Source organism: Schistocerca serialis, chromosome 3 (genome assembly GCF_023864345.2).
Source record: "Schistocerca serialis cubense isolate TAMUIC-IGC-003099 chromosome 3, iqSchSeri2.2, whole genome shotgun sequence".
Lineage (NCBI taxonomy): Eukaryota > Metazoa > Arthropoda > Insecta > Orthoptera > Acrididae > Schistocerca > Schistocerca serialis.
Window position 1 is genome coordinate 88,778,574 of NC_064640.1, and position 144,179 is coordinate 88,922,752.

General features: G+C 42.4%; 1 protein-coding gene, 1 long non-coding RNA gene and 1 pseudogene across 2 annotated transcripts in view; 1 reads left to right on the top strand and 2 right to left on the bottom strand.

Annotated features, from left to right (window-relative positions):
* Window positions 1–4,881: 4,881 nt before the first annotated feature.
* LOC126470695 (uncharacterized) lies at window positions 4,882–115,069 on the bottom strand. The gene is made up of 4 exons (XM_050098696.1): window positions 114,962–115,069; window positions 107,401–107,511; window positions 13,573–13,782; window positions 4,882–5,826 (listed from the first exon to the last, which is right to left on the bottom strand). The coding sequence occupies exons 1-4, from the start codon at window positions 115,067–115,069 to the stop codon at window positions 5,275–5,277; spliced, it is 981 nt and encodes a 326-aa protein (XP_049954653.1). The 3' UTR covers window positions 4,882–5,274.
* On the top strand, window positions 10,219–10,336 carry LOC126472006 (5S ribosomal RNA; annotated as a pseudogene).
* A 12,677-nt stretch (window positions 115,070–127,746) lies between the features above and the next one.
* The window catches only part of LOC126471532 (uncharacterized), a 44,524-nt gene continuing 28,091 nt past the window's right edge, over window positions 127,747–144,179 (bottom strand). Inside the window, exons 2-3 of the long non-coding RNA XR_007586331.1 lie at window positions 134,321–134,470; window positions 127,747–128,025 (exon numbers count right to left, since the gene is read on the bottom strand). This is a non-coding gene — a long non-coding RNA (uncharacterized LOC126471532). The remainder of the gene's footprint in view (window positions 128,026–134,320; window positions 134,471–144,179) is intronic.

Below are 144,179 nucleotides of genomic sequence, written 5' to 3' on the forward strand. Positions count from 1 at the left end.
TACGTTATATTTTGGCTTCTATAGTGTTTATTTGTGAGAGCAGCACTGATCGGAGTGCAGGAACTACCAAATTGTAACTACAACATGTGCATGTGATCAAGTGCTAGTTTCATGTTGTAGAGACCCATAACCAACGATGCTCATACACTTATAGTGTTTGCTGAGGGGTATTAAACAGTATAGCATACATCCAGAAATTTATCCATCCCACTGTGTTGTCCTCTCTATAACCTTCAGGCTATGCAGTATTCCAGCATGACAATATCTGTGTACCCAGTTCTCAAATTACCCAATATGCTGTTAAAGAAGTTCACCAACTCCCATAGCCATTATAATTGCTAGACCTGTCGCCCACAGAGAAACTGTGTTTCTGGTAACATCCAAGCCAGTTGTAACAACAGATGAAACTAGCATGGAACAGTATGTTGGAAAATGACCCCTAACACCTACTTAGTCATCTCTGTGTTCAGTAGTAGGACTGCATTGTACCTAGGCTGTGTGATAAAAAATACTGAATTTGTTGTCCTAGACAACCTGTTAATAGGTGTATAATGGAACACATTTACACTGTATAATATGGTTTTTAAAGAGGATGGGTTCATTAAGAAGCTATGCAAAGCCCTGTTTCTGTTCACCATGCATTGTTCATTGTGTCATCTGTTAGAAAGATTATGGAGTTTTATTATAAAAATAGAAATATAGTACAACATTTTTCTGTCATGATATAGCAAATGAGACAGTAGTCAGAAGTTTGAGCTCTTCTTGCCAAGCGTTATCTCAGTTATGATACTTATTAGTGCTCGTAGGGATGTATACACCACACATAACAATCAAAGAAAAATTTAGTGGTAGGTGTGTCTTATATGAAAAAATAAAACACAGTCTTTTTAAGCAATAATATTACTTATGTTGGTCTTTGGTATTTCACAAATCAGCTGAATTATAAATTATGAAATCATTGTTCACAATTAAGAAACATTACACATTTATGATAATGTCTATTAACAGAACATAGAGTGCAAATCACAGCAATAAAAAAATGTGACACTGGATGTAACTAATCTAAATGCAGACTTCTTTAATAATACCACAGTCACTGATCAATTGCACTGTGCCCAGACATTGCTCAGTTAACTTTGGTTATAATTTTCTATTCCACAAGGAATTTCAACAACATGAAAAATTAACTGTAAACCTGAAATACTATTGTAAAATTAGGTGATTTTTATGTACATAAAAGATACATAAATCATCTTGTCAACATGCATACATTTGGTAACAAACATAAATACTATTAACATTTTACATAAAAATAATTTGTATACTTCCAGGAAATGTTGATATGACTACAACAGTTTCAGGTTTTGCTAAGATTAGCCATTTTTGTAAACTACAATGGTCATTATAAACGTTTTTCAAACACAAGTTGAACCTGAAAGATTGTTATTCAGTTACTTAGTGAGCTTGCATAACAATCTTTTATTCTGCGAAAGTTTTGAGAGAAAGTATATATTTCCAGAAGAGAACAAATTTACATTTCTTTAATATTGCTGGAATTTGAGAGGTTGATGTTGGACATTTAATTCAGTTATTTTACTTAAAGAACTTTCAGTACATAATATCTCATGATTCCAGTACTTTGTCATTCATCTTATCATCCTTAATGAATTATGCACTACAATGGTCATATATTGGTTAATTCACAGATACATTTGAACTGTCTTATAAATTTTCAAAGCTGTTGCTGAATAAAGGATACCAAAAAGAGAATGAGAAATTTTCTGGAGAGAATTTAATACAATGATACCATGAAATGAAATAAATATTGCTTCCACCCACTAAAACATTTGCTCATGAGACTGTGCTGTTCAGAAGGTGTCATTCACAATTTCATTCATTGATACCTTCAGTATATCTGTGTCCTAGTGAGATGCAAAACAGAAAACAGTTTAATAAATTTAAATAGTTATCACATAAAAACCATGAGTGCTGCTGTTTAAAATATCAAAGGAGAGTATAACTCCCATAGCATTGTGGCACTAAATAATGAGGATCATCCATCCATTATCCAAATATGATAGTAGAAAACTGAAATCCATACACAATATACTTCAGAGTCACAACAAGAGTGAGATACCATCAGCATAATCCTTGGTAAACACTATTTCAATTTTGTTTTATAGTTGCACGTGATATGTAAGTGTGAGCTTACAATACTCAATAAAATTTTATTTTGCTTGAGTTGAAATATTTGGAAAGCTTTAAATTTCCACACATGGTAATATCAGAGGCATTGTATGAGAATACTATCTACTCTGAAACCAGACTATGTCTGTACAAAAGGCCACATCATATGTCTCTTAAAAATATATCTATTTCATCCAATATTTAACAAACAACCGATCAGCATTTTTAAATTTTCCACACAATAGCCACAATCAAAATGTAATTGCCTCTGCATCTTTTAAGCAACCACTGGCTGTAAAACAGTTCACTAAATAATTTTTTTGCATGATTCATTTTGATACATTTAGGAACAACAATTTATCTGTAATTTTTATGCTGCTACTATTGTCTCTTTGAATTATATTTACTGCAAATGCAAATTCATATCTCATACAGGTACCCTTTAACTATTACCAACAGGCCTAGGCTACTGAATGGTATGTCATTCACTAACTGCATGTAGCTGAAAAATAATGAATTTTGGATTACTGTGCATTTCATATTTTAAATAGACACTGAAGCAACATAAGTATATTACTATGTTGACTAATTTTATTCATGATATATGCCTGGCTAGTGTTTAATGCTTCTTACAAATATTTTTTGTAAGAAATCAGCAACAGAACTGCATAGATTCCATGGGTCATTTAAGTATAATGTTGATGGAGTACATAAAAATGTGTACTCTTTCAGCTGAAGTTTTTCTTGATGAGAAAATACTTTGTTCCTTCTGCAAACTTGAAAGAGTACTTTTAGTCATTGAGCAGTAAATTATCTTTTCTTTTGGGATCATAATTCAGCACACAGTGCTACACATGTGATGAGCTTGCTTTATGTTAAAAATAATTGACTCCTTATTTCAATCCATATTCTCCCACAAGACATGAAACTATAAAGAATGCTTTTTCTTTATACACAGATTGTTTGCATGAGAATACATTTATACTTAAAAGCAAGAAGTTCTTACTGGTACAATTATTTTAATACTTCAGCACTGTACATCAGTTCTTTGCCGTTGCATGGGATTATAATGATACACTGTTAAATGAATAACCTTAATGAGGACTACTGGTGGCAGAGGATCCCATTCAGACCAATTACACATAAACAGCCATGTAACTGACTTATTATGCAACTACTCACCATCAGGCTTCACAAGAAGAGTGTGGAAGTAAAACTTTAACACAAAATTTTTGTGTGCCGGAGTCATATGAAAACCACAGTATGGCAGTTAATCAGCATTCCCTGAGGTAAGATGATTTACAAAAACTGGAATTAGCTACCATAAGATACAGCTCCTGGTTTTCAGTCACTGTTGTTTTATGCTGAAAATATAACATTCACAAATATCTACCTCATGAGCACAGCATGATAATGAAAACTTGAGATATCTCCAAAATTAATCGTAGAATTGTGAGTGTCGCATGAATTATGACTGCTGTACCAGTAATTATGTGTTTTTGTGAAACTGATGGTTTCATTATAACAGTATGAAAATTAGATTCTGATAGCTGCAGAAATATTTGTTTGTGACACTGTTAATTCCAGAAAACTCTGCAACTGATGCCTCAACAAGAAAGAGAAGATTTATCTACATCTTCTGCAAGCAAAGTTCATCTCTATTATTCCTTAATCTTTGTGCTTCTCACCCTACTTATTTCTAAGCATACCTAATACAGTTACAAAAACAGTAACAATAAACGTTTAAAAAACAAACTGTTGAACACAAAAAAGAGAAAATCCAGGAATAAACATGATTCAGGCATTCAGGCATTTTACAAGATGATTAATACAAAACACATCATGGTCTTCATTGAGAAACCATTAGCCTCAACATACATGGAAAAAGTTCATAGTATCAGTTTCTGTTCATCATATGTTTGGCTATTTCTAATTCTGTAACAGGACATATAACCATACAACACTATATTGATATTAATATATTTCTCTTTGCAGTGATTTCTTATTACATTTATAAATTACCTTCCCTGCTGTCATAGTTGATTTTGGACAAGTAATAAGTCTCCATTGAGTAAATGCAAATAATTGGACTAATGATAGTGTGTGTGTTTTTTTTCTTTTCCAACAGGTGAATAAATCCAAAACTGCAAATGTAAATTCAAAGCTAACAGTCTCTCTACTTTATGACTGCTGAAGTGTGACAATCTTACAGTAACATAATTGTGTATGCCTTTCAATACCAGCAACAGCATGAGCCTAGTGATGTCTGTTTCATATCATGCAACACAGTTATTGTCTTATAAGACCTACAATAACTGGTCTCTAAGGCATACAGGTAAGTTAGACCATGCATACACATCACTTTATTGTTGAATCTGTATTAGCTCATGCAGGATCTCTCCTGATCATAACATTCAGCTAGTTTCACCAAAGGCTGCATTCATTTTTCAGTGAGCAATAGAGAATTTGTCATGAAATAGCGGAAATAAAGGAAATGGAAAAGTTTTATACATGGTGGTGTAGGATGAAAAAAAAAAAAAAAAAAAAAAAAAAAAAAAAAAAAAAAAAAAAAAAAAACAGTACATGGATCTGGTCACTATTGTCAAAATGTTGCAACACCTATATATTTAAACTTTCAGCAACATTTATATGAAAGTCAACATGTGTTTATCTATAGCTCTGAGGTAGAATATTATTAATCAGAACAGTGTCCAATATTTGAACATTTCCGTCAGTCAGTTAGTAAAAAAAAGAAATAAAGAAATAAAAACCTCATTGAATGTGGCTTGCAATTGAGAAATAGAATTAGGGGCAAATGCAAAGGAAATTATCCTTCAGATTTTATTTTCTCCAGCAGTTTCTCATTACTGGAAATTAACTGCAATATGGTGCTTACCAATGAAACATTTACATTTGTCTGATTTATTGACACTGGTTTTGTCCTTGAGATATGAATATAACAACAAGATGTATATTGTGGTTCATCTGTTTCCAAGAAAAATATTTGTAAAACAAGCAACTCTACTTACTGGGTCACTTTACCTAAAATAGGACACTTTGGTAACATCTCCATGAACAATACACTTATCATATAATCAGGGAATCACATTTACTTTCATCTTCTTCATCTTCATCTGCAAACTGAATATTGTCTAGTATATCTGCATGTGCAGAAGAAAGCTTTTTCAGTGTGCTTTCCTTACTGTTGACACTACATATTTGATGCACTTTGACTGGTGACTCAGATTTCTTAGAAAATTCCTTCAACATTACATCCTCTTTGGATCTGACATTCATGACATGACCAAGACTTCCAACTTTGCTATACTCCTGATGATGCAAGGGGCCTATTAACTTTGACATACTGTCTGAAAGTCTAATAGTATTAGCGGCATTATTTGTGTCTGTTTTTTGATCTTTAGTACTGATGTTGCCTGTAGATGCAGTCTTGTTGTCCATGAGTTTGTCTACATCTGTTGAACAAAATGTTGTCACTTCATCCTTAACCTGCTGATCCTTGCACACTGATGGAGGTACTTGTGTGTAGTACTCTCCTTTGAGTGGGAACACATGCAGCTCATGCTGTGATTGAAGCTCTGGCTGATTGCTGTATGAAAGTAAATTGTCACCTTCTTCCTCCTGAAAAAGGAAAATTATTTTAAAGTTAAATAATGCAGTTGTCTTTTATCATGTTAGGGAATGTATGTTTTTACTGTGAGGTGGTAGAAAAAATCAGACGTCTTCAGTTAATGGCAATATTAAAGTACTGGTATATGTACTTAAATGTATCAGTAAAAATATTTTTTTATTACATGAGTGTCTAATTAATTTTCATATTAGTTTCACAGCAACCAAAAACACAGTGATAAAGAAAAAGTGAAGAGAATAATTTAGGACCAGCTATATGTGCCATGTTTGTATAAAAGCAACTGATGAACAATAAAATTTCCAAAATGTAAGAGAATTCATATGCTACAATCTAAATGCTTTTTTCTCTCATTTAAATGCTTCTAATAAAATGCAGAACACAGTTGCTCTAATATGTACAGTAATTTCTAAAATAGAGATTTCATATCAGTACCATATTTCATAGTTAAGTTTGGCCATATCTTCTTCATATATAGCCTGTTTATTGATGTTTATCATATAGGACTGTGATATTATACTTAATTGTAGATCTAAATCTTCATGAAGCATTTAATTTAAGACGAAGTACTCTCTTCCAAACATATGAGACTAACTCTAGGTATTATCTCTTTTTCTGTATGGTGTATGTTGTATGCTTCAGACTAATGATAGATAGTCTTTTGTGCCATTAGTGTGAACTTAAAAGTTCCATTAGGAAATGTACAAATATTTTCTCTCATAAATTATAAACAAAAGAAAATAGGAATGTAATGAGATAGTTTTTATTTTGAAGGGGTACTGTTATCTAACTTGATTTATTAGTGACCATCTGAAGTCGCCAATTTACATAATGTTTGTCACTTAACTGTAGATCTCAGATCTGCTGAGGACAAAATGAATTCCATGAAAATATAAAAATAGCCTGATTCTTGTAGCAACTGATAGACTATACTTAGCAAGGTGATCCAATGGTTCAGTAATTCCAGTTGTATTTGAAGACTTCTCATACAGATCCCTGTAATATGTATATAATGTGTGTCAGTGTGCTCTTTGGCTGTATGAAAACTTTGTCTTAAAGGATGTTGAGTCGTTAGCTTCAAATCACAACATAAAAATGTAAAAAAGTCCCATTGTGACTAGTTGATGCCATAGTGTGCAATATCAGTGTTTGAGTCAGTTGAAATTCTGCCTAATGATTGACTGTCAAGAAATGGGCTTATAATAGATTCACATTTTCGCTGTTAAAGTGCATGCAGCTTTGACAGTGGAGTGAAGAAATGGAAGATTGTAGAGCACAAAAATGAGCTGGTATTGTACCAAACAATGTACCCAGAGCACAGGATTACCACTGTTTTATATGGATTCGTACAATAGACCGCACAAATTCTTCCATAACATTGACTCAATACTGAACCATTGCAAAGGTATGTCCCTGTGAATGGCTTGGCACAATTTAACATAAACTAAACTAGTGTCAACTTCCATTGACCTGAAACCACAAATGCCACAGACTGCAATGGACCCATGAATACTGTCATTGGCATGCTGAGTAGAAAAAGCAATCCCAGTGGAATCCATTAAATGATGGTGGTTTCATAAGTACTAGACACTAGACACTACTATATTGACTGCTGTCTGGCAGTTTGGTTGTTTAGCTGCACAACAGACAAATGGAACTGCAATATGTCTGAGGTACAATTTGGTAACAAATGCCATCTTGTATCCTCCATATTGGCATTGACAGTTACTGCCACATTAAGGATAATTTAGAAGCCTGAGATAGTGACCTTTCTAGTTATATTTTGTTATATTTCAGTAAGAAAATGCACAACCACCATATTTGCTGAGGTATTTGCTAGACATTTTTGATGAGTGCTTCGATAAAGCTATAGGCTACGTGCCTCCCTGGTCATTCTAAATGGCGAGCACTTCAAGGACCTCAACATTTGTTTGCTGAGTATGGTCTTGACCAACCTGGGTTTCCTGTGCTGAGGACTTGTGAGCACTGCCAGTCTTTGTAACCTTAAGCTCTGGGCATGCTTCAGCGACCACGGGACAGAGTGGTAGTGGAGCATTGTGTGTCACAGGGAACGAGGATCTTGGCTTAGCAGCTTGGATCACGAGTATTGCAGAAACCTCTATATATTAGAAAAATCAAGGTGTGCTGCACGCCGATGGGATTCACGACAGAACAGTCATTAGCATGTGACCTGTGAGAAACCTTCCACACCTAATTAGTATATGGTGAGTTCTAAAGACCACATCTGCGTACAGGTGTCACTGTAGCTGTAGAGCTGCGAAGTGAGTCGAAACATTAAGCATTTCTACATCTGAAATACTAGTGTCAACAGAACCAAAAACTTTATTTCCGTTAAAACGGCGTTATCTCCATCCCCAAAATCCAAGATGGGGACAAAAACGAACAGGCCAAAACGATCAGGTCCGAAGCTGGATCAGATGATGACCGTACTATAGTGTGGATGTCGACGTTTGAATGGAAAGTCCCTCATGTAGCCTCCTCCCGTCCCCACCATGCTATCTTCCCACTATGGCGGAATGACAGTGGGAAAGAAAGATGAAAACCTCTTCGTTGAGATGGCTTCCATACTTCAGTGGAACTTAAATAGGTGAACTATGTCTATCAGCTCGGGGAAGACCAATGTTTGCCGCGAGCGGTCTGAGGCGCTGCTGCAGTCATGGACTGTGCGGCTGGTCCTGGCGGAGGTTCGAGTCCTCCCTCGGGCGTGTGTGTGTGTGTTTGTCCTTAGGATAATTTCGGTTAAGTAGTGTGTAAGCTTAGGGACTGATGACCTTAGCAGTTAAGTCCCATAAGATTTTACACACACAAGACCAATGTTTATTTGCCTTCAAGAGACACAAATTAATTTCTCAGACGTGCCTGAACTAGGTGGCTACATTCTCCACAAGAAGGACGACCTTGGTGCAGATAGAGGTAAAGGAGGAGTGGCTATTTTCGTAAACAATGCTCACCACTCCTTGCTTCTCTCCCTCACGACCATCCTACATCCAGTCCCTATATCAGTGTATGTGTGTCATAAGTTGGCAATATGTTCACTCTGCACAGTCCACTCACATTAATGTTACCACCGTCTGCGTTCAATGTCAATGTGCAATAATCGCTCAGAGACGACAGGTGGCAGCACTAGCTGTGGGGGGTATATAAAACATGTTGGGGAGATACGGAAAAGAATGCAGTTAGTGTTGTCCAAAAAGAATGTTATCATTCGCTTTTGGGTCAATTGTGGAAGCATTTCCAAAACGGCTAAGTCTGTAAACTATTTGCGTGCCTCAATGGTTAAAGTATACCCTGCATGGCACAATGTCGCCATCCAAAACCGTCGCCGAGGCAATTGTGGTGCACCATGGGCCATAAATGACATCGTAAACTGCTGTGGAGATGTGTACAGGCGAAACTGTGAACAACTGAACTCCCAGATGAACCAAGGTGCTAACAACAGTGTCTCCTCAACGACTATTCAATGGAAGTTGCTGCATATGGGCACCCGCCGTAGATACCTGTTCCATGCATGGCCTTTTCAGATGACAAATATCCACTGGCGCACACATTGTGGAACATCTGAAAGCAAACACCGTGCAACAGTAATCGGAAGGCTCTAGGCCAGAGGAGGGAATGTTTTCGTGGCATTCCCTGGGTGACCACGTCATTCTGGAAGGCACAGTGGTTCAACACCAGTCTGTATCTATTTTTAGGAACCATGTCCACCACATACATGCACTATATTTTTCCTCAGCAGGATGGCATCTACCAGCAGGTTGCTGCATATAGGCACCTGCCGCAGATACCTGTTCCATGCATGGCCTTTTCAGATGACAAATATCCACTGGCGCACACATTGTGGAACATCTGAAAGCAAACACCAAACAATACAATATATCACAGGATTTGCAGTGTATGAGTGTGGTTCAAAAAGCACCAGGATGTTTGCTGTACCCCCCTGGACACCAAATTCCCCGAATTTAAACCCAATCGAGATTATGTGAGGCCGCCTCAATCGGGCTGTTTCACCAGGATCGTCAAATCAAGAAACCTAGCGCAGCTGACCACAGCACTTGAGTCGGAATGGCTTCGCATCCCTGTTAGTACCTTCCAGCACCTCATTGACTCTTTTCTTGCATGTCTCACAGCGGTCAACACTGCAAAAGTTGGTTATTTGGGCTTTTGACAGGTGGTCAAATTAATGTGACTGGATGGTGTATTTGCCCCCTCATGATGTACTAGACGAATACGCTCTCAGTGAACGCCTCACTTAGCTACCCAACCACTGATCCGCTGTGGTGATTATAACGCGCACAGCGTGCTTTGGAGCTCTGCAACCACCTGCTTCGGGGGCAAAACAATTAAGAGTCTTCTCATGTCCTCAAGGCAACGGCCTTGCCGCAGTGGATACACCGGTTCCCGTCAGTTCACCGAAGTTAAGCGCTGTCGGGCGTGGCCGGCACTTGGATGGGTGACCATCCGGCCCGCCATGTGCTGTTGCCATTTTTCGGGGTGCACTCAGCCTCGTGATGCCAATTGAGGAGCTATTCGACGGAATAGTAGCGGCTCCGGTCAAAGAAAACCATCATAACGACCGGGAGAGCGGTGGGCTGACCACACGCCCCCCCCTATCCGTATCCTCATCTGAGGATGACACGGCGGTCGGATGGTCCCGGTGGGCCACTTGTGGCCTGAAGACGGAGTGATTCATGTCCTCAGGTGTGTGCTTGTTGAACATGGGGCAGAGTATGTGATTTAGCACTACAACAGGGTGGTTCACTGCTGTGGATCACTCAGTATGCTCTCTAGTCCCTGCACTCACCACTCTGTGGGAAGTGTTCGATCACTTCCGATCCGGATTCACCTGCCAGACAGAGTGGTGATTCAAAGGAGTCCGACAAGCGCAGAATGGAGACTGGACACCTTACAGCCGACTTGTTGTGATTGAACATCGTTACAGTGTCCAGGAATGGGTGAATAATACTACCAAGATGACCTGCCACACAGCTGAAGCATCCATTCCACAGTCTTTGGCTATCTGAAAAGGCAGCCTGTCACTTGGTGGAGCGACGAATGCTGCCCTGCAATCAAAAATAGTCGGGCGGCACTGTGTAGTTTAGAGTGCCGGCCAACTGCAGAGAACCTCTAAACCTTGAAGCTTAAAGGGATGGCTCCACCAGGGATATAATCTTTTTGTCAAAATTAAAATTTATTCACATAAACATGGTGATACATAGGCGTGGAACCAACTTATCGCAGATATATTAAACGAGTGCCACCTAGACAGACCATCCGCAACACACAGTGCGGTGGTTAAACTCTCACGAAATTACTTGAAACTGGCTCTGTCGCAGACAAACTGAAGGATGGACTACTGAAAACTGCTACATGTGTAGAAACATCAACTGCTTTTCTGGCAGGATTCAGTACCAGCCCAGAGTGAAGTACTGGCACCATCTCGCAGGGAACTGGGATCTGCCGTACACCAATAAAGATAATTTTGACCTCACATGATACCCTAACATAATGCCAAATTTCCGGGATTTAGGTCCATCAAATTTCCATTTCTGGGGACATGTGAAGGTAGCTGTGAATGTTTTGAAGAGCAGAAACGTTCCACGCCTGAGGGAGCGGATTATTGATGCTTATGCTCGCATTGTAGTACATATGTTGGTTAAAGTGGAACAATTCGGTCACATCCTTCGATCACAGCCTTTTTGTGTTTTATTTGCCTTGTTCTGCACGAAATATGACAAACTGGAGAAAGAATAAAGCTGTGCTCAAGTGAAAGGTACCGTTGTTTTTCTCATGCAATTGTCCATCTGTTTGATGTGTCACTTGACATCCTTTCCATTTGAAAATTATGAGTTGCAGCCAAAATGGCAGCTTCCAAATTGGCTACCATGCCGGTAACAGTCTCACAGGTTTTTCTTCTCTCCCATCTCATACTGCTGGACGTTCAGTGTGTGTTCATCCACCTGTTTGTGTCTCAGAACGATTGTTTTACATCTACTACAGGCCTGTTCCTACTTTTAAACCATTGCCAAGATTTACATCAGAATCATTTATGCTCTGACCTCGTTTTGATTCATATTTACATGTACTTTACCCGACACTGTAGTTAAGTGTAGTCTGCCTGAGAATCATCAGTTAGGAAGCACAGGTGACATGAATATAATCTCTATAATCTCAACAGGTGGAGCTGTAAAATGTCGTAAATAAAACATTGAGAATTAGGTGGAATGACAAAGTAGAGAATGAGGAAACTCTCCGCAGAAATTACAGAAGAAAGGAACATATGGAAGACACTATAACAAGAAGGGACAGAATGATAGGGCATGTGTTTCGTCATCAACGAATAGCTTCAGTGCTACTAATGGAAGCTGTAGAGGGTAAAAACTGTAAGGGAAGACAAAGATTTGAATACATTCAACTTCGACAAATAACTGAGGAAGTAGGGTACAAGTGCTACTCTGAGACGACGAGATTAGCGCAGGATAGAAATTTATGGTGGACGGCAACCAAATTAATCAGAAGACTTATGACAAAAAATAAAGAAAATTAATCGTATTTTAAGACACGTGTCCACGTTATTCCCGCATTCACGTGTGGTCTGTTTCTTGGGAGCTTAATAATGACGGGAACTATGAAAGACACCTGAAGAAGTTTGTAATCTGCTGGCAGAGCCATTTGCTGGGATTTGTTGTAATTCGTGGACGTTTCGACAGGACATATGCTGGAGATCTCAACACTTGCTGAGTTCGCCGTTACCTTATATCACCTTCCATTTTAAGAACAGCTTTCTATTTTAAGTTGAAAATGCCGGGAAAATATAAGAATAACGATACTTGTGGACAGCGGAATCTAGAAGATAAGGCAACAGAAACAAAATATATTCAAGAAAATAAGATTTTTCTTGCTGCAGCTGCGAAATCAGTTACTATACCAACAAACACACTGCGATGTACACTGATCCAAGGGACGTCAGAAAACAGACCAACTGATACAGAGGTAACCCCAGACAAATATTCGGGGTACTAGTCAGTAGGCCATCTGTATATGGTGACTACAAAACACTTCAAACTAAACGAATCCTTAGGTTTTAAATGATTGGAAAGATCAGTGTCACTCAGGGAGGAACTGATATACATACATATGCAAATATGTATTATAACCAAACAAATGGACAGAATGTCATAATTACAATTTCGTTAACGAACAACTAAAATGCAATTTTTTGCTTAAAAATGTCAGAAATTACAAAAAAAAATCTTTTTTCTCTTAAAGTAACGGATACCCCTAAATGACTATATGCGGCTCATTCTTCTCTCACGCTACGCAGACAAGTATGACAGCGTAACGCATTCTTCCAATCAGTATAGGTAGTCTAAAAAGAAAAAGAAGAAATATTTATCGTATTCGGTCCTCGATTGACTTTGTCCTACTATTCATTACGTTGCTGATCACGTATTTGTTTCTCGCTCGTTACATTAAGATTCGGTAGTTTCTAACAAGAGATTAACACTGAACATCGTAATCGGATTCGAACTCGGATCTCTAAATTTGTTGGACATTGTGTGACCGATAAACTGAAAGTTTCGCTGTTCTGTAATAACATTCTGTTCCACATGTTACAATATTCCCTTCCAGCAATACCGTGTCGCACATATTTTGTAAGCACTGCTTGCCTGCAGTAAGCTACACTTCACAACTTGTTTTGTTTGTATGGTTGTACACACCCAACATCCTGGAGCGAAAGGTGGTATCCACAGTAGGTAGGCGGGGTCCATGCCCAGGAGGGAGCCTGGAATGCCTCCAGCGTTTGTGACGTTGTAGTCGTAGTAGTCCAGCTCCAGGTCGTGGTCTGGCCCGGACAGACTGAACTCTGATCCAGCGAGCTGACATTCACGGTTAGTCAGGTCTTTCCGTGCCTTGGGAGAGCTCACGATCTGAAACAGAATTTTCGGTACGAATTAGAAGCATTTTTGTCCTTTGTAAACTATTCCTACGATTAAAGAACGAGAAGGGAAACTGCAGTAAGTCTTGCGTTTACAGAACTCAAAACAATTAGGTAAATCTTTATTCATCGTCTGAAAAGAACATCTTAAAGCGAGCACAATGAGAAAAGAATCAATGTTATGATACCCTGTGTTATCAAACTGTGAAGCACTACTTACATCCTTCGCTCTCATGTAAATAATGAATACATTAGTTATAGGTACTGTCAACATAAAGTAATAACGTATAGTTTGAAATACTTGTTGCGCACGGACAATATACACTACTGGCAAAACTACTGCTTGAACACGGCAGCGAACAGTAGACGTTGGACGCATGTGTGTATTATCGTACAAATTGCTACATTTAATAAGAATTATGTCTACTGACCACTAGAGTAATAAGAAGCATGCGAGGTCACATTAAAGTCACAATAATTTTTTACACACACACACACACACATACACACAAACACACATACGCACATGTAAATACCAAACACAAACGAGCACAAATTGAGACCAAATTTGTGAAATCACTTTTTATACATCTATTCAAACACTTCTTTTTGGGTTTAGTGGTTAAACAAGATAAGTTAGCGTAAAAAAGTAATTCTCAGCTTCACCCAGCTGTTATGCCTTGGCTACCACAGTTTGCTGAGGATGTCCTAATAACATTGAGGTGCATCTGGAATGAGGGATGTCATGAAGATGCGTCACTTGATGGCTCAATTTTTTTCTTTATTTTTTGGGAGGGGTGAGGGGGTTTTCCTGGAGAAGGCTGAATTCTGGTTTTGACTTCTGAGACAGCGCACGGTTTTAGCATCCCACGTACATCATTACAACAACACTCCACTAAGCGTAATGCGTAACAGATACTGGAACAGATAGTGAGGGATTTTAACACCATTCTTTACCAATGTATTTCAAAGCTTAGTTTGAGACTGTACCCCAAAGTTGTGTAGTTAAACATGTACCGTCTCAGCTTCTTTATTTAGACCCTCCATGGCATTGTCTTGAAATATTTCCAGGCCCATCGGAATGGTTGGTTATAATAAGCGCCGTGGTCGTAGCCTTCCCCTATACATGATTATCATTAGGAATTTCAAATTAAACTCTCAGAGAACCTCACTCCTTTTTGTATTCTTATTATTGTTCTTAAATTTATTTGACTGACTTTCACTTAACTTGGTGTTCATTTCGTGGTTATGGCCTCAGTTATATTATACATTCTTTTACAAGTGTTTCAATAGATATTGATTAATTAATTTTTCAGCTTGTACCTAGACAGTTTAAGGCTGAAGAGAAAACGGGTGGGCAAAAATATGGAAAAACCAAAAATATAACACATTAACATGCCTAATAACGTGTAGAAACACCGTTAGCATTCAAAACAGCATCCAGTCGTCTCGGAATGGATGAATATATATCCTGTATGGTTTTAAAAGGAATATCATACCATTATATCAGCAAAATAGTGGCAAGTTCAGATAATGATGAAGGAGGTGGATAGCGTTCAAGCACCCTTCCCTCCTACGTAGACCACAAAGGCTCAGTACTGTAGAGATCTGGTGTCTATGGTGGACAGGGAAGATGGCAATTCATCCTCGTGCTCAAAAAAGCAGTTTTCGACGATGTGAGCTGTGTGGACAGAGGTCTTGTCGTCTTGGAACTCAGCATCGCCATTAGAAAACAAGTATTGCACCATCGGAGAGCCCTGATCAGCCAAAGTGGTCACTGAATCTCTGGCAGTAGTGGGATATTGCAGAGTAACCATACTCCCATGGGATACCACGATACCGCTGCCAGAATTATTACCGAAGCACTGCCGTGTTTCACATTTTGGACGTAAACTCGGCCAGACGTTGGAAACATTATGAAACGAGACTCATCCGACCAAATAACTTTCTTCCATTGCTGCATAGCCCAGGTTTTATAGCTTCGGCAACACGTTTTCCTGTAACATGCATTTCAGTCACCAATGAGTGGTTTTCCCTGCTTTTGGATCTCCCTTCGTGATGTTTTCATGCTGTCAGGGTTTGCAAGTGCGACACATTCTGTTCTGCAGTGACTTTTGCAGCTGTCGTTCTTTTATTTTTTGTCAAAATACTCCTCAATGACAGTATGTCACGATCACTCAACGCACATTTTCGTCAGCGTTATGATTTAGCGGACGAAGTTTTTCCGCTTTCCATGTACGCAGTATGAATCTTCCATACGGTGCCAGACCAAACACTTCGGCTTCTTTGTTTTCGGAAATACTCACCATACGAGCACGAACAATTTGCCAATGTTCTTCAGGGCGCACTCAGCCTCGTGATGCCAGCTGAGAAGCTACTCGACCAAATAGTAGCGGCTTCGGTCAAGAATACCATCTTACGACCGGGAGAGCGGTGTGCTGACCCCACGCCATTCCTATCCGCATCCTCCACCGAGGATGACACGGCGGTCGGATGGTCCCGGTAGGCCACTCGTGGCCTGAAGACGGAGTGCTTTGCCAATGTTCGGTCACATAGCTTAGACATAATGCACTCCCAGCTGTACAGAAAACTGTTCTGACCACGAATGAACCTTGCAAAGTGTTGAGGCCATTGCACAGGTTCCGTTTGAGATCAAGTACAACAGTGCAACCAGCAAGCTTGGTTAGCATCTGCATTTATGTTCAACCATGTATTTGTCTCGGTGTTTCCATATTTGTGACTTACCCTTGTACCATTGTTTCAGAGCCCACAATCACTCTGACGTCGTTGTTAGGTCTACTTAGATGACAGGTACCACGAGAATAAGTGCCACAAGCTACAGCATTGCAGTACATAACATATTAGAGAATATGACAGTATTAAAAATATCCACAGATGATGGTGCAAAGGTGCTGAAACATATTCAGGCATAAAGAAGACTAGCTGTCTGCCTGATAGTCGGACCTGAATTCTCATAATTTATCTACAAACACAGTTGCTGTTAGAATTTTAGTTTTAATAGATGTGCGATAATGACAGAAGCTAAAGAAATGATTGAAAATTTGTCCCACGATCAGGGCCTGAGCCCATTCTCCTGCTTACTAGGCGGATGTGCTACTCATTACACCACTGTAACAGTATAAATAACATACCTGCACGGACTAACCTAATCGGACTCCCTCGTTTATTCCTAACACAAACTTTAATTCACTCGTTCAGCCTATTTTCCACTTCTCAAATCGTCGGTATTACCTACGTTCTCCAGTAGTGGAATAGCACCCTTGCTTTTCCACGTAATGGAGGAATCCTGCCTTTACCTCAGACATAGGTGATCTATTGATATGGTGGAACTAAATTTTCCTTGAGACATATGAGTCTCAATTTTACTTACCATAGAGACAGAAGCTGAAGGAATGAATTAAAATTTGCGCCCGGCTGGGATTTGAACCAAGGTCTCCTGCTTACTTTTTTTTTTTTTTTTTTTTTTTTTTTTTTTTTTTTGCATCTGCTCGGGGCGGATGTCACAAGACATCCGTTTCAGTTCGTCGTTGATCCATTAACTCAGTTTTTTTATTACAGAGGCCAGCTAACCCTCTGACCGAACACGCTGAGTTACCGTGCCGGCGCTTACTAGGTAGATTTACTAGCCGTAGCGCCACTGTAGCAGTATGGTTAACAATGGACAACGGTAGTCCGTGCAGCTGTGCTACGTAGAGTGCAACTCTGCTGTAACGGCTAGCGCGTCTACCTCGTAATCAGGACACTCAGGTTTAAGTTCCGACCACGGCACAAATTTTAATTCATTTCTTCGGCCTCTATCATTATTGTAGATAAAGTTGAGACTCATATGTCTCAAGGAAAATTTAAGTCCATCAGATCAATAGATAGAGGACATTGGACTAGGGTATTCCGTGCAGCTGTGTTACCTCTACTGCTAGGGTGGTGCAGTGGTTAGCACATATGCCCACTAAACATGAGACCCGCATTGAAGTTCCAGCTGTGGCCCAAATTTTAACTTATTTATTGAGCTTCCATAATTATCGTAGATAAAGTTGAGGCTAATATGTCTCAAGGAAATTTTAATCCCATTTAATACATATATTGTACAACAACCCTCTTCCCGTATGCAATAATAAATTTTCGAAGCTATTGCTCGACACATACGTTAAACAGACCGAGGCCGACTCAGATCGCGTGTCACAGTTATAATATAGAGCTCGTGTGAAGTGTCAATACTACAAAAGCAGGGCAACGCTCCTAGCTCATTGCCACACAATGAGCAGAGCCGTAACAAGTGTAATGCTGGAAATGCATATCCTTCTATTTCCATCTATTGTACCATAGATTTTTCCTTATTTTGTTTCCCAAAGATATGACATTTCTGTGTCTTTATATATTGTAATTGTTTTACTATTTGTATATATTTATTTATGCATTTATGTCGATGTATAATTGGTTTGTTTTGTAAATATTATTTGTATTTATACGCTGGGTCTGGCCTAGGGAAAACTATGCTATCGAACGAATACATCGATAGGTCGTGTGGAGAACAAAAGTGTTTAGGATCTTTGGTAGTGTTAACTCTGCCGCGTGGAGCGCGAGCAGAGGGGGGGTCTGGCTGCGGTGGTGCAGTGGAGCAGGTGTGTTGTGTGAAGCTCCCGCGAGTTGCTGTGCTTTCGGCGTTTGGCAGCATGTAATTGCGCTCGACTTGCGATGATAATTTCTGACATGGTGTCGCGGACGGGAAGCATTAGCTGGTGCACATCAAGAGCCCGTTTCGTCTGGTGACCGTGTCGAGAAGAAGGCGCGCCAACATCCAGCTTCTGCAACAGCGACGGCCGACAATGAGTGACTGTCGCCACCTCCTCGATAGACGGCTTCAAACCTTCAATCAACCAACAAGGAAGACTGGAAGCACGTAAAGTTTTAGAACTGTATGGCAGACCTCAGCTTTTCAAACTTTAAAATTGTTGCATCACAAAATTACAGCAACTTAGCATGAACGTTTGTTGCTCATTGTCCCAATTGCATTACCAAGCAGGGTCCCTTCCTTTTCTGGAATGAAACCGAGTGACGTTGAAATTCAAACAACGGCATCATTCGATTTCACTGCTTTAATTTCAAAGTTCAGTTAAGGTATTCATAGCTGGCTACAATATTTAGATTACACAAGCACAAATTAAGAGTGCGAGGTTTGTTACCGTATTTTAGCTTGCCTGTGACTGCAGCTCAGCTTGGTATGTACTAAATTTTACTATTGTTAATTGTTCAGAATCATTTAATTCAAGTTCAAAGTTAATCTCTTATTTCTAAATTGCGTAGATTCAAGTAGCTTTTGAAATGATTGTTGAGGTAGTCCAAGACTAACCGTATTTTACTGAATTTCGATGTGCTTTAGAAAGAAAGCTCACTATTAACTTCAGTCACTAAATTAACTTTCGATTTTCCGGTTTTATTAATTCTTTTGCTAAATTAAGTCAGAGTGTAGCGAAATTTATTACTTCTGACAAACTTTCAGTTTTCACACTACACGTGTCAACCTTCAGTTGCCACACTTTTAGTGCTAATTATATGTGCAATAACCTTTCTTTTTCAGTTAATATAGTAATTGTCCATAGGACTGGCGACCATAATTTTCCCAAAATCTCAAATGTCTAATTAACGCCAATTAATTGGTAACGTAACGACCGCTCATTTACTTTCTTTATTAATTTTACTCTTTTCTCAAAATTAATTTCGACCAGTTTCATTTGCATTTTTCCTTTCATTTAGATGTAACCCTTTCCTCCCTCTTTACCGACAGATTAACTTCGATGATGATTGCTTTTCCCAAATTTCCATTAGGTACACGCGGTTTAATTTTTCACTGTCATTAAGGTCGATAAGTAAGGGGGAGGTTACACGTGGCGACCTGGTGACAGGACAATCTTCAGATTTGAGGTTGTTCTGGACACGAATTTTGTATGGTGCAAATGTCGTAACAAAGTATTGGTTACGAACAGGTAGTTACGTCAGCGAGATTAAGTAGTGGGAGGAATCCTAATTAGATTTGAGATTTGGCATTTATATTGAAAATTATTAAAATTGAGTGAAGGCAACAATTACCAAAATTTGGTAGACTTGGATACGGAACAATCTGTCGAACAGTGGGAAACGCGCACCGCGGTACCCATTGTTCAGGGGCAGGCGGCTAGCATGAAAGACGCGACCGCCGAAACGCAACAAAGAGCAGAAATGTAATTCCAAACTTTAGAAAATGTTTCGGAATCGGAAGTGAAAATCAAATCTGAACCCCTTGATGACGAATACGGGGGGACAATTAAAGAGGAAGCCACTACGGAAGTAAATCCGGTAGTTTTCGGGAATTTAACTGATTTATTGAATGTTTTGATTAATGAAATCAAGAGTCAATCAGCAGAAATTAAAGCTCAGGCTGCCAGGCAAGAAGCTCAGGCTGAAAAAATTGAACAGAATCTGGACAATCAGAACAAAGCTATTAATGTTGTTAACAACAATGTTGGAGTTGTTGACACAAAAGTTGATAAAATGAAAGAAGATATTGTTGTAATTAATACCGAAATCGGTAATCTTAAACAGGATATGGTAAGTGTTCAGGCGGAAATTGCGAGCATAAATACTCGTTTTAATTCCGAAATTAGCAGAATCGAGAAAAGTGTAGGAGAAGCAGTTGCTCCGATCATTGAGAATAAGGTGACGGAACAAATTCGATTAGTGAAAAAAGAGGATCAACAGAAGGTGGAAACTTTGAAGGCTTTAGTGTCCGAGGTTGATGCTAAAGTGACGAAGCAGGCTAATACCTGCGAAGAGAAAAAAAGGGAAGTAGAAACGCTTGCGACAACCACTTGCCAAGTAATTACGAGAGTTTCGGAATTAGAAAAGAAACTTGACGAAAAACAGAGCTATGTGCCAAGCTGTGCACATAGTTCGGAATTGTTGACGAAAGAGGAGCGGTTCGACCCCTTGAAAAAAGGCAGTATTCACCCGACGGATTTCATTAAAAATTGTGAAAGAGTTTTACCCAGATCATGGACTAATGAGAGAAAAATTAATGCGGTTATTGATGTGTTGGCTGGTGATGCCAAGCGTTGGGGCTTAAACCTCAACATTACGAACCTGACTTTAGACGAGTTTAAAAATTTGTTTCTGGCTGAATACTGGTCAGAGCAAAAACAGCAAAGTGTCTGGCGCGAATTTGTCGTATCGAGGCCTTTCGATGCGAATTCGCGCGGTTCGATGAAGGAGTTTTGTGAGGGCTGGATACGCAAGTTGGAATATTTGCGTGATCGCTGCACGGAATCCGAAATAGTCTGGGAACTCTACAAAAAGCTTCCAGATGATACAAAACGCTACGTAGGAAGCAATTACAGGACAATAAATGATTTCCTGGAAAGAGTGGAGGACGAGGACAATTGGCGCAATAATCGCGACAGTGGTAGAGGCCGTGGTAACAACAACGGGTACCACAGCAACCACAACAACGATAACCATGGGAATATTGCATACCGCAACCATTGCAGCAATAACAATAATGGTTCGGACCGTAATAACAATCGGTACAATGCAAATAATAACAGGAATGACGGAAACCAGTATCATACTAACGTGACACGGGCTTCACAGAATAGTAATAATGCCAGAGGGTGTGACCAGTCTCCTCAGCAGTATCCGGGGAGCGGATCTGCTGGGACGAGACAGGGAAACCATTAGCCGCGCCGGTGAGGGGCCGACCGGGCGTGGAGAAATTTTGGAGGCCCAATAACAGGAGAAAACCCAGGTGTCGTCGTTATGAAAATTCCGTGTGGAATAATCAACGGCGGGAGAGTGTGCCAGTGTTAGGGGAAAGGAGTGCGCCCACGAGTAGTAGATCAGCTGTAGACACGGCAGTAGAAAATACATTCACTGTCAGTGAGAACAATTTAAGTAGTGTTCCGGAAGACGATTATAAAGTGGCAGCTGTAACACCCACAGCGGAAATGGAGATTGAGTTTACGAATGATTCGCAATTGTTGTGAGAAGATCAGATGTCGGATAACACGTTCGTCATTGAGCGAGGGGATGCAGAGAGGGATGAGGTCTGGTTAAGGCAGTTCGGTCGCTTATACGACGAACTCAGAGATTATAGGGGCCTGTACGGGAGAAGAGTTTATGGGGAGCGCGGGCAGGATTTGCCGCGTCTCGTCTAACAGGAAGATAGTATTTGTGAAGTGAAAGAAAGTTCTCGCCCTAACCGGCAGACTTTACTAGAAATAGTTGATGTTAATTGGGAGCACGAGCAAGATTCGTCGTGTTTCGTCTCGCAGGAGTTGGATGTTGAAGTAGTAACAGAAAGTTCTGGCCCTAACCGGCAAACTTTACCGAAAGTTATAGTGGTAGAAGTAGCCGACCCATCCGACACAAACCTCCAGTTTAAACATTGCGAGAGTATTGAGGAGAAAGATTACGAAAATTTTAGTGATAGCCGGACACGACTGGTAGAAAAGCACATAGATTACAGCGTGTATGAGGTTAGAGCTGACATTATACGGTCAGACGATAGCAGCGTGGGTTGCGCAGATCTATAGGAAGTAATTGCAGATACTACTGGGCACATTTCTCCAGGTAGATTGGCAGATGAGATCAATCTGACCAAAGAGGAATCAACGAAGGTGATAATTAGTGAATTGATAGCAAAGCAACACTCACTAGTTGACGAGCTACAGGAAAAGGTTTCGGTATTGGAGGCGAAGCTACAGACTAAGCCTCAGGACAAACGTGTTGAAATTAAAACTGTATGTGAACAGAAGCTGAAAAGGCCGCCAGATAAGCCGAATTTAGGATCAAAGCCGCATGGTTTTTTCTGGAATGACCTGGATATAGACGAGGATTTACTGTGGGAAAATAAAGAAACATTCGAGGACAAGTGTAGACAGATAGTTGTGTCTGTTAATATGCACGACCTACAACTAAACGTGTTAATTGACACCGGTGCAGAATTGAGTGCTGTATCTGGGAAAATATTTGAGTTACTGAAAGACAGACCTGGCATCGTAGTTATGCCAGTAACAGGAGTGAAAATTATCGGTGCTACTGGGAAGGCCAGTAAACCGCTCACAAAACAGATTTTTGTCAACTTCGAGATATGTGGGGCACGATTTGAACAAAAGTTTGTCGTCGTGCCAGACTTAACTACGGAAGTAATTATCGGGTTAGATTGGCTATTAAAGTACCGTGCAGTGATTAATTGTGAAAGTAAAACTTTGACATGTACGTCACAAGATAAAACAATAGTAGTTAGTTTTGACGAGGCAGGAGACGGTGTGCATAGGCAATACCAGCCTATACACATTGTTAACTGGCTGGATGTTATTGACGTAGGTATGAATTTGAACTACTGTAATGTGAGGGATCTCGGCATTGACAATAGTGTAGAAAGTGAACTGGAAAGTATTGTAGTCGGTGTGTCAAACGTAACACACGAACAAAAATGAGGCCGACTTTTCCATACCTGTTGCCATCACAACCATAGGGCATGGGGCAAATATGTAGCAGAATTTGAGAGAACTATGAACACCTTGAGACATGAATCTACGGGATTTTCTCCAGAGGAAATCCTGTTGGATGACAGAAGCAAAAGTTTAGTGGAAGAGATAATCAAATTCCCTCCACGGATTGACATTAGCATTGGTGTGAAAAATGATCGTTTGCGTGAAGTAATAAAGCTAAAAGCCGATGCTCGCATACGTCGTCATGACGCTAAAGCGCGTTTTGCTAAGGTTGCAATCGGAGACTTAGTACTTGTAAAAGCTCATGAGAAATCGAGCGAGATAGACAATGAAATCTCTAAATTTAAGTTTGTTCATAATGGACCATATAAAGTCATTAGTATACCTCACACAAATGCTTATTGCTTAGAGTATCCAAGCTCTGGAAAACTATTAGGTATACGGCACATTGTAGATTTGAAATTGTACCAACCTAGGATTGATTAATACCACAGAATGGGTAATTTGTACAGTATGTAAATATAGAGTGTAAGATTTAAACGATTTGCTAGATTGCCATGCTTTTTCCTGACCAAGAGGACATTAAAGAAGTTGTAATTAATAAGTAATTAATTTTTACTAAATGATTTAAGAGAGAGTCATTAGAAATCAATTGAAAAATCCAAGCTGCTAGTTTAAGTTTTCAGCTGAGTCACAGTAGATTAAGGAATGTAAATATGATTTTGTAACTAGCTGTAAGATTTCATAAATATGTGATTTACTAGTCATTGCCGACGTACTTAGACGCTGTTTTAAGTTTCAGGCTAGTACATGCGTGCGATGATGGACAGTGTTGAGTTATCCGCTGTGATAGTGTTAATGGACTCCTTGAGATTACTCGGGAGTGAGTTTTTCCGAAAGAATTCAGTGAAACGGACGTTCTGGAAATGCCGTTACACAGGCGAGTGAGTTCAAGCGTGCCGCACAGGCGGGCGCAACAATACTGGCGAGGCGGAGCCGCTGTCGGCTCTTGTGCCGCTGTCGGCATTCTTTGCACTTGCGGTTACGGAAGGCGGAGTTGTTTTTCTTCCCGGACAGCTGATGTGAAAGAATTCTGTTGACAATATTTATGTTTTTGTCGATGTGCTGTATATTATTCTCTTGTTTAGCGTTAAGTGGACTCTCATGGCGAGAGTATTAATTATGAAAAGGTTATATAAAATATGTATTCTATGTAATTAATTATTCATTTACGTATATTGATCTACCTGTTTTTATGACCATGTACAATGATTAATTTTGTAAATAATATTCCATTTCTTGATACTAACACGAATTTTTCTGATTTTAGAATAGCTAAACCACTTTCTATGTTTTCTATGAATTTTAATATATTGTCAGCCTGTTTTCTTTTGTGCAAGATGACAGAGTGGAATAAGATTAGGAGTGTCTCCACTCAATTATTATGGTCTAAAAATTGATTTATGGTTAATTAGACGAATGCTAAATTTTGTTGATGTTTTGAGCATATGCATTTCCGCTCTTTGTTTTTTGGGACATTTTCTGAGTTCGTTTACGTTACACGAACATCCTCAGACAATGTGGGGCACGTGTAACGCCGGAAATGCATATCTTTCTATTTCCATCTATTGTACTATAGATTTTTCCTTATTTTGTTACCCGAAGATATGACATTTCTGTGTCTTTATATATTGTAATTGTTTTACTATTTATATATATTTATTTATGCATTTATGTCGATGTATAATTGGTTTGTTTTGTAAATATTATTTGTATTTATACGCTGGGTCTGGCCTAGGGAAAACTATGCTATCGAACGAATACATCGATAGGTCGTGTGGAGAACAAAAGTGTTTAGGATCTTTGGTAGTGTTAACTCTGCCGCGTGGAGCGCGAGCAGAGGGGGGGTCTGGCTGCGGTGGTGCAGTGGAGCAGGTGTGTTGTGTGAAGCTCCCGCGAGTTGCTGTGCTTTCGGCGTTTGGCAGCATGTAATTGCGCTCGACTTGCGATGATAATTTCTGACATGGTGTCGCGGACGGGAAGCATTAGCTGGTGCACATCAAGAGCCCGTTTCGTCTGGTGACCGTGTCGAGAAGAAGGCGCGCCAACATCCAGCTTCTGCAACAGCGACGGCCGACAATGAGTGACTGTCGCCACCTCCTCGATAGACGGCTTCAAACCTTCAATCAACCAACAAGGAAGACTGGAAGCACGTAAAGTTTTAGAACTGTATGGCAGACCTCAGCTTTTCAAACTTTAAAATTGTTGCATCACAAAATTACAGCAACTTAGCATGAACGTTTGTTGCTCATTGTCCCAATTGCATTACCAAGCAGGGTCCCTTCCTTTTCTGGAATGAAACCGAGTGACGTTGAAATTCAAACAACGGCATCATTCGATTTCACTGCTTTAATTTCAAAGTTCAGTTAAGGTATTCATAGCTGGCTACAATATTTAGATTACACAAGCACAAATTAAGAGTGCGAGGTTTGTTACCGTATTTTAGCTTGCCTGTGACTGCAGCTCAGCTTGGTATGTACTAAATTTTACTATTGTTAATTGTTCAGAATCATTTAATTCAAGTTCAAAGTTAATCTCTTATTTCTAAATTGCGTAGATTCAAGTAGCTTTTGAAATGATTGTTGAGGTAGTCCAAGACTAACCGTATTTTACTGAATTTCGATGTGCTTTAGAAAGAAAGCTCACTATTAACTTCAGTCACTAAATTAACTTTCGATTTTCCGGTTTTATTAATTCTTTTGCTAAATTAAGTCAGAGTGTAGTGAAATTTATTACTTCTGACAAACTTTCAGTTTTCACACTACACGTGTCAACCTTCAGTTGCCACGTTTCTAGTGCTAATTATGTGTGTAATATCCTTTCTTTTTCGGTTACTATAGTAATTGTCCTTAGGACTGGCGACCGTAATTTCCCCCAAATCTCAAATATCAAATTAGCGCTAGTTAATTGTTGACGTAACGGCCGCACATTTACCTTCTTTATTAACTTTACCCCTTTTCAAAATTAATTTCCATCAGTTTCATTCGCATTTTTCCTTTCATTTAGATGTAACCCTTTCCTCCCTCTTTACCGACAGATTAACTTCGGTGACGATTGCTTTTCCCAAATTTCCATTAGGTAAACGCGGTTTAATTTTTCACTGTCATTAAGGTCGATAAGTGGGGGGGAGGTTACACAAGGAGCGCAATCGGTGAGGTATGACGTCGTTCTGGAAACTCTATAATACGGAGTATTAACATGCAACATACGAGCTCCGCCGCCCCAAGGCGTTCTAGAGCTGATGAGAAATTCAGAGGCAGGGAAAACAGTCCGTAATTGAGACACAACGGTGCGGACGGGACCGCTGACATCTCTGCTTAAGAGAGGGCCAATAGTCGCCTCCATTTTAAGGGCTTCCTTCAGCATTACATTTCATTCGTTCTCATTCAGCAGAAATCGGAAGTCATCGGTCACAAAGCACTCACAGAAGCAAATGAAACTTACATGTATCCCCACCTGCTATGGATGAAAGGACATCATGAAATTCTACATAACGAAATAGACCATTACCTAACACAGAGGACTAATGGTGAAGGACAGATCTCTCTCATATCAGTTCCCCGTAGTCATTTCAAACCTAAATTCAGGGAAAATGCTTACCATGACTGGAAACCTGAATGGCATGTATCTGAGCAACATAATGGCAGACACATAGCGACCGTAATTCGATATTGTGGAGCTAAGTAAACGTCATGTGACGTCCACCATTCATACGAGGCTGGCATGTGGATGTTACTCCGCACAATTACATCGAATTCATTCTAGTTTCTGGACGTTGTGATCAGATTGATGTAAGATGTTTGTCTAAGAATGCATTTTTCTCTTATTTTTTGACATTTTCTTCTTTGACGTGGGCCAATCATATTTTGGCAGTGCATAAATACTGGATAGGCCTACACCTGTTCGTATATCAGCTCTCTGAACTTCATTTGTATTACGTTCTTGGTGTTTTCCTGGTGACTGCACACACAAATCAACTGTTACTGAGGAGCAGCATTTGTCCGTGTTACGGCGTAAAGTCAAGCGCTGGCACGCCAGTCGGGAACGACAGAGAAGAGATGGCTGTGAGAAGACGTCAGCCAATCGTACGCTGACTGACCCCTCTCCAGGACGACAAAGCGACAGCAGCGGCCCCTATGCAAAGAGGACATAGCGCTGTTCCCGACTGGTCGCAGCCCCAGTTGAATTGTAGCTTCACGAATAGGCACTTGTACAGCGGCGTCAACTCTATTCACTTTGCTAGTACTTTCTATGTAGCAGTGACTTGTGATTGGTTATACTGAATAACATTGCTTATTTCGCATGTCGCCCTTTGCTTGCGACGCATTTGTGTATTTGACAGAGTTAAGTATTGTAATCTTTTCATTTTGTAAAAAACTCATGAATATGATTTTTTTTTAATGTTGTCTAGCGATCCGAGAAAGCAAGTTTCCTAGACACCCCATAATTGACGACTAGGCTGGATTTAACAGTCCGTGGGCTCCTGTTAAACTTATTAGCCCTCTTAAGTTGTTGGAAATTCGGCTCGCTCAGTGATTTCTGGTGGAGCGTAGTCTTCTGCTGTGTATACATCCGGACTGAACGGGAATATTCCCATTCACTCGAAGGATTTCTCAGTCTTTGGATAATCTAGAATATGCAGTACGAAACAAAGCACTCAAATCTTTCTGCCAAATACGTCTTTCTGGATTAGTAACCGTTAGAAACAAAGAGGGAGGGGGCTGGAGGGGAGTAACAGTACACGCGTATTCTTTCCGCTATCTTACAGCGTACTCTTACCGATGCGCCACACAGTTCAAAGAAAATATCACAAATGGCAGTCTCTGCTCCTTTCCACTGTTTGTAGTGCGGTGGTCTGTTACTGACAGAACGGTGCTTCTTTTGGCAAATAACTTTATTTTCCCGCGCATACCTAGATAGTGCTTACTGCTTAAGATTACATAATTTGAAACAAATCTTATATTTAGCTGCTATAACCAGTAAATCTGGAGGAGCTCCCAACGAATACACGTGATGGCGCCAGTGTAGAACCAACAGCTGAATGTAGTTTTTTGTTGTCGGTCAGTGTTGCCAGTGAAGAGAAAATGCCACTGAGAACTCTTACCAGACGCGTCCTCTTACCCAACCTTACCCTGTATGTATGCGCCAGATTCTAAGGTGACTAATTACGATAGAATAGGTCACATTTACACTACTGGCCATTAAAATTGCTACACCACGAAGGTGACGTGCTAAAGACGCGAAATTTAACCGACAGGAAGAAGACAGTGTGATATGCAAATGATTAGCTTTTCAGAGCATTCACACAAGGTTGGCGCCGGTGGCGACACATACAACGTACTGACATGACGAGAGTTTCCAACCGATTTCTCATACACAAACAGCAGTTGACCGGCGTTGCCTGGTGAAACGTTGTTGTGATGCCTCGTGCAAGGAGGAGAAATGCGTACCATCACGTTTCCGACTTTGATAAAGGTCTGATTGTAGCCTATTGCGATTGCGGTCTATCGTGTCGCGACATTGCTGCTCGCGTTGGTCGAGATCCAATGACTGTTAGCAGAATATGGAATCGGTGGGTTCAGGAGGGTAATACGGAACGCCGTACTGGATCCCAACGGCCTCCAGGTTCTGTTTACAGCATCATGATGGTCGCATCCGTGTTTGGCGACGTCACGGTGAACGCACATTGGAAGCGTGTATTCGTCATCGCCATACTGGCGTATCAACCGGCGTGATGGTATTGGGTGCCATTGGTTACACGTCTCTGTCACCTCTTGTTCACATTGACGGCACTTTGAACAGTGGACGTTACATTTCAGATGTGTTACGACCCAGTGGCTCTACCCTTCATTCGATCCCTGCTAAACCCTACATTTTAGCAGGATAATGCACGACAGCATGTTGCAGGTCCCCTTTCTGGATACAGAAAATCTTCGACTGCTGCCCTGGCCAGCACATGCTCCAGATCTCTCTGTTGAAACTGCATGGGCAGTTGTATCTGTAGACGCCATCCAAGCTCTGTTTGACTCAATGCCCAGGCGTGTCAAGGCCGTTATTACGGCCAGAGGTGGTTGTTCTGGGTACTAATTTCTCAGGATCTATGCACCCAAATTGCGAGAAAATGTAATCACATGTCAGTATTAGTATAATATATTTGTCCAACGAATACCCATTTATGATCTGCATTTCTTCTTGGTGTAGCAATTTTAATGGCCAGTAGTGCATGATATGGATCCGGTTCGATGTCCTGAGGAGCACACTACATTAGATTCTACGGATATTTACATAATATACCGAGCAACATCGGTCTACACATACTGAAGCAGACTGGAACTATAGCAATCAGTGCAGAGTGGCCAGAGACAAAGTCGGCCGCGAATAATTCAAATTCAAATGACTCAAATCACTATGGGACTTAACATCTGAGGTCATTAGTCCCCTAGACTTAAAACTACTTAAACCTAACTAACCTAAGGACAACACACACATCCATGCCCGAGGCAGGATTCGAACCTGCGACCGTAGCAGCAGAGCGGTTCCAGACTGAAGCGCCGGCGGCCGCGAATATCCAGATTGACAAGGAACCCCCCCGAGTGCGAGGTCACAAAACACCAATGATGTTTACGGCATTCCACACCACCCTACATCTTGTCTAACATGCAACGGCAATATTGGCTGCTAATGCCAACAAGGGCTGGGAGTGATGAGCACAGCATGAGGCTGCAGAGCGCGGTTGAACTGCGCAGTCGATGAGTAAACTCACAACAACGCTACATTGCTAGTGGTGCTGATACAAAGCAGATCAATTTCAACGATAAACAATGTAAACATTGCACTATATCTACGACAACAGTTGCCGAAGATGACATTTCGACAGAAAGGGAGCCAAGGAATTTCGCAGAGTGAGAAAGAAGTGACAGATGAAATATCAGCGTTTCCGCAGGATGTCATTGGAATGAGTGGTGTCGTATACGCTCGACTGTGCGAACAATGAACATGAAGAGTACAATGATGACGATACATGCATAACAAGTGAAAGTGATACTGAAACAGGTGTCGAGCCCTGTAGCTCATCATCCTTGTCGGACAGAGAGCCACGTATCCCGTTTCCAGTGAAACTTAGTAAAGGACAATCGTTGTCCAAGGACTAGGTATGAAACATAATTATGTACATGGGAGATCATCCACAGCACAGAAGAGAGAACAATTATGAACATATTTCAAATAAATGCGCAGAAATATGACCGTGCAGAAAAACTACGGATGTTCATGGGAGGACAAGAAGCACTCGTTACAAAAACAGGGCTATGCGCGTTTCAAGAACGTTCGATAAAATTTACAAGATGTGCGTGATAGTGACCTACGACGTTATACACATTAAACTGCGCGATACATAGATCACAGTGATTTAAAGGGAAGCAGTGGATGGCTGCATAGCTTCAAACAGTGCTACAGAATTGGGAGACGTAAGCCAACGAAATTTCAAACAAAGTGTCAACTGGACGATGTGCAACAAAGTGCGGAATTGGCCCAAAAATTTGTAGATGAGATAAACAAACTTATCCCATCGTTCAGTAAGGAATTTGTTTTCAACTCCGACTAATTGGGATCTGAAGAGGAAATGCACAGGAAACGAACCCTGAAATTAGAAGTAGGAAGAGAGTTGAATCAAGATCAACTAACGTCAATGCTTTAACGCATTCGTGTTAAAATATGTCGACTCTAAATGTGGATAGTAAACTGACTGGAAAGTTGTTTGATGTGCTGTGGGAAGTTGAAGATGCTCTGCTGTGTGATTCATCACTCCAAATCACTCGTTTACAGTCACTCACTGTCCAGTGGCTCGCTCTTTGAAACGGTTCAAATGGCTCTAAGCTCTATGGGATGTCCTCTAGACTTAGAACTACGTAAATCTAACTAACCTAAGGACATCACTCACATCCATGCCCGAGGCAGGATTCGAACCTGCGACCTTAGCAGCAGCGCGGTTCCGGACTGAAGCGCCTAGAACCACTCGGCCACAGCGGCCGGCGGATATCTCTTTACACCACCTCAAGCGTCTCTTGGCATTTTCTACAAAAATGTGTGGCTTACGAGGAGATATTCGACCACTGTATGCCACTTTTTTTTTAGCCTTACACTGAGTCATAGTGCTGTACTTCTGGTACCATTTTTGAACTCACGAGTAATCCGTTCCACAGATTCACTGCGATTTCTACAGCCATTCTCCGCATTCCTCAACTGTTCACAATCACATCATCAATAGTTGCCTTAGAGACCTTTAGATGAATTAAAATATCCCAGATGGATTTGGTACTCAGGTGACATCCAATTGACTAGTCCACGTTCGAAGTCACTGTGATCCATTCGGCTGTTACTGGTGTTCTACTGACAACACAACATTCCCGTCCTCATTTTATTGTGGCGGGTCGGCCTCTCGTCACATTGGTGGTCAATTATATATTCAATTACATATTATGTTCTGTATTTAATTATATAACGGTAATTAAATATTTTTCTTCAGAACGCATATTTGCTCGGATCGGACTTCTACCCCCCCGCTTCTCTTCCTCATCGTCATGAGACTCGTAAACTGTACACGTGAGTATCATTGTCTCCTACGCTAGTCGGATACATTAATGACACAATACACACATTACGAGAAGGATAGGTGGCATTGTGCACCAAGAAGGAAAGCCTTTCTTGCAAGTCCTCGAGATTGTCCCACGTACCATGGCCATACTACTCTCCTTACTTTCACTGTGTGCACTGCATCGCTGCTCGGATCAGTGCGCTTCATAACAATGGAACGAGGGCGTGCTGGAAAGTACTGCCTCTGAATTTTTTATGTGAGAATTCTTAGAGCTTTTTAGGTACAACAGACTTTACTAAAAGTCTACATCTTTTCCCTTCGCATCTACATCTCTATTTCTCAACATAGTCATCCTGTCGACGAGCACATTTCTCCAAAGGAGAGACCAGTTTGTTGATACCGTCACTGTAGAAGTTTTGAATTTGTTGTCGGAGCCACTATCTCACCTCTGCTTGCATCGCTTCATCACTATCAAAGTAAATTCCTTGAAGCCTAAGTTTGGGAAACAGATGAAAATCGGATGGAGCCAATTCGGGACTATATGGAGCATGGTTAATGACAGTGAACTCAAGGCGTTGGATTGTTCCAAATGTCGCAGCGCTCGTGTGTGGTCTGGCGTTGTCATTCTGAATGAAAGGGTGCTTCATGTGTGAACGAACTCTTCGGATTCGTGCTTTCAGTTTGCTGAAGATCTCGCAGGAACTTTAAGAATTTGTTTTGGTGCCTTCAGGCACAAATTCCAGAAGCACCACACCTTGAACATCTCAGGACTCTGTGAGGATGATTTTGCCTGCTGATGGCATGGTTTTGAAATTTTTTCGCGTCATAGGTCATTAGTGGCGGAACTCTATTGATGCTATCTTATCTTCGGGATCAAAATGGTGAACGCAGCTTTTATCAACTGTCACAATATTGTTAACGTAAAAAACGTAAAAGAAATTGCTGACAGATGTCTAATCTCCTGTATTTCATGTCAGGAGTGAGCATTCGAGGCAACCACCTGCAATAACGGGCCTGTATGAGCTCTCAATATATGCCACACTTACCGAACGCCGTGTCTGTGCTACCCGACAATTTTCTCTGATGAGCTCATCAATCCTTTTCCGATGAATCTCGTCGGTTGCCGTAAGCGGTCATCCACTCTGAGCTCTGTCACACAAGCTGAGGTTAGCGCCGCTATTTCCTTCATTACGGGCAAGAACAGCACACCGTCACACATTACTGAAGTCAATACATCCATCACCATACACAGCTTTCATGCTTCGATGGATTTCAATTGGAGGGACCTTCTCTGCGGTCTGAAACTCGATTACAGTACTCTGCTTCTCTCGCACCCACTTAGTTACGTTGAATACCGCCATGTTACACACTAGATAGCCTATATAGGGAGAGAGTGGCCAATCGGCCCGTAGCCGCCATGTTTTTACCAGATTGCGCGCGGGGCGTGCAATTAGGTAGCGACGCAAGCAGAAAGCTAGCCACTTCACGAGTAAAATAAGGCATGTGTTTGACGCATGAGACCAAAGCAGATCTTCTAGCTTAATACTCGATACATGATTAAAATGAATGCCATTCGTCTATGTTTATATAGGCCTAATAAATGTGTGAGCAAATGGAAGTATCGTGAAGCAGTGTGTATGTCTGCCGAATTTCAACAGCTGTATTTTATGATGCTATATAAACATTGACAACTGATTAATGAGAAAAAGAAGTTTCATTTAATGTATCTCAGGGTACATGATGCTATTTCAGATTTTTCCGTCCAGGTATTCATCGCTGAAATTGGTAAACTCTTGTCTCTTTCCGCCCCCACATAATGCATTTTAAGTGTGTGTCGATCTTAACATTTTCTTATGATGGCAAAACATTTCATTCTGTACACACTTTTAGAAACTCTATGCCACAGAAAATCGGGAAAATATCAATACTTAGGTACTCTACTGAAACAGCAGAAAGTAATTAAAAATAGGTAACTGAATATCCACAAGATAATTATAATTTACAGGAATGTAAGTAGCCAAGACTACGGAGCCAAGTGCGAATCGTCAGTCGGAAGTAGGAAGACTTAGGGTTCCGTATACGTGTTAAAACACATCGTGTATCATGAATTGTCTCTCTAAATCCATTAAAAGTCTAGAAAGTAACGTTTAAAAAACCAGGGATTGAGCAGGATTTGAACTCACGACCTTTGGATTACAAAGTTAAAACTCTACCCTTATGCCATTTTTTTTTAATCTCGTTTTGTACGCTTTCGTTCGTTGCATCTGCTCGGGGCGGACGTCGTAAGACATCGGTTTAAGTTCGTTGTTGATCGATTAACTCAGTTTTTTTTATCACAGAGGGCAGCCAACCCTCTGACCGAACACGTTTTTTTTTTTTTTCCCCACGAGACATCCGTTCAAATTGATCGTTGGTTCCCTGACTCAGTTTTTTTTATTACAGAGAGCACACAGCCCTCTGACCGAACACGTTGAGCTACCGTGCCGGCACCATAAGGCCACGTTAGGAGTACTATAGTGTTCATATACTTTTACTGCCATGGAGGGGATGTATCAGTAAAAAGGTTATTCTGTATTTTTTTCATTTTGTTTTGTAGGCATTATAAGCAAATAGAAAGAAATTGATTGTTCGACACACAAAGAAACCAAACGAGCTTTCTAACAGTTTCTTCATTCCTTGGGAAAACGAACATCATACATCCGTCTTCACTTCGGTTTTTGCGCCCAACAGCGGAACAACCAGACATTCCTCTTGACTGTCCTTGATGATTTTGTAATTCACATTATCAGTGACGCTCAGTAAATCACTTTAAATAAAAATGTTGTCTCTAAAATTGCTGTGAAGTTCTAAAAGTATCGTCATAGATCCGATCAACAGAGTGACTGTAAGGTAATTTACGTAAATAGAACCGACAGAGAACATGCAAAAGTCCTTCAATATTACCGTATTACAACCTGTGCATAATTGTACAATGGAATTGGCGTCCGAAGCATTGAAGAGAACCAATGGTACAGAATCACTCACAGTGTTTATTTATACTCGACCAAGTCAGCGTCAGTTTGGTAAAAACATGGCGTCCTCGGCTCTTAGCCAATCAGCGACGCTATCACCATTGGCCACTCTCTCCCTGTATATAGGCTCTCTATTACACACTAGAGAGCCTTTATACAGAGAGAGTGGCCATAGGTGAAGTTGCCCGTGATTGGTTGGTTAGCTTTGCCACCATTTTTCTGCCAAACGTCTCTCGCGCTTCCTATGTTCGCCGTGCTTTGGAGTTGAATTGAAGTTCAGAGGGCTTTTGGAAACGATTAAAAGGTATTTGAATTATTGAGAGACTTATTATGCGTTGTGCCTGTATGTTCGATTTAGTTGTATATCGTTTTTAGTACGTAATTAGTGTTTGCGATATTAAATACGAGTTGAAATAATGAAGCGTTTTGTGATGAAGTCGGTAGGCCTACATGTTTGAAGTAAACACGTTAGTAATTGTACAGTATTGTTTTTGACATCTGTAATTCTTTCTGCAGACACTAGGCATTATTTTGGTTTCAGTATTATTGCCTGACCGTTGACGCAGGCAAGTTGTAAGCACGTTTTCCGCAGTTGTCGTGGTTGATGAAACATTATTCGTAGTAAGTAACTGTAGGTACTCTTGAAGACAGTCTTTAATAGGCCTACTTACTGTTGGGTAGAAGGGATATGGTAGTTTTCTTGTTATATTTGGTCGTTATTACAGTAGACTACATTTAACATTACCCGATTTTTGTAATCTTTTTCGTTTGTTATCTACGAGAGGTATTCAGTATATATATATGAAAGAAAGTCGTAAGCAGTTGTTTACTTGTGATATGCAAAAAGTTTGAAAACGTGACAAGAAGTACTAATACGTCTCACACTTTCTGCATGTCACAAGTAAACAACTGCTTACGACTTCCATTCATCTGACGTAATACAGGTATGTTAAATATTTAGCGTTATGCCCTTCCGACACAAAACAAATGCTATACACTATATTGCCGGCCGAAGTGGCCGTGCAGTTAAAGGCGCTGCAGTCTGGAACCGCAAGACCGCTACGGTCGCAGATTCGAATCCTGCCTCGGGCATGGATGTTTGTGATGTCCTTAGGTTAGTTAGGTTTAACTAGTTCTAAGTTCTAGGGGACTAATGACCTCAGCAGTTGAGTCCCATAGTGCTCAGAGCCATTTGAACCATTTTATACACTATATTTTTTTTTTTTTTTGCGTTACTTTCATTGCAATATGCCCAGTAAACGAACTTGAAAGGAGATAAATGCAAGTAACGAATAATTTTTACAGCCACTGTATCCAATCCTGTGCTGTACGTAGTAGGCTACTATGAGTAAATTATAGCTGTAAAGAAAGGCATTTAACGAATGATTCCGCCATATTGTCTTGTGCTTTTGATTCGGTGAGTGTGTACTCCACTACTCCACTACTGACCATTGAAAAGTCCCGCTCGCAGTTTGGCAGAAAAATGGCCGCCGCATCTTCCGGTTGGCCATTCTCTCCCTGTATAGGCTCTCTATTACACACTACAATTCGGAGCCCTCTAGCGGCAGAGGGTTGTAACTAGCGTCAGCGAACAGAGAAAGTTGACATTTCAGACATATTGTAGTTGCGAACATAAATTCTTTGTGTGGAGCTGTGTTTTCATGTGCTACTAAACCCCTGTTACATGTTCTACAGTCTGTAGAAATTTAACGACAGTTAATATCTTAAAGATAGTATTGCGATTTTTTTTTTATTTTTGCAAATAAGTGTGGTTTGTTTCTGCTGCTTTTCTCGGTTCCGTATACTCTTCGCACCCTCCGACGTTCGTAATGTGTTTGACGCGTGTCTGAATGCTGAGGCGTCAATCAGTGGAGAGGAGAAGCAGCTGGGAGTGTGAGGCGGCACGGTGGAGTGCGACTCGTCAGCCGGCGTGGCGAGTGCCCGGAGAGGAGCGCTCGCAGCTATCAGCTGGCTGCAGCTGCTGATGACCGCTGGCCCATAAATACCCTCCACCGCGGCCAATCGATACGGCGCTCGCCTCAAGTGCCGCTCCGACTCCGCAAACATTAGAATGCCGTTTGTGACGAGACGCGGGCACAAGCTCGCCTCCCGTGTAAATATACGATTCTCGAATAAATTCGCGGGCAATATGCTTACTTTCTATGAAGCCGAGAATGCACATTGTCACTTAAGAGGATCTTAATTGGCTCGTATTTCTATAATGTCTCGATGTCACCTACGGACGCTGGCGTCGGATTTTAGCATCTCTCTTCCTTTAATTTCCATCAACATTGTAAACAATACAAATACAACATTATACTGCACGGACACTCATTACAGGTCTGCCCAGAGGTGTGTGTTATCGAACTCGGCTACGGAGGCGATTTTCTCGCTTAGAGACTGCACTTAAAAAATCTCGTAGGGCAGTGAAAGAAATTCAACGAAATGAGTAAATAAAATGCACGAAGGTGTCTGTGAATGATGCTGTAGTAACAACCGAGTTATTTATTCCTTGTCGCCTTCTATTGTTCCGTATTTATATTCTTTTGTATTCGATTTGTCTCTCGAATTTATGCAATAGCACGAAGACATCGTCAGAGTTTGGTATTCAGATACCGGCTCGCAGATACGCTGAATTTCATTATTTTCCTTTTTTAATGGTATCGTACCCCAACAGACGAAAACGGAGCCCTTGTAGGATAACTTTGTTGTCCGTCCGTCTCTCTGTCTGATTGTCTGTCTGACTATTAAGGCCCTTTTTTGTCAGATCGGATAGAGATATAAAATTGAAATTTATGTCACGTTCTGAGGTCTACAGTCCCGTTAGCGGTATGAAAAACTTAAGCATCTAAGTTAATGCAGCCCAAGGATTTGGCCAATATATGCCACATATTTTTATACACTACTGGCCATTAAAATTGCTACACCACGAAGATGACGTGCAACAGACGCGAAATTTAACCGACAGGAAGAAGATGCTGTGATATGCAAATGATTAACTTTTCAGAGCATTCACACAAGGTTGGTGTCGGTGGCGACATCTACAACGTCCTGACACGAGGAATGTTTCCAACCGATTTCTCATACACAAACAGCAGTTGACCGGCTTTGCCTGGTGAAACGTTGTTGTGATGCCTCGCGTAAGGAGAAGAAATGCGTACCATCACGTTCCCGACTTTGATAAAGGTCGGATTGTAGCCTATCGCGATTGCGGTTTATCGTATCGCGACATTGTTGCTCTCGTTGGTCGAGATCCAATGACTGTTAGCAGAATATGGAATCGGTGGGTTCAGGAGGGTAATATGGAACGCCGTGCTGGATCCCAACGGTTTCGTATCACTAGCAGTCGAGATGACAGGCATCTTATCCACATGGCTGTAACGGATCGTGCAGCCACGTCTCGACCCCTGAGTCAACAGATGGGGACGTTTGCAAGACAACAACCATCTGCACGATTAGTTCGACGGCGTTTGCAGCAGCACGGACTATCAGCTCGGAGACCATGGCTGCGGTTACCCTTGACGCTGCATCACAGACAGGAGCGCCTGCGATGGTGTACTCAACGACGAACCTGGGTGCACGAATGGCAAAACGTCATTTCTTCATATGAATCCAGGTTCTGTTTACAGCATCATGATGGTCGCAACCGTGTTTGGTGACGTCACGGTGAACGCACATTGAAAGCGTGTATTCGTCATCGCCATACTGGCGTATCACCCGTCGTGATGGTATGGGGTGCCATCGGTTACACGTGTCGGTCATCTCTTCTTCGCATTGACGGCACTTTAAACAGTGGACGTAACATTTCAGATGTGTTACGACCCAGTGGCTCTACCCTTCATTCGATCCCTGCGAAACCCTACATTTCAGCAGGATAATGCACGACAGCATGTTGCAGGTCCCCTTTCTGGATACAGAAAATCTTCGACTGCTGCCCTGGCCAGCACATGCTCCAGATCTCTCACCAATAGAAAACGTCTGGTCAATGGTGGCCGAGCAACTGGCTCGTCACAATACGCCAGTCACTACTCTTGATTAACTGTGGTATCGTGTTGAAACTGCGTGGGCAGCTGTACCTGTACACGCCATCCAAGCTCTGTTTGACTCAATGCCCAGGCGTGTCAAGGCCGTTATTACGGCCAGAGGTGGTTGTTCTGGGTACTGATTTCTCAGGATCTATGCACCCAAATTGCGTGAAAATGTAATCACATGTCAGTATTAGTATAATATATTTGTCCAATGAATACCCATTTATGATCTGCATTTCTTCTTGGTGTAGCAATTTTAATGGCCAGTAGTGTACTTGCAAACGTCGCTCAAAAAAACTTACAGGGTAGTTCCCGTTGACCTAGAATCATGAGATTTGACAAGTCGCAACGTTTTGCAACACAAGTAAAAGAAAAAAGAACGAAAATTGTTAATTTGTAATTTTATGACATGAAAGATACTTGTTTGCCATTTTTTGTCCGTCTGGCTGTCTGTCTTCCCTTTTGTTAACAACCCTTTTTCTCAGGAACAGGTAGATGTATCAAGCTGAAATTTATGTCAAATACTAAGGTCTACAGCCTCTTGGCGGTGTAAATAATTTAAGCTTCTTAACTCTATCAGTCGAATGATACTGCAATATATATCACATATTTTTATCCTTGCAAACTCACTCAGAAACGGCTATATATGAACTATCTGTCTTCATGTTCCGAAGTTAAGCCCTGTCGGGCTTGGCTAATACATGGATGGGTGACCGTCCTGGTTTGCCGAGCACTGTAGGGGAGCGGGATGTACCCAGTCCTTGTGAGGCCAATTGAGGAGCTACTTGATTGAGACGTAGCGGCTCTGGTCACGAAAACTGACAATGGCCGGAAGAGATATGTGCTGATCACATGCCCCTCTATATTCGCATCCAGTGACGCCTATCGGCTGTGGATGACACGGTGGCGGTCGCTAGCGGGCGTTTCGAGACCTGTTCGGACGGAGGGGAGTTCTGTACACGTCGGGCCTAGTGGTCTAACAGTATAGCGTGTAACTGCAAGCATAGGGGTCACAGGCTCGAATCTCGGACGACGGACTTTTCAATTTTCATTTTAAGCTAGCCGTCACCTTACAACGATGTAAGGAGCCGCCAGAAACAACACGTGGTACGGATTCCGTGTTAAACTGTAGGTCTCCATTCACTGGTTACGTAACTGGGGTAGATTAGGGGCGCACATGTCGCCGGTGTTGCACCAATAGGAAAACTTGCACGATGCAGCTGAGCCACACGTAATTATTATTATTATTATTATTATTATTATTAATCAACTATACACCTAATTACGGTTGTACGGAACACTCAGAGAGCGAGTTATACTCGCACTTGTCTGTTTTTTTTTTTTTTTTTAAGTTCCATGCTCATCGGCTGCGAACTAGTCAATACACACATAATTCACAGAGAGCTGATTAAAAATGGAAACCTGACAGCCAGAGATTCTCGATAGTATACTCGCTTGAGTAATATAATAAAGCGAAAGACTCTAAACTACGGCAAGGAATTTCTGTACGCAATTAAATGTGTGTTCTGCAAGGAAACTTTCCAACTTCGGTTTGAAAACATAAGGTTTATCGCTCACATTTTTCAGTTCTTTTAGAAGACTGTTACGGTTAAGACACTTTTATTCGAGCCCGTTTCGCTTTCCTGCCTAATGTTCAATGAGAGTATGTTATAGTTCCTTTCAGTTGAGGCCATATTGCTAAAGGCACGTTCGCTGGTCGGGTGTGCCATGAGCCATTTACGTCATCCTGATTTCCAGGTAGTGGTTGGCGCCTGAATTACCGTACTGTACTCTTCCTGCTACGCTAACCGTTTCCTGGAAACTATGCTAACATAAATGGTTCGTACCTCATCCGGCCCGAGCTCAAGGTGCTATTTTTCCTAAACAACTAACCATCTGGTGCTGCGACTTCTATCACTTTCATTTCTGGCCAAGCCTAGCACGTACCATAAGTTTAGAGGAAATCGGTGACGACGAGTGGGCGTGGCCCCGTTGTAAGTAATCCCTCATGAACGCTCAGAGTTCCCCAGAAGTATAACCTTCAGCGTCATTGAAACTTCCTGGCAGATTAAAACTGTGTGCCGGACCGAGACTCGAACTCGGGACCTTTGCCTTTCGCGGGCAAGTGCTCTACCAACTGAGCTACCCAAGCATGACTCACGACCCGTCCTCACAGCTTTACTTCCGCCAGTACCTCGTCTCATTCTTCAGAGTCATTGTTCGCAGTCGTTGTTTTTATCCTAAAAACAGCATTCACATTTTACACTATATACTGAATGTGATTTTTTTAAACAAAGCTTTGTTCTCTCTTCAGTCATAAAGGTTTGAAATGTTGGACTTCACTGAAGATTTGTTCATACTAAGATAATAATTTCACTTTTACAAAAATGTGTGTCGAAACTGTATGTACTATCAAGTTTGTTGGAGTGTTCACTTATCCTTATTGGAATAAGCAGAAGGTGTTGCGTGTGATCGAATACATATTGACTATATTTAGAAAATGTTCGTCAATGTCGGCCCCATTGGTAGAAGGTGACAACCGCTAGATCGCCGGACCTCGAAACTCCAGTTAGTACGGACAGATCTGATCACGAAAAGATGTCGTGGAGATGTTTTTTGTTATATTTGTTACCAATTTTATGGAATTTGAAAGTTATATCCATATTTGCTTAAGTAGTTTTAGAGACTACATCGTAAACAACCAGTGTTTTAAAGCAAAGTGCAGCCTTATACACACTGAGTCGCCTACGAGTGGCACTAGAATGTCACTAACAAGGGGAGGCCGCCAATTGTAAAATTCAGATTCGATTCATATTGCGCATAATAAAAGCTCATGGCCAGAGGTGTAATGTGGCAAAGCACCAAGATGCACTTCTCAGCCGTTGTCGAGAAAATCGACAGTTAAAAGAAACCGTTGCGGTGAAATACCCTCTACGATTAATAACTTGCTACAGCGTCGTGGTGCAGCAGTAAGTGCTCGGGTTCGTAATCCGAAGGTCGCCGGATCGAATCCCCATGCAACGTTTTTTTTTAGTATTTGTTTTTTGTAATTCAAATATATATATATATATATATATATATATATATATATATATATATATATATATAGGGTGTTTCAAAAATGACCGGTATATTTGAAACGGCAATAAAAACTAAACGAGCAGCGATGGAAATACACCGTTTCTTGCAATATGCTTGGGACAACAGTACATTTTCAGGCGGACAAACTTTCGAAATTACAGTAGTTACAATTTTCAACAACAGATGGCGCTGCAAGTGATGTGAAAGATATAGAAGACAACGCAGTCTGTGGGTGCGCCATTCTGTACGTCGTCTTTCTGCTGTAAGCGTGTGCTGTTCACAACGTGCAAGTGTGCTGTGGACAACATGGTTTATTCCTTAGAACAGAAGATTTTTCTGGTGTTGGAATTCCACCGCCTAGAACACAGTGTTGTTGCAACAAGACGAAGTTTTCAACGGAGGTTTAATGTAACCAAAGGACCGAAAAGCGATACAATAAAGGATCTGTTTGAAAAAATTCAACAGACTGGGAACGTGACGGATGAACGTGCTGGAAAGGCAACCACAGAGGGCAACACGCAGCTAGTGCAGCAGGTGATCCAACAGCGGCCTCGGGTTTCCGTTCGCCGTGTTGCAGCTGCGGTCCAAATGACGCCAACGTCCACGTATCGTCTCATGCGCCAGAGTTTACACCTCTATCCATACAAAATTCAAACGCGGCAACCCCTCAGCGCCGCTACCATTGCTGCACGAGAGACATTCGCTAACGATATAGTGCATAGGATTGATGACGGCGATATGCATGTGGGCAGCATTTGGTTTACTGACGAAGCTTATTTTTACCTGGACGGCTTCGTCAATAAACAGAACTGGCGCATATGGGGAACCGAAAAGCCCCATGTTGCAATCCCATCGTCCCTGAATCCTCAAAAAGTACTGTTCTGGGCCGCCATTTCTTCCAAAGGTATCATTGGCCCATTTTTCAGATCCGAAACGATTACTGCATCACGCTATCTGGACATTCTTCGTGAATTTGTGGCGGTACAAACTGCCTTAGATGACACTGCGAACACCTTGTGGTTTATGCTAGATGGTGCCCGGTCACATCGCACGGCCAACGTCTTTAATTTCCTGAATGAATATTTCGATGATCGTGTGATTGCTTTGGGCTATCCGAAACATACAGGAGGCGGCGTGGATTGGCCTCCCTATTCGCCAGACATGAACCCCTGTGACTTCTTTCTGTGGGGACACTTGAAAGACCAGGTGTATCGCCAGAATCCAGAAACAACTGAACAGCTGAAGCAGTACATCTCATCTGCATGTGAAGCCATTCCGCCAGACACGTTGTCAAAGGTTTCGGGTAATTTCATTCAGAGACTACGCCATATTATTGCTACGCATGGTGGATATGTGGAAAATATCGTACTATAGAGTTTCCCAGACCGCAGCGCCATCTGTTGTTGACAATTGTAACTACTGTAATTTCGAAAGTTTGTCTGCCTGAAAATGTACTGTTGTCCCAAGCATATTGCAACAAACGGTGTATTTCTATCGCTGCTCGTTTAGTTTTTATTACCGTTTCAAATATACCGGTCATTTTTGAAACACTCTGTATATATATATATATATATATATATATATATATAGTTCCCGGCAATCAGTTGCAACAATTATGCATATAATAAGTTGTTGAAAGTCGTTTGTCATGGAAAAACTGGCGACTTCGAACATCATTATGTTTTCCTCAAACAAAGTTTTATTTCACAAATGTTATTAATTGTCTTCATAATGTTAACCACGTATAGTTAACGTAAGACGTAGAAACGATATTCCGAAACGAATACGTATAGCGTAAGTCACACGTTCGAATTAGAATAGAGACCCCACGAACACAAACTTGCTGTGGCAGGTATGAAATATAAACTCCGTTACTCGCTCGTTACACTTGAAGGACAGATGTTGAATGGGCCGAAACGAGCCCCCGCATAACAGCGTAGTTGCTTGCTAACTTCGAAAGAAGGTAGATGCGGTCCCTAGCGCAACTTATAACATCGTCGAAAATCAGTGCGGACAGGAGAGCTTTGGTACACCCTGTTAAACAAATGGAACAATTGGAGAGCGATCCGCCTTCACCAACATGCATAAGCAATTCATTAATAGTATATATATATATACACATTTGAATTACAAAAATCTAATAATAAAAAACATTGCATGGTGCGAGATTCGATCCGGCGACGTTCGGATTACGAACCCGAGCGCTTACCGCTGCGCCACGACGCTGTAAAAAATTGTTAATCGTAGAGAGTATTTCACCGGAACGGTTTCTTTTAACTGTCGATTTTCTCGACAACGGCTGAGAAGTGCATCTTGGAGCTTTGCCACATTAAACCTCTGGCCATGAGCTTTTATTATGCGCAATATGAATCGAATCTGAATTTCACAATTGGCGGCCTCCCCTTGTAAGAGGAAGCAAATCAGGTTTGCTTTAAATGCACACTGTAACGGTCGTGAGCGTTGGTTAAATTTGAGATTTGGCATGGTGAGTTGATTCTGGTCAAGAATGTCTTTAATGTGACAAAGACGCCAATATCAGCATCTCACTGACTTTGATCATTCTGTGATGTTGCAGAAAGACTTGGCAGGAGTGCAGCCACTGCACATGATTGCTGGCACCGATGATCACGAGAATGTAGGGTCGCAAGAACACCGAGCTCCGTACGACCACGTGGCACTGCCGAGAAGGAAGACTATCGTATTCGGCGTATGGCTCTGGCTCATCGTACTGCATTTGCAACTGCAATTTGAGCAGCTGTTGGCGCCACAATGTGTGTCATTGTTACAAATTGGTTACGTCAAGGACAGCTCCGAGCCAGACGCCACACAGTGTACATTCCACTGATCCAAAATCACCACCTTTGCGACTTCTGTGTCAAGCGAGAGCTCACTGGAGGGCAGGATCGAGAGTTGTGTTTCCTGATGAAAGCAAGTCCTGCTTCGGCGCCAGTGATGACCGTGTGTTGGTCAGTAGGAGGCCAGCTGAGGGCCTGCAACCAACCTGTCTGCTTGCTAAACACAATGGACCTACACCTGGAGTTATGGTCCGAGCTGCGATTTTGTATGACAGCAGGTGCCATCTCGTGGTTATACCAGGTGCCCTGATTGCTAATTTGTACGTCTATCCAGTGATTCTACCTGTTGTGCTGCCATTCATGAACAGCATTCCAATGGGTGTTTTCCAACAGGATAACGCTTGCCAACATACCGTTCTTGTAATCCAACATGCTAAACAGAGTGTCGACATGTTGTCTTGACCTGCTTCATCGCCACATTAGACTCCAGTGGAGCACATATGGGACAGCACTGCATGACAACTCCAGCGTCATCCACAACCAGTATTAACCGTCCCTGTATTGAACGACGAAGTGCAACAGACATTGAACTCCATCCAGCAAGCTGACATCTGACACCTGTACAACACAATTCATGCACGTTTGCATGCTTGCATTCAACATTCTGGCGGTTAGACCTGTTGTTAATGTAGCAGTATCCCACATTTGAAATGGTTTATCTCGCGCCTTCATTAACCTGTGAACTTGCAATATTAATCACTTAAATATGTTACCTAGACAAATGCATTCCCGTAATTTCGTTACTGTACATTAATTATTTTTTGGTGGTGTGATTTTTTTCGTCAGCGTATTAGGTTTCCAATTTTATTGCTGCTTATTTGCAGAGGACAACATTCATGGACTATTGACGCATCCATATCAGACTCACGTAAGTTTTACATGTTGACCTAGGAGATCTGCAAGGCTTTTGAAGGGTCGAGTCTCGTTCGTACTTTGTAGATCGGTTAGAAATTTAAAACCGCAACCGAGAATTACAGAACAAAAATGTTTACTTTTGTACTGTTTAGCTTCTGGTAAATGGTCTGCGATGAGCAAAAATGATGATCCATTTCTGCTGGACCCAAAACCAGTGGAAGGGAGGAAGTTTAGAGCTTAGCGTCTCGTTGCCCTTGAGGCCAATGGGCGCGGAGTAATAGTTCCGATCGGATGGGGATTGGAGAATTAATGAGACACGATCATCTAACCTTTGAAGAGCCATCTGGCTATGCCTCTCTGAGGCATCCGTGCGCGCCCAACAATCCAAATCACAGCTCAGTCTTGCCAGTATTTCTCTCTTTTAACATTCATCGAAGTTCTCTTCCATATCTTGGCTGTCTAACACTTGTGGGTAATGAATGTGATTAGATGAATAACTTGTCCTCAGGACGAGACTTTCCTTCTTTGGGGGAGGGGGGGGGGGAGGCGTAGGCTGCAATGCAGCTACCTGGCATATTACGAGTTTGCTCCACACTATGACCCAGTCGCAGAACTTTGTCTTTCGCAAGTAAGGCGAGCGCTAATTGGATCAGCTGAGCGAGCCCCACTTTTCCACTGAAAACTTTAATCTGTCTGTGGCGTTGTGCTTCTATAGCAGACCCCATTGTACTTCTCTTGAACACTTAACAAGATTAACAGCCCTATGGAAACGTGTATGACTGATAATGGCTGCATACAAAACGTATCCTTCTTTCTGCAGCGGAGTGTACATAATAATCAAGACAGACAGATTGAAACTGCGTGCTGGACCGTGTTGGAGCTAAGATCTTCACCTTGTGGATACTTATCCTGCCTATACTTTTAACATGTCGGGATTTTTCATTACCACGAGCAATCCACTGCACCAACAAAGATTTTATCTAAAGATTTTTTTTTTCGTTTTTGATAAAGGCCGTTGCTCATGAACACGGAAGTATTACCATGAGCCAGCTGCTGGACATAAAGAATGTAATGAATCTGTAATGTATCTTGCCTCCTCATAACTTTCATACTTCAATTGGAGTGTTCGATTCCGATTAAATTTCGGCCTGACTTGAATTAATTTTTATTCTTAAGTTTTATACTCCACATCTAAAGATAATTTTTCGTATACACTGATGAGATAAAGCATTATGTCCACTGCCCACCGTGACGTTGGATGACATCTGGTGCGTTGCGGGTACGCGACGCGGTAAAAAAGTACGTAAGCGGAACAGGCACGGACAGAGAATCGCCCTACTGAAAATACGTGCTGAAAATGGGGAAATCCACTGAGATAAGCGACTTTGACAAAGTGCAAACTATTTCTAAGCAAAGCCTGTGAACGGGTATCTCGATACGGCGAAGCTTGTCGAATGTTCACGTGAGCATCTACGGAAAGAGGTAGAAGGACATTGAAACCACCACTAGGCTCTAAATGTTTGGAGGTCCACGACTCTTCACAGAACGTGGGGTTCGGAGTCTTGTCTGCTCTGTAAAGTAGGATAAATGGTGATCTGAGGGCTCTCTGCCGAAAGAGCACAATGCTGGTGCACGCACAAGTGTTTCGGAGCACACTGTTCATCGTTCGTTATTGATTATGGAGATCCACAGCAGACCACACCACACGTTGACCCAATGACATCAACAATTATGATTTCAGTGGGCACGGGACCATAGGGATTCGGCCGTAGATCAACGAAAACATGTCGGGTCTTCGGATGAATCACATTTTTGCTACATTAGGTTGATGGTCGTCTCCACAAACGCCGTAATCGAGATGAAGGGCGGCTTGAAATGTGCAGCGCGCCATCGACAAAGGCGGATGGGAGCAGTACTATGCTACTGGAGACATTTTCATGCCCTTGTGTGGTACCTGTGGTAGTAATCGAAGACACGCTGACAGCTGCGAACCACCTGTTTCCTTTCATGCCTGATGTATTCGACGACGGCGATGTCATCTTTCAGCAGTATAATTTTCCATGCCTCCGAGACAGAACTATGCTACAGTGGTTTGAGGAGCATTACAGTGAACTCACGTTGATGTCTCGGCGACCAAATCCTATAGAACCTATCTGGGTCGCTATTGGGTGCCATCACCGAGTACGCAAAGCAGCGGCCCGTTATTTACGCGAATTACATGACCTGTGCGTAGACATCCAATGCCACATACCTCCACAAACCTACCAACAAGCTGTAGAAGCCCTGATACGCAGAATCAGTGATGTATTTCATTCCAAAGACGGACAAGAAAGGTATGCACCAGGCAATTATTACGGTTTGGCTCGTCAATGTGGATATCATCGCACCGCCTCCGGTGTGGAGGCCATAGTAATAAGCATCGTTAGGGTGGAGAAACAATTGATAAAGTCGAAAGCTAGTAAGTCGCCAGTTGCTGATGGAATTCCCGTTCGGTTTTACAAAGAATACTGTACGGTATTGGTCCCTTACGTATCTTGCGTATATCATGAATCTCTCGCCCATAGCAAAGTTCCAAGCTACTGCAGAAAAGTGCAGGTGACTCCTGTAAGAAGCGTGAAAGAACGGATGCACAAAATTACAGACCAGTATCCTTAAGGTCCGTTTGCTCCAGAATGCTTGAACATATTCCCAGTTCGGAAATAATAAACTTTCTTGAGAGGGAAATGCTACTGTCCAAAATTAGAACGGTTTTAGAAAGCATCGCTTGTGCGAAACTCAGCTTGCCCTTTTCTCACATGAGATCCTGCGTACCATGGATGGAGGGCAACAGGCGGATTCCATTTTCATGGATTTCCGTAAAGCATTTGACACGGTCCTACACTGCCAAATGTTAACAACGGTGCAAGAGCACGCAATAGGTTCCCAGGAATGTGAGTGGCTCGAGGACGTCTTGAGGAACATAACCCAGTATATTGTCCACGACGTCGACTGTTCATCAGGGACAAGGGCATCGTCAAGAGTGCCACAGGGAAGTGTGATATAGTCGCTGTTATTTTCTATGTATGTAAATGATCTGGCGAACAGGGTAAGTAGCAGTCTGCGACTGTTTGCTGATGGTGCTATGGTGTATGGGAAGATAACGTCATTGAGTGATCGTAGATGGATTTCTAGTTGTTATGACCAGTGGCAGCTAGCTCTGAACGTAGAAAAGTGTAACTTAAGGCAGGCGAGTAAGAGAAACAAACCGATATTTTTCGAAAACAGTATTAATAGTGTGCTGCTTGACACAGTCACATCGATTAAATATGTAGGCGTAGCAATGTAATATGAAATTTATGGTAGGGAAAGCGAATGGTCGTCTTCGGTGTATTGGGAGAGTTATAGGAAAGTTTGATTCATCTGTAAAGATGACCCATTCTTGAGGACTGTTCATGTGTTGGGAATCCACACCGGGCCAGATTAAAGGAAGACATCGATTAAATTCAGAGGAGGACTGTTAGATTTGTTACCGGTAGGTTCGAACAACATGCAAGTATTACGGAGATGCTTCGGGAACTCAAATGAGAATCACTGGGTGAAAGGCGACGTTCTTTTGGAGGAGCACTGCTAAGAAAATTTTTTAGAGCCGGCGCTTGAGACTGAATGCAGGACGATTCTAGTGCCGCCAACGTACATTTCGCGTAAAGACCACGAAGATAAGATTAGAGAGGTTATTGGACTTCTATGGAGACATATAGACAGTCGTTTTTCTCTCGCTCTATTTGCGAGTGGAACAGGGATGGGAATGACTAGTAGTGGTACAGAGTATCCTCCGGCACGCTCCATTCGGTGGCTTGCGGAGTATGTAGATGTAGATGTACAGTCGTGGACAGAACGAGCGAGACCCCTCGCCTTTTCGTTATGCTGATCCGCACAGCTTTAAAGTCTGCTACACAGCATAACAGGCAAGGCGACGAAGTGCTACCAACATACTATGCACAGGCGTGAAACTGAAAAACTATCCGAAATTTGTCAGACTATTTTCAATCATGTGTAGGACTACGTCAATGCTGATTAGTGTCTTAACCACAACACCTAAATATAAGATATAAATGAAAGAAGAAACGCTAATTAGTATGAACTGTATTAATAAAAATGAATTTCAGCTTATCGAGATAACATAACTGTTTTAGTAAGACAAAGTATCCCAGATCGTTACGAATTAGCAAAATATTATACGCATTCGGCCGCGAAATGGTCTGTGTCAACGTTCAGACCAGTCATACTGGATTACCGTTGCTGACCTACCATGAAAGTGTGCAAATTTAGCAATGCGTGAAGATTCATAACGAAATTCAGTTAAAAATCATTCAGTGCCACACTTAAGTCAATTCAGTTATTGACAGAAGCGGAAAAAGTAGGTAGTAACAAGTATGAAATTCTACAAGAGTTTCATTCGACATCCACGGGGCGCCGGTACAGAATAAAGGTAGCAATAAAACGTATTGGGGGTGCGAGAATTTCTTAAAATTCCTTTACTGATAGTGTATCTGCCTCCATCGAGATTAGAACCGAAAACAAACCAGACATCCCTTGCAGAAGCAAACACCTTTCACTACGCTAGCAGACAACCCAGGCAAACATCCCTCTATTATTACCCCAGACATGAATAAACCGGCAATTTCGCAATGAAAATGGCAAAATTATCTGCAGTTTCTGTTGCACAGAGCTTTCTGGACTCAAAAACATGAATTGTCTACCGTTATGTCACCGCTTATGTGACAATCATTCGAGATGTTTATCGAAATAACAAAAAACTGTTATTTGCGAGTAAATTTAGTAGGATAATTCTGCACCAACCCAGGAAATAAACGGCGACGTAGCTGCCAAACGTATTCTACAATGTTTCGAATTCTCCATTAGACGTGCCACAGCCAGAAAACGTTCATTAGCCGAGGTGTTCCTTAAGGTAGCTAGCAATGGGAATGCTGGCACAACTAAAACGCGGTGGCATTAATAGTGGGATCTGAATTACTACGTGTATAGGCAAATGGATTTTATTTGCATTCCTGTGAACGTAATTTGAATCGAAAGCTTAGCTACGATTAATATGCTGATGTATCGACTGCAACTGGAACATTTCGAATAAAGAGTAGGGGAAATTATTATGCGGCCCTCATCTTCAGTAGTTGTGGTAGTTATTTAAGTTGTTAGGATGTCGTTACGTAAAACGGTAAAAAGGAACCCTTCTAGTCTCACTTTCTTGATCGTCTATCTGTCTACTCAACCCTTAAAACCCATTTACCTCGAGTACGGGTGGGCATAATAAGCGGAAATGTATCGCACGTATACGGTCGCTTGGTGGTGTAAAAAAGTGAGCTATGTCAACGCAATCTAAAGATCGGCCTTTTACGTAAAGAAAATTTACGCGAAAGGTCAACACATGACTCTAAGAACTGTGCCACCAAACTGCTTAGGTCATCAGTCTCCTAGATCTAGAACTACTTCAACCTACCGAACCTAACACACATCCATGCTCGGGGAAGGATTCGAACTGACGGGGCAAGGAGCCGCGCGGTCCGCGATTAGACGCCGTTGAACTAACCCGCGCCGGCAAGCTGTTAATATCATCTCGTGTTACTAAAAAGTTATTCACTTCTGGTGAATGATTTTCTGCGCAGTTCTTTTAAGAAAGAATACCTAAAATGTTTGATGTTACGGAAGAGGAAGGACGCCTAATTCATTTCCCCTTGTCTTTATTCATGATGTTAGACTTGCAATCTGAGCATATGTACTATCCATAACCACAATTTAGATCCAAGTCATAGTCACAGATATGCGAATACAACACATTGGCTTATACTTGAGGTATTTCGTTTTCCACGAAGTGGTGGCAGACGATGCTGTGGTGTCTTCGAAGCGCGAGCTTCTCCAGCACATCAGCTGAGCGAACTTGCATAGTATGTTGGTAGCACTTCGTCGCCTTGCCTGTTATGCTGTGTAGCAGACTTTAAAGCTGTGCGGATCAGCATAACGAAAAGGCGAGGGGTCTCGCTCGTTTTGTCCACGACTGTACATACACGGCGGACAAATTCATATGTGGATTAACAAGAGCAGGCCGTCAGAGTTGAACGGCAGCCAACAGCGTGTAGCGAGCGAGGAGAGGAATGCCAGAACAAGCGCAGCTGAATAAGTGAAGCGCCGCCGCCAGCCATCACAGTGGAGCCGGCTCCGGCTTGCCCCAGGCCACAGATGGCCGCTCAGCAGCATGGCCAAACACCTTTCCTTCACTCAAAGACCAAGCAAGCTTCCTCGGTGTAACGTTTAAAGCCAAAAACACCGAACAAAACGTGTCTTATTAAGCCGTTCCCGTTCTTACTGCGGTGGAGAGAAGAGAAAAGAAAAATCAGCCTTTCAAGTAATAGTTTATAGATGAGTGCAATTTGAGCTTCTGTGTTAGTGATAACGACAAAATACAACAGAATTAGCGATTAATTACAAGGCTTTGCTAATATGGTGATCGCTCAAAAAACTTTTTCTTCGTTTTTTGTGCCTTTGTCCGCTATCGGCGCAGGGTCGACATACTTATTTACAGATATTATAAGCGGTTCTTGGAGGAAACTCATGACATTCTTAAAATAATCACTAGCTGCGGGACACAACATTTAAAAAAAATATACGAACAATTTATTTCCGAAAATTGGCTGAATTTAATTGAATTTATCTGTCGATAGTAATTAGTAATGTGTTTGTATTTCGACTACGCGATAAATGACATAAATCTAAAGGCTGTGAATACAATTAAATACCTGTGGATTGCAATTACGAATAACTTAAAGTGGAACGATCACATAGATGATGTTGGGAAAGTTAATACTTGGCTGAACACCTAAAGATGCAACATGTATACTAAAGAGACTGCTCGCATTAGGCTATAGCTCAGGTAAGTTATCATAAATATTAGTTAGTCAAATCCAAGTATATTTTTAAAACTACAGAATTCTTTAAAAACAAAACGGAATAAATTATTGCATTACGCGACGCGTAGTCTCAGTGTGATCCTGAGTGTGGCTGACTCTGCCTGATCAACCATTCAAAATGTTTAGAATTCACTAACAAAAACATAATAGTTAAATATGGATGACACCAGAACGACTGCAAAATGCTAAGGCAACGTCGAAAAGCGACAGCCATCACAGCCAATCAGCCATTTCCGAAAACACATAAATGTTACTAGTATATATGAAAAAAGTTAAAATCCAGTATGTTATGTCAGATTCAGTGATATTAATAGTTACCGAATATAACTTTCAAAACTTAAGTAAGATTGCTATAGTCCAAAATTTACGGAATGACTTTGGTAACAACCAAGAAATGTTCAGTTTCAGAGAACCATACAAACATCTTATGTAAATTATTTTGCAAATCGTTTTGGTCATCTGATGACTTTACTGGACGGTAAATGACAGCATCATCTGCAAACAATCTAATAGTGCTACTCAGATTGTCTGCTATGTCATTAAAATTGTTCAGGAACAATAGAGGGCCTATACACTTCCTTTGGGAACGCCGGATATTACTTCTGTTTTACTCGCTGACTTTCCGTCTATTACAACGAAATGTAGCCTTTCTGACAGGAAATCACGGATCCAGTCGCACAACTGAGGCGATATTCCATAGACACGCAGTTTGGTTAAAAGACGCTCGTGAAGAACAGTGTCGAAAGCCTTCTGGAAATCTAAAAATATGGATTGAACCATACATCCCCTGTCGATAGCACTCACTACTTCATGAGTATAAAGAGCTAGTTGTGTTTCACTGGAACGATGTTTTCTGAATCCGTGCTGAGTATGTCTCAAAAAAGCGTTTTCTTCTAGGTAATTCATAACGTTCGAACACAGTATATGTTCCAAAACCCTACTGCAAATCGACGTTAGTGATACGGGCCTGTAATTCAGCGGATTACTCCTATTTGCCATTTTGGGTATTGGTGTGACTTGAGCAATTTTCCAGTCTTTAGGTTCGGAACTTTCTGTGAGCGAACGGTTGTATATAATTCCTAAATATAGAGCTATTGTATCAGTATACGCAGAAAGGAACCTGGCTGATATACAATGTGGACCGAAGGCCTTTCCTTTATTAAGTGATTTAAGCTGCTTTGCTACAACGAGGATATCTGGCTCTGAGCACTATGGGACTTAACATCTATGGTCATCAGTCCCCTAGAACTTAGAACTAATTAAACCTAACTAACCTAAGGACAGCACACAACACCCAGCCATCACGAGGCAGAGAAAATCCCTGACCCCGCCGGGAATCGAACCCGGGAACCCGGGCGTGGGAAGCGAGAACGCTACCGCACGACCACGAGATGCGGGCTCGAGGATATCTACTTGTATATTTCTTATCTTGGCAGTTGTTCTTGATTGGAATTCTTGAATATTTACTTCATCTTCTTTGGTGAAGGAGTTTCGGAAAACCGTGTTAGTAACTCTGCTTTAGTGGCACTGTCATCAGTGACTTCACCGTTATTAATTTAGAAATGACCGTCTCTCAAGGCAAAATCGAGGGTAGAATGCCATGAGGAAGAGCAGCAAACATATTGTTGGATCAAGCGAAGAAGATTCCCGGTTTACCTTTTCAAATTATATTAAAAAGAGTTGAAGGTCGCTTTGTATGGATACGTCTAATCAGAGATTCAGTTACTGCCGAAATGAGGTCATCACACTCAGTAATGAGTAAACCGACTGATGATCATGACAACACATAGGAATAATGACCAGAAAGAATTCATATTCTGAGAATATGTAAAATGGGTACCAGCTCCATTGGTTCAAATACACATCGAGGGCGAACCCATAGTTCGAGCAGCTTCCTGTGACCAGAAGGGCAGTGTTACACAAAGGTCTGTCAATAGAAGTGGAAATGTGAAAGCAACTGTCAATATGATTTGAGGACGTCATCTGACACGTTCTGCCCCGGCATCGACGTCAAATGTCCAGAACCTACACACGCCTCAGTCTAATTGAAACAAGTGAACACCGCAGCTAATTAGCAAATGGCAGCATTTTGAAACGACTCCCGCCACAGTGTGTTTTGAGGGCTATGGCTGCATACATTCTAGACGCTATCATGGCGACCATAATCCGTAACCTGCGCTAGGGATCGTCAAGAGGAAACAAATATGTTATTTTAGACATTACTCCACACGATATATATATATATATATACCTGTATTTTACAAAGAATGTGACAGAGAGTACCTCATGTACCACTTGATGAAGAATACATTTCTTGTAACGTCAGCCATTGGAGCGAACGACTCCTTCCGTGATGCTTCAGTGCTTACCAAACTAATTCGTGATGAACTCACTGCTCATTGGTCATCTTCGTCTACAATCCTCTCTGATAACAGACCCAAACTGACGTGAAATACTAAAGCCTCAGTCTTACGATGAGCCTGTAAAAGCCGGCCGGTGTGGCCGTGCGGTGAAAGGCTTTTCAGTCTGGAACCGCGTGACCGCTACGGTCGCAGGTTCGAATCCTGCCTCGGGCATGGATGTGTGTGATGTCCTTAGGTTAGTTAGGTTTAATTAGTTCTAAGTTCTAGGCGACTGATGACCTCAGAAGTTAAGTCGCATAGTGCTCAGAGCCATTTGAACCATTTTTTTTGTGCCTGTAAAATGTTTTGTGAGCTACCTCCTTCGTAATTTAACTATATTTACTGAGAATTCTTGCTATGAATACACGTTTTTGTGGTCGTTCCATTTTCCGAACGCATGCTCCCATATACACTGACGAAAAAAATCGGATCACAAAAAAATGATTAATATAGAGTAATGAAATTTCGGGAATACATTTGTGTAGGTAACATATTAAAATGATTAACATTGCACGATCACTGGTTAATGAAAGCGTGAGATAAGTCACTGAAAATATGAAATGCTGGTAATGGCTCTGAGCACTATGGGACTTAACATCTGAAGTCATCAGTCCCCTAGACTTAGAACTACTTAAACCTAACTAACCTAAGGACATCACACATATCCGTACCCGAGGCAGGAACCGAACCTGCGACCGCTGCAGCAGCGCGGTTCCAGACTGAAGCGCCTAGAACCGCTCGACCACAGCGGCCGGCTTGAAATGCTGGTGTAACTGCCAGAATGTTGAATACAAGCTGCAAACGTGCATTCGTTGTGTTGTACAGGTGCTGGATGTCATTTTTTTTGGATGGAGTCCCATGCCTGTTGCACTTGGTCCGTCAATACAGGGACGGTTAATGCTGGTTGTGGATGTCGCTGGAGTTGTCGTCCAATGATGTCACATATGTGCTCCATTGGAGACAGATCTGGTGATCGAGCAAGCCAAAGCGCTATGTCGACACGCTGTAGAGAGTATTGGGCATGGCGCATGGGGGCGAGGGCTGTCCTGTTGAAAAACATCCCCTTGAATGTTGTTCATGAATGGCAGCACAACAGGTCGAAGAACCAGACTGTCGTACAAATTTGCAGTCATGGTGCGTGGGATAACAATGAGAGTGCTCCTGCTGTCATACGAAATCGCACCCCGGACCATAACTCCAGGTGTAGGTCCGTAGTGTCTAACACACTGACAGATTGGTTGCAGCCGCTCAACTAGCTGCCTACTAACCATCTTACGGCCATCACTGGCACCGAGGAAGGACCAGCTTTCATCAGAAGACACAACAGACCTCCAATGAGCTCTCGCTTGACACCATTGAAGTCACAAATGGTGGTGGTTAGGGGTCAGTGGAATGCACGCTATTAAGCGTCTGGCTCGGAGCTGTCCTTGAAGTAACCAATTTTTAACAGTTCGCTGTGTCCCTGTGGCGCCAACTGCTGCCGAAATTGCTGCTGCGGATTCAGTACGATGCGCCAGAGCCATATGCCGAACGCGATGATCTTCCACCTCGGTATTGCCATGTGGCCGTCCCGAGCTCGGTCTCCCTGCGATCGGACATTCTTGCGACCACCGATGCCGACAGTCCTTTAGAGTGGATACGTTCCTACCAACTCCTTCTGCAATATCATACAAGGAACATCCAGCTTCAAGTGGCCCTGTTACACGACATCGTTCATACTCAGCGCAGTGCTGATAACGGCGTCTTTGGCGCCTTAAAGGCATTCTTGATTGACATCAACTCACCACGTCCAGTCTCAGAGATAACTAACACCCGAAACCGTTACAGCGTGTATTTACAGCAAAACCTGATTCGTATCCTCATAGTGGCGCTACTAGCGCCAGTGCTATATGTCTGGTGCGAAATCTGAATCAACATCACCTTTCAGATGTAGAAACACGCTTACCAACTTTCGGTTATGTCTCACACCTTCTGCTTGGTATTGCGATTTTTTTCTGTCACTGTATTTACTGAATGTGATTCTTATCAGCGATTTTTCTGCGATCGTTAATCAAATAATAACGGGTATTACACCAATTTGCGCACAATATGTCACATTTACTTATGTTTAGAGCCAGTAGCCAATCCCTAAATGAAACGCAGATCCTCCACATGCCTTCATTTATTTTACTAAAATTTTCCAATATTGTGATTTCTCTATATAACAGTGATTTTCAAATTTTTTGGGTTCAAGGCTATCTTGACCTGAACATAAACATCTGCGGCTCCTTTCGATACATGAGATCCGACACGAACACTCGGATAAATAAAGGATAGTTTCGAAAAAAATAAATAAGAGTAATTATTTCTTCACTAAATGTTGACATATTATATTATAATAAGTTTTTGTTGTCATCACCTCTTAACCTTGCAACGAAATCAATCGAAGAATGAGCCTGCTTCTTCATCAGAAGTTCTTCAAATCTCAGCACAGGACTGGAAGTTGAGTCTCACATCTATTTCTCCCCATTCATTCGGGACCTATAGTTCGTGTTGATGATTGCCAATGGTGAGAAACCTTCCTCACATAAGTAGGATGTTGCAAAAGTTATTAAAACTCCTAAAGCCCTGTTACTTACTTGTGGATACTCTTGCTCCTCCAAGCCCCAAACCCAAAGCAGTTCAAAAGAATGGATCTGAGCACTATGGGACTTAACATCTGAGGTCATCAGTCCCCTAGAACTTAGAACTACTTAAACCTAACTAACCTAAGGACATCACACACATCCATGCCCGAAGCAGGATTCGAACCTGCGACCGTAGCGATCGCGCGGTTACGGACTGAAGCGCCTAGAACCGCTCGCCCACACCGGCCGGCTCCTAAAGCAGTTATGAGGAACTTCGATTTCGTCGTGGCGTTTGAAAGTTGCATAATGTTCATCTCATTACCTTGAACGGATACATTCAATGAACTTTTTTTCGAAGATGTTCCAAAGATACGCCAGCTTCAAAACAGTCACTTTCTTCTAACTTCTACGACCTCAAATGTGTCCTGAGCTCATTTGCTCTTTTCAGATATTCCAGCCTGCAAGTCAGTGAAAGCTACTGCAATAAATAAATTAGGGATATGTGCTCAGCCACCATATCAACGCTAATTTGTTGAAAACACCTCATCTTAAGTGGCCGACTTTTTATGTTCGGTCACTTGTTTTCGGTGAATAGAACAGCATGTCCAAATAGCATGAAAAGCTTCTTTAGCGATCAGAGCTTGCAATCCGGCGTAGTAGTCAGCCATACTGCGACCAGCACCTGTACCCACAATTTTCCAAATTAGTGTTGGTTCCTGCCCTAAAAAGGTGTACTATTTCAAAGTATTTCGAATCAGATGTATATTATTGTGGTTGACTGTAGCTTGATTCACTTGAATCAATCGAAGAAGAAAACTGAAAACCTACCAGCTGCTTGGTAGTTGACCCACGTACTAATAACAAATACCATGTCCAGAGCATCTAGTAAAATAAGGTCTTCCGTTATGGTGTGAGGTTTCTTGCTCTTTGGTACACGGTAGGCAACTTCGTCAGGCGAAAGAAGAGCCTTCGTAGGAATCGAGGTTTGTACAGCGAAAGTATTTTTTGTTCTGTTATTTCTTTTGTTTATCAAACTTGAGTCATGTGACTTCAAATGTCATTTCATTTTACTAGGGAGCATGATTTTCAGCGGCTAGGACTTACAAACAAATAGCAAACTGTGGCCGTTCTTCATTTCCAACATTAATACATGAGAAACCGGAAATCAAGTAGCTGTCGTCATGCTTCCTGCATCTTCGTCTACTCATATCTTTTGAAACATCACGTTTTGTATTTACCTTTAAAAAATTGTCCATGCTGACAGAGAAACACAAATCATAGAAGGCAAGAAACAATTAAAATCGATCTGCATTCGACAAAATAAACCTTCTGACTGACTTCTATTTCATAAAAATAAATGAGTTTTACTTGTTGTCCCGCTAAATATCATTATTAGCGCACATGTTGGTCCTTTACTCATGAACCAAATAAACAAAAATATTATTTTTATGAAACCACCGCCCTGCTTCTACTGTATAGATGCGACGCATCTGGGAGCGGCAACTCACAATTTGGAAACGCTTCTTATGTGCAATAACGTATACAGACCATTAGGTCATTCATATATGTTGTGAATCGTAATGGTCCTATTCCACGCCACTAGGGTACGCCCGAATTTTCTTTTACGTCGGTAGATTTCTCTCCGTTAAGAATGACGTGCTGTGTGTTATTTAAAACGAGCCCTTCAGTCCAGTCGCAAAGCTGTTCTGATATTCCGCACGCTCATATTTTGGTCATTAGGTGACAGTGCGGAGCTGTATCCAGCACGAACAGAGCGAGTTTGATTTCACAACAAATAATCTTGTCTGTCGTGTACTGAGGGTAATCTGAGCAGTTACCAGTACAGGGAGAGCAGAGAACCCTAGCTACTGCCACTCTTTCTACCAGCCGCAAGTGTCATATTGTATCAGAGCAATGTATGCTCACATTTGGCAAGGAATTTGTCAGCCTTTTCCGAAAAATAACGAGTGACACTGCTTTCCTTGCCTTCGCGTTAATATTACAGCGACTGTGTCAGGTACTGGCTGGTTGGTAACTCTGTTGTGTCGGCACTCGTACCTTACGAACTCACAAACAAATCTCACGTACGAAAATTTTCCAGAAACAAATCCAGGCCCTTTTTGGTTCCATGCTACAGGAATAACATTCTGATTGTAGCACCGTACTGTGTCCTTAGAGTCGGAGAGCATGTAAAGCTCTGTATCCCTCGAAGCTGATACATTCTCATGTACTTGTCGGTAGAATTACGTTGAATACAGACACATGTAAACTTCTCGGCGCTGAAATTCTCAAAAACTTTAGTATGTGTAAGACAATGGACCCTATTTTATTCGATTAAATTCTTACGAAATTTCTTGAAAAGGCTACTATTTACAGTGATATATCGAATTTAACCCCATTTAAACATAGCTCTTCCTGTAATATACACGAAGAAAGGAAACAGCACCAGATTAAGCCCTAGTAGCTGTTACCAGCGTAGGGCATACCTAACATCATTCGTTTCATTTATCTCACAGTTTAATATTATGATTCAGTTTATAGTAAACGTCATTATATTGACCATATATGTTTTGTAACGGATAGCTGAACTACGCCTGTGGAACAGCAAACTGTACGGCAGTCGTGCAGCAAGTGAGAAATAATTTTCAGCAGACCGCCCAGTCACGAGAGTTGCAGCATAAAGAGCGTTGTTGCGGAGTACACGGTGGCGGCAGATCCATTATAATTATCGATTAAATGACACCGCCCCTTGGGTACCGCAGATAAATGGCTTCTTACTTCAGCTAGATCGCAACGCGATGGCATTCCAACGACACTAGGCTTTGTAGATACTCCACTTTCAAGCCCGTAATTAATTAACTGAAGCAGCGTACATTTGTGTATTAATGCACAGTTTGTTTTGGAAGTAGAATATGAGGTTGAAGTTGAAAGGCTCTGCTGCTGTTATGAGGATTCAAAGTTGAGAACTATATGTTGCTTGACGTATTACCTGTTAGCTCCTATCTCGAATTCTTCAGCCGACGTTTGTTTGATGACTTTTCTGAGATTTGACCAACCACTCATGCAGGCGAAATGTCAGAAAAGTCGTCACACAAACATCGACAGAAGACCCCGAGACAGAAGCCTAGATGCAATATGTCAACAAGTAGCACAAAAGCCTCAACAATTTTGTAATATATTGCTAGTTATTGACGAGGAAAACGGTACTAGTGATTTTGCCACGTGGATGTCCTGAACGTTTCCGATGTTCGTAGTAACAGTGCACTGAACCTTGGCATTGTTCGCCTTCGCTCCACGGTTGCAGGATAATCTTATCGTACGGTCTGTGAGAAAATATCTTCCTTCCATAGAAACGCAGTATCGCACTAAAACTCGATGTGTGTTTGCGTTCAGAAGATCCATTTCTCAATTTGTTATACAGTATGATCGATTAGCCACCAGAGTAGTGATTTATACCTAACGCCTGCATAATTTGCCAAAATATAGAAACATTGCCTCATAGATGACAGGTTCGTGCCAGAGAGTGTATTGCTTCTCGTCTGAAATTTTTTTTCTTGCTCGTGGAGTGAAACACAGACAGGCTGAAAAGAAGAAATTTATGGTTACAGATGCTGGAATAAGGTTTTTTAAATTAATTTCGAAGTTTTCTAACTCGAAAGCATAAGCCTGTAACATCTTTGGAGATGGCCTTCAACAAAACTGCGGTGGTGTTACGCCTCTAATGACTTCTATGAAAATGAGGCGCATATTCTTTCCTGACTTTGTTCTGGCACTGGACAAACGCTAGTTCCACCACTCAGCGATCTTCAGAGGTATCGTCTTCTGTAATATCATATGTTGATCAAAACACACAATATTCTTCTGCAAGTCTGCCATCGGACTTTGTTTACGTATATCACTACTACGATCGTATTCATAACTTTACTATACTCGCAAACTAATTGAATGTTGTTAAAATTACGTATTTCCATGAAGTATTGATTTACAATTTATAGACGATGAGTTCTTCGGCCGACGTATTTTGCTTAGAAAAAAAAGTAAAAAAAAAAAGGTTTCAAATGGCTCCAAGCACAAAGGGACTTAACATCTGAGGTCATCAGTCCCCTAGACTTAGAACTACTTAAACCTAACTAACCTAAGGACATCACACACATCCATGCCCGGGGCAGGATTCGATCCTGCGACCGTAGCAGCAGCGCGGTTCCGGACTGAAGCGCCTAGAACCGTTCTGCCACAACGGCCGGCACAGATAACACACTTCACATTGCAAATACCTTGTCATTGCAAACGTAAACTAAGAAGAATTGGGTACAATATTAAGGGTAAAGCGTTGTAAGTAAGTTTTGGTCTATACCTGCAAAACGACGAAAACGCCAGGATTAACAAAGAAACTGACAGGATAGCACTGTGGAAGACAAGAAACAAAATTTCGGCTACTTACGTCAGCAACTGCGAACATCTCAACATTCGCCAAGCAATGTATCAATGTGTAGGTTAGGCATTGTTTTACATAAATGTAGTAGTTCCAGATTCTGTTTCGTAGATCCCTTATGGAGGTTTGGCATTGTTTTACATAAATGTAATAGTTCCAGATGGTGTTTCAATGTTATTACAAGTTAAAATGTGAATATGTGCGTAATTAATGAGGAAATTATTTCAATAAGAAAATATTTATTTTGTTACAGCTCGGGCTTTAGCTTAACTGCGAAAACTGATGCTTGATGAAAGCCCCTTAGGCCGATTACCGATTTGTACAAAAATAAGAACTAATATAACATATGCCATTTGTGTATTTTTCTCGCTTAAAAGATTTTATGGTGTTGTTCTGCTGTACACAGGAAAATCTGATCCGACCCTAATGAGTTCATTGTCCACGGAAGTATAAGCAGAAAAGAGTAACGGAAGTAACTGTGCCCAATGACGACTAAAGGAACAAAAGGACAGATTACACTTAAAAACAACACTGTGTACTAAAACTCGATCTGTTCCTTCTTTTGCCGCGCGGAGGGGCCGCGCGGTTTTTGAGGCGTCATGTCACGGATTCCGCGGCCGCTCCCTCCGGAGGTTCGAGTCAACCCTCGGGTATGAATGTGTGTGTGTGTGTGTGTGTGTGTGTGTGTGTGTGTGTGTGTCGTTCTTAGCATAAGTTAGTTTAGTTTAAGTAGTTTGTAAGTCTAGGGATCGATGACCTCAGCAGGTTGGTCCTTTAGGAATTCACACACATTTGAACATTTTGTTCCTTCTTTTGTGTTAGACTACTTACCGAACCGCCAATTTCCTTCATATGAATACAGAGCAGTTTTCTGAGCGACACTCGATGAACCACTACTGTATGCATAGTGTAATACATCACACAAATTACTTTGATATATCCAGAACGTTTGAATAATTCGAGTTCCTTCTGCATGAATACGCAAATGTGTGTGGTTGAATGTCCTGTCTTTGTAGAAGCACACTTACAGGAGCCAGGCTATCAGAATAAGGTTGTGACTGAGCGAGGTAACGCTGTGGTTAGCACACTGAATCACCTTCGGGAAGACGAGGGTTCAAATCCGCTTCCAGCCATTCAAATTTAGGTTCTCCGTGATTTCCCTAAACCGCTCCAGACAAACACCCGGAGGTTTCTTTTGAAAGGACACGGCTGAGATCCTTCCCCATCCTCGAAACTTTCCGAGCTTCTCCTCTGTCCCTGATGACCTCGATGTCGACAGGAAGGAAGCTCTGGTTTCTCTTATTTTATGATGATGATCGTTTCTCCCTTGTACGTCGGGGTCAACAAAATGTTTTCGCATTCGGAAGAGAATGTTGGTGATTGAAATTTCGTGAGAAAATTCAAGCCGCAACGGAAAATACCTTTGTTTAAATGATGGCTCAAATGGTTCAAATGGTTCAAATGGCTCTGAGCACTATGGGACTTAACATCTGTGGTCATCAGTCCCCTAGAACTTAGAACTACTTAAACCTAACTAACCTAAGGACATCACAAACATCCATGCCCTAGGCAGGATTCGAACCTGCGACCGTAGCAGTCGCGCGGTTCCGGACTGAGCGCCTAGAACCGCTAGACCACCGCGGCCGTCGTTTAAATGATGTCCACCCCAAATCCTGTATCATGTGACACTCTCTCCTCCATTTTACGATAATACAAAACGTTCTGCTCTTCTTCGAACTTCCTCAATGTACTCCGCTAAATCTAGATTGTAAGGTTCCCATATCGCACAGCATCACTTCAAAAGAGGAAGGACAAGCGTAGTGTAGGCAGTCTCTTTAGCAGGTTTGCGGCATCTTTTAAGTGTTCTGCCAGTAAAACGCTGTCTTTGGTTCACCTTCCCGACAACATTTTCTATGTGCTCTTTCCAATTTAATTTGTTCGAAATTGTAATTCCTAGGTATTTAGTTGAATTTACGGCCTTTAGAAATGACTGATTTATCATGTAATCGAAGTTTAACGGATTCCTTTAAGCACTCATGTCGATGACCTCACGATTTTCATTACTTAGGGTCAACTTCCATTTTCACCCCACGCAGACAGCTTTTCTAAATCTTTTTGCAATTTGTTCTGACCTTCTGATGACTTTACCACGCGATAACCGACAGCATCATCTGCAAACAACCTAAGACGGTCTCCTAAATCTTTTATATAGATGACGAACAGCAGAAGTCCTATAACACTACCTTGGGGAAAGCCAGAAATCACTTCCGTTTTACTCGATGACCTTCCGTCAGCTGCTACGAACTGTGACTTCTTTGACAGGAAATCACGAATCCAGTCACATAACTGAGACGGTATTCCATAAGCACGAAATTTGGTTACAAGCCGCTTGTGAGGTACAGAGTCAGAAGCCTTATGGAAATCTAGAAATACGGAATCAATTTGAAATCTATTGCCAATAGCACTCAACACTTCGTGTGAGTAAAGAGCTACCTGTATTTCACAGGAACGATGTTTTCTAAAACCGTGTTGACTGTGTGTCAATAGATCGATCTATTATTAATGTTCTAACACAATATATGTTTCAAAGTTCTGCTGCATACCGACGTTAATGATATGGACCCGTAATTTAATGGATACTCCTACTGCCTTCCTTGAATATTGGAGTGAGCCGTGCAACTTTCCAGTCTTACAGTACGGATCTTTCGTCCAGCGAGCGGTTGTATAAGATTGTTACATATGGAACTATTGTATCATCATACTCTGAAAGGAATCTAATTGGTGTGCAGCCTCACCGGAATACTTGCTTTTATTAAGTGATTTAAGCTCCTTCACCATTCCGGCTATTCTACTTCTAAGTTACTTATGTGGGCACCTGTTCTTGATTCGAACTCTGGAATATTTACTTCGTCTTATGTTGTGAAGTACACTCCTGCAAATGGAAAAATGAACACATTGACACCGGTGTGTCAGACCCACCATACTTGCTCCGGACACTGGGAGAGGGCTGTACAAGCAATGATCACACGCACGGCACAGCGGACACACCAGGAACCGCGGTGTTGGCCGTCGAATGGCGCTAGCTGCGCAGCATTTGTGCACCGCCGCCGTCAGTGTCAGCCAGTTTGCCGTGGCATACGGAGCTCCATCGCAGTCTTTAACACTGGTAGCATGCCGCGACAGCGTGGACGTGAACCGTATGTGCAGTTGACGGACTTTGAGCGAGGGCGTATAGTGGGCATGCGGGAGGCCGGGTGGACGTACCGCCGAATTGCTCAACACGTGGGGCGTGAGGTCTCCACAGTACATCGATGTTGTCGCCAGTGGTCGGCGGAAGGTGCACGTGCCCGTCGACCTGGGACCGGACCGCAGCGACGCACGGATGCACGCCAAGACTGTAGGATCCTACGCAGTGCCGCAGGGGACCGCACCGCCACTTCCCAGCAAATTAGGGACACTGTTGCTCCTGGGGTATCGGCGAGGACCATTCGCAACCGTCTCTATGAAGCTGGGCTACGGTCCCGCACACCGTTAGGCCGTCTTCCGCTCACGCCCCAACATCGTGCAGCCCGCCTCCAGTGGTGTCGCGACAGGCGTGAATGGAGGGACGAATGGAGACGTGTCGTCTTCAGCGATGAGAGTCGCTTCTGCCTTGGTGCCAATGATGGTCGTATGCGTGTTTGGCGCCGTGCAGGTGAGCGCCACAATCAGGACTGCATACGACCGAGGCACACAGGGCCAACACCCGGCATCATGGTGTGGGGAGCGATCTCCTACACTGGCCGTACACCACTGGTGATCGTCGAGGGGACACTGAATAGTGCACGGTACATCCAAACCGTCATCGAACCCATCGTTCTACCATTCCTAGACCGGCAAGGGAACTTGCTGTTCCAACAGGACAATGCACGTCCGCATGTATCCCGTGCCACCCAACGTGCTCTAGAAGGTGTAAGTCAACTACCCTGGCCAGCAAGATCTCCGGATATGTCCCCCATTGAGCATGTTTGGGACTGGATGAAGCGTCGTCTCACGCGGTCTGCACGTCCAGCACGAACGCTGGTCCAACTGAGGCGCCAGGTGGAAATGGCATGGCAAGCCGTTCCACAGGACTACATCCAGCATCTCTACGATCGTCTCCATGGGAGAATAGCAGCCTGCATTGCTGCGAAAGGTGGATATACACTGTACTAGTGCCGACATTGTGCGTGCTCTGTTGCCTGTGTCTATGTGCCTGTGGTTCTGTCAGTGTGATCATGTGATGTATCTGACCCCAGGAATGTGTCAATAAAGTTTCCCCTTCCTGGGACAATGAATTCACGGTGTTCTTATTTCAATTTCCAGGAGTGTAATTTCGGAAGGCTGTGTTTAGTAACACTGTTTTACCATCATTGTCGTCGAAAGTATTTACATTGCTGTCTCGCAGAGAAGGAATTGACTGTGTCTTACAGTTAACATACTTTACATACGGCCAGGATCTCTTTGTATTTCCTGCCAGGTTCCGAGACAAAGTTTCGGTGTGGAAACTATTGTAAGCATCTCGCAGTGAAGTCTGCCTTAAATTTCAAGCTTCTGCAAAAGATCACAAATATTGGAGATTTTGCATTCGTTTAAATTTGACATGCTTTTCTCTTTGTTTGTGCAACAGTGTTGTGACACGTTTTGTGTACCAAACGGGATCAGCTCCGCCGTTTGTTAATTTATTTGGTATCAATCTCTTAATTTCTGTCGGTGCTAATTCAAGCCACATTTGGTTACACTTACCGGTACATTGTAATTTGGAAGGAGTGGAGAACGTGTTTCAGGAAGGCGCCAAGTAAATTTTCTTCTCATGTTTACTGAGTTAGACCAACCAAAAACCAAAAAGAAAGGTATTAAGAGCATCTTCACAGCTTCCTCACATTCTTCGCACAGCAATTGCTTTCTATTCGTTGTTCCTAACGACATGTTGTTTGAAGGCAGAACCGCGGCCTCATTATGCCCGGCGCGGAGTGCCTGCTGCTATCGAGCTGCCTTGCATTCCACCGGCGTCTAGTAGGAGCCAAGGCCCTCATCTCTGAAGTTATTTACGCAAAAGGAAAAATGTGTTATGGCATACGTGAAGAGAGTTATTTGTGGTTAGATCTTTAAAATCTGGCATTCAGGGGCAAGTGCTTTGCAATCTCACGTTACCACCGGTGTCTTTTGTAAGAATTGTCACTCCTACCCCCCTCACTTGTTTTTATTACTATGCGACATTCAGAACTTGCACATGGTAGAAGCTCTTTGGTGCATGTAGGAAATGTCTGCGGGATGTGTATGTGATCCCAGTATATCTAATTACGAGAAAATAATTACTATTGCTCTATAGGACTCTCAGAAAGAAAGAGATTCTTGCAAGTAGATCTACAGCTACATATATACTCCACAATCCATCATATGGTGCAAGGTGGAGGGTATGTTGTATCATTGATACTCATTCCGTTGCCTGTTCCATTCGCAAATGGAGTGAAGAAAAAACGCTTCAGTACGAGTCCTGATTACTCTAGTTTTGGCAGTCCTTGAGCAGGATGTATGTTGGTGGTAGCAGAGTCGTTCTACTAGCTGTTGCAAATGTCTGTTCTCTAAAACTTCCATAATGTTTCGCAAAAAGTTTTCTTCCCTCCACTACTCATTTTAGTTCTAGGAACATTTCCGATAACTCGTGTGTCAATCGAATCTACAGGTAACAAATGTAGGAGTATGCCTCTGAAATACTTCGAAGCAAATATGTATATCCTGACTCTTTAATAATTACTGTGCTTGATTTTAAAATTCGCCGACCGCAATGATAAAGACACTATGGCATATATTCTAATTACGGTTTCAAAACCTATCCGGTGTTCTACATGAGGCTATGTGTTTATAACTATGAACTCGAAATAAGAATTACGTGTATATCACTGGTCATCACAGTGATCGCGTTGATACGCATCTAAAGTAACACTTGGAGGTTTAGCATATCTGTGGTTTCTGTAAATTGCTTAGGTGAATACCGGGACGTGTTCTTAATAAAGGCTACTACCGTATTCCTTCCCCATTCTTGTACAGTCAGAGCTTATACTTCGTCTTTAATGACTTTATCACCGACAGGTCGTTAAATCCTAACTGTCGTCGTTGCCTCTCTAAAATTCGAGCTCGTGTTGACTCAATATATTTTCCCTACTAAACACATTTTGAATGGAACTTCAGATCACCGTTCAATGATATACGTGTGGATGTCGAGAAACGATGTTATTACATTAACATACAATGGGGTGACAAAGTCATGGGATAGTGGTACGTACATATACAGATGGCGGTAGTATAGTGTGTACAAGGCATAAAAGGGCAGTGCATTGGCGGAGTTGTCATTTGCACTCAGGTGATTCATGTGAAGAGGTTTCCGATGTGACTATGATCACACGATGGGAATTAACAGGCTTTGGAAGCAGAATGGTAATTGGAGCTGAACGCACGGGACATTCTATTTCGTAAATCTGTAGGGAATTCAGTATTCAGGGATCCGCATTTTCAAGAGCATCCAGAAACTACAAAATTTTAGGCATCACCTCTCACTATGGACAAGACGGGACCGACGGCCTCCACTTAATGCCCGAAAGGAGCGGCGTTTGCGTAGCATCATCAGTGATAACAGGCAAGCAACATTGCGTGAAATGAACGCACAAATCAGTGGGGGACGTATGACGAACTTATCCGTTAGGATAATGCTGTGAAATTTTGTGTTAATGGGTTGTAGCAGCAGAAGACCAACGCGAGAGCCTTTGCTAACAACACGACATCGCTTGCAACACTCCTCCTGGTCTCGTGACCATATCGGTTGGACCCTAGACGACTGGAACTCCGTGGTCTGGTCATATGAGTCCCAATTTCAGTTGGTAAGGGCTGATTCTAGGGTTTGAGTGTGGTCCAGACCCCACGAAGCCGTGGATCCAAATTGTCAACAAAGCATAGTGCAAGCTGGTGGTGGCTCCATAATGGTGTGGGCTGTGTTTACATGGAATGGACTGGGTCCTCGGTTACTTGGAGGCCATTTTCAGCCATTCATGGACTTCATTTTCTCAAGTAACGATGGAATTTTTATTGATGGCAATACGCCATGTCGCCGAGCCACATATTCGCGACTGGTTTGAAGATCATTCTGGACAATTCGAGCAAATGGTTTGGTCACCCTTATCGCCGGACATGAGGCGTAATCGAGGAGTCAGTTCGTACACAGAATCCTGCACCGGTAACACTTTCGCATTTGTGGACTGCTGTAGATGCAGCATGGCTGCAATCACTTAATAAAGGCAAGGCCTCCGGTCCAGATTGTATACCAGTCAGGTTCCTCTCACAAGGGAACCTCCCCATCGCACCCCCCTCAGATTTAGTTATAACTTGGCACAGTGGATAGGCCTTGATAAACCGAACACAGATCAATCGAGAAAACAGGAAGAAGTTGTGTGGAACTGTGAAAAAATAAGCAAAATATACAAACTGAGTAGTCCATGGGTCACATATGCAACATCACGGAGTTCCCGGGTTCAGGAGCACCGTGGTCTCGTGGTAGCGTGAGCAGCTGCAGATGAAGAGGTCAGAGGTCCTTGGTTCAAGTCTTCCCACAAGTGAAAAGTTTACTTTCTTTATTTTTGCATAGTTATTATCTGTCCGTTCGTTCATTGACGTCTCTGTTCACTGTAATAAGTTTAGTGTCTGTGTTTTGCGACCGCATCGCGAAACCGTGCGATTAGTAGACGAAAGGACGTGCCTCTCCAATGGGAACGGAAAACATTTGATCGCAAGGTCATAGGTCAACCGATTCCTCCACAGGAAAACACATCTGATATATTCTATACGACACTGGTGACGGCATGTGCGTCGCATGACAGGAATATGTTGTCGACCGACCTAACTTGTACACTTGGCGAATGGGTAAAAAGACTCTTCTACCTTGCCCGATTTAGGTTTTCTTGTGGATGTGATAATTACTCCCAAAAAAGTGATGAAAACATAAGAGTTTGTCACATAAACTGGAAATAAAAAATTAAAATTTTCACTCGATTGAAGATTTAAACCAAGGACCTTTCGTTTCGCAGCTGCTCACGTTACCACGAGACCACGGAGCTCCTGCTATCCCAGCGTCCTTGATGTTACCTATCTTCACATGAACTACTCAGTTTGTATATTTTGCTTATTTTTTCTCAGTTGCACACAACTTCTTCCTGTTTTCTCAATTGATCTGTGTTCAGTTTTTCAAGGCCTATCCACTGTGCCAACTTATAACTAAATCTGAGGGGGGTGCGATGGGGAGGTTCCCTTGTCAGAGTATGCTGAGAAAATAGCTCGATATTTAGCAATTATATACAACCACTCGCTCACAGAAAGATCCGTACCTAAAGACTGGAAAATTGCTCAAATCACACCAATAACCAAAAAGGGAAATAGGAGTAATCCTCTGAATTACAGGCCTATATCACTAACGTCAGTTTGCAGTAGGGTTTTAGAACATACACTGTGTTCGAACATTATGAAGTACCTCGAAGAAAACGATTTATTGACATATAGTCAGCACAGATTCGGAGAATATTGTTCTTGTGAAACACAACTAGCTCTTTATACTCACGAAGTAATAAGTGCTATCGACAGGGGATGTCAAATTGATTCCATATTTTTAGATCTCCAGAAGGCTTTCGACACCTCTCCTCACAAGCGTCTTCTAACCAAACTGCGTGCCTACGGAGTATCGCCTCAGTTGTGCGACTGGATTTGTGATTTCCTGTCAGGAAGGTCACAGTTGGTAGTAATAAACGGAAAGTCATCGAGTAAAACAGAAGTAATATCTGGCGTACCCTAAGGAAGTGTTATAGGCCCTCTATTGTTCCTGATCTATATTAACGACATGGGAGACAATCTGAGTAGCCGTCTTAGATTGCTTGCAGATGATGCTGTCATTTACCGTCTTGTAAAGTCATCATATGATCAAAACGACTTGCAAATGATTTAGATATGATATCTGTATGGTGCGAAAAGTGGCAATTGACCCTGAATAAAGAAAAGTGTGAAGTTATTCACATGAGTACTAAAAGAAATCAGCTAAATTTCGATTACGTGATAAGTCACACACATCTTAAGGCTGTAAATTCAACTAAATACTTAGGGATTACAATTACAAATAACCTAAATTGGGACGATCACATAGATAATATTGTGGGTAGAGCAAACCAAAGACTGCGATTCATTGGCAAAACACTTAGAAGGTGCAACAGGTCTACTAAAGAGACTGTTTACACTACACTTGTCCGCCCTATTCTGGAGTATTGCTGTCCGGTGTGGGATCCGCATCAGGTAGGACTGATGGATGGCATCGAAAAAGTACAATGAAGGGCAGCTCCTTTTGTATTCTCGCGAAATAGGGGAGATGGTGTCACAGACATGATACGTGAATTGAAGTGGCAGTCATTAAAACAAAGGCGTTTTTCGTTGCGACGGGATCTTCTCATGAAATTTCAATCACCAGTTTTCTCCTCCGATTGCGGAAACATTCTGTTGGCACCCACCTACATAGGGAGGAATGATCATCACGATAAAATACGAGAAATCAGGGCTCGCACAGAAAAATTTAAGTGCTCGTTTTTCCCGCGTGCCGTTCGAGAGTGGAACGGTAGAGAGACAGCATGAAGGTGGTTCACTGAACGTTCTGCCAGGCATTTTATTGTGAATTGCAGAGTAATCAAGTAGATGTAGATGTAGATGACTCAATATTTCTGCAGCAGACTTCCAACGACTTCTTGAGTTCATGCCACGTCGAATTGCTGCACTACGCCGGGCAAAAGGTGGTCCGACATAATCTTGGGAGATATCGATGACTTTTCTTACCTCAGTGTGTGTGTGTTATGTGTGTTGGTTTTATTCTGCATATGTACATAAATTGGTGCACAGAGAGAAATATAGCTGATGAACTCGATTGTAGCCATAATTGTGGTGAGACTTTCCACAAGCTATACTATGGTGAGAGAGGGGAGGGGTGGAAGGGATGTTGTAAATAAATAAAAGCTATCGCTACAAAGAAGCTAGTTTGGGTTGTTTTATTTTACGGAGGAACTTTTGATACGTGTTTTGGCCTCTAGCTACTGATTTGAATGTAAACACCACTTTTTTCGTGTGAATGTAAATACCAAGCGTTGCCTCTACCACATTTCGAGGCTTTGCCGGTGATATAGTTGCGATCGAGGCTATACTAAATGGAGTGGTCGAATTTCGGACGAAGAGTTGTCCCATTAGAAGATGTGCTGCGTATGGCGCACGAATGTCGTGACTGGATGTGGCGCATGGTGCCAGTCTCGACACGCTATCTGAGCAGTCTCTTGCAGACAAGTGTGTACTGAACACGGCTCTCAGTGTATGATGCAAAGGGGATTCGTGTTTCCAAGATCAATAGAGTTTGGGGCCGATCTTCAATAACGCAGAGACGATTTTCTAAGCGCGAAAACAGCTGCACTGCACGGTCACAAATGTTTAGCGAAAGAAAGTAACGATGCCCTTGCAGAGTCACAAGGGGCGGTCGACGTTCTGCTAAGTTCGGCTCGTATTTCTATTCTGTCTCTTGCGAATAAAGTACTATATTTCACAACTATGTGTAACGTTTATGAATAAATTGTTTACTAATTATGGTGGCATGAAGCTAGATGATATAGCGGTGCATGAGACAAAGTAGTTTCATATGGTGATAATTTTAATTTATCTGTAGATGAGTGCATGGGTGCAGTACTATACTGAAACAGATCAGATGCTTACAGAGTAACGAGTCTGTGTAAAGTAGTGATTCAGTGCATGGTAAATAACTCGAGAGCTTAGGAACAAAAACTTTATCGAAATATCTTATGACATTGCCTACATACACGGTCCAGTCACATTAATCTGAACATCGCCTATGTTTGACGTTAACGTGTAATAACCACTGACAATGGGCAGGTGGCAGCCCTAGCAGTGGGGCGGGGGGGGGGGGGTATTGTATTGTATTGCATGTTAACCGGGGACTTAGAAACGACCGAGAGGCTCCGTCCCCGCCGCAGCCACAGTGGTCCACAACCCCACGACGACTACCGCAGTCCACTTCACCCCTCCGCCACCCCACACCGAACCCAGGGTTATTGTGCGGTTCGGCCCCCGGTGGACCCCCCAGGGAACGTCTCACACAAGACGAGTGTAGCCCCTATGTTTGCGTGGTAGAGTTATGGTGGTGTACGCGTGCGTGGAGAACTTTTTTGCGCAGAAATCGCCGACATAGTGTAACTGAGGCGGAATAAGGGGAACCAGCCCGCATTCGCCGAGGCAGAAGGAAAACCGCACGGCCAATCGGGCGGGCTGCAGTGGGAGGTACGTAAAGCTCGTCTGGAGATCACGATAACAGTTCAGTCGTTGTCATAATTCCGAAACGGATGTATCTGACGTCCAAAAGGACATTGGCTTTCGGGCGAAGGGCAGCTGTAGTTCACCTCAGGGCCATAGATAATGGGGGTAAATGACTACTGCGAAGATGTGTGAGGGCAAATAGACGTGCAACTGTTGAGGAACTGACCGCTCACATGAACCAAGGGCCTACCAACAGTGTCTCTTCAGCGACTGTTAAATGAACGTTGGCGCCCATTGGCATCCGCAGGAGGCACCTGCTTCATGCGCCTATGCTGACTGCCGTTCATCGGCGAAGAAGGCTGGAATTCGCACCCCAGTACCGCAACTGGACGTCCACTGAGTGGCAACAGCTGGCCTTTCCAGGTGAATCACCCTGCAACAATCCTCGGAAGGTTCCAGGCCGGAGGAAGGGGCATTGTGATCTGTGGAATTTATTAGTGACGTTCTCAGGGTGGTCTCCGCATTGTGGATGCACAGCGGATCAACATTAGTACGCATCTGTCCTTGGGGACCGTGTCCATCCCTATATGTAGTTTGTTTTTCTTCGGCAAGATGGCATCTACCAGCAGGACAGTGAAACCTGTCACACAGCTCGCTGCGTACATGCATAGTTCGAAGAGCACCAGGATGAGTTTGCCGCACTCCCCTGACAATCACACTCCCCGGATTTAAACCCAATCGAAAATCTGTTGGAACACCTCGATCGGTCTGCACGTGCCATGGATCCTCAACCGAGAAATCTCTGTCGGTGTCTTTCCAAACCTCACTGACTTCTTCCTGCACCTCTCCCAGTGGTCCGCACTCAGAAAGGTGGTTATTCAGACATCTAATAGATGGTCACATTAATGTGCCTGGACGTTGTATAATATGATTCAGTAAGTATGTCATCTACGTCTACATCTACATCCATACTCAGCAACCCACCTGACGGTGTGTGGCGGAGGGTACCTTGAGTACCTCTATCGGTTCTCCCTTCTATTCCAGACTCGTATTGTTCGTGGAAAGAAGGATTGTCGGTATGCCTCTGTGTAGGCTCTAATCTCTCTGATTTTATCCTCATGGGCTCTTCGCGAGAGGGAGCAATATACTGCTTGATTCTTCGGTGAAGGTTTGTTCTCGAAACTTCAACAAAAGCCCGTACCGAGCTACTGAGCGTCTCTCCTGCAGAGTCTTCCACTGGAGTTTATCTATCAACTCCGTAACGCTTTCGCGATTACTAAATGATCTTGTAACGAAGCGCGCTGCTCTCCGTTGGATCTTCTCTATCTCTTCTATTAACCCTATCTGGTACGGATCCCATACTGCTGAGCGGCATTCAAGCAGTGGGCGAACAAGCGTACTGTAACCTACTTCCTCTGTTTTCGGATTGCATTTCCTTAGGATTCTTCCAATGAATCTCAGTCTGGCATCTGCTTTACCGACGATCAACTTTATATGATCATTCCATTTTAAATCACTCCGAATGCGTACTCCCAGATAATTTATGGCATTAACTGCTTCCAGTTGCTGACCTGCTATATTGTAGCTAAATTATAAGGGATCTTTCTTTCTATGTATTCGCAGCACATTACACTTGCCTACATTGAGATTCAATTGCCATTCCCTGCACCATGCGTCAAATCGCTGCAGATCCTCCTGCATTTCAGTACAATTTTCCATTGTTACAATCTCTCGATATACCACAGCATCATCCGCAAAAAGCCTCAGTGAACTTCCGATGTCATCCACAAGGTCATTTATATATATTGTGAATAGCAACGGTCGGTCCTACGACCCTCCCCTGCGGCACACCTGAAATCGCTCTTACTTCAGAAGACTTCTCTCCATTGAGAATGACATGCTGCGTTCTGTTATCTAGGAACTCTTCAATCCAATCACACAATTGGTCTGATAGTCCATATGCTCTTACTTTGTTCATTAAACGACTGTGGGGAGCTGTATCTAACGCCTTGCGGAAGTCAAGAAACACGGCATCTACCTGGGAACCCGTGTCTATGGCCCTCTGAGTCTCGTGGACGAATAGCGCGAGCTGGGTTTCACACGACTGTCTTTTTCGAAACCCATGCTGATTCCTACAGAGTAGATTTCTAGTCTCCAGAAAAGTCATTATACTCGAACATAATACGTATTCCAAAATTCTACAACTGATCGACGTTAGAGATATACGTCTATAGTTCTGCACATCTGTTCGACGTCCCTTCTTGAAAACGGGGATGACTTGTGCCCTTTTCCAATCCTTTGGAACGCTACGCTCTTCTAGAGACCTACGGTACACCGCTGCAAGAAGGGGGGCAAGTTCCTTCCCGTACTCTGTGTAAAATCGAACTGGTATCCCATCAGGTCCAGCGGCCTTTCCTCTTTTGAGCGATTTTAATTGTTTCTCTACCCCTCTGTCGTCTATTTCGATATCTATCATTTTGTCATCTGTGCGACAATCTAGAGAAGGAACTACAGTGCAGTCTTCCTCTGTGAAACAGCTTTGGAAAAAGACATTTAGTATTTCGGCCTTTAGTCTGTCATCCTCTATTTCAGTACCATTTTGGTCACAGAGTGTCTGGACATTTTGTTTTGATCCACCTACCGCTTTGACATAAGACCAAAATTTCTTTGGCTTTTGTGCCAAGTCAGTACATAGAACTTTACTTTCGAATTCATTGAACGCCTCTCGCATAGCCCTCCTCACACTACATTTCGCTTCGCGTAATTTTTGTTTGTCTGCAAGGCTTTGGCTATGTTTATGTTTGCTGTGAAGTTCCCTTTGCTTCCGCAGCAGTTTTCTAACTCGGTTGTTGTACGACGGTGGCTCTTTTCCATCTCTTACGATCTTGCTTGGCACATACTCATCTAACGCATATTGTACGATGGTTTTGAACTTTGTCCACTGATCCTCAACACTAACTGTACTTGAGACAAAACTTTTGTGTTGAGCCGTCAGGTACACTGAAATCTGCTTTTTGTCTCTTATGCTAAACAGAAAAATCTTCCTACCTTTTTTAATATTTCTATTTACGGCTGAAATGATCGATGCAGTACCGCTTTATGATCGCTGATTCCCTGTTCTGCGTTAACTGTTTCAAACAGTTCGGGTCTGTTTGTCCACAGAAGGTCTAATATGTTATCGCCACGAGTCGGTTCTCTGTTTAACTGCTCAAGGTAGTTTTCAGATAAAGCACTTAAAAAAATCATCGTGGATTACAAAAAAAAAAAAAAAAAAAAAAAAAAAAACGACCAACCGACCGAGGCGGACAAAGCACTACATTAATGCGTCTATATATTATAAAATCTCTTCTGAAATTAACGGAAAACGTGAACTGTGATAACGAGATTGGTACGACATGACATTCATCGTGGATGACATCCCATTAAGTAGATCAGAGATATTCTGCTATCAGCTTACAGTTAGGCGACTAAAGAGAGGACATAACAGTTTAGACTTTCGCACCTGCTTTTGAGCATCAAAAGGTTTACAAATTCTTTACAATTGCTCCAGTATGCTTTAGCTTGGAATGAAATAAACCTAATGCTCACATGTAAATTTATATAAAACTACTAAGAAATTGAATAAGAGATGGCTGTCACACTGCAGAAATAACACTAACGTATCTTCAGTGAATAATGCTCTAAATAGATTCATAGCTTTGGTACAATAATCCAACATTATCTCCCATCAGCTTTACCTGTAAAACTATGCATATCTATCTGAAGAAAAATTCCTTATGTAGAACTGTGTAATAGACACCAGATAAAATAATGGGCGAAGAGGCATTTGAAAGACGTCAGTCTCACCGGAAGAATAAATATTTACTGGTATTACAATAGCCAGATCCTTATCTTCATGTTTTTCAGTATACAGTTCCATACCCGTTGTCTATCAAATGTGTGCCCCGAATGGCGTGCTGAAACACAGAGGAAAGTATGTTCTGTTCATTTCCATTATTTTGCGCTTCTTTATGTTAAGAATTAGCTGTGTAACAGCTTGGACTTTCTAGTCACCACATTTGCATCTTTCGGAGAAGAGATTCTCCATAGATGGAATATTATAACTGTCGCATTTTTTAAAATGTCGCAATCTCGTGTGCGACAAGATTAGTTTTTACCGAGTCAAAATGGTGAATCTGGATCACATGTATTAATTTTTGGATACTAACAAATGTTACAGTTCTCCGAGAGATATCATCTGCGACCCAATTCGACCAAGAAAAAGATTTCGTGAGTGATGTGGCTTTACGGTGTGTACTTAACAGGAGATATTTTTAACTCAACATTTAATAGATCATAGCCTCCCTTGCAAGTAATATTTACTATTTTTAGTTCTGTGCATCACGGCTTTTAAAAATACTCATCTTCACTTGGAAGTAAAGCATAATTTCAGGGACATTGGATTCTGGGTGGTACTATCCATTGTTGCACAACTCAGAATATTGTTACTAATCTCCAGCAATAAAAGAATGTGAAAGGGCGAACGGTAATTCGTAACAGTCTGTTTCACATAAGACAACGCGCTAGAATTCCAACCAATGAAATACGATTTCAAGAAAATATCCCTCGGAATGTAATGCGCTGAGGAAACGTGAAAGATGATTCCATAAAACTGAAATAGTCAGCAGCACTGTGGAGACTGAATAACATGCCTCATACAAGTAAAAATTTTAATAAATTCATTGTAATTGATCTTGTAGGATAATGACAAAATAACGGACACTTCACTAAAGTAATTGTGCTGGGGGGGGGAGGGGGGAGGGGGGGGGCTTGCTCGTATGAATGCCGACACAGGAACCAGCCATACTTTGAACTAGCACGGTTCAACAGCTGATTTACAGAAAAAGAAAGAAAACTTTCAGTTTCATATCTCATTGACAGTGAGACAATTACAGATACAGTGCTAGGTGATTCTTCATGAATACTGTACAGCTGAAGGAGTCAGCCACTATATTTTCAAAGGAATCATCCTGTAAGCCACCTCAAGTGATTTAAGACAATAACGAAAAACCTAAATCAGGGTGGTTAGGTGCGGTGTTCGAACGTTGCTCGTGGAAATGTGAGTCCTGTGTCCCAACCATTTTACTATCTTTTTTAGTAGATGACTTATACCTCAGCAAATGGGAATGATTGTAATACATGATAAATGGTCTGTCATCAACATTGACGTTTATAATGTTTGAAACGCAAGGAAGAATTCGCTGATGTTCCTCGCAAAATCGTGTTGGTGTAGCATTTGAAAAACGCACACTTCACTTGGTCTGAAGTAAGGCCTGATAACTGACGTCTGAGGGAGTCAAGTTACCAACTGGACAGGCATGCGCAGACCTCGCGTGACAGGCAATCGATAGCGTTCTAGTTCTTAAGTTGGCGCTAAGAGTAGGTCAGGAGTAACAGTCTCTCACAGTAAGGATACTGAACGTTCACCATGATGCAGTAGATGAGTATACATAAGAAATGTACTAGCTAATTAAGAACATATTAGTCCACTAATCAGCTGCCGATGTGCCCTGTACGTTTTAGGCGATCAGTAGAGGTGATACAGCCCGGATGAGCACAAGGGCGATTCCAGAAGTCGGTGAAGGAGGGAGAGGGGGTATTGGGGGCAGGGGGTTTGGGGGAATGGAATATCGTTCAACAAAAGGAGATTTGGGGTCCTCCACCGACAAACTGTTAAAATTTGGTTTTGCTTAAAGTAGTTTTTGGAAACTGTTTTGCAGTTCAGGGTAAAAAATTGTATTAATAAATAATAAGACTCCCATTTTAAGTTAAATGATATTTATTAGTTTAGATAGTAAGCTATTTGCCGCTCTTATTCTTTTGTTAAAGTGTGTTTGAAATACATTGCAACCTATATTGCTACATAATTATAAATAATGATTGAATCTGTTGGAGTAATATATTCGCTGATTTATGGAGTCATTCAATCCAGTGTAATATGATACTCCATTGGGGGGGAGCTACAGCCCCCATAGATACCCCCCCCCCCCCCCTTGCCATTGCCCCTAGAGGAGCATGAGCTGAAGAAATCATCCAATTTCTTTTAACACACAGACACTGCATTGAAGGATTTAATGTATAATTGTTTTATCGATGTTTGTTTATCCATTTCACGCATCTACCGTTGGATCAGAAAGTCTCTTGAAAATAACATTTCAGTATTGCACAAAACAAACTACAGTATTGTGTTATCAAAGGGCCACTATCTTCGAAAAAATGATAAAGAAGGACTGCGCTCAAATCAGCTGTCATTAGCACATAGTGTATAAGAGTTTAAGTAAGCTCTTCTTCAAAACTTAAGGAAGAAATAGATAAAGCAACATAACATATTAACTACTGGGTGGAAATTTATGAAAGTGAGGGTGCCTGTTGCCAGAGGTCTCCCAGTTGTGCACAGAAAATTGGACGTTACATGGCGTGGGGTCAGTGTGATTCTAGAGCCAAATCTGGCTGACCAGGGGACACGAGGCAGCTGAAGGAATGCGAAAAGACAGTGTCTGTCAACCAACGAGCAGTTACGGTGCACTGTGGCGGCGTTCTTCATTAAAACGCGGCCTGGAGACAAGAACTGAATGACTTCACACGGGGAAATGTAATCGGGAAAATTGAAGAAGGACGAACTGTAACGAGTACAGCCCAGGAGTATGGCATTGCTTTACGTGTGTGGGGAACTTTCCGAACCACAGTCACTGCCACCCGAACGAGGGAAGTTGGCCGACCACAGTCAAATACAACAGCAGACGAGCACTGCATTGTGTAACAGACAAGAAGGGGGCTACTTCAAACAAAGAGCGCAATTGCAACAGCATTTAACAGAAATGCAAGGCACGCTATCTGACTCTCCTCAGTGGCACGGCGACAGTATGGGTGTGGTCTCTTTGCCCGCCGAGAGGATGCTGTGTCCCGTAGGCACCCGCACATCGGCAGCACCGTTTGCGTTGGTGTCAAGAACGTAGGGAACAGACCAACGGAACGTGTGCCGCGTGCTCTTCTCGCATGAGAGCAGATGCTGTCTGCGTAATGATTCTGGACGTGCCATCGTATGGCGAGAGGTGGGAACACGTAATACACCCAGGAACATTGTCGAACACGATCGTTTTGGTGGTCCATGTATTATGGTGTAGGGATGCATGACGTTGCGTGGGCTCACTGGCCTCCAAATATTTGAACACAGCACTATCACCGGTCAACATTATTGTGACACATTACTCCTCCCCAAGTGCGTCTTTTCAGTGGTGCATTTGGCCTGACTGCTTTTCTGTGGATTGTTGTTGTGGTCTTCAGTCCTGAGACTGGTTTAATGCAGCTCTCCATGCTACCCTATCCTGTGCAAGTTTCTTCATCTCCCAGTACCTACTGCAACCTACATCCTTCTGAATCTGCTTAGTGTATTCATCTCTTGGTCTCCCTCTACGGTTTTACCCTCCACGCTGCCCTCCAATGCTAAATTTGTGATCCCTTGATGCCTCAGAACATGTCCTACCAACCGGTCCCTTCTTCTTGTCAAGTTGTGCCACAAACTCCTCCCCAATTCTATTCAATACCTCCTCATTAGTTATGTGATCTACCCATCTAATCTTCAGCATTCTTCTGTAGCACCACATTTCGAAAGCTTCTATTCTCTTCCTGTCCAAACTATTTATTGTCCATGTTTCACTTCCATACATGGCTACACTCCATACAAATACTTTCAGAAACGACTTCCTGACACTTAAATCTATACTAGATGTTAACAAATTTCTCTTCTTCAGGAACGCTTTCCTTACCATTGCCAGTCTACATTTTATATCTTCTCTACTTCGACCATCATCAGTTATTTTGCTCCCTAGATAGCAAAACTCCTTTACTACTTTAAGTGTCTCATTTCCTAATCTAATTCCCTCAGCATCACCCGACTTAATTCGACTACATTCCATTATCCTCGTTTTGCTTTTGTTAATGTAATTGTAAATAGCCTTTCGCTCCCTGTATTTTACGCCTGCCACCTTTAGAATTTGAAAGAGAGTATTCCAGTCAACATTGTCAAAAGCTTTCTCTAAGTCTACAAATGCTAGAAACGTAGGTTTGCCTTTCCTTAATCTTTCTTCTAAGATAAGTCGTAAGGTCAGTATTGCCTCACGTGTTCCAATATTTCTACGGAATCCAAACTGATCTTCCCCAAAGTCGGCTTCTATCAGTTTTTCCATTCGTCTGTAAAGAATTCGCGTTAGTATTTTGCAGCTGTGACTTATTAAACTGATAGTTCGGTAATTTTCACATCTGTCAACACCTGCTTTCTTTGGGATTGGAATTATTATATTCTTCTTGAAGTCTGAGGCTACTTCGCCTGTCTCACACCTCCTTCTCACCAGATGGTAGAGTTTTGTCAGGACTGGCTCTCCCAAGGCCGTCAGTAGTTCTAATGGAATGTTGTCTACTCCTGGGGCCTTGTTTCAGCTCAGGTCTTTCAGTGCTCTGTCAAACTCTTCACGCAGTATCGTTCCTCCCAGTTCATCTTCATCTACATTCTCTTCCATTTCTATAATATTGTCCTCAAGTACATCGCTCTTTTGTAGACCCTCTATATACTCCTTCCACCTTTCTGCTGTCCCTTCTTTGGTTAGGACTGGGTTGCCATCTGAGCTCTTGATATTCATACAAGTGGTTCTCTTTTCCCCAAAGGTCTCTTTGATTTTCCTGTAGGCGGTATCTATCTTACCCCTAGTGAGATAAGCCTCTACATCCTTACATTTGTCCTCTAGCCATCCCTGCTTAGCCATTTTGCACTTCCTGCCGATCTCATTTTTGAGACGTTTATATTCCTTTTTGCCCACTTCACTTACTGCATTTTTGTACTTTCTCCTTTCATCAATTAAATTCAGTATCTCTTCTGTTACCCAAGGATTTCTACTAGCCCTCGCCTTTTTACCTACTTGATCCTCTACTGCCTTCACTATTTCATTCCTCAAAGCTGCCCATTCTTCTTCTACTGTATTTCTTTCCCCCATTCCTGTCAATTGTTGCCTTATGCTCTCCCTGAAACTCTGCACAACCTCTGGTTTAGTCAGTTTATCCAGGTCCCATCTCCTTAAAAATCCCACCTTTTTGCAGTTTCTTCAGTTTTAATCTACAGTTCAAAACCAATAGATTGTGGTCAGAGTCCACATCTGCCCCTGGAAATGTCTTACAATTTAAAACCTGGTTCCTAAATCTCTGTCTTACCATTATATAATGTATCTGATACCTTTTAGTATCTCCAGAATTCTTCCATGTATATAACCTTCTTTTATGATTCTTGAACCAAGTGTTAGCTATGATTAAGTTATGCTCTGTGCAAAATTCTACCAGACGGTTTCCTCTTTCATTTTTTAGCCCCAATCCATATTCACCTACTATGTTTCCTTCTCTCCTTTTTCCTACACTCGAATCCCAGTTACCCATGACTATTAAATTTTCGTCTCCCTTCACTATCTGAATAATTTCTTTGATTTCATCATACAATCTGCAGAGCTAATTGGCATATAAACTTGTACTACTGTAGTAGGCGTGGGCTTCGTCTCTATCTTGGCCACAATAATGCTTTCACTGTGCTGTTTGCAGTAGCTTACCCGCACTCCTATTTTTTTATTCATTCCTGCATTACCCCTATTTGATTTTGTATTTATAACCCTGTATTCACCTGACCAAAAGTCTTGTTCCTCCTGCCACTGAGCTTCACTAATTCCCACTATATATAACTTTAACTTATCCATTTCCCTTTTTAAATTTTCTAACCTACCTGCTCGATTAAGGGATCTGACATTCCACGCTCCGATGCGTAGAACGCGTTTTCTTTCTCCTGATAACAACGTCCTCTTGAGTAGTCCCCGCCCGGAGATCCGAATGGGGGACTATTTTACCTCCGGAATATTTTACCCAAGAGGACGCCATCATCATTTAACCATACAGTAAAGATGCATGCCCTCGGGAAAAATTACAGCTGTAGTTTCCCCTTGCTTTCAGCCGTTCGCAGTACCAGCAGAGCAAGGCCGTTTTGGTTATTGTTACAAGGTCAGCTCAGTCAATCATCGAGACTGTTGCCCCTGCAACTACTGAAAAGGCTGCTGCCCCTCTTCAGGAACCACACGTTTGTCTGGCCTCTCAACAGATACCCCTCTATTGTGGTTGCACCTACGGTACGGCCATCTGTATCGCTGAGGTACGCAAGCCTCCCCACCAGCGGCAAGGTCCATGGTTCATGGGGGCAGGACAGTGCACAATTGCATCGAACAGCGCAGGTGGAGCAGCTCTTGGAAAGGGAGGATACTCGACCAATGGACTGGTCTACGTGTTCCCCCGATTTAAATCCCTTCGAGCACGTATGGGATGAGTTGGGGAGACGTATTAGCCGTATTGAAGCACGCTCACCTGCACCAAAGACCACCCAACAGTCTTTAACAGCACTGGTGGAGGACTGGAACGCCCTACCACGAGAACTTCTTAGTAACTTCATGACTGATTGAGCTGGCGTAGTGGTTAGCATAATGGACTAGCATTCGTTAGGTTGACTGTTCAAACCCGCGTCCGGCCATCCTGATTTAGGTTTCAGGCGATTTCCCTAAATCGCTTCAGGCAAATGTCAGGATGGCACGGCCGTTTTCCTTTTTCATCCTTCCCTAATCCGATTGGTCCGATGATCTCGCTGTTTGGTCCCCTCCCTCAAATCAACTAACCAACCAAATGACTTTACGGACAGCATGGGAGCACACTGCAAGGACGCATTGCTCTCTCTGGTGGTCACATAGCCTATAAAGTAACATATGGCGCCTTTAGTAATGCCCAGTGGACTATTATAAATAGCGGCGACTTCAGTATATATGGTGTCTGTTCTTTCGGATGTGTCTTAAAGAACAGACAACATTTTGATCCTGCAGTGGTTATGAATTAAGACACAAACGAATTACAGACATCAGCTACGAGTAGGCATTGATTGAAGTCAATCTGCTACGGTCGCAGGTTCGAATCCTACCTCGGGCATGGATGTGTGTGATGTGCTTAGGTTAGTTAGGTTTAAGTAGTTCTAAGTTCTAGGGGACTGATGGCCACAGATGTTAAGTCCCATAGTGCTCAGAGCCATTTGAACCATTTTGAAATCAATCAGAAAAGTTGAAAATTTGTGACAGATCGGGATTCGCACTTGGGTCTCCTGCTTACTAGGCAAATGCTCCGACCTTTAAGCCATCCAGACACAGTGGTCAGTGCAACTGCACGGACTACCCTACCAACCTTCTCATCAGTCCCAAATTCTCAACTTATCCACATGCTACTAATGTAGTGTCCTTTTGACGTTATCCTCGTTACTCACGGCATTTCACCCGTTCCCGTAAGAGATCGAAATGGTGTGCATCTGCGCTCAAGAGATCAATGGCGTCTCGAGCCAAAGAAACTGGTATAGGCATGCGTATTCAAATACAGAGATATGTAAACAGGCAGAATACGACGCTGCGGTCGACAACGCCTATATAAGACAACAAGTGTGTGGCACAGTTGTTAGATCGGTTACTGCTGCTACAATGACAGATTATCAAGATTTAAGTGAGTTTGAACGTGGTGTTATAGTCGGCGCACGAGCGATGGGACACAGCATCTCCGAGGCAGTGATAAAGTGGGAATTTTCCCGTAAGACCATTTCACAACTGTACCATGAATATCAGGAATCCGGTAAAACATCAAATCTCCGACATCGCTGCGACAGGAAAAAGATTCAGCAAGAAGGGAACCAACGGCGACTGAGGAGAATCGTTCAAGGTGACAGAAGTGCAACCCTTCCGCAAATTGCTGCAGATCTCAGTGCTGGGCCATCAACAAGCGTCAGCGTACGAACCATTCAACGAAACATCATCGATATTGGCTTTCGGAGCCGAAGGCCCACTCGAGTGCCCTTGATAACTGCACTACACAAAGCTTTACGCCTCGCCTGAGCCTGTCAACACCGACATTGGAGTGTTGATGACAGGAAACGTGTTACCAGGTCGGACGAATATCGTTTTAAATTGTATCGAGTGGATGTACGTGTATGGATATGGAGACAACCTCATGAATCCATGGACCCTGCATGTCAGCATGGGACTGTTCAAGCTGGTCGAGGCTCTGTAATGGTGTGTGATGGATGCAGTTGCAGTGCTATGGGATCCCTGATACGTCTAGATACGATTCTGGAAGGTTACACGTACGTATGCGTCCTGTCTGATGACCTGCATCCATTCATGTCCATTGTGCATTGCGATGGAATTGGGCAGTTCCATCAGGACAATGCGACACCCCAGACGTACAGAATTGCCACAGGGTGGCTCCAGGAACATCTTTTTGAATTTAAACACTTACGCAGGTCATCTAACTCCCCAGACATGAGCAACGTGCTGTTCGGAAGAGATTTCCATCCCCTCGTACTCTTACGGATTTATGGACAGCCCTGCAGGATTCACGGTGGTAGTTTCCTACAGCACTACTTTAGACATTAGTCAAGCCCATGCCACGTCATGTTGCTGCACTTCTGCGCGCTCGGGGGTGCTCTCCACGATATTAGGCACGTGTACCAGTTTCTTTGGCTCTTCAGTGTTATATATCCTGCTGACTTTTTTGTAATTTAATCTCCCTGGCGGCCAAAGGAAGGGGTGGTGGCAAAGTGGGCAGGGGTCGGAACCGACGTGTAGCCACAATGCTCCTTTCCTTGCCCCAGGAACCACGGAAAGCGTAGAGAACTTGGTGTAGAGGTACAATGCAAGGTTTATTTATTTATTTGTTTACATCTATTTATTTTTATTTATCTTCTTTTTATGTTTTATTTCCTTTCCATCGAGCTTATAAGGAAACAGACGCCACTGAGAAAAACATTGCACCGCGCGGGATTACCCGAGCGGTCTGGGACGGTGCAGTCATGGACTGTCCGGCAGGTCCCGGCGGAGGTTCGAGTCCTCTTTCGGGCATGGGTGTGTGTGTTTGTCCTTAGGATAATTTAGGTTAAGTAGTGTGTAAGCTTAGGGACTGATGACCTTAGCAGTTAAGTCCCATAAGATTTCACAACATTTGAACATTGAAAAACATTGCAATGACCGGAGAATAGCCAAGAGTGGAGAAAAATTATCTATATTTGGAATTTCGCACAACTGCATAATGTCATTCTTTAAAGAAGTGCCAAAATCAAGGACATGTTTCTAGTTGTCAGCAAACAAGTAGTGAACTGCGTGTACACAAATCCACTCTCGGAGTTAGCCTTCATTCGTGGGAAGTATACCGAATCTGGAAGGAGGAGCAGACGAAGAGGTATCTGATGGGGAGTCGTACGGGTAATTCAGGCCAGAATCTGTCGCACTGTAAACGAGACACCAGACACCTATCGCCGATCCACACACTGGGCGATTCTCGTCTGTGACCAGAACATCACAGGCGACACTGAGTGGGGTGTCCGCAAGATGAATACCCTGAAAGGGTGAACGGCATATCTGCTTCCCATGGACCATAAGGCACCATGCAGATTGGACGTCAGTGGCAAGGTAAGCAGTGGACACTGATTGCCATTCGACGTGGGGATACTTTTCTTCAGCCACATTCGGTGACCTGTTCTGCTCACGAAGACCAGAGGTTGCCTTCGTGGAAATCAAGCGCGTTGGCATTATTCCTGTGCATAGTTCATTCAAGGAAAAAAAGGCAGAAGCAAAAGATGGGCAACGGGACGTTCAAAAGCTGGATAGTGGCTGAGACAGAGCGTGGTTGGGCATCCAGTAACAAAGTGGTGAGGCTCATGGGGCAACGGCACCACACCATCTGAGAACTGATGAAATTGGCTATCGCTCTGTCAGGGATATGACACAGACCTAAACTGCTTCTGAACCACGGGAGGGTAAAGATCTTGTACTGAATTCCGAACAGCAAGCCGTGGCAAACGTATGAACACAACGCCGCTAGCATGCGACGTGCCATTGGTGATGGAGTAGGGAGAGTGTCTATGCCACGTGAGGGATATGTGACGCCAAATGTACATTTACATAGTGTGTCCGTTGTAGATCATCGAGAGCTCGTAAACAATGTTCTAGGAGCCCAGCTCTAAATTAGGAGAGTAGGTGCCTGCAGCTGAGGGCAATGGCGCGCTGCGAATCACTCGAAAAATCGAGTCTTAAGCATAGGATACTGGCAGCTACATGCAGCGGATCAGTGCAGCCCTCAGGGAGCCCGGCACCTACAGCCGTAGGCTTGATTTGTGGGCGTTAAGGCAGCTACCAGAAGCTTCGCCGTAGGTGGTAAACCATGCCAATGATTCCTGACCTCAGTACCATTACGAAGAACAAGGACGGGATCGTCCACATAAGCAGTGCACATGTGTTGACAGACGCCGCAGAGCAATGGTTCCATGGCGAAAGCATACAACAGTGCAGAGAGTGGGCAGCCTTGACACACCAAACGACGGATCAAGATGGGACAAGTGAGATGGACATTGCAGATCACTCGGAATGTAGCTCTGCGAAGGAGATGCATTACATCGACGGTAGAATCACGGTATCCCATATTGCGGAGCACCCCTACCAGATAGTTATGATCGATCCTCTCGAATGATTGATTGAAGTCAACAGTGGCCAAAAATCCAGGCATACGACGAGCGTGAGCAAGAGTGATTATGTCTCGATAGTGATAGAGGGCAGTGTGGATGTTACTGGCACATTCCAAATAGGTATCAACAGGGGAAACCACATATTGGGCCGTCCGCTGAAGATGTGCAGCCAACAGCCAAGTAAAGATCGTCGTGTCGCTGTCGAGCAACGTCAAGGGTCCATGATCACATATCCATTATGTCCCCCAAGGCTTGTGGATATGAATGAGGATAACATCAGGGATCTGCACGTTAGGCGACATAAGGTTCTGACAAATTTCTGTCCACACTAGAGCTAGTAGGGGATGAAATATCTGATTAAACTGTAGTGGAAGGCCATCAGGGCCAGGTGACTCATTCATAAAACCTGCCTGGATAGCATCATGGACTTCAGCCTTCATAATGCCGGCAAGCAGATCCATTGTTGCATCCCCAGGAACCTAGCCACAACAGAGTCGGGATTCTGCCGTAATGTTGGCAGGTTGGTAAGGTTGTGCATAGTACAGAATAACGTAATGCACATGCAGGGCAGAACCTATATCGTGTTGGATATCTACAATGGGTATCTAAGCGCTGCCATCATCAGTCGTAAATACATTACTCACAGCTCTCCAATGGTAGCATTGTTCCGCTATCATGTGGTACATAGACGGACGCTCCTGCGCTACCCTGTCTTTTGTGCGTCTACATACCACAGGTCCTTCAAGGTGATGTCGAGAGAGGGCACTGAGTTGTGCCTTGGCACGATTCACCATCGCATGACACTCTGGGGAATACAGCATCTGAGTACATTCCTGGAGAACGGTGAAGTAGAAATCCTGGGTTTGTCACCTCTATGACGTGATCAACCTTCTGTAACCAATCAAGGTCTTGCGGAGGGTAGGTTTTGTGCAGAGGACCCACCATGACACGGCTATCTGATAGGTATCGCGACGTTGATGACAGGCTATCCACGTGGTCTCAATAATCTGCCGGCAGTCGAGTAAAATAACGTGGATTGTGTTCAATTTACTTGGCTCACGTCCACGTTACACCCTTTGGGGGCAGAGTCTGATGGCACAGATACAGATGTGATGGTCAGAGAATGTCATGGGCCAGACTTCAACAGCCTGCACCCCACCAACAATACCGCAGGAGATATAAACACGATTAAGGCGACTGGAAGAATGGCTAGTGAAATGTGTAAGCCCCAGACAATCACCACAAACATGCTCCCAAAAATCCAGAAGGTTGAGGTGCTGGAGAATTTTTGCTAGTGCCGCGCACGGAGAGTGACGCGGTGGTTGGTCTCTCGGGGCCTGGGTGGAGCTGAAGTCGCTTCCCGTGATGAAGGCATCCTGTCGGCTCAAGAAGAGAGGCGTGACCATCTCGGGGAAGAAAGAGAAACGTTCACAGCAACGACCCGAACCTAGTGGGGCATAGACGTTGATGATCCTGACGGTACCGAAAGAGAAAGCCATACCTTGGACATCAGAGAGATAGTCAACTGCATCAGCGAGGATACCATCACGTAAGAGGATCTCCACCCCACTACTATTAGGGAAAGCACATGGGACATGTTTCATAAAGCCATAGGGAGCACTAAGAGTTACAACGTACATTTCGTGAAGGAGGGCAACTACAACGTCCGCACCATACAACATTTCATGGAATAAAGTCAGTTTGTGGCGTACACGAATGGTATTGACATTGACTGCGGCTATGTGATGGTTTTGAAAAGCTACAGTCTGCAGGAGGGTGGGCGAAGCGAACACGGAGGAAGCACGGGGAGCGCCCTGTTAGGCCTCCATGGAAGGGCACACTACTGTGAAGGGGAGGAAGATGACCACACTATCGGGGTTTCATCGCCCTGTACAACCCCTGAACGTCCATCCCCAGCATCGACGTCGTCCGCCTAGGAGACAGCGTCTCATTTGGCTGGTTCAGTGGAACACTATCAGAGGTGCGCCCACAGGTAGTGTCAGGCACAGAAAGAAGGCAACCACATTAGACGCAGGCGGAGGAAGGTCGGTGGTCTCCACAGGTGATGCTGGTTGGAGACTGGGGTGAGAAGAGACGTCGTATCGTCCGGTGCCAGTGCGTCAGTAGACAGCGCATCATCTGAAGGAGGGTCGTCATCCTGTGCACAAATTAGATGAAAGCAGTTATCAGGAGGAGTACGGCGCTCTCTCTTCCGTTTCCCCGGCGACCGTTGCTCCCTAACGTGTTGTTCCATGTCATATGGCGGACGGCTGCCCTCCGACGTGCGGCCAGACGGCAGAAAAGCGGACGTTGGTAGAGCTCTGTGATCAACAACCATGGGGTCAGCACAGACGGCTAGCGCCTTCTGACGGCCAACGTCCGTTGGTACTGCCTCCTGCGGCAGTGTAGGAGAGACAGCAAAACGTCCATCGCTTTGTCGAGAGGAGTCGACGCCGACGCCGGCGCCGACTGAGTTAAAGTGGGAGCAGCAGGCAGCCCCGCCGCGGACGCGCAAAAAAGTTAGAGATAATGCAATGGTGCCACAGGGAGAGCGACGTCTTTAGTCGACATCTGAACTAGTCTACGTCGGAGGCATTTAGAACGGACATGGCCTTCCTGGCTACAACCTGAACAAGTGCACGGCCGCCCATTGTACATGACAACAGATCTGCAGCTGGCAATAACCAAGAAGGAAGGCACGTGTTTCTTCAGCTCTGTTTTTATCTGACGGACATCATTAAGGACAAAGTATGTTCAAAACGTCTGCCACGTTTCAGCGACGTGACTGAAGACATTGCTGTTAGGTTTAATGGCGGCCACCACAACGTCCGACGGCACCTCAAACGAAGTACTAAAACCCTCTTGCCTCGATGCCAAAACGCGCGTAATCTGTGATGTCACCGCCAGACACCACACTTGCTAGGTGGTAGCCTTTAAATCGGCCGCGGTCCGTTAGTATACGTCGGACCCGCGTGTCGCCACTGTCAGAGATTGCAGACCGAGCGCCGCCACACGGCAGGTCTAGAGAGACGTCCTAGCACTCGCCCCAGTTGTGCAGTCGACTTTGCTAGCGATGGTTCACTGACAAATTACGCTCTCATTTGCCGAGACGATAGTTAGCATAGCCTTCAGCTACGTCATTTGCTACGACCTAGCAAGGCGCCATTATCATTTGCTATTTATCTTGTGATGCATGTACCGTCGGACCGATGTTCACCAATTATGGATTAAAGTTAAGTATTCCAACAGCTACGTACTTTATTTGCTAGACTCAAATCCTTTAACTGTTCCAGACCTCACGCCAGCCTGCGTGAGCTTAAACGCGTGCCTTTCGGTACCCGTCATTGTGGATTGGATGTCTTGCCAGTACACAACATAATCTACCACGACAGCCCTAATACGGCCGTCAGATTATCAAAACTTGAGATCGTTAGAATGATGCCATGGTTCCTTTGAAAGGACACAGCCGACTTCCTTCCCCATTGTTCCCTAATCCGATGGGACCGATGACCTCGCTGTTTGGTCTCTTCCCCCGAATCAACCAAACCAAACCAAACCGTTAGCATGGCGTCGCACAACGTCAGCGCACAGCTCTTCACTGCCTAGCTTTTATAGGTTTGTATATAAATACACTCCTGAAAATGGAAAAAAGAACACATTGACACCGGTGTGTTAGACCCACCATACTTCCTCCGGACACTGCGAGAGGGCTGTACAAGCAATGATCACACGCACGGCACAGCGGACACACCAGGAACCGCGGTGTTGGCCTTCGAATGGCGCTAGCTGCGCAGCATTTGTTCACCGCCGCCGTCAGTGTCAGCCAGTTTTCCGTGGCATACGGAGCTCCATCGCAGTCTTTAACACTGGTAGCATGCCGCGACAGCGTGGACGTGAACCGTATGTGCAGTTGACGGACTTTGAGCGAGGGCGTATAGTGGGCATGCGGGAGGCCGGGTGGACGTACCGCCGAATTGCTCAACACGTGGGGCGTGAGGTCTCCACAGTACATCGATGTTGTCGCCAGTGGTCGGCGGAAGGTGCACGTGCCCGTCGACCTGGGACCGGACCGCAGCGACGCACGGATGCACGCCAAGATCGTAGGATCCTACGCAGTGCCGTAGGGGACCGCACCGCCACTTCCCAGCAAATTAGGGACACTGTTGCTCCTGGGGTATCGGCGAGGACCATTCGCAACCGTCTCCATGAAGCTGGGCTACGGTCCCGCACACCGTTAGGCCGTCTTCCGCTCACGCCCCAACATCGTGCAGCCCGCCTCCAGTGGTGTCGCGACAGGCGTGAATAGAGGGACGAATGGAGACGTGTCGTCTTCAGCGATGAGAGTCGCTTCTGCCTTGGTGTCAATGATGGTCGTATGCGTGTTTGGCGCCGTGCAGGTGAGCGCCACAATCAGGACTGCATACGACTGAGGCACACAGGGCCAACACCCGGCATCATGGTGTGGGGAGCGATCTCCTACACTGGCCGTACACCACTGGTGATCGTCGAGGGGACACTGAATAGTGCACGGTACATCCAAACCGTCATCGAACCCATCGTTCTACCATTCCTAGACTGGCAAGGGAACTTGCTGTTCCAACAGGACAATGCACGTCCGCATGTATCCCGTGCCACCCAACGTGCTCTAGAAGGTGTAAGTCAACTACCCTGGCCAGCAAGATCTCCGGATCTGTCCCCCATTGAGCATGTTTGGGACTGGATGAAGCGTCGTCTCACGCGGTCTGCACGTCCAGCACGAACGCTGGTCCAACTGAGGCGCCAGGTGGAAATGGCATGGCAAGCCGTTCCACAGGACTACATCTAGCATCTCTACGATCGTCTCCATGGGAGAATAGCAGCCTGCATTGCTGCGAAAGGTGGATATACACTGTACTAGTGCCGACATTGTGCATGCTCTGTTGCCTGTGTCTATGTGCCTGTGGTTCTGTCAGTGTGATCATGTGATGTATCTGACCCCAGGAATGTGTCAATAAAGTTTCCCCTTCCTGGGACAATGAATTCACGGTGTTCTTATTTCAATTTCCAGGAGTGTATCTTCTGCTACCAGTGACGATTTTCTGTATTTACTTTTCACACGACGCGTTTCGGAAAATGATTCCCATTTTCAAGTGCGTTTTTTGTGTGTATTTTGCCGTTTCTATTGATGTTGTCAATGTGTGTGAGTCTGCTTCATTTCGCTGACTTTTACTGCAATATATAAGAAACACGCGATTTTGTAATTGGGTATCGATTATTTTGGTGAAGTTAGTGATGGAATTGAGAAGAATTTGTACTTATAGTTTTCTAATGGTCCATTTGTGCAGACTCTCATACACACTAAACATGACATAAAACTTGTTGTAACTTTAAACATCGAAAATATCTTACATGAAACAAAACAGTTACAAAGATGTTCTTACAAGTAGTCCACAGAGATAGCATTATAGGTCCTCCATAGGCTATGATATGCTTTTATAGTGGGGTTATTTATTTTAACAATTTGGCTCATAATTTACTTTTACAATTGTGCTTATTTCTGTGTGTTAATATACTATCAAAACATCTGAATAAATTCACTGATTCAATTTCAAGTTTTTCGTTTAATATTTAATCTTTATATTTTCTGTGATGGGAATATATCTCCAGTTCTTCTAGCAAATCCATTTTATGTCCTTTATTGAGTCGGTGGAGTACTCTATTTTTCCAAATTGGTGCCCTGTTTTATGTACGTGTGTTGCTATTGCTGATGTAGTGTGTTTGTTGTGTGCGTAGGCTTTAAGGTACTCTGTGTATCTGGTGTTCAAACTTCGACCTGTTTGTCCTAGGTAGAACATGGAGCATTCTTGGCATGTTACTTTGTATATTACAGAGTCTGAATATGAATCATGATTACACTTTATATATTCTGCATTAGTTTTGTTGTAGTTTATTAGATGTAGAAAACCCAATTTTTACCTTGTGATTTTTTTAAATGTTTGCAATCTTCTTTGATACATTGCCAATGTATGGGATGCTAGATATACATTTATTTTTCTCTTTTTCTTCTGTGGTGCAACCGAGCGAGGTGGCGAAGTGATTAGCACACTGGACTCGCATTCGGGAGGACGACGGTTCAATCCCGCGTCCGGCCATTCTGATTTAGGTTTTCCGTGATTTCCCTAAATCGCTTTAGGCAAATGCCGGGATGGTTCCTTTGAAAGGGCATGGCCGACTTCCTTCCCTAATCCGATGATGCCAATGACCTCGCAGTTTGGTCTCCTCCCCCCAAATCAATCAACCAACCAATCTGTGGTGCAGTTTGCACCTGGGTCTTTCTTCACTTTGTTTAGGGTTGTGTCAACCATGGAAACATTGTAACCATTGGCAACTGCAATCTCTTTCACTGTACTTATTCCTTGTTGCATATTTTTTTCGTTCAGTGATATTTTGGTTGCCCTATGTGGGGTTGGCCTGTATGTTGTTGTTGTTGTGGTCTTCAGTCCTGAGACTGGTTTGATGCAGCTCTCTCTCTGAAATTCGGTTAATTGGGCGACTAATATTGATCGTGTCGTATTGATAGCTACATCTGCAATGTAAAAGCAGACGTAATGTCTATATAGAGGTACAGCATCCCTTGTGAATTTGTTGCTAGTTATATGCCTACAGTATATTATCGTTACAGTAGCTATGCAATAAAGGTGTACAGCGTTTTGGGCTGTTAGAAGTTGGTTACGGAGTAACACGTCAACTTCATCATCAGTTGTAAGTTGTCGTTTGATGTGGTTGGCGGCAGCGTCACCTTGGTGCAGCTAGTTCGCTCGTTCACTCGCTCGCACATTACCCAATGGGTGCCCAGTCGAGATGACAACACAGTCGCAAATGGCGTTTTACGCTCTCTGTTTCAACATGTGCAATTCAATTTACAACTGGGTGACGTGATTTTCGTTGAGAGTACGGCACTGCACATCGTACAGCGTAAGAAGCGCACGGATCTCACACTGCAACCATTTGCCTCGAATGTCACCTGATCTCACGGTATGTGACATTTTTGGCGAATGCTAAATGGAAACTTTGATCCTAAACGGAATTGTAGAAAGTACGCCAAGGCTATGCGCATGCATGAAAAGCTTTACCCTTGTAAAAGCGGATGGTTCGTTATAATACAATAGCTATATTTCCCCATACGTAAATTAATATTTACACAAAGTTTCTATATTTATTCATGTAGAAGACACAGTGTTGCGAAATCGGATGAATCTTTTTAAGATACTGTAACCCACGCCAATTTACTTGCTCTATTTAGCGATAGATTACATTGAATTAATCATTCTATCGCAAAAATCGAATACATTTTAATCAGAACTTACCTATTAATAAGAGGAACAGCAGCTCAGTAAAAGATGAGGCTGTTAAGGCAGCACCTTCGATCCATTGCAGGGATCTGCCCCAGATCTCTCTGGATGTTGTTGGGTAGACTACTCTATAACACGGCAGTAAGTGATTGGTGTCTCCCGAAAGGATTAAAGGCTGACTTAGTTGCTGCTCCGAGCGAGCAAGGTACCTGTGTCGTCGGAGGGTCAGCTACGACTCTACTTTTTCTTCGGGATAGAGTGCTATTTCTTTAGAATACATGCTATAAATAAATTCACGAACTCATAACCAGTAAACTGTAACTCGCAAATATCAAGGTTTCTTATTTTAAGACTAGGTTTGTTACAAGTAAATTCTAAAAAATTAACGTCAAACTCTCGTAAAAATGATGGATGTCTCAACAAGCCGTATTTCAGATTCCTATGTATTTCCGTTGAAAAATACCTCCGTGAGCAGGTGCAATGTCCACTAAGAAACTGATTTAATTTTATCTTTTTTATAATTCAGGCATATGTTGTACGTCTGATATAGTCGGTACAGAAGACTCGAATTGCATACGGCGACTATTGTTGTACCCTTTGCATGTAAATTAATTAGAACAATCCCTTTTACCGTCCAGATAAATTTGAGCATAAACTTTCCCGCAGATAAAATCGACGTCACATTTTCTGGTACAGTGTCACCATCTTCCGTCTGCTGCCGGACCTTGCATCAACCACAATAATAACTTGATGCATCAAACGAGTTAATTCTTGGAAAAAAAACTCACGTAAAGCTGATTATGTAAATATTCCGCATTCTTTCTTTTGATATTGCATTCACCATTATTCGCTGATCGTCCAGTATCATGTAGAGAACTTTGTGATTGTTTACTCTCTGGTTGATGTTTTCATTTACTGTGCATAAGTACAGTCGTTAGAGTTCTGCTGTCTCTTTCTCAATTAATCCTATGCACCAGAGAAATTTTATCGGCTTATATGATAAAAGGGCCTGATTCAGACGTTTAGGTCAGACATTCAAGTGAAGTGAGCATCTGCAAGGATGGCGATACAGTTTGGATTATTTCGAGGTACGTTTCGAGTACTCATACTCTGGCGAGAACTGGGGGGGCCGGCCGGGGTGGCCGAGCGGTTCTAGGCACTACAGTCTGGAACCGTGCGACCGCTACGGTCGCAGGTTCGAATCCTGCCTCGGGCATGGGTGTGTGTGATGTCCTTAGGTTAGTTAGGTTTAAGTAATTCTAAGTTCTAGGTGACTGATGACCTCAAAAGTTAAGTCCCATAGTGCTCAGAGCCATTTGAACCATTTTTTTGAGAACTGGGATCACTTCCGTCTACAAGCGTTACGTGGTACATTGTTCGTTTTTAAACACGTACGTACATTTAGCTATAAATATTTAAATGTTACAGTCATAGTGCCTGTAGTTAATACGAAGTACAGGTTCAATATATCAGTGAAGCCGTTGCTCAAACATTTTTTGAAGCACTAACTGCAGTTTTCCGATCACGTTATCCGCACCTAAACGACCTATTTTCTCCTGATCATTTTACAAAAGCAGAAGTAGTTCAAAATAATAACCATTAAGAATCCCCTAATGCCGTTTCATTTACAATATTACTCCTGTAAGATTATACAGGGTGACAATTATAAAACTATATCAAATAAAATCGTCATAGATTCCGAACGCTTTGCGTTAGGACATTCAAACTACACGGTTGGCCGCGGGGGATAATGGGAATTACTAGGCGCATGCGCACTCACCTTTTTTGCCGTCAGCCATTTTCATTTGGATGGGTTCGTCAATAAACAAAACTGATGCATTTGGGGGACTGAGAATTCGCATTGTGCAATCGAGAAGTCTCTTCACCCTCAACGGGTATCTGTGTGGTGTACAATGTCCAATTACGGAATAATTCTTGATGGTACCGTGACTACCGAATGGTTCGGGAAGCTTTTGGAAGATGATTTCATCCCCATTATCCAAAGTGGCTCTCATTTCGACTCGATGCGGTTAATGCAAAACGGAGCTGGACCTGATCGAAGCAGGAGAGTGTTTGAAGTCCTGGAGGAGCATTCTCGCGACCGCATTCTGGCTCTGGGGTACCCAGAGGCCACTGGCATGGGCCTCGATTGGCCGCCATATTCTCCAGATCTGAACACATGAGACTCCTTTTTGTGGGGCTATGTTAGAGACAAGATGTACAGCAATATCCCGCAAACCGCTGCTCAGCTGAAAACAACCATTCAGGAGGTCATCGAAAAAATGGTTCAAATGTCTCTGCACTATGGGACTTAACATGTGTGGTCATCAGTCCCCTAGAACTTAGAACTACTTAAACCTAACTAACCTAAGGACATTACACACATCCATGCCCGAGGCAGGATTCGAACCTGCGACCGTAGCAGTCGCGCGGTTCCGGACTGAGCGCCTAGAACCGCTAGACCACCGCGGCCGGCGGCCATCGAAAACATCGATGTTCTGACATTTCAGTGAGTCCAGCAGAATTTCGCTACTTGTCTGCGCCACATCATCACCAAAGATGGCAGGCATATCGAACATGTCATAACATAAATCAGAATATCTGTAGGGGCGTTTACAAGTTGAATAAAGTGTACTCATGGCATAGTTTGTAACTAATTTACCTTTTTTCCTATAGTTCCATAATTGTCACCCTGTAGGTGTGTATCTAAAATTAGTTCACATAATATCAACGAAATCCTAAGTCCACTTTGGAATGTTTATCGTAAGGATAGGTTAGGCGCCAATGGTGCCGGTGCGTTTATTGCGATAAGGAATTCGATTAAATCTAGCGAGGTTATCACGGATACCGATTGTGAATCAATCTGGGTGAAGTTAAGTATTAAAGATCGATCAAAAATGGTAATCGGATGCTTTTATAGACCGCCTGGATCAGGAGTTCTAATGGTGGAGCGCTTCACACAGAACACATCGGATCAGTTAACGTAGAGGAAGGTATCAGTGATCATAAAGCTGTGTGATAGCATCTGCGACAACGGATCTGACAAAGACTATTAAGAAAGGTAGGAAGATATTTCTGCTTAGCAAGAGTGACAGGATACAAGTTTCAGAGTAGCTGATCAGTCAGCATCAAATATTCGGTGATGAGGACGAAGATGTGGAAAACAAATGGAAAAAATTCAAAGGGATCGTGCAATATGCCCTAGAAAAATACTTTCCGAGTAAGGTCTTAAGGGATGGCGAAGACCAACCAAGGTATAAAAGCTCTGTTAGAAAACTGATACGTAAACAAAGAGAATTTCACCTGAGGTTCAAGAGAAGTAAAAGCCTAGCTGACAAACGAGAGTTGAACGAAGCGAAAATGAGAGTAAGGAGAGCAATTAGAGATGCGCACATTGACTTTGAAAGTGAAACTTTGTCAACCGATCTGAGTAAAAGCATTGAGAGATTTTGGTCGTATGTAAAATCAGTAGGTGGGTCAAAATCATCTGTTCATTCACTCGGTGACCATACTGGCACCGAAACGGAAGATAACAGAGAAAAGGCCGAAATACTGAATTCGGGCGTCCAAAATTGTTTCACTATGGAGGATCGTAACACGGTCCCTCCTTTCAATCGTCGTACGAACGTCAAAATGCCAGATATTGAGATAGCCGATCGCGGAATAGAGAAACAACTACAGTCGCTTACCCGTGAAAGGCGTCAGGACCAGATGAGATGCAGGCCGCTGTGGCCGAGCTGTTCTAGGCGCTTCAGTCTGGAACCGCACTACCACTACTGTCGCAGGTTCGAATCCTGCCTCGGGCATGGATGTGTGTGATGTCCTTAGGTTAGTTAGGTTTAAGTAGTTATAAGTTCTAGGGGATTGATGACCTCAGATGTTAAGTCCCATAGTGCTCAGAGCCATTTGAACCAGATGAGATACCTATAAGATTCTACAAAGATTCTACGAAAGTACTTGTTCCCCATCTCCTAATAATTTACCGTAGATCGCTTGAGCAACGAAGAGTACCTAGCAACTGGAAGAAAGCGCAAGTCATTCTCGTTTTTAAGAAGGGCCGTAGGACAGATGCGCACAATTATAGAATTATATCGCTGACGTCAATCTGTTGTAGAATTGTGGAACATGTTTTATGCTCGAGAATTATGACGTTCTTGGAGAACGAAATTCTCCTCTATAAAATCAACATGGATTCTGCAAACAGAGGTCTTGCGAAACTCAGCTCGCTCTCTTCCTCCGTAAGATCCACAGTGCCGTAGACAATGGCGCTTAGGTTGATGCAACGTTCTTTGATTTCAGGAAGTCATTTGATGCCGTCCCGCACTGCCGTTTAGCGAAAAAATACGAGCTTAACGAGTATCGGAGCAGATTCGCGACTGTATTCAAGACTTCCTTGGAGACAGAACTCAACACGTCGCTCTTAACGGTACAATATCGACAGATGTAAAATTAATTTCCGGTGAACCCCAAGTAAGTGTGATAGTACCGTTACTGTTTACAATATATATAAATTATATAGCAGAATGTGTCGGATTGTCTCTAAGGCTGTTCACAGATGGTGTGGTTGTCTATAACAAAGTAGCAACGCCAGAAGAGAGTAACGATTTGCAGAATGACCTCCAGAGAATTGATGAATGATGCAGGCTCTGGTAGCTGACCCTGAACGTAAATAAATGTAAGATATTGCGCAAACATAGGAGAAGAAATTCACTACGTATAGCTACACTATTGATGATAAACCGCTGGAAACTGTATTTGCCGTAAAGTATCTAGGAGTAACTCTACGGAGCGACCTTAAGCGGAATGACCATATAAAACAAATAGTGGGAAAAGCACGTGTCATACTCAGATTGATAGGAAGAATATTGAGGAAACGTATCTCATCCACGAAGAAAGTGGCTTATAAGGTGTTTGTTCGACTCATTCTTGAGTACTGTTCGTCTATCTGGGCTCTCTACCAGACAGGACTGATAGAAGAGTTACAGAAGATCCAACGAAGAGCGGCACGTTTTGTCACGACATCGTTTAGTCGACACGAGAGCGTTAAGGTGATGCTGTACAAACTCCACTGGCAGACGTTACAAGAGAGGCGTTGTGCATCACGTAGAGATTTATTATTGAATTATTGAGAGAGCACTCTCTGGGAAGAGTCGGACAACATATTACTTCCCCCTACATACGTCTCGCGTAATGACCACGAGGAGAAAATTCGATAAGTTAGAGCCAATACAGAGGCATACCGACAATCATTCTTCCCATGCGCTATTCGCGAATGGAACAGCGTTGGGGGGCTCAGTTAGAGGTGCAAAAAGTACCTTCCGCTACGCACCAAATGGTTCAAATGGCTCTGGGCACTATGGGGCTTAACATCTGAGGTCATCAGTCCCCTAGAACTTAGAACTACATAAACCTAACTAATCTAAGGACGTCACACACATCCATGCCCGAGGAAGGATTCGAACCTGCGACCGTAGCAGTCGCGCGGTTCCGGATTGAAGCGCCTAGAACCGCTCGGCCACCACGGCCGGCGCCGCTACACACCATTAGGTGGCTTGCGGAGTATGATGTAGATGTAGATGCAGATGTGGATAAAACAAATCCACAAGAATGATTAAGCGCGTCACGATATTTTCCTTTTTGCCGTTTATGAGACTTCTATGGACCACAAAACCGACGCTCAGTTCTTGCGTTCGAGGAGTTTCATGTACTAACAACAAACATTTTATCATGAATGTCTAATCAAACCTAGACGTACGTAGTAACACAAACTGATGGCTACCATAAATCATAAATCTACGATTATTACATTGTTTTTGCTGTAAAAACACAAAAGACAATAACTATTGGTAAAGGACACATTAATAATGAACTAATAAAAGATGTGGCCGTAACGCTCGTGTAGATTAAGAACTGCATCACATCTTTACAAATAAGAGGAGGCACATTGTGAAAGAAACGGGGACGAGCTGCATCGATCAGCCAGAGGTATACGTCACGGGCTGTGTCGCTTCACAAGGCTACTTTCCTTCACCGTCAAACTGCAGTTTGAAATCTCGAAACATAAGAAACTTCATTTATTACAATTAAAGGACTTACATACATAACTGAATTCCCCGTTCTTCAGTTCTTCAAGTTTCAAAATCCCCAATTTTACTTTGTGTGTTTCCTCTTTTTGTGACCATGTATCGCTTTTTCTGCTGTGATTTAGCCAGGAAATCGTCTGTTCAACGTCGCAGTCAAGATGTTTTGAGAACTGAGATGAAGTGTCACACCTGTCAGCGGGTGTTATTTCGTGTCTCGGTAGCACCGCTCCCACTTTCAAAAACCGTGACCTGTGGAATAACTCTATGTTCTAAATTAGATGATGAACAAGAGACTGACAGCTGTTGGATACAAAGCAGAGAGAAGAATTTTTTTATGATTTTTGGGAAAAAACAGTTGTCGTGTATGAGAATACGACACATACTTGAGTATAGGGTATGTTCATATATTATTTAATGAAATCAGTTTGTTCCTGGAGAACTGTCACGGAATGCGATAATAAGAGCAATCTTCGTCTTTGTTAGCGATCTCGCTAGGCAGGTGATCTAACTCAATTTTAATGCAGATAGCGGATGGAATAAGACGCGCCTTACTTAAAGTTCCGAAATTCGCTTGTAGTGACTTTGGTAAACTACAGGACACATAAATGGAGAACGCCGCAACGGTATTCAAATCCAGCTCGTATCGAATGCGGCTCCCGAGTGCTTGTACTGCACATTCTCTCATAATGTCCAATATATACATGCTGGATTCGACCATGAAAATGTATTATTTGGGATGGCACTGAGAGTTGTGTGATGTCAGCTTCTAACTGGCTTATGGACAACTTGTCCTTTCCGATGTTTTTTGAAGGCGATGTACCGTGCAGGCAATCAGAAAAACGTAATTATCTTAACGTCCCACATGTGACGTGGATTTTTCCACGCTGGGAATATCATAACTATGCCGATGAGTTAAGCGGAAATCACATTTCTAGGATATCCGTGTTGAAAATTTTAACAGTAACAGCGCATTCAAGTAAGTCAGCAACGCTTGTTTCGTTTCAAATCACAAAATATTTTCCGCCAGTCTTCGGAGGAAGAAAACACTGATACTGCGGAAAATTCGGAACTAAGACTAAGAATTTAATGTCGATTCAACGTCGGGGTCCTTAAAAACGGAGTAGAAGCAGTGAAGGGACAAGGATTGGAAAGCTTGTTACGCAGCTGTATTGGCATTCGTTTGAAGTGATACAGTGATACCACCGGACTATTCAGAGCATTGGTAAAAGAAATCAGATTAAGTAGTATGGTAATTTGCCTACAATGGATAACCACTGGGGACCAAACACCTTGGGAAAATTTTCGCTTTTTAAAGAGAATGAGGAGAAAAACCTTTAGTATGAAATTCTGAGCGAACTGAAATGCAGACCGTTTCACGTACGAATTAAGCCCTTTCACCAGCGCTAAGCGGCAACCTGTATCAGCATCTGCTCTCAGAAATGCACACAAACGGAGACTGAAGTCTTACTACGTAACGATAATACATCGACAGACCAGTTCACACAAATAACGTGAGTGCTGCAACTTACTGTTGCTGTCTGCGCTTGATGGTCTGGCTCATTCTAAGATGCTATTTTTTGCTGATAGGGTGTCGCATGCATTTGTCGAAGTATATCAACTTTCGGAACAATCGATGTTGTTATGAAAATCGTCATCGGTTACGTCAAGAGCCTCTGTATGATTTGAAAACAGGACTGCGGCGTGTAGTTACACTGACGCGAATTATTGGGCCGATGTTTTTCCAAACAACCATGACTTTTGATGGGTACCTGAAAATAAACTACAAACATTTTTCAGAGAACCAACAGCTAACAAAATACTTACGGTTACTTAATGCTAGACTACTGCAGGTACACGCACCGTCAATGTGTCTATGACAAATTTACGAGGATGGTTCCTATCATAAAAACTCACCTCGTCATAATTAACTGACGCATTGACGACGTACGCTCTTGTACTGTCCTGCATGAAATAATTGTAGGTCTTTTCGACAACTGTTAGTTTTCTGAAAAATGTTGCAACACCAGCTAAGTTAGCCGAGAGCGCTAATGCGCTGCTTCCTGGACTCGGGTAGAGCGTCGATCCCAGATCGAATCCGCACGGTGGATTAACGACGAGGGCCAGTGTGCTGGCCGGCGTGGATGTGGTTTTTAGGCGGTTTTCCACATCCCACTACGTGAATACCGGCTGGTACTTACGTCCCGCCTCAGTTATAAGCCTCTCAGACATTTGAAACACGTTCGCACTATTTCATAGCTTACACTCGACGCAGACAGCTGCGATACACTAATTTCCGTCCCAGGGGGTGTGGGGTGGCGACAGGAAGGGCATCCGGCCACCCTCTGACTTAAACGTTGCCAAATCCGTAGCAACAAGGCAGACCCCGTGTTGAAGTAGCACAAAGGCCCTAAGAAAATGATGATGACGATGATGATGATCTGAAAAATTTTGCAATACAGTGTTCACATAACCATGAGAAGTTATGGATTGCTGGACAAAGATCCGTACAGTAATTCGTGCAACACTAAAAGCACACAACATTTCCATTTTCATACCATGCAAAGGCTCTTGAAGTAATAAATGAAGATTTTCAGGTGAAAATCGTCGATTGTTCTGCTACTTCATGTACCCTAATAAATACAGCTACACTTGTAAGCGAAAAGAACATTCCATCATACACAGACTGCAATAGTCAACTGAAGTACTGGCGTCGAGCAAGAGTATCTGAGCTAGTCAGTTGATGCACAACCGTTACTGTGGAAAGTTTAAGTTTGGACAGCTCTGTGAGTGTATTTTACTGATACACCAGTCTGAAGTACTAAAACTATTTTCTCGAACTTCTTCCAAGCTCCCCCCCTCCCCGTCAGATTCTGTCTGCCCCCCCCCCTCTACCCCGCCTCCCACGCTTTAAAATAATACGCCAGCTGACAGAGTCCGTGGAACGAGGCACAATGTATCGGCGATCGGAGCAGTCTTTCCCGGCACTGATTCCCGCACAACGCTAGGCAGGGTGCTTAGGTCGTATAATTACACTACTGGCCATTAAAATTGCTACAACACGAAAATGACGTGCTACAGACGCGAAATTTAACCGACAGGAAGAAGATGCTGTGATATGCAAATGATTAGCTTTTCAGAGCATTCACACAAGGTTGGCGCCGGTGGCGATATCTACAACGTGCTGACATAAGGAAAGTTTTCAACGGATTTCTCATACACAACCAGCAGCTGACCGCGTTGCTGGTAAAGCGTTGTTGTGATGCCTCGTGTAAGGAGGAGAAATGCGTACCATCACGTTTCCGACTTTGATAAAGGTCGGATTGTAGCCTGTCGCGATTGTGGTTTATCGTATCGAGACATTGCTGCTCGCGTTGGTCGAGATCCAATGACTGTTAGCCGAATATTGAATCGGTGGGTTCAGGAGGGTAATACGGAACGCCGTGCTGGATCCCAACGGCCTCGTATCACGAGCAGTCGAGATGACAGGCATCTTATCCGCATGGCTGTAACGGATCGTGCAGCCAGGTTTCGATCCCTGAGTCAACAGATGGGGACGTTTGCAAGACATCAACCATCTGCAGTAACAGTTCGACGACGTTTGCAGCAGCACGGACTATCAGCTCGGATACCGTGGCTGCGGTTACCCTTGACGCTGCATCACAGAGAGGAGCGCCTGCGATGGTGTACTCAACGGCGTACCTGGGAGCACGAATGGCAAAACGTCGTTTTTTCGGATGAATCCAGGTTCTGTTTACAGCATCATGATGGTCGCATCCGTGTTTGTCGAAGTTGCGGTGAACGCACATTGGAAGCGTGTATTCGTCATCGCCATACTGGCGTATCACCCGGCGTGATGGTATGGGGTGCCATTGGTTACACGTCTCGGTCACCTCTTGTTCGCATTGACGGCACATTGAACAGTGGACGTTACATTTCAGATGTGTTACGACCCGTGGCTCTACCCTTCATTCGATCCCTGCGAAACCCTACATTTCACCAGCATAATGCACGACCGCATGTTGCAGGTCCTGTACGGGCCTTTCTAGATACAGAAAATGTTCGACTGCTGCCCTGGCCAGCACATTCTCCAGATCTCTCACGAATTGAAAACGTCTGGTCAATGGTGGCCGAGCAACTGGCTCGTCACAATACGCTAGTCACTACTCTTGATGAACTGTGGTATCGTGTTGAAGGTGCATGGGCAGCTGTACCTGTACACGCCATCCGATCTCTGTTTGACTCAATGCCCAGGCGTATCAAGGCCGTTATTACGGCCAGAGGTAGTTGTTCTGGGTACTGATTCTCAGGATCTATGCACCCAAATTGCGTGAAAATGTAATCAGATGTCAGTTCTAGCATAATATATTTGTCCAATGAATACCCGTTTATCATCTGCATTTCTTCTTGGTGCAACAATTTTAATGGCCAGTAGTGTAATACCATGTAATATTAGTTACAGCTGACTTATCCTTTTATAAATTTAGCGTTACTTACCACTCTATGGATTTTCAAATGCAAATTTCAATAAAATTACTTTAATAATTTGCGCAACAACCATGAAACTCCTTTAAGAAAAACTTTGTTTAACTTTACTTAGATGTCATTACTGTAGTAGCTGTAGCATTCATGAAATAATTAGTGTGTGATGAACATGCTTTGGTCCAAATAAAGTGAACACCATGCTGTGAAATTACAATTTCTACTTATCTGTAACATTAATGAGGTATTTTCATGTATCCTTCTACTAGAAATCATTTGGAAGTTTTCTGTGCCGTAGTGTTATTTTGTGTCTCTTTAGCGTCGTATCGGACCTTACACACTTTCCACCCGTGCAGATTGTCAGCACTCTGTTAGTTGGTGCATCCTGGACATCATTCGATAATTTATTAGGAGGTTATCTTGTATCCTGACACACTTGAGAGTTGGTGTGAAATATCCGTCCAATTAATATAATACTATAAGAAAAACTTAAGTTATCAGGCAACAGTTGAACATTAAAGAGACACTTTTGCATCCGTCAACAACGCAAAAGTCATGTTTCATTGTTCCAAACTACACAGCACCTGGACTTTCTATCAATGGAACCATGTCGTGCAAAGACTATGATTTTAAACATGTCTGTGTTGTAAGACGTGTGTGCATATGGGAAAGACTAGGAGGTGGATAGCTTTCAGAATATCTTCTCCAACTTTTACTGTATAGCGGATATTCCACAATGGTTTGCCATTATCGACGAGACCCACGCTGAAATTGAACTTCAAGGTGACTTATGAGCGTTGTCAAAGAGTAGTAAGCGACTTCGTAACGCAAGCAATTTCCCTAGCTGTGAGCTGCATTTTCCGATACGATAATGCCCCACATACACTGCTGGAAATGTTCGGCACTGGTCTCATTAGCGTGTTCTTGGATTGAAACGCTTTTCAAAGTCCCACAAGCCCTTAATTTGATTTATAATGGAGATATTGTGGTTTGAACTAGAAAACCAATTAGGAACTCAGTATCTTTCAAAGAACAGGCACAGTTCCTTTGAGAGGAATGATATACCAGTCACATTTTAAATGCATGAATTGCCAGATGGAACAAGACTGTTTTCGATAATGAACATGACCCTACGTAGTACTGAATGGGGGTCAGTATTATACAGCCCTCACCTTTACGTATGAGTATTAGATTTAACGTCAGTAAAACTTTCATATTTATTCATTATCTGTGATTTCCAAACTTTATTATTTCTTCGCTGCAAACTTTTTTTGATGCTTGTTACAACGTTGTTCGAGTGTGCCTCTTATCTGTAACCAATTTTATTGTGTATTAAGACGGATCTTGAGGGTTTTGTAAATGATAGAGCTGTGTTTACCTCTTCGGACTGGGACAGTGAATCCTCGGCGGTGGCCACAGGTATCCTTGCTGGTGCACTGCGGGCTGCAGTCACGTCGGTGTCGAGACGTTTCCGCTGGTTTCTCCGTTCCTGTGCACGTTCACAATAGTCAATGCCTTACTGCACTTTGGCAGCGAAATATGTTGACTTATTTTAAGAAAATCTGCCGGTATTTTAGGGTATTTTCCTCTTAAGCGCTATACAGCACAAGATATTTTTTCTTTTATTTATTTATTAGTTTTCTTATTTACTTTGCCTGTGTATCACTTTTGAGAGGATGAGTCCTCTGTTCCCTACATCCATTCCTACCTCTCCCACTGGTTCACTAGTGATGTAGTATGCACCTCAATGAGGCGGGAATTCTGAGTAGTTGCAAATTTTAATGTTTGAAATATTCACTCCGTTTTTGTAATTCCATGTCTATGCTGGAGTTTCTGTGGAGAAGACAGTCATCGCTACAGTATCTGTAAAAAGAATTGCCAACGCTCGTCACTAAGTAATTTTTCTGACATTCTGCTATACTGTTTTAGGCATACGAGAAGCTATCCACAGTGTTAACCAAGTTCTGCGCAACACAACTTGCTAGTGAGCCAGGATGTGCGGTGTTCGGAACAGATCTGAGAATATAGGGCTACGCAGCTGCCTTATTTATAGAAATTGTGAAGTAGTACACATTGTAATTTACGTTTCAATAATATTTCACTAATTTTATTCCGGAATCAACTCATTGTTTTATAAAAATTACTCATAATATTGCTGTCCATACAGTGCCATACGGTTATAGCTGAAAAACAGTTAGGAAAAGTGATAAATCACTATTATGTAAAAAGAGAATGATTTATTGAGTTGAGTATAGATTTCATAAATCTCTTTATCTAACTGTCAACGTCACTGTAGAGACATGTAAGTAATAATTAATGCGTACGAATTTCACGCCAAATAATTATTGCTATCTAAACTATAAAACATATTTTTGAGGTGCGATATGAAGTTTTCGCGGCGTATTTCTAAGCTGGAGAACTCTTGTTCGTAAATTTTTATGACGTGACCCGGGCAGACACCGGAATTCAACAAGCTTTTGAGGTACTGTCAGATGAACATTTTGGTGGTGGCTCTAACCGATGTTAGCAGCATTAACCTACTCTATCAGTAAAATATACCAAGGAATGTATAGATACTGTCATAAATTTCGATCATCTACAAAATCTTGAACCACTGTCTTGGCACAGAGTTAAACCCACTAGACTCGCATTCGGGAGGAATGAGGTTCTAACTCACATCCAGCCATTTAGATTTGTCTGGTTTTCTTAGCTTATTTATGAGAACCGCCGAGAGTGGTCCTTCCACCAATTCGAGTTTGTACGCCGTCTGTAATGACGTCAATGTATTAGGTTGGTGCATAATCTCGTAGCGTTTTTGTTTTTCATACTGGTATTCCGGTTGGTATGTTTTTTTTTACCGATTATAATTTTTTATTTGTAGTTCACTGTTGCCATCTGAGTGTATATATCGTCATTTTTTCATTTGGAGATAGGAAATGGAGATGCTGAAAAAAGGATTATCAAGTGGAGAAATCGGAACATTTCCGACAAAGTCTTTGAGTTCAGTAGAGGGGTGACGGCAGCGAAGGCAGCTAGAAACATTTGTGCCGTGTTTGGGGATAATGTCATTGGACGGAGCACGGCTAGAAAATGGTTTTCTCGTTCTAAGGATGATTGTTTTGACATTAGTAACTGTACACGTTCAGGAACACCTTCAGGGTTTGATGAAGATCGCTTAAACGCGTTAATCCACTGTAGTCCAAGCCAGTGTACTCTAGAACTAACAGATATGAATTTTGAACATCCCACCATCGCGTGACATTTGCATGCAGTGGGGAAGGTTCAAAAATCGGGTGTGTGGGTATACTCTAAGCCAAACTCACAAAAATCAGCATCACTGCTTGCTTCTCATCAACTGGCTCGTCAGTAACACCTACCATTCCTATCCTGCATCGTTACTGGGTAACGAGAAATTGTGTTTTTACGGTAACACAAGGAAGAGAAAGTAATGATTAAGCCCAAGCAAAGCAGCAACTCTCTGTACAAAGACCTTTGCGCATCCCAGAAGATAACGTTATGTACCTGATGGAACAGCGATGATGTGGTGTACTCCGAATTGCTTCCCCGAGGTGTAACCATCACTGCTGACATTTAATGTCAACAACTGACTAGTCTTGCAGACGCAGTCCAAGGAAAACGTCCAGGAATACTGCGTGAAGTAATGCTACTATACGATAACGACCACTCGCATTCTGCAAGACTACCAAAAAACACTATACAGAAGTTGGGTTGGGAAGTCGTTCCGTACCCACCTTATTCATCTAATGCTGCGCCCCCATATTTTCACTTTTTCCGCTCTCTATCGAACAGCCTTCAAGAAACTTCCTATCCGGATGAAAACGAGCTCCGAACATGACTAGACGAGTTCTTCGCCTCCAAACCACGTGACTTATGCAGTCGCGAAGTAGAAAAGTTACCCCAGAGTTGGCAGACTGTTGTAAACAGTGAAGGAGAATATACTATTGATGACTAAAGTCTCTCTTATGTATATCTATTATTATTATATGTGGAAAGACGCTATGTACTTATGCACCAATTTAAGGTAATGGTGTTTACGAACTCATCTTGACTTTGTTAAGGGTTCCCTGAGTTTACTTGGCACCTTCTCATATTGTGCCTTCCTTGTTCCAAGCACTTTTCTTATGATAAGATGTCTTTCGTCCTTAATTAATCTCCTTTTTACTGTTGCCTCTTAAGACTCAACATATGAACCACGAACCCAGTAGATGAGATTTTAGGCTAAACTCGAACCTCCCATTCCTTTCTTTACAGTTCTCGACTAAAATGAAATCTGTGGACTTCACATATTTAATGGTTGTACCCCTACCCACTGAACTTGTCCGAGACAGTTGTTAGGGGAAGCATCACATGTTTACCTTTCTCTCATACTGATGTGTGGATCATAACATACTGTCAGCGTAACAATTTTATTGGCATACAGCCTGATAATGCCCAAGTGGGTGCAATTAGGTAACTGCTAAATACTGAAATGAGTATTTATTTCACAATAAATGAAAGCCTACGTAGGAAAAGTGCTTCGTTTAAGGTTCTGAAATTAATGAGACTAATAACATTTCCAGCATGAAGCAATAAGACATCAGAGTAGAAGTTGTTTGGTTTTCACAGCTGAGTGCCCTAATAGCAGGAAATGATTTGCAATATTGTAGAAAAAATCATTGACATATCAGTGCATTCCAGGATAAAGCACCCATCTGTCACTAACAATGGACGTAGAATCTCCTTTGAAAATGATGGCCGCTCACCACATTTACAGTTCAGGAGACTGTTGTAATAGACGTCTGTGTTAAACATCAAAAACTAAACTTAATATGTTACTGTCGCAAATGACGAGATACGTTGATCAAGACGATTTTACTGAGCAAACAGTCACTATATTATCAAATTTATTTTATTGCGTTTTACCCGTTTCGAGTGTTTTCTCATCCATGTAGGGATGGTGTACACTTAAGTTATTACATAAGACAAATAGTGGGTCTAGCATTTGTTTGTAACACTAGCATTTTGTTATTTCATTTCATGAACGTTTGATATATGAACACAATGGGTTGCAAACATAATGTTCAGGCCTTTCACATGTGAGGGTGCATCACAATTGTAAATATAACGCAAATAGCGACTGTTAACTGCAATTTTCCTTTGTAATATACGACATAGCCACCTCTCTTTTTCTATTACGGAAAGTCGCAGATGCAACTAGAGCCGAACGTCGATAACTATTTCGGTATGAGTAGAAGCGATCTCAAGGTTTGTATCTACCCAATCATTCTCACATAACATAAAAGTACGTATATTTCATCAAGTCCATAGCTGACGCGTGGGAAACAATGTACACTTATACCCTACTACACCAGATATGTACTCAAAACTCCACAGAATGGTATGTGTCGGCGGGTAAATGGTGTATTGAAAGATTATTCCCCTTCCCACCTTTATCCTTCCCTTCTCAATTTCGGATGGTATACACGAAGAAAGACTGTCGTTGCCGCTCTGCGCACATTCTAATTCCTCTTCCTTCGATTTCGTAGTCATTAAGTTGGGGAAAGATATGTTTCTTGGCTGATAGTGGGAAGTGGACGGTAGTAGTTTCATGAGTAAAGTTCTGAGTGATGTACAGCGCTATTCTAGAATCGCCTCCCATCGGATTTTGGCGAGTATTTCCGGGGCATTCCCGCAATGTATAGGCAAACACACGACGAAGCGCGCATCATTTCTTTTAATACCTTCTTTTCTTCCGTAAATACTGCTTGATCAGCATCCCCAAGCCAGTAAACAATACTCTAGAATAGGTGGAACGAGGGGTTTGTGAGCGTCCTTGTCTTTAGGTGAAGCAGTTATTTGGGGGTCTTCCAATAGGTCTCAGCATGACATCTGCCTTCCCGTCGGCTTCATTTATAGGGTAGTTACACCCTAAATTACCCCGAAACTATACGGTTATGTATAAGTTGTATGTGGTTTCAGCGAATGATCACTGATCGTACAGGCCAAATGCTACCAGGTCTTTTTCTCTACTTACGACCATTACATTCCATTTATTTATGTTGAGGGTCTGCCGCCTGTTTTTCATCCAAGTACCTATCACCTTTAAGTCTTCGTAAAAAGTTTATAGAGGTGTGATATTTTGTTCACAACTGCACCGTCTGCGCACAGCGTGAACAGCCTCAGGGAGCTAAGAACAGTATTTGTGGGTGGCCGAGCGGTTCTAGGCGCTACAGTCTGGAACCGTGCGACCGCTACGGTTGCAGGTTCGAATCCTGCCTCGGGCATGGATGTGTGTGATGTCCTTAGGTTAGTTAGGTTTAAGTAGTTCTAAGTTCTAGGGGACTGATGACCTCAGAAGTTAAGTCCCATAGTGCTTAGAGCCATTTGAACCATTTTTTTGTCAAGCCGTTCATGTGCACAGTGAAGGTAACTATCCCATTACACTTTCTTACAAGATGACTTGTACAAAATTTCATGAATGGCAGCTTGCTCTAAATGTAGGTAAATGAAAGTTAATGCGTATGGATAGGAAAAATAGTTCTGTAACGTTAGAATACAGCATTAGTAGGGTGCAACTTGACAAGTCACTTCGATTAAATATCTAGGCTAACGTTGCAAAGTGATATGAAATGGAATGCGCACGTCAGGTTGGCAGTAGGGAAGACGAACGCTCGACTTAGTTTTATTGGAGGAATTTTGAGAAAAATGTAGCTTCTCGAGTACTGTTCGAGTGTTTGGGATTCGCACCTAGTCGGATTAAAGGAAGATACCGAAGCAATTCAGAGGCGGGCTGCTAGATTTTTTACCGGTAGATTCCATCAACACACAACTTCTTCGTGTTGAACTAACATGGGAATCACTGGATGGAAGACGATGCTCTTCTTGCAAAGCACTATTGCGCAAATTTAAAGAACAGGCAGTTGAGACTGACTGCAGAATGATTCTTCTGCCGCCAACGTACATTTCGCGAAAGGACCATGAAAATAGAATGTTAGAAATTTGGGCTTTTGCGGAGGTTTTTAGACACTTATTTTCCCCTCGCTCTACTTGCGAGTGGAGCAGGAGAGGAAATGACTGGTAATGGTACAAGGTATCTTCCGCCATACACCGTACGGTGGTTTGCGAAGTATTTATGTATATGTAGACGAAATGAAATGATCGCGTGGCATTGTTGGCCGAGAGACCCCGTCCGGGGAAGTTCGGCCGTCGTGTGCAAATGGCGCTATACTGAGCGACATACGCGGCTGTGATGATGAGTGATGAGGAAACCACAACACCCCGTCCACTGGCGGGGAAAATCTCTAACCTGTCCGGGAATCGAACCCGAGCCCCATGCATGGTAGGCAAGCTCGTTATCACTCAGCTAAGCAGGCGGACGATGTAGATGAAGTTGTAGATACACTACATTACTTTCACTTCTGACGATGTCTCCTTATTAAGAACGACATTCTGGGTAGTTATAGCGAGGAAATAATGTGTCCATTCACATTCTCATGACCGATATTGCACAAGCACCTTTTACACTGCCTATAACGATACCATTTGTTTGCTGTTATTGCATCGTTACAATGCATAAAAATTGTGCAAAGATGACGCGCACGTGCAGCTTACCGCCACTTAATTACTTTTAGAACCATCAGATCATTGGCATGAGGGACATGAGAGTATCATACCGAAAGTTGGCTGTTGTACAATGATTGCAGAACGAATGGTGACGACATCCGCTCAGGACAAAAATATGTCAAGAAAAGTGGGCAATGGTTCTTCGGGAAGCAATAAACGACGAGAAGATCGTAGGATTGTTTGACTGGCTGTGAAGAATAGGCAAACGACTACAATTGAAATCTGGGCAGCGGTTATAGGCAGAGTGTCATCACGGATCGGTGTTAAAAGATGACTGGACGCTGGGTTGAGATTTTAAGTTGCCATGTGTCGTTCACCGCTGACTCCAGACCATAGACGACAGAAATTGGCATGTAGTAGATGCAGAGTGTGCTGGCATACTGAGTGGCATTCTGTGACGTTCAGCAAAGAGTGTCGCTTCTGTTTGTGGTGGCAAATCGACCTTAACGTGCCCGTAGACGACCTGGTGAAAGGTCACAAGAAACACCGATTCTCGAGACCCACATCTCTCCAACTCCTGGAATCATGGTGTGGGGAACTACTGGATGTGAAACGGGACTGATTCCGTAATTGTTGAAGGGACATTGAATGCTCGCCACTAGAATGGCAGACCCTTTTATCATGTCCTTCGTGACCAGAGAACCAAAGGTAGCATTCCAACAGGACTATGCAAGGCCACATACTATAGATCAGACTACAAACGCTTTGAGGAATGCACGGATCGTTGATTGGTCAGCCCGGTCCCCCGATTTGCACCCGAAGACTGTGTGTGGGATGTGATGAAACGACGTGAACTTTCATATTAGCGTCCAATATCTTGAACTGAGACAGCATGTGTTTCATGCCGTTTGCTACCATGCCACCACGAATAGAAGAGTAAATTAGTGCCTGTCGGGGGCGGGGGGGGGGGGGGGGGGGGAGGGGGGGGGGGAGGCGTTGCACTCTCCAAATAGAAGGCGAGTTTAATCATTTAATATCTGTTGCGTGATGAACATCTCCACAAAGTTTGATAAATGTTGGGGTGATGCTTCATACTCTAGCTCTTACCATCCCCATAAATGTATTTGGTCCTCTTTACAATATAAAATTCACAGTATCCGGAAATAGTGCTATAATGTAAACAATCTATTTACAAAATAATGTAATACGTAATATGAAATATGATACGACATCAACGCAATTATTTTGTAGTTAATAGTGTGTAACACGGAAATAAACAGGGATAATTATCTGTCATGGTCCTTTATCCACATAGGGATGGTAAAATGTAGTCTGAAGAATAGACACATCCGTCGAGAAGCACTCTTGTAACATACGGAGAAGCTATTGAGCTCATCGCCCGCAGCTATACTGGAAAGTAATAAGTCACTATGTAATGAACTGAAGTCGTTCTGCAGTTCGCCCACATCTTGGTGCTGAACCATCCTCTCTCGGCTATAAGAATCATTTACGACTTGGTATGGCCTGTAAACTTCGTTTCCCTCTTTTTTTTCCGGCGGTTGCCCCAGGGGGGGCCTGCTCTAGACAGCAAGAAGAATGGCTGCAGGACGACCTTAATGCCATCTTTGTCTCTGACAAAACTCGCCGCGCCTCTCTCGAGTTTACCCCGACCATTCTCTGATTTAAGCTCACAAAAATTCACTTGTTACTTCTCCCTCAGACTCATGTACAAAAATGGGTAACAGGTGGTACTACTATTTATACCATCATGATTGCTCGTGCATTAACGATGCTTGCGTCTTTATGAAAGCAGCTACTGATTTGAATGAAACTCAAAAGGTATCTTTCCGTCCATAAAGATGTGACTACATGCCAGAAATTTAACTTGGGAGCATGATGCGTATAGGTACATCGACATCTAGATTCTGTAGACGGCAAGTAAGAACAACTGAGTGCAATAATATATAAAGCATATATCTTGTCCGAACTATGAACCTGACGTTTCACTGACAGATGATGAATAACAAATATTATTCCGAAGATGAAGTACGAAAGTGATAGAATCTTAGATTCCTGTTCTAATGTATAAAAATGTGTAGCTGAACATAGTATCATGTAACAGACGGCCACTGAGAATCATCAGTCTTTATGGAAGTGACTGCTGCATAATCACGTATTCATTTATACATTTACAGTCGATATCCTTTCATGTAACTGCGTAATTCATTCCCATATCTCAAAACGGTGATTAAACTGTATAACCTAGCAATGATCGGAGGATGAAACTTCGTCGTTGCCTGTAGCTCTTACGCGCGTTGCTCAACATATTTAAGGAAAATTGAACTAAGGAACGTACTATGCTTCAGCCAACTCCGCAGGTGCCGATCGAACAAAGACAGTTGTATGATGTAGCTACACTTATGTTCCGAAAGAATATCGATAGCAATATCGGAAAATAAAACAAGTAACACTGAATGTCTTGCAGACGCTGTCACTCTTAGCAATAGTTTAAAGCAAAAATTTTAAATGTAGTAGGGTATGTTACTCATAAAAATTATCACGTACTTGTTATCACAATGTTTTCAGTGTACGTCCTTTTAATCTGTCATGATTTATTTCATTTGATCATTATATTAATGTCTTACTTTTAGGTATGTAGATCACAGGGTTCATACTCGGTTTTAGTTTCCGCATATTTCTTCAATTCGTAAAAATCCATTCTTGTTGTTTAGATTTGCTGATGAGCGTAATGATCTAGTATTTGTGTGCGAGACAAGGAGGTGAACCACCCGACTGACACCATCGTTAAGCGACAATGGCCACCAGTTTCAGGCTCTCCGGCAGTTTCCCCACACAAGTGTTTTGTAGTGTTTTCTAATTCCACGCCACATATGTACACCGCACGCGAAAATGCTCTGAACGAAGTAAGAAGTGTTTAAAGACAAAGTATTGCTTCCATGTATAGCACTGTGGCGTCTGGAGAACAAACCACCGTTGGAGAAAATTGTAAGGCAAACTGCTTCACCCATCTGCGAATAGGTATAAAGAAGGCTAGTCTTGCCATTGATTTCCTTTATTTAGGGCCTCTGACAGTGAATGTAGTGAAATTACTGCGCAGAATGTTAGGGTATGTGTATCATTTTCGTTTCATGTGTAGACATTTGCTAATATTTCAGTAACGGCCGAAGCCAAATTAATGTACTACTTCACACACATTTTAATCCATTTTTGAATACATGCGCTCACAAATAGCAGGATGAGACCTTCCTCATACCAATGATGGTGTGAATACAGCAAAGTTTTCAATAAACTAAACTTACTGATTTTTTTTTCATAAAAGTTTAGGGGCTTAAATTCACTCAGGTCCGAGTTCCCACGAAATTCATTAAATGAGTGATCTCTCCTCAGAAAGACAAGATTCAGACAGATATATCTTTATATATGATATCGTTCACATATGGTCTAAGTTTCTGGAAACACGTTGCTGTTCATTTCACATGGCCAGCGCACTAACTAGTAGAGTGCTATCACCTCTTGCTACTAATACAGCGTTTAACCCACGGGGCAAAGTTTCCACTTAGCTCTGGCACACTGAGGAAGAGCTATGTTTCCATCATTCATGAAGAACAGTGAATGAATTTTGTTACTTATCCGAGTGAGCTGATCTATCACGAAACTGACCTTCAGTCATCGGATTTCTGAGCAATCTATTCAAGAAAATCGGTCATCGTTTCTTGCTTTCCGCATAGGGTCATTGCCATGTAATGTGATGATCCTTGCTTTGAGTGAAGAGTACTTGCTGAGTAATGTGATGACATTGCATCACATGTTGGGTAAGTGTGAAGTAGTATGATACCTGCCGCTTTACCTGAGACTTGCTTTTATCCTTCTCCATAAACAAAGGCAGTATTAAAATCCTCGTCCTACTATGTTCTTTTCTCAATACCTGCCAAATCCTATGACTTTCTGTACTCCAGCATAGCGCTAACACACCCCATGCTCTTACAACTGTTTTTAGCGTGGGCACATGTCAGGAAGCTTGACTCTTTTGGTTTTAAAGAAAGCCCAGCCTAGGATGCGCCTCATGTTTTAGGCAAAAGAAGGCATATGCCGACTGGAAACTGATGGAAATCTCCTAATTTGTCCTTTTTCAGACGATCGTGTGAAATGCAATGAGCGGAACACAATCACAAATAAACTAGAATGTAGTAAGACGTCTGACTGAGCAGTAGCAGCTTTTACCATTTGTGGAATAACATATCACGTTGGAAAGAGAGGGGGGAGAGAGAGAGAGAGAGAGAGAGAGAGAGAGAGAGAGAGAGAGAGAGAGAGAAGAAAACTGGTTACCCATAACAAGGTACAGAAGTGGAGAGACAGAACGATTAAAAGGGGCTACCTATACAATAGATGGTCTTAATATTATTATCAGTCCGATGTCGCTCATTGTTGATATGCGCAGTCATCCGAGACGGCTACGTGGATCATCGCCCATTTACAGTCGTTCGTCATCTGACATGCTAAATAATTTTTTTATCTGACATGCTGAGATGCTCCACGAGCATACTCCTCATGGAGAGACAGTGCGGCTGGCAACCTACTGTGAAATTGCTTTGTAACAGACGAGTCATGTGAGACGGCGAACGATGAAGCCTATCAGACGTCATCACGAAGAAGAAACTCTCGCTTTTCAGCAACGGCGATTCTCGACTAAGCTGCTCGCCAAACATTTGTAAAGTATTAAACAACGGCATCGGCAGGGGCACGCATGGAATAGTCAGCATACTGCTGTTCTTCCTCCAGGCCAAACTACTCGGTGATGTACTGAGCTATTATTTAATTTTCTTGTTTTATTGAAAGTACTATTTAATAATGAATCGGTTTGTATATAAGTTGACTCCTACACAGAAGATTACAGCAACCAGCCACGTTTTACAATGCTATTTATTTATTTAAGCAGCGCCGTTACCGGTTTCGAACCGATAGGTTCATCTTCAGACGGCTAGTTCACGTTTTACATTACATTTCGTGGTTTGTTTCCCCACTTGACGAAACTTCCTTGGGGTGGTGATGCCAATGAAGAATCCGCTCCATTACGTTCCAGTGCAGGTCCCTCATCATCTTGCAACATCGAAAAATGTATAATGAAGTTTTTTTGTGTATATATGTGCACATACTGTAACGTACCAGTCACACACTTAGAAGTTTCATCACATGGAGGTATGCATACAAAGATGGCAATATTACATCCATAACAACCACAACATGGCATTGTTATGTAAAACGTTAACTAGCCGTCTGAAGATGAACCTATCGGTTCGAAACTGGTAACGGCGCTGTTGAAATAAATAAACAGCATTGTTAAATGTCAGCACACAAACCAAGAACAACGACCAGGAAGACTGTGTGAAGTGATGTTACTCCACGATAATGACCGCCCGCATTTTGCTACAGTGACAAAAAACTCTATAGAGGAGAAGCGTTGGAAAATCATCCAGCACTCAGCTTATTCACCCAATATTGTGCCCTCAGACTGTCATCTTTTCCGCTCGCTATCTCAAATTGTTCAAGGAACTTCCTTTCCGGATGAAAATGAGCTCCGAACATAGTTCGACGAGTTCTTCCCCGGAAAAACCACGTGATTTCTACAATCGCGGAATCGAAAAGTCATCCTAGCGTTAGCAGACTGTTGTAAATAGTGAAGGAGAATATATCTTTGATGAGTAAATTCTCTGTACGTGGATCTGTTGTGCTGATAAACTTATGGAAAAACGCTACGAACTTATGGATCACCTAATGCATTTCTGTAGTGTTTCGTTTTTGCGAATCCAAACGTCTAGAAAATAAATTCGAATTGTGTTTCGTTAAGAATATTTTTCCTCGGTTTTCTATGAATAAAAAATAATAAAATCTTGTATGAGTTTATGCAGTGAAATCTTGGTGGATTAGTTAATCTACGTTTAACTGGTATGTAAATAAACATTCTGGCAAGACTCAATGCCATTTTCCTTTAAGCGCAGGTTGTCTCTAACAATTCGTAAGAAGCATCAGTGAGTAATTTCTAGGAACAGAAAAAGACAAACCTTGTTGCGAATACGACGGGCGTTTGAAAAGTCCGTGCAACAATAAAAACTACTTACGTGTTGGGGGTAAACATTTTTTATTTTCGACTTAGTCTCCTTTTAGACTTATGCACTTCGTCCAACGCTGTTCTAATTTGTTGATCCCTTTCGAATAATAGGAATTGTCCAAGTCTGCAAAATAGCTATTAGCTGCTGCAATCACCTCCTCGTTTGAATAATATCTTTGTCCCGCCAGCCATTTCTTCAACTTTGGGAACAAATAGTAGTCCAAGGGAGCCAAGTCTGGAGAATAGGGAGGATGTGAAACAAGGTGGAATCTTATTTCCAATAATTTTGCGACCACAACTGCTGAGGTGTGAGCTGGTGCAATGTCGTGATGCAAAAGGACTTTTTTGCCGTCCAATCGCCGGCGTTGTTCTTCTAGCTCGGTTTTCAAACGGCCCAATAACGATGAATAATATGCACATGTAATAGTTTTACCCTTTTCCAGATAGTCGATGAGGATTATCCCTTGCGAATCCCAAAAGATAGTTGCCATAACCTTTCCGACCGAAGGAATGGTCTTCCTCTTTTTTTGGTGCGGATTCTCCCTTGGCAACCCATTGTTTAGATTGCTGTTTGGTCTCAGGAGTATAGTAATGTATCCATGTTTCATCCACAGTGACGAAACGACGCTTAAAGTCCTGCGGATTCTTCCTGAATAGCTGCAAACCATCTTTGCAACGCTTCACACGATTCCGTTTTTGGTCAAGCGTGAGCAATCGCGGAACCCATTTTGCAGATAGCTTTCTCATGTCCAAATGTTTATGCAAAATATTATGTACCCGTTCATTCAAGATGCGCACAGCATTAGCAACCTCATGTACCTTAACTCTTCTGTCATCCAGCACAATATCATGGATTTTGTCAACGATTTCTGGAGTCGTAACCTCCACAGGGTGTCCAGAACGTTCAGCATCACTTGTGCCCATATGACCACTCCAAAAATTTTGAAACCACTTATAAACTGTTCTAATCGAAGGTGCAGAGTCACCGTAAAGTTTATCAAGCTTCTCTTTAGTCTCCTGAGGCGTTTTGCCTTTCATAAAGTAATGTTTAATCACCACACAAAATTCTTTTTCGTCCATTTTTTGACAATCACTCAAATTCCTTGATTCACACGAATGTCAAACACAAATAAATAGACCAATATGGCTGAAACTTGGTGTGCATTTTTTCCAAAGATGCTACTAACTAAACATGACCTCGATATGCGCCGGTGGTGCCATCTCTTGGACTTTGCACGGACTTTTCAAACCCCCCTCGTATATAGTGATGAATAAGAACATTATAACAACTTGCTGAATAGCGTGTCGGTCAACCTTTGGAACATAATACAGTGACAACTCTGGAGGGTACCGAATTCGACCAGTCCTTGGTAAGTTTTCAGACGTATGTGCCACCAGACGCCTACGCAGAGGTCACGCAGTTGTCATACCCAACGAGCTGATGGTTTGTGGGCGTGGAGATGGAGTTTGATAACGTCTCAGATGTATCCTATGACAGGGTGAGTTTGGTGACCGCAACGTCAATGCGAGTTTACTATCATGCTCTTCAAGCTGCTATAGGACGATTTTGGCCTTGTGACATAGACAGTTGTCCTACTCGAAGACGTTAACGCCGTCGGAGGAGACATCAAGCGTGAAAGGATGCAGGTGGTCTGCAATAATGTTCACATAATCCACAGCTATCAAGGTGTCTTCGTTTACTACCACAGTTTCCATGAACCGCAGGTGTGTGTGATCCCCATAGCATAATACTGTCCCAACAGTCTGCGTCCGTGGCGCAGTGCCTGTCTCGCGCCGCCGTTCGCCTGGATGACGGTGCATCAGGGCAAGACCATTCATCCGATCAAACTATAGCTTTCCATTCATACACGGTCAAATTTCGTTGATCCTGAGCCCACCACAATCGCAGTTGTCGATGTCGTTGGGTCAGCTTGGGAACACGTAGGATCGTCAGCTGCAAAGCCCCGTGTTCAAAAATGTGCGCTGAAAGGTGTGCTCTGACATATTTGTGCCTGCAGCACAGTACTTCTTCGTCAGATCCGCCACAGGTCGCCTCTTACACTGCTTTGCAGAGCAAGACTCCAGGGTTCATATTCTGTGATGAGGTATGGACGTTCAGCGCTTTTCATCTACTCCTGGTTTCACCGTCCTTAACCACTTTCCACAGATGTTCAAGTTGCGAACACCCGATCGGCTACGCTGTTTCAGGGAAGCTCGTTGCCATGCGCTGGTCAACAAAAATCTCCCCTTTGTCAAAGTTCCTTGTGTCACTGGAATTCTTCATTTGTGGCCCGTATCTTCGCTTCAGTGATTCCCCATCCCAGTCTATCCCGCTTAAATGTTTGCCTTACTGCGTTACATGCCTGCAACGCCACCAGATGGCATTCACTTTCCCAGTGGGCAGTGGCGATAATGGCGTGGCTCATCAGTTTGTGTGTGTGTGTGTGTGTGTGTGTGTGTGAGAGAGAGAGAGAGAGAGAGAGAGAGAGAGTGTTTCTCATGAATATTATGTACGTTCTCCATTCGAAGTATAAAGAAGATTAGTGTTTAACATACTGTCGACGACGACATCATTAGACACAGGACACAAGCTCGGAATAAGGTAGGGCGGGGGAATAAAATCGGCCTTGTCGTTTACAAGGGAACCATTGAGGAATTTGCCTGTTGGATGGGCGGGCGGGTATTTGAGCTACATTCCTCCCAAATTCGAATCCATTGTCTTACCACTGCATCATGATGATTCTGTATCCCAATCAGTTGTCGGCGTAGCTTAAATCAGCCAACTAGGTGATTGTGTACAGTGCTACACTACAGCATATCACACAACATACTGAGACTAAACCAGCGCTAACTTTAAGCAGCAGCCGAGCCATGGAGATCGTCATCAGCCCAAATGTGAGACAGGAAGTCTTTTGTGTATTGCATATGGAGTTGCAGAGCTATCATCACCATACCACGCTGCAGTAGGAGTACGCAGTACCACATTTTGTGCAACACGTGAATCTCAGTAACATAGCGTTATAAGACATACACTGTCTGGTCACATTAATTTGACCACCAGTCAAAAGCCCGAATAACCACTGCTGGGAGACGTCCTAGAAGAGAGTCAACGAGGTTCTGCAAGGTGCTGACAGGAATGTGGATCGACGCCATTTCCAGTGCTGTGGCCAGCTGCGCTAGGTTTCTCGGATGAGGATCAATGGCGCGAAGAGTCCGATTGCGGTTGTCCCACAGATTCTGTCTGGGTTTAAATATGGGGCGTTTTGTGACCAGAGAAGTACAATACACTCATCGTGGTGCTCTTTCAACCACAGACTTACACTGAAAGCTGTGTGACATAATCCACTGACCTGCTGGTAGATGCCATCGTGCTAAGGAAAAACAATCTGCATGTAGGGGTGGACATGGCCCCCAGGGTAGATGCATACCTGTATTAATTCATTGTGCCTTCCAGAATGACGAGATTACCAAGGAGTACCACGAAAACCGGACCATAATGCTCTATCCTCTGGCCTGGACTATTCTGAAGATCTGACCGATGGAACATAAAACGTGATTCGTCTGAAAAGGTCACCTATCGCCAATCGGTGGACGTTCAGCTGCGGTAATGGCGTACGAATTCCAACCTTCGTAAGCGATGAACAGCATTCAGCATAGGTGCATGAACCAGGCGCAACGTTCACTGAACTGTCGTTGAGGAGACACTGTTGGTGGCTCCTTGGTTCATTTGGGCGGTCAGCTGCTTGACAGTTGCACGTCTGTTCTCCCGTTCACCCCTCTCATCTGTGACCCTTGATGGATCATAGGTGACTTTGTGCCGGTTTTGGATAACGCCATATTCCTTTGGACAGTAAACTTCAACCACGGCCCTCGAAAAGAGTTTACAGACTTAGCCATTTTGGAAATGTTTCCACCACTGGCCTGAAAGCCAATGATCACGCCCTTTTGAACGTCAGATAAATTGCTCCTTTCCCCATTTCGACAACAACTGCATTGTATTTCCGCGTCCTGCGGACGCACTTTATATACCCTACGCTGCCAGTCTTTCCAGCTGCCGTCTGTAAGTGATTATTGCACGTTGACGTCAAACACGGGCGGTGGTCATATTAATGTGGCTGGACCATATATGTTCATTTAAACGTTTTGTGTTATTTGTTGCATGTTGTTGTTGTTGTGGTCTTCAGTCCTGAGACTGGTTTGATGCAGCTCTCCATGCTACTCTATCCTGTGCAAGCTTTTTCATCTCCCAGTACCTACTGCAACCTACATCCTTCTGAATCTGCTTAGTGTATTCATCTCTTGGTCTCCGTCTACGATTTTTACCCTCCACGCTGCCCTCCAATACTAAATTGGTGATCCCTTGATGCCTCAGAACATGTCCTACCAACCGATCCCTTCTTCTGGTCAAGTTGTGCCACAAACTTCTCTTCTCCCCAATCCTATTCAATACTTCCTCATTAGTTATGTGATCTACCCATCTAATCTTCAGCATTCTTCTGTAGCACCACATTTCGAAAGCTTCTATTCTCTTCTTGTCCAAACTATTTATCGTCCATGTTTCACTTCCATACATGGCTACACTCCATACGAATACTTTCAGAAATGACTTCCTGACACTTAAATCAATACTGGATGTTAACAAATTTCTCTTCTTCAGAAACGCTTTCCTTGCCATTGCCAGCCTACATTTTATATCCTCTCTACTTCGACCATCATCAGTTATTTTGCTCCCCAAATAGCAAAACTCCTTTACTACTTTAAGTGCCTCATTTCCTAATCTAATTCCCTCAGCATCACCCGACTTAATTAGACTGTCTCTGACAGAATTACAATGTCATCGGCGAACCTCAAAGTTTTTATTTCTTCTCCATGAATTTTAATACCTACTCCTAATTTTTCTTTTGTTTCCTTTACTGCTTGCTCAATATACAGATTGAACAACATCGGGGAGAGGCTACAACCCTGTCTTACTCCCTTCCCAACCACTGCTTCCCTTTCATGTCCCTCGACTCTTATAACTGCCATCTGGTTTCTGTACAAATTGTAAATAGCCTTTCGTTCCCTGTATTTTACCCCTGCCACCTTTAGAATTTGAAAGAGAGTATTCCAGTCAACAATGTCAAAAGCTTTCTCTAAGTCTACAAATGCTAGAAACGTAGGTTTGCCTTTCCTTAATCTTTCTTCTAAGATAAGTCGTAAGGTCAGTATTGCCTCACGTGTTCCAGTGTTTCTACGGAATCCAAACTGATCTTCCCCGAGGTTGGCTTCTACTAGTTTTTCCATTCGTCTGTAAAGAATTCGTGTTAGTATTTTGCAGCTGTGACTTATTAAGCTGATAGTTCGGTAATTTTCACATCTGTCAACACCTGCTTTCTTTGGGATTGGAATTATTATGTTCTTCTTGAAGTCTGAGGGTATTTCGCCTGTTTCATACATCTTGCTCAGCAGATGGTAGAGTTTTGTCAGGACTGGCTCTCCCACGGCCGTCAGTAGTTGTTGCATATAATTAGTAATTAGTAATATAATTAGTAATTAGTAATACACAACAAGAAAAATGTTCAAATGTGTGTGAAATTTTATGGGACTTAACTGCTAAGGTCATCGGTCCCTAAGCTTACACAGTACTTAACCTAAATTATCCTAAGGACAAACACACACACACATGCCCGAGGGAGGACTCGAACCTCCACCGGGACCAGCCGCACTCTCCATGACTGTAGCGCCCCTGACCGCTCGGCTAATCCCGCGCGGCTACACAACAAGAAAGTACAGTACTTTAGAAGCGAATGTATACGAAATTCATGTGCTTCAGAAGTGAGATAACTCTTTTTAAAATGCTGGTCCCTCTATTATGAAATCGTAATTGTACTGAGACTGTTATGAGTGTGTTCTCGTTTGTATCATAATAATTTCTGTAGTTTAAATGTGACGAATACCGCGATCGAATCTTAAAGAAGAAAATCGATTTGTATACCACAGACGGAGGAAGACCAATGTTCTTAGGATTTTGTTCACTAACTGTGGACTCTCGGAGTGTATTATAGAGGAATTATGTTGAAACCACATCTAACCGCAGTAATTTATAATCTCCGAGGGTTAGGCTCTTTTAAATCACGTCACACAAATGCCAAGACGTTTCATTGAAAGATAGTGGCCCGATGCTTGTCAAGGGGAATTTAGAAATGCTTGGTGACCTGATAGCTATGGACGTTGCTCACTAACAAATACGTTTTCCAATCGTCATTGACATTTAAAAGTCAGGTTTTAGAAGAAGAATGTATTAGAATATGCTAATAATGTTATTTGGATGAACGTGATACGTTCTTGAGTAGTCACGCGCTTTCCGGCAAGTACTCTCCGGTTAACTCGGCCAACAGTTGGCGGTTCTCACGCAGGGTCTGAAACTCTCCGCTTCTACTCGAAGTTCCTTCAGCAATTCTTTAAAACCTCTTACTTTTTAAGTACGGTGTGGGGAAAATGAAGTGGGCAGAATTGTATTACTATAGGAATAATACTTCTGCTTTAAAGACCAATATAATGTTTGAAAGTATTTTTAAACGCATGTCATTTTACAATGATGATTTAGTGCGCACCCCCACATGGCCGATCCTAAGCCGGTATTTATAATGCTAGATTAGTCTGATGATGTCTGTGCATCTATGCAACTACTATATTCGTTTTTCAGAGACCGTATGCGTTTCGTTTTAATGAGTTAAATATTTCCAGCAGTCTGAAGATAACAGATACTTTACGATTTTTTCATTTTTATTTATTAATTAATTTATTTGATTTATGTTTTTGTTTTTCAGTCTAATGAAGTGCGCTTCATTTGCTTATGACGCTTCCTTACACGTTTCACCTTATATGTAGATATATATGTGCGTATTTTAAATGACCTTTGATGGTGAGTTTATCTTTCTTATGTTACTTTCAGGACTACACATTTCCCACATAATACATACGTTTACATACTGCATCAAGATCACATTGTTGCGTTTGATATGTTGTCACACATTAAAAATCTGGGTAATAACCAAACAAACAGTGGAAAGCAGACACTGTACAAAATTATGGAACACATATGGGACTAAATCAATGAGACGAAAATAGTTTCAAGCTCCCAATCCTCGCGAATACAGGAAAGAGAGAAACAAATTTCTCTTTTCTTTCCTTCTTTCTGTTTTCTCCACTATATCACCCTCTCAATGATTCATATACCTCCGTCCCCTCTCCCAACACGCCTCACCACTGTATCATTTACATTTATTACTCACCGCCCACTCTCCCTACCGACTCTTGTAATCAGAATTTTCTGCCACCAGAAATCAGTAAGCCTCAACGTGATACAGTACGTAAACATGCACACCATGTGGAAGGACTGTTGTCCTGAAAATAAAAACCAAAATTGGGCAAGAAAATCAGTAGTACAAGTAGCTGTGGAATATGCACGCAGGAAATACATATACATGTGCTAGAAAGAAACCAAACTGTAAACTACCTGCAACTTTCAGACCACTTATCATGTTTTATTTCAACCGTATGAAACGTGTATTGCGAAGAAAATAGGCATTCATTAACTGAAAACACAGCACGAGCGTTATTAAAATATTTAAGTGTAAGCTATAAGTATCATGGTCATAGAGGTGATATTTATAAATTCCTTGGGGGTGGAAGTCAAATTTAATTGCGACATTTGTCCTCTGTGACAATTCTCAACTTGGCATCATGTTGTTCCTTTTGGTGAAAAAGTGTCACATTAAAAAAAATGCAGTACTGACTGTTTTCCTGTTAAATTTATAGACCAGGCAGGTTGGCAGCAAATCCAGGCCATTGTCAGTAGCATCCTTCGTCTTACTACTCCTGGCGAAAAGAAGTTGTGACGTCCCAGCATGAAATTTTCACTACAGGGAAATAACTTCGATAGCCAGATAACTACATTATACAATGCCTTTATTGATCTAAATTACAATTTAATGAAAGACAGGATTTCTTTTACTTCACTACAACTAACATTTTAAATTTTTTCGAGCTGTAACACACAAAACAGTGCATTCCCTATGAATCTAACTTTTTCTACCACTTATTGCTACAATATTAATTTATAATACTGATTTTTCTCAACAGGTACTTAGAACAGGACAGACAAAAAACCTAAAAAGTATACATTCTTAAATTCCGGGAAGTTTTGAATGTCCCATTTGCTGGACAAACGCGCAAAGCGTATTTTATGCAACAATACTCACACTGGTTAACTTGTCGCTGTTGTTAGAGCTGAGTCCATTAGTGGAAGCTGCGCTCGTGACTGGAGGTCCACTGAAACATTAGCCCTCTTTCTATATGTGACATGTTTAGAATAAATAACTTATTCCTAAAAAAAAATAGTATTTTATATGGAACTTCATACTTAAAAATAATTCTATATTTCAGTCCTATTAAGTATGTGAGGACATAAAATATGCAATAATTTAGTTAGAGTTAGGTATTTCAATATAATTTGGCATTGCTCTACAGGCAAAGATAACAAATAAAGAGTGTTGACGACGAATCGAGATAAGAGAGATTAAGGACGCAGTTAAATTCATACAGTCAACAGTGTATGGAGAGCAGAGAAACGTATGTGACTTTATTTTGTGGACTACCCTGTTTAAACGCCGAGAAGTGAAATCCGAATGCAATAATTCTCGATTGAGTTATTTTGCTGAATCGAAAAGGTGTCACTGTGTATTCGCCTAGACCTAAATCGCTGAGCACCGCAGATGTGATATATTTTCTCCTATACCTGCTTTTGCGTCGCTCTCCATGTACTCTATTGCACTGTGCGGACTCCGAGGGACGTCATGGGGTGAATTCGGGGATATATAAGTAAATGCACAATCTGTAAACCCCTTAAATAAGTGTACTGTAAAATCAACCAACCACTGAATTAGAAGGAGGCATAGTTGTAGAGGCCCACAAGTTCGAGCATTGTGTTTGAGAGATTTAGTGTAAAGCGGAAAATTTAGAAAAGAATTAAAGTGAATTATACCTTAAGGTAGACCTACATCTGCATCTACACACATACTCCACACCGTACAGTGCGTGGCAGAGGGTACCTAATAAATTAACTGTCAGGGACTGCCGAACACTCAAACGTACTGCCGAGCGACGTGGAGCTATCGTCGTGGAACTGCAGTCGCACTCGGGAGAAATGGGCCTCAAATCAGCTTTCGGGTACGTAGATGTTGGACTACTTGGTTCTCCTGAATCGATTAAGACTAGTGCCGTGATTGCTCCCTTGAAAAAAGACAAGGCTGAATCCCTTCCCCATCCTCCTCCTACCCGAGATTTATCATATCTAGTGACTTCATCGTCGACGAAACTTTAACATTCCTTCCCTTCCGAAGCGTATTGTACGAAAAACGTGGCAGACGTCCAACTATTGCCCAGTTATTGCGTTGCAGGTGGGACATAGAGCCATCGATAAAGCGATCCCTCTATTAAGCGATACGACATTGTTTTCGTGGTCGGCCTGATTCGCAGAAACCACTGATGACAAGAAGCAAAGAGCGACATCGTTTAAAGTGCTGTAAGCTACGCTTCTTTGCTGCCGGCCGCGGTGGCCGAGCGGTTCTAGGCGCTTCAGTCCGGAACCGCGCGACTGCTAGGGTCGCAGATTCGAATCCTGCCTCGGGCATGGATGTGTGTGATGTCCTTAGGTTAGTTAGGTTGAAATAGTTCTAAGTTCTAGGGGACTGATGACCTCAGATGTTAAGTCCCATAGTGCTCAGAGCCATTTGACCATTTGAGCTTCTTTGCTCTGTGACGCACTTGTAGAAAGTTTTGTGGGTGATTTAGTCAACTGGCCCTGTGCTGGCAGGCCTAAGCCAGACAAACCGTTTTCACCTGAGTGTGGTACTGCAAAAGTGATATTCAGTGAAAGTAATTGATGGCCTGGGGCTGTTTTATTGCTTTATAAGCAGTTAATTTGCTTTTCTCGATGGATTAATGCCAAATGGAAATGTATCTTATTTGTAGCAGTTTGAAAATGTTCCTGTCTACAAAGCAAAGATCATTCTGTTGTTTTTCCAAGAGATTCAGCGGATAGTCTCATGCTCTAATCCCGACACTACATCACTGAACATCTTTGAAATGAAGTAGAAAACCGGATGTGCACGAGACCAGTCCACCAAGAGCTCGGCGTAAGGTTCCCCATGTTCTGTCCAAGAAGAATGTTAGTAAATGTCTGCAAGTGTTTATCGAACATACTGGAATGAAATCCAAGTGACCGCAACAAACAGGTACCCTGCAAGTTACTGGATACATGAATGTCGTGTTTGTTGCTATCAGCAATGGGTTCTTGTAGACATATGAACACACAAAGTAAAGTATAAGCCATTTCGCGACCAGTTTCGTCATTATCAGTCTGCAGCTATGTCGGTTTCAAAACGCAAATATAAGTTAATTACCAAGATTGTAAAAGTTTTTAAAATAAAATAGAATAATATTCTGAACGAACTTTCTTAAGTGAAAACGAAAGTATGGGCTTAACGTGATAATAAATAAAGGTTTTACTGTAAAATGAGCTTCGTTTATAAAACCAAAGTTCGAATCTCAACGTCTCTAAGAAACTGGTTGCAATACACAGAGGCTTATTACACACAAGAATTAGTGAAGGGAGATTAAATGACGAAGAGGGAAAACAGAAAACTGACCACAAAATTTTTGAATGATGGACAATGGGTATAATTACAGCATTTATGCTAACTTCCGGGATTGTGTGTGGTTAAAACTGGACTAACTTTTTTTTCCGCCTTGAGAAACATAATGCTTCCTACTTTTCTACACAGATACGTTTAGCTGAAGTTACAGCATCATCAGTCTTTTTTTCTTTTCATTGCTATTAAATAACAGGAAAAATTTCTTTATACTGACTGTACATATAGAACTTCGGTTCTTAAGTAGATTATTCGCAAACTTAAAATAAACATTTTTATGTATACACCCTGTTGACAGATGTTGTGGTTTCTGTGTATTTATTTTGCGATATAACAGTCTTTATTTCACAGTTCGTCTTCTGCAACCACGGAGGGCTTAATACAGAAAACTTTATTACCTCGAAAATTTACGACTGGGCATGTTAAGACTGTTATGGTTAATATTATTTTATTCCACGCGAAAGGTGGTGTGTGTGTGTGTGTGTGTGTGTGTGTGTGTGTGTGTGTGTGTGTGTGTGCGTGAGTGTACAAAAAAATTGTCGATTTTTAAATTTACGAATTATTTACTCAAAAACTGAAATTCTACATTCACAGATACAATAACGCAATTAATAGAAAGGAAATATAAAATACAGCCACTGATGATGCTGTAACTTCAGCAAAATATATCGACGTAGAAAATAAGACAGAATTGTGTTTGCTCAAGGTGAAAACTAGCCAAAGACAAATTTTATTTGCAAGAGTGAGCTTCAAACCTCAAGATGAGTATTAGATGAAAACTTATTAAATTTTATTACTGGCTGCAGTTCGAGGTTCTTTCTTCATACCGTTGCTTTTGGACGGATTGTAAGAAGTTAATTTTCATGCTAAGCTGGAGAATTTTCTTTCAGCTACGTGTATCACAACCGCTCTTGACTGACTGACTGTTAGTTACTATGAAATAAAATTAAGTTCTTTGTACTGGTAACAGTAATAACCAAACAATCGTGTTGATTGCGGTACATAATTTCGTAATTCGTTGTTTATTACACGAATTGCGAGTGTAGCGAGGCGTGATGCACGTAGGATTTGCGAAGGTGCTCCCCGCGGGTTACGTTCTCGACTGTCAGATCGTACAACTAAATATATATTATCCACGCAATATTCTTCTGCTGTTTAATCATCCATTTGAAGAAGTCAAAAGTGTTCAGCCAATGACTAATCTTCGTCAGCAACCACCAACGATTGTAGTCAAACAATATTTCTGTACAGGGGCAACCGCAGTATCTCTCCCGAGTCTCTTTATTTTTAAGAACGTATATTCCTTATAACTAAATTGTAGCAGTGTTCACCATTAAGTGCATTTGCCCATGTATAAGGTAGTTTAAGGTCTCAATTAGGTTTAACATTTAAGCATTTATGTATTCTCTGTATGTTAGTTTTTGTTCAGCAAGAAACACAAGCGCATTTTTATTTTGGTTGACGATATTATACGAGCGAGGCACCAACGTACCTTTTCTCGAGACTCTCTACAACTGCTGCCTGGGATTTTATCTCACCATTCCACACATCATTCCTTCAAAACGGAAAAGGAGAATTGCGTTGATAGTATTTTTTAGGCAGTCGGTCACGAATTTCTAGTAATTTTCGATGTTTAACGTATTTAATAGAACTATTTTCAAATACAAATGTATACCATATAAAAATGTTTCGCTGTCATTTGCCATTGCTACGACTTGTTAGTCTTTACTGAGTTCTGTGCGTTAACAAACCGTCTGAAATTCTTTCGGTTAACTTTCATTTATCAGCAGATGTAGGAAATCGATTTCTGCAATTCTGTATTTTCAAAAGTTGCTCTCAACATAAAATATTTGATGCAGTTGATGGAAGAATCCAGATGGCAGATTGCTTCGTCAGTTTCATATGCCTGTTCCCCGGTAGATTCAAGATGTAGATAGGAATAACAGCGAGAATAATGGAATTCGTAACATGTTGCCGTGAATCTGATACGTTGCAGTAGAATTCTTCTCAAGGGTACGCTTCAGATAATTGACTGTTATGCTGCTGCCCCTTTCTTTACCTTTAGTGGCAGGCACTACTCTCGCAAATGTACTCCCGATCAGGAAAAAAAGGCTTAGACACTCACAATCCATTATCTGCGGACTTGTGTAATAGTTTAGGATTTGGCAAAATGCTCTGTAGCCAACGGCGTTGCCGCAGATCATCGAAGCTAAGCGCTGCAGGCTTGGCTAGCCCTTGGGTGGGTAACCGTCTGGTTCTGCTGAACGCTGTTGGCAAATGGGATGCACTGATCCCTTTTAAGGGCAACTGAGGAGCTACTTGGCTCAGAAGTGGTCACGAAAACTGACAGCGGCTGGGAGAGCGATATGCTGGCAACATGTCCCTCCATATCCGCATTCAGAGACGACTGTCCGCTGATGATGTTGGCACTGTTGCGCCTTCCGAAGCCTGTTCGGACGGAGCTAAGTTTTTTGTTACAAATCTTTGTTGCCTGGTGTGAAATATGCGCTCCTAAATTTCCCATCAGTATTCTAGTCAGTGATGTTGAGCAGACTAGTCCGTAACTGATACTTTTTTCGACATGTAATCTTCTCGTATAGCGTAAGTCACAGCGCGATAGCTTGCGAAACAGGGAGGTGGATCAGATCTGGATGAAATACGCACGCGCAGCATATTAACCAACGTGGTTGGCGCACCGGGCAGCCTGAGTGTGGATTTTGGGCGGTTCCTGACGCTCGTTTACGCAAATACTGGGCTAGTCCCCAATTTATGCCTCATAAAATACAATACACAGACAGTTAAAATATGAACATACACGGAAAAAAGTGACAGACATGTGGTGTACACAACTTCCCTCCTTCAGGTAACTGACGACTGTGGCCACAGGAAGGGCATCCAGAAGAAATATCAAAAATAAAATAAATATGCCAAACTCCGAGAATAGCGGAGTCTATACTAGGAAGGATTAACGCTAACTAAAATAATAATAATAATAATAATAATAATAATAATAATAATAAGAATCAGTCTCTTGTTGAGCAAACAGCATCGAGAGACCTTGCGTGTCAGTACGAACTGTTCTCTAGGAGGTTATAGATACTAATAAATACCACAGACCCACTCCGTAATAAATAGGACTACACTATAAACTGAGCAACCGCAGATTCCTTTGCAGGCTCCACGCAGGGAAATCGATTTCGTTTGCCACGTTTTATTACAAAACGCAACTCGCATAGTAAACCACGATTAATCAGTTTGCGGCGTGATTAACCGATCTACGAAAGCATTTGATCGTTTGACGGTTATATGGCAGCACAGCATACACTTGGCGAGGCAGCCTTTAGTGGCATTTGCTAGTATGGCTGCTTGGCCAAATCAACATAACATCGTTCGTATCTAGCAGCTACAGCTTTGGGAACAGGCACAGTACAGGAGTTATAAAGAGAAGAGCTCTTTTATGAGGATAGCAATGGATGAGTACGGGTTAGTCAAAGAATCTGAACACTCAACCATAGCCAGTGATGAAATCGATTTTATGCACGAAGGAAAATGCGTATCTGAACTACTGAAGAAGAAGTGTTTTGTGTACGTAATCCACAATACTCATTCAAACGAATTTTTCACCCTCAAGTACACGTGACATAGTGTCCTAAAAGACTCGGTTTTTGATTATCGCATCATCATGAATATGCCATCTTAAAGAGAATTTAATCATTGGTGTACTGTTATCTGTAATAAAATACCATTGCAGACAGTGTGGCATTTTTTTACACGTCAGTAAACCGTTGTAACATGTAGACAGTTTCTGTTGACTGCAGAATCTACAGAACTGACCTCTAACCGCTCGTCGACCTATTGCTAACCTGCTCCTCATTCTTGCGGTAATTGTTGTATGGTTCTCTTCATAAACTCACCTCGCTCTTGACGATGTTGGCTTGACGACAACAACTTCAGCCGATGATCTGGAATTCTTTTCCGCTTTCTCGCTGCTTCCACAGCTCTTCACAGAAGCAGTTTTAAAGTCTTTAACGTCAGGCTGCAGTGGTTCAATTACTTCGTATTCACTGTAAAAAGAAATGATCACAGTGTCAATGACAGTTCGAGCACTAGACTCAAGGAAATTAATATTATATATATCCGGTAAAGAGCTTTATTAATAAACACAGAGGTGCAGAATCTGAAGTCTAAAATTTTTTTTGAGTTTGAGGCACAAATGTTCAAACCAGAACTTTGAATGACTTGAGCTACTGTTTAATGTGATAAGAATGTGAGGCTTAATTCAAAGCCATAAGACATAAATATAGGATTTGAAACACAGAAATCTCTCCAAAAATTTATAAACTGAAGGTATTAAAATATGTCCTTATGAGAACCGAACAAGACCATTTGATTCAATAACTTATCCAAAATCATTATAAGTTGTATAATATTTCCCTAGATTTTTGCTGAGAAGGACAAAAATGTATTTGCTGAATTCTTCTGTATGAAACCAGAGAAATGCTACGCAACCCCTGTTGCTTTCTGCTAGTTGCAGGTAATGCTTTCTGAATGCAAAGGGCTTACGAATAACGATTGGAGTTTATCTTCAAGTTTCAAATTGCTTTCTCTGCACTCAGGCGAGGTATTTCATAAAGTTGGACGAAACAAGTTCCGCCGTATTGACCAAGCAAAACCTCAGCTTTTCATCTCATTTCCACCTAGTTGTATCTGAGCTACTCTAAGAAACGAAAAAGAAGCTAATGAAAATGAAATTTCAGAGACAGCTAACTCGGCGTTCCATATGGCACAGGTACATGTGCGTTTACGTCTATGCAGTACCTGGAAGCGTCATAAACAGTGATATGTTTTTTGATTGTTTATTTCAAGAATGTTATATATTGTAAACATACAGTGACTGAACCAATTCTAGATATTCTGAGTCTGTGAAATGTTTCTCCATTCATTATGTATAAGACGACCGCTTTGTATCATTTATGAAGAGAAAACACGAAGCTCTTCTACTGGAAGTGTGTCTGCCTCCGTAGCGCAGCGGTAGCGGTACCGCCTACCACGCAAGGGGGTCCAGGTTCGATTCCCGGCAGGGGACTGGGTGTTTGTCCTTCATCACCATTTCATCATCATTGACGCGCGCAAAAAAATTGTTCAAATGGCCCTGAGCACTATGGGACTTAACTTCTGAGGTCATCAGTCCCCTAGAACTTAGAACTACTTAAACCTAACTAACCTAAAGACATCACAGACACCCATGCCCGAGGCAGGATTCGAACATGCGACCGTAGCGGTCGCGCGGTTCCAGACTGTAGCGCCTAGAACCGCTCGGCCACCCCGGCCGGCACTGACGCGCAAGTCGCCGAAGTGGCGTCAACTAAAAAGACTTGCATTAAGGCGGCCGAACCCCGAAACGGGATATCCCGGCCAGTGAATGCCATACGATCATTTCGTTTTTACAGGAAGTGTGAATCCTAGTACTGGAGTACAATGAATCCAGTTGTCATTATTTATCTTTAATACTTTTTCAGTCGATTACATTCCTTATCATTATCAATAAAATAAAACAAATCATGCTGTTTACAACACTGTAATTAAATAAATTCATTCAGAGGTTACAGGAAAAGAAACCTTAGAGAATAGTGCCAGTATTTTATCGAAACATCAAGATACTGTCGGGGAAAGTCAGTGAACCAGAAGTATATCTCACTTGTGTTATTTTTTGTTTCTCAACTTCGAAATGAAGAGACAGTGGGACTCCCTTTGCGTGGGCATATGCTAAACAAATTTTCTTCCCGGGTGTTCTTTTCGGACGGGAGTATTTGCAATGTATGTCGAAGATAACATTTCATTCTCAGAGACTAATGTTTCAAAACTTCAGAGTGCGGTACAGCAATGTTTGACTTACGGGAATCAATTTTTTAGAGATTGTGATACACAGATCCCTGAGTCCGAACTACAAGCTTTCCATGAGCGAACATGACACTATGTTAAGTTTTGCTAGCGATGTAAGCACTAGTGTAATAATATATTATGGCTTCAGAGATGGCTTGTGAGGTATTATATGGAAAATAAAGAAGGAAAAATTCTCCTTCCTTCAATCAATTTGCTTTAAATACGCGTTTATGAACGAATATTTAAGATGGAACGACTAGACAAAACGTCTTGTTGGACAGCCAGTTGCAAAACAGATTCATTGTAAGAATTCCATTGAAATGTAACACACTCACGGAGGATATAGATAGAGAATCCTCGTACGACTGACACTCTAGTATTTCACATCGTTCTGCGACCATTAACAGGTACGATTAAAGTATGAAGTTGAAAATATTCAAAGATGAGCTGCATATTTCATCCTGGCCTCGTTTAATCATCGCGACAATGTCACGTTGATACTAATTCGACTTCAGCATAAGTGGTGTTGTTCATTACGGTGACAATAAGTTTTTAAATTATTGCAAAAATTATGTGAATGCGCGTGCCAAGAAGAAGGGCAGGAGGAGGTTAGACTCTCACGTCACATCGAAGAAGATGCCGTTAGAGACGGAGCACAAGCTGATTTGGAGCATAATATAGAAGGATACCGGCAGTGTCCTTTTCAACGGAACCATCCCTACATCTGCCTTAACCAGTTTAGGGAAACCAAAGACAATCTTAGTCTGGAAGTCCGGACTGGGGTCTGAAGGGCTGACCACCGCGCCATCTCGCTCGCTCAAAGAACATATTACTTCTTCCTATACATATCTCGGGGAATAACGAATACAGTAAATTCAGATAAATTCTAAGTCATACTGACAGTTGTTATTTCTGTATATCATTCGGAAATGAAACAGAAAGAGGGGCCGGGGACAGGAGGGTGAATGATTGTGCTGAACGACGTATGCTGGCTGTCTGGTGGCTTGTACACTACAAATAAAGATGTAGAGGAATACAGAGATACACCAGAAATGCTGTGGATAAAATTTTGACTGAAATCTCATTGATGAATAGGTTCAGTGTCAAATCTGTTTTAATGTCTTATGAGAAAATGAGACTTTCGCCTCAGTGTTGGAAGGTATTGAAAAGGAAATCAGCAAACAGATATGCACGAAATTTGAAAATACTTCCCTGATTTTTGTAGAATCATTTATTCAACTTTTGAAAAGCATGTGCCAGGAGGTGTGCAGCACAGCACAGCACAGCAAGGATGTTACATTCCATTGCATTTATATAGGCTATTACAATGTATGAAAGATTTTATCGAAACTTACAGTACAATCAAGAGCAATAATTGCATCTCATAACAGAAAATACAGGAAGATCGTAACATATATCATTAAAGAGGCTATGAGCTTTGTAAGTTGAAACAATATGGTGTATAGTAAGGGCAGTGTCAGAGAAAAAAAAACATAAAGACTCAGTTATCAGCTACTACAAGTAAGAGAATGGTGACTTACTAATATTACAAATTTTCTGTGATCATTTCTTGTCTATTCTGGGAAAACTGAAATATACACAGGTTTCTCTTAGAACGCATATTTCAAGCGAACAGCAGGAGATAGGACTACTGAAACTAACAGAATAGAATTATAGGCAATGATGAAGTCTGTAAGTCTTTGATTCATATAATTACGATAAGGAACCAAACAAAAAAGTAAATATTGGTGCACTGCATATTACCGACAAGGAACCACCGATAACAGCCTCAAGATGATAACGTTTGCAGCTTCAGAAAACTTGGTTATCAGCTCAACAACATTCTTACGTAAGGAAATTCATCTAGGAACATGGGGCTCACCGAATGGTATCCATCCACTGGGTGGATCATGTAATGATAGTGACAGACATGCAGCGCAAGAATATGTTGCAAGATTTCGTAGCCTGACGAGGAACGGAGTGTGTAACTGACCTTCTTGGTAGATGTGAAACTAGACATAGAAAATTTCAGGTCTGGTAAGAAAACAAAAAATGGAAACCTACTGTTTGACGTGGCAAAACTAGAAAGTGAAGAAAAACGTAAAGAATCTGAGTTAGAAACAAATAACCGTTTCGAAGTACTAAAAATGCAGATAAGGAAGACGTGGAGGAAGTGTGACTCACTGTGAAGACAGCCGTGACAAATTCTGCGAAAAATGCACTGGGTAGAAAGAAAAAACGGGGAAAGAGAAGATGGTTTAGTGAAGAATGCAGAGATGTGATTAAGAAAAGAAAGAAAGCACGTGAGTTACCGCTATACACGCAGGTAATGAAACACTGAAGGAGATATATCTAGACCATATGTAGAACATCGCACAGTGGCCTCAAGAGTACTGAGAAAATGCTTAACAAAAATTATTGAAAATGTGGAACTGAATAGACGAAACCGGCACAGTAGGAGTTTCTTCCAAAATGTGAAAATATCAAGAAAGGAGATCAACACAAGAAGTCAGTTTATCAATGACGAAAATGGAAACGTGATTATGGATGTTGAATCAGCCTGAGAGAGTTGGAAACAGTATTTCAGCGAGCTACTCAACTACCCTAACCCAGAGCTACGTTTCAGTGAAAACTAAGAAGAAACAAATGAGATAGAGATTGACACCACGGTGGAGAAAATAGTCAAAGCCATCCGAAAGATTAAAAGCAATAAAACGCCAGGAGAGGATATGGTCTAAGCAAAGATCTTGGAGTATGGAGGAAGCAGACTACTGATCGAGCTGTGTAAACTCTCATCTAGTTTGGAAGACAGAGACGTTACCAGACAGCTAGAAGATGGTTGGTTGGTTGTTTGGGGAAGGAGACCAGACAGCGAGGTCATCGGTCGCATCGGATTAGGGAAGGATGGGGAAGGAAGTCGGCCGTGCCCTTTCAAAGGAAACATCCCGGCATTTGCCTGGAGCGATTTAGGGAAATCACGGAAAACCTAAATCAGGATGGCCGGACGCGGGATTGAACCGTCATCAGCTGGAAGACAACTGTTACTGGTCCTGTATGAGAGAAAGGAAGAAAGAGAGATTGCTCTTACTACCGAGAAATCAGTTTACGTAACGGGGCGTATAAGGTCCATTCTACAATTATCTTAGAAAATCTAAATCTATTTGCAGAAAATGTCATGGGAGAATATTAGACTGGATTCCGTCCAAGCAATTTAGCTACTGACAATGTGTTTGCTCTTAAGCAGATTCTTGAGAAAGTTGGTTAGTTACATGTTTCATAGATCAACTGAACAATTCTTTCATCGAAATTAATTGGTACGAGTCAGTTTACAAGATATGTATACATCATTACATGATTAATGTTTGTTAACCTTTTTTTCAGGTAGAAATTCGTCAATTTGCTTCGCTATCTGTCGGACATTTTATGTTATTGGGCGAATGATCAAAAGTATTTATTGCAGCATATTGAACTCCTCTCTGAGGTACTAATGGCTTTAACAGTGGGTAATAAAGGTCATTTGTTGCAGTAGTAGGAAAGCGATAGAAAAGTTCAGGTATTGTCCATAGATTTTCAAAGAGCTTATGAAACCATTCATATTCATCGAGATAGCCTCTATAGAATTCTGAAGAAGTTCCGAATCCCAAATAAGCTCACTGAAATGATTAGAGTATGTATGTGTGAATCGAGAGCGGCAGTAAGAACTGGGGGAGTATACTTACAATCTTTTCCCATAACAACTAGATTAAAACAGAGAGATGCACTGTCATGCACACTGTTTAATCTCACCATGTAGAAAGTCGTAAGATAGAGCAAAGTTGAACAGTGTAATGGCCTACGATTGGAAGGTGACAGATTTCAGATATTTGCTTACACGGACGGCATACTGTTAATGAGCGACAGTGAACAAGATTTTGGGGAGAAGTACAAAAATCGCCATAGCAGCAAGTAAAACAGGACAACTCATCAATAAACACAAAACTGTACATACGCAAGTAGGCAGAACTAAATATGTACAAAAGCACTTCACAAGTTCAAGCCAGTTGATCAGTTCAGGTACTCACAGATGTAAACGAAAGAATTTCTGCTAGCTCCAGATGTCTACTTGTCCTCAGAGAGATATTCAAGACTAAAGCCATATGACATTCTGAGAAAATGAAAATCTACACTGCCTTTATGCGCCCCAATGTCCTCTATGGTTCAGAAGGCTGGATACCAACTACAATGCAGAAGCAAAAGCTTCTAACATTTGAAAGAAAGGCCTTGAGAAGACTCTGGGGCCCGGTGACAAAAAGGCATACTTGGGGAGCAAGAAAGAATAATGAAATTTATGAGAGCAAGAATCAGTCAAATGTCTTACAATATTTGAGGAGCAGACGATTCCAATGGACAGGTCACGTAATCTGTATGCCCAACACTCGATATCCTAAGCCAGCTTTCATTGTCAACATTAAAACGAAAAGACCCCTGGGTAGGCCAAGAAATAGATCAGAAGACGACTTAAAGAGGGATACGGAAGCTCTGAATGTAGTCAGTTGGGAGGAGGCAACAGCAAAAGACAGAGTGGGTGGAGACTGTTGTTGATGCTGCGGATGGCCTACAGGGACGGTGATCGCTGGGTAAGTAAGTAAGAACGTATCAATAGTAGCAGTTACTTAGTTGTTCCTGTGGCACATATTTTCCCAAAATTCAGGGGCGAGATCTCTATGGCAGAAGTAAGAAAATGATGTTAATAACTGTAGGTCTAGATAATTTTTACAACTGTTTTCAGAGAGTTTTGAAAATATAATGTACAACTGAGAAATTATTTATTTCCCTGAGTATAATATACTGACACATAAGCGGTTCATTTTTACAAATTGCCATTCTATTCATAAATCAAAACGTTTTTTTGTATAAGGTAGCCAGTGGCATGGATTAAACAAAATCTGCGTCCATTGGTTATCTTCTGCGACATAGCATAGACGTTATACTCTTTAGGCATGTTACTGAACTGGTTATCTGGACAGCACATAGCCGAAAGTTGCTTTTCGTTCTCACATAGCAAGAAATAAGCACGGTCAATGAACTTAGGGTGTTCGTATGGTTTCATACAAGGGTCTTTCTTAAGATGTATATTAATGACTTCCCTTGTACTGTAGCAAATAACAGTAAACTTACTGGTTTGCGGGTGAATCAAGAGTAACTGTTACATATTTCAGTGACTACATGCCGATTTGGTTTACGCATAAAAGGCTCCCTCTTAATAGCAATAAATCACAGTAAATCCAAAAGTATGACACACAGTTCTTTTCGTACTGACATCGCACTTTCTTGCAATATGGTAAGTTTAATTAAACAGAAGACACTAGATTAATGCGGCACAGGCTAGATGGCAAGCTCTCATGAAAGCTCCGGCAGGAGCTGAAATCAGCTTCTTGTATTATTAGTATATTTCCGACTATATAATCAACAACAATGAATATTTTCACGACGTAATTGTTGATCAGTGAAGTTTTCAGATTGGAGAAGGAAGCAACACTTCTCTTTTCATAGTATTTCTGCCGCGAAACGTCCAGTTATTTTCGGGGCAAACCGCAAGACTGTCAGTATAATAGTAAAAGTGTATTTCCAGTTTTTTTCCTTTGTTGTTCGTGTTCATTTAGTTCCCTCTAAGAGAGCAGGGAGAGCTGGCAGCAACCATATTTCTGCTCTTCAGACTAACGATGTTAAAAGAATAACCACAAACATTTTACAGTGAAAAACAAATAAAATAACTATTAAAATACAATAAAACATGACTGATGTCTTTTTTGTGTAAATGAGAATTCTGGTCCTGGCAAGTCCATAGACGATAGTCCCACTAAGAACCATAAAGATAAGATATGGGGATTCAATGGTCAAGGGCAATACGAATGGGTTGCTGTGTCTGGCGGCAGGGCACCATCTGGTGGCGGGCTGAGAAGTATCTGATCGAGAAGTGTGCAGTATAACATGGAGCAGCGAGCGTGCCTTGACGTAAGGAAAGGATACGGAGACCGTGAAGCACTTCCGTCCGTCATATCAACCAATGAACCAACTTGCATACGATCACAGACACTAAAAAAAAGAGTTGGAGAGGTTATACTAGGATGCCACAGATGTGCAACGTAATGACTGCGTACCAATTATAGAGCACATCTGGATGACACATTCTGATCAGAAGTATTATGTAACATCGATATGAGCACAGTACCCCTGTCTTTGAGAACCGACTATAGCAAGCTTACGATTCCCCACTCTGTTCATAATGAAGCCGCCATAGCGATTAATTCTTTCATCAGATGGGTTCTGATACCTTACTTGACAACCGAATACCACAAAGAGCATAAAGAAGCCAAAGTGTCCGATGTTATCGTAGTCCATACAGCGGCTGATTTTTGAATGGTTCGTGCGTTTACTCAACATAAACCACACTCGCACGGGACTTTGTACACAACTGGCTTTCTGAGTAACACGTTATCCGTAACTGAACCGACAAGAGAGACGGTCTTCGGTGAGAAGAGAAAGATGATATTTACTTTATACTTCGTGATGATCCAACGACACACCCTCTTACTCTACGAATAGAAGGGTATCTTTTGACTGGAAGGAAATAGGCAGTTCAGTGTACTAAAGAAATTTGGTCTCAAACCATGAGATAAAAAGCTTTCTTCTCATTGACAAAGACTATATGCTAGGACGAGAAGCAAACGAGAACCTGTCAAATAATTAACAAAAACTTCCTGGCAGATTAAAACTGTGTGCCGGACCAAGACTCGAACTCGGGACCTTTGCTCTAGGTAGCTGTGAGGACAGGGCGTGAGTCGTGTTTGGGTAGCTCAGATGGTAGAGCACGCGAAAGGCAAAGGTCCCGAGTTCGAGTCTCGGCCCGGCACACAGTTTTAATCTGCCAGGAAGTTTCATATCAGCGCACACTCCGCTGCAGACTGAAAATCTCATTCTGGAAACATCCCCCAGGCTGTGGCTAAGCCATGTCTCCGAAATATCCTTTCTTTCAGGAGTGCTAGTTCAGCAAGATTCGCAGGAGAGCTTCTGTAAAGTTTGGAAGGTAGGGGACGAGGTACTGGCAGAAGTAAGGCTGTGAGGACGGGGCGTGAGTCGTGCTTGGGTAGCTCAGATGGTAGAGCACTTGTCCACGAAAGGCAAAGGTCCCGAGTTCGAGTCTCGGTCCGGCACACAGTTTTAATCTACCAGAAAGTTTCATATCAGCGCACTCTCCACTACAGAGTGAAAATCTCATTCTCAATTAACAAAAACATTACTTACTGGAATGTACTGGAAGCGTACAACGAAGAAAAGCGATTGGTTCGAGAAAGTAATAAACTGGACGTAGAGAATGGCACTAAACTTCGATATCCGTTGTACTTTATACTAGAAAGCTTAATGTGATAAGGGGACAGGACACTAAGCTAGTTATGCAACTGGAGATGTTCGACGGCACAGAAAGGCCTAGCTAAATTCGGCTTTGTTATGAGGGCAGTCAAATGAGAAAACGAACACCCGCGACAACGGAGAAAGGAATGGTTCCATTCAAAAGTAAACTCCGCACTCGTTAAGACATTTATCCCACTGAGAGACAAGACGTTCAATTCCTGTTTCGTAGAACGCGGTCGGCTGCTAACGGATCCATAACTACTACCATTCTTGCACTTCCTCGTCCGACTGAAACCGACGTCCGCGCGTGTCTTTCTCCACGTCGCCAAAAATGAGAAAATCATACGGTGGAAGATTCGAGCTCTGCGAAGGATGCTGCAGTGTTTCCTAACGAAATCACCAAAGCAGAGCCTCCTTCCAATTGGCAGTGTGGAAGCGGGCGTTGTTTGCATCAGGATGATTCTGTCCGACCATATTCCTGGATGTTTTGACCGTATG

What these genes read in the sequence shown, in the direction of transcription:
- LOC126470695 (XM_050098696.1), bottom strand. Translation starts at nt 115,069, where the DNA reads ATGGTTCAGCACCAAGATGTGGGCGAACTGCAGAACGACTTCAGTTCA. An exon ending in CACTGTCCCAGTCCGAAGAG is followed by an intron (nt 13,783 to 107,400) that starts GTAAACACAGCT and finishes ATTCTGTTTCAG; the next exon opens with ATCGTGAGCTCTCCCAAGGC. An exon ending in CTTTCGCTCCAGGATGTTGG is followed by an intron (nt 5,827 to 13,572) that starts GTGTGTACAACC and finishes TTCCTTTTTCAG; the next exon opens with GAGGAAGAAGGTGACAATTT.